The sequence below is a fragment of the Furipterus horrens genome, unplaced genomic scaffold, assembly GCF_987537825.1.
Source record: "Furipterus horrens unplaced genomic scaffold, mFurHor1.1.pri manual_scaffold_2, whole genome shotgun sequence".
NCBI classification, from domain to species: domain Eukaryota; kingdom Metazoa; phylum Chordata; class Mammalia; order Chiroptera; family Furipteridae; genus Furipterus; species Furipterus horrens.
Window position 1 is genome coordinate 46,471,337 of NW_028327172.1, and position 135,049 is coordinate 46,606,385.

General features: G+C 42.7%; 1 protein-coding gene, 2 long non-coding RNA genes and 1 pseudogene across 5 annotated transcripts; 2 read left to right on the forward strand and 2 right to left on the reverse strand.

The window, feature by feature from the left end:
- Nucleotides 1-13,135: 13,135 nt before the first annotated feature.
- On the reverse strand, nucleotides 13,136-16,248 carry LOC150018484 (uncharacterized). Its single transcript, XR_016508785.1, has 2 exons — nucleotides 15,850-16,248; nucleotides 13,136-13,445 (listed from the first exon to the last, which is right to left on the reverse strand). It is a non-coding gene; the product is annotated as an uncharacterized LOC150018484 (long non-coding RNA).
- On the forward strand, nucleotides 15,862-68,866 carry POLD3 (DNA polymerase delta 3, accessory subunit). 3 transcript variants are annotated; one of them, XM_090265467.1, is made up of 13 exons: nucleotides 15,862-16,091; nucleotides 17,359-17,414; nucleotides 28,463-28,565; nucleotides 36,000-36,020; nucleotides 37,240-37,279; nucleotides 38,501-38,633; nucleotides 42,495-42,759; nucleotides 43,525-43,597; nucleotides 47,717-47,882; nucleotides 52,441-52,547; nucleotides 58,419-58,522; nucleotides 63,119-63,197; nucleotides 68,070-68,866. In XM_090265467.1, the coding sequence occupies exons 1-13, from the start codon at nucleotides 16,032-16,034 to the stop codon at nucleotides 68,267-68,269; spliced, it is 1,407 nt and encodes a 468-aa protein (XP_090121593.1). In that variant the 5' UTR covers nucleotides 15,862-16,031; the 3' UTR covers nucleotides 68,270-68,866. The 3 variants fall into 3 exon arrangements, with proteins under 3 accessions (XP_090121593.1, XP_090121594.1, XP_090121595.1); XM_090265468.1 differs by lacking the exon at nucleotides 36,000-36,020 and having other exon boundaries at nucleotides 15,863-16,091; XM_090265469.1 differs by lacking the exons at nucleotides 15,862-16,091; nucleotides 17,359-17,414 and adding an exon at nucleotides 26,498-26,560.
- Nucleotides 59,621-63,016, forward strand: LOC150018486 (ubiquitin carboxyl-terminal hydrolase CYLD pseudogene; annotated as a pseudogene).
- A 4,067-nt stretch (nucleotides 68,867-72,933) lies between the features above and the next one.
- LOC150018487 (uncharacterized) lies at nucleotides 72,934-103,633 on the reverse strand. Its single transcript, XR_016509205.1, has 3 exons — nucleotides 103,567-103,633; nucleotides 79,360-79,483; nucleotides 72,934-73,117 (listed from the first exon to the last, which is right to left on the reverse strand). It is a non-coding gene; the product is annotated as an uncharacterized LOC150018487 (long non-coding RNA).
- Between the last annotated feature and the right edge of the window lie 31,416 nt (nucleotides 103,634-135,049).

The following is a 135,049-nucleotide window of genomic DNA, read 5'->3' on the forward strand; positions in this document are numbered from 1 at the left end:
TCTGAGACTCTCTCTCAGACTCTCTCAAGCACTCACTCGCGCTCGGGCTCTGGCGCTCGGGCTCTGGCGCTCGGGCTCTCAGACGCTCGGACTCAGACTCTCTCAGACTCTCGCTCGGGGACTCTCTCTCTCTCTCAAGCTCTCGTTCAGGCTCTGGCTCTCACTGGCACTCTGAGACTCTCTCGGACTCTCGCGCTCAGACTCTCTCTGGCTCTCGCTCGTGCTCTGGGACTCTCTCAAGCTCTCGTTCGGGCTCTGGCTCTCGCTCTGGCGCTCTGACTCGGGCTCTCACTCACGCTCTCGCTCTCGGGCTCTCGCTCTCTCGCTCTCCCGTGTGCTCCCTCCACGTGGCTTGGTGAAGGGGCCTTCTCCATGTGGCTTGGAGAAGGGGTCTCCAGGCTGCTTTAAGAGGCTCTCGCCATGTGGTTTTGAGGAGGAGAGGAGATCTGTGCGGTTTGCAGGAAGAAGGCAGTTTGCAAGGAGGCTGAGAATCCAGGCGATCCTGCATTGAGAGCTGGAGGGCACCACAGCACAGAAAGGACCCCCCCAATCAGATTGAATGATTGGCAGCTGCTGGTAAAGCTGAACTGTGTTGGGAAAGTAGGGAAACGGTTTCTCTGACTTTCCCAAAACTATCCTGGTTTGGAAGTGGGGGAGGCAAGGATATGTGTTTGTGGGTATTTTAAAGAGCATAAGACTTAACAACAGAAATCCGCAAATAACTAAATCTATATAACTGTTAAATAAACAATTCTTTTTCTTTTCACCAAACTCTGGTATTGAGAGTTATAATTTTGGCGGCGGGCAATCGGGCCCCTAACTAAAGAGCCCGTGGGTTTGTTTTCAATTGGAGCAGCCCAGGGGTTCTGTAACAGTTGCACATAGGTCCCCAGTGATGTTTCTCTCCCTCTCTTTCTCCTTTCCCCTCTCTCTAAAAACAAACAAACAAATAATTAATTAATTAATTAAAATAAAAGAAAAGAAAAGAACAGCCCACTCCATCAAAACCGTGTCTAGAAGGGTCTGCTCCTCCTTCACAGGATACTAGGGCTGAGGCTGTGAGAAACGCTCACAATAAAAACCGGGACACAGGACTTGAGCAGTAAAACGAGGCCTTTATTCACGAGTCTGCAGAGCCGGGCGCACCCTCACAGCCAGGAGAATGTGCGCACCAAGTAGACAAAGGAAGCTGGTTTTATAGTCTTAGCTTCCCCACCCTGAAATTGCCACCCTAAAGTGATCATCTTTTCCACCCTGAAATTGCCACCCTAAAGTGATTATCTTTCTTGCCCTAAAGTGAGAGGATTATCTTCCCCGCCCTAACGCAATTAGCTCCCCCTCCCCTCTCCTTCTTCCCCGTTTCTCCATTACTGGTTACTCCGGAGTTACAATCTAACACGGTTATCTAAATGCCCCTTCTGTGGTTTGTAGATACGCCAGTGCTGTCAGCTCCCTTCTCAGAGACCCTCTAATTACATTTGCCCTTTGTTACTAATGACTTTTCACTGGTTTGAGAGTCACCATGTCCTTGTTTCTAACAATTCCCCCCTGTCTCTTTTGGAAAATTGACTACTCAAACCATTCTATTTATCCCTTCAAATTTAAGGAGGATTTCTCAACTTTCTTCCTTATAGTTAGGATTCCCTTTGGTCTCTTGGAGGAGGAGATTATGAAAAGTTGCTGGCATTTGTTTAGTTAGTGCAGTCTCAATTAGCCTTTGAACCAAACCTCTGATGCATGGAATAATACAACAGCCTAAAGCTGTGAGGACACCTGCTACCACTATGAGGGATACCAGAGCTGATGAGATCATTCCTTTCCAGTTGCCAAACCAGTTTTCTAACCATCCTGTTATGGGATTATCAATACCTGAGTTTTCTGCCAGCTTATTTGCTAAGATAGTTAGTCCCTGCAGGGCCTTAGTGATAGATCCATCAGGGGCTGTATTATTAGGGATAAAGGTGCAACACTGCCCCCCAAGCATTACACATACACCTCCCTTTTCTGCCAGCATCATATCCAGTGCCATCCTGTTCTCCCAAGCCACTCAACTGGTGGCATCTAATTGTTGAGCGATTCCTTCTGTAGTATTCCTAGTATAATTGATAAACCTCTGTTGGTTATAATAAATATAGTTTATCTAATCAACAGAAGAGCACTGATTCAAACCCTGCTGCTATTTGATTTCTAGCTTTAAACTCATCTGGAACTCCTCTGGGGACCCCAATTGCGTCAATATAGATATGAGGATCAAAGGATCCACCAGGCACCACTGACCTCTTTTCCCTAACAGGGGCAGTCTAGTCTGGACCAGTTTTGGAAATGCTAGGGTAAATGGGATAGCCAATTGAACCAGGGCACAGGTTCCACTCCACCTGTCAGGTAGGATTTTCCAGAGATTCCTTTGCCCACAATACCACCAGACATCTGCTCTGGGGACTTGGAGGGGAATATAGTCGCCGGCCCCACTGTGAAGGTGGCTCGCATTTCTGGTATGAGTGCATGTTCGGAGTTCTTCTGCAGGGGTACCTGAATTCGCTTCCCACCTAGAGAGGCAAGAAGAGTAATTCATGGGCCCCACTGAGTATGAAGGGAGGGATTGAGTCCCATTACTCCTTATAGAGGGAAGAGGAGAGACAAGCTTCTGCAAGTCCCATTTCCCCACGCATTCTCATCCTGGTAGAGAGCGAGCATACAGGCCATTCCCGAGGGGTCAGAGTCCCAGCCTAGTGGAAATGGTACGACCTGTGCCTGGGGTCTCCCTGTGGTACAAGCATAATAGTTGCTTTTATTCAGGGAATTAACAGCAAATTTGACCCATTCTACCCAAGCATTTGCGTCTCCGTACCCAGTCTCTATCTCTAAGGTTTGTCTGAGATTTAATACCTTAAAAACTTTTACCTTGGCTGGATTATTCTGGAGTCTTTTCTGAGGTATAGCTGAGAGAAGTTAGATTTTCTAGGGAAGAAGTAGTTGTCACTAAGTGAAGACCTAGCCACCCTACTGGATTTATGTCAGATACATTAGCTTTTAGGCCATAAACTCTGGCAGCCACATGGGGTTCCTGACTTAAGGTCTGTGGCTGGTTCAGTGTCAGAAGAAGAGGGTTGCACTGGAGAGGCTGGCAGTTTCGGGAAGGAGCTCCTTGGTGAAAGTTATTTTAAGCAAAAGAGAGACCAGTTTAAAGTGAAGCCCACTGACCAACCCATACTTCGCCAACCCAACCACTTAGTTCAGCCAAACTGTTGAGTCTCAGGAGGCAGCAATGCAGATGGGCTTCTTAAGTGAGGCTTCTATGTACAGACAATCACTCAGGTAATGAGATTATAGGCTTATACCCTATGAAAACAGAAAGAACACACACATGTTAATTCACACAACACAATTCACAAACCAATTTCTAAATTTGCAAGACTGTCTTATTGGGAAGACATCCAGTTGCAAGGCATTTGATATTCTTCTTGCCTGTAGATTAAGCATTGTTGATATCACAGACCTGTTTTAACTTTCGAATGAAAACAAACTTTGAATTAAAATGAACTTTATAGACACAGTTAGCTGCACTAGTTTATAGTCTACCACTGAGCATTGTGATTTTCCTCAAATCATGTTTTTTTTCCCCTAAGGTTACCCTCCTTGTTATTAAAGGGACTGCATTAAGTCCAGTTTTAATTTAGCCTGTTCATTTGCATAAATACAACAAGAGCAGCCATTGATAGCATAAATCTTTTAAGTCTGCTTTGCTGGAACTTACACAAGGAACCTTCAGGATTACCTTTAGTCTGCCCTCTGGGCACAGAAGCTGAGCCACATACCTGCCATCTGGCCTTGCCTGTAAAACCCATGCTTTTTACAAGTTCTTCAAGCTTTCCATTGTGCCTAAAGTTTCCTCCTAGCCATTTATCAGGGAAGCAACCTTTGTTTCTTCCCTAGAAAGATTGCCATGGACCACACAACCACCCAAGGTGCTAGGCCTTTCCCTCATGGGCTTGCATTAGCTTAGGCATGCCTCCTTCAGGCATGACATTCCAGTCAAAGCCTCGGCTGACAAAAACCACCATTAGCAACTGGTCTTATTAGTTTTATGCAAAGGAACCTTATGTCACTTCTTACTTCTTTACAATGCCAAATACTGGAGGGTTCCGGTAGGGAGAAAAATATAAAGGCGTGAAGGAAAATTCTTGTCCTTCAAAACTGCATTTCCATGCATTATACCTTCTATTACTAAAACCATACAATTTCTTCTTAAAACCTTTATAAATTTCTAACCAACCTTTTTATTTACATGCCTTACACCTTTCCTGGTTCCCTTTCTTTCATGTGAAGTTTTAAAATTTCCCTGGGAAACTTCAATTCTTTCTGAGGTTTTCTTTTCCCAGGTTTAAAGCTTTCATAACTTTCTTTCTTTTTTATAATTACAACTTTCCTCAGACCTTCTGCAACATTCACAAACTTTCTAAATACCCTTTACTGCTTTAGATTTAACCATAACATGCTTCCAATCCTTGTTCTTTTCCACACTGTGAAGGACTGTACTCAAACTCAGTATCTGGCAGCTAAAAGTTCCTAGATTTGCAGAGATATCCTGCAGCTTTTTGAAGTTCCTGCTTCTCCTCCTCTCTTCTAACATACACTTTCTGAGCCTTCCTGAGGAGTTTTTCAATTGCTTTATTTGGCCCATTCATTTACTTTTTGCAATTTCTTACAAATATTTGGCCAGTTTCTGTTACAATGGTGACTTTTAAGAGTCCCTGTCCTACAGCATTCTCTGGATTTAGACCAGAATACTTCCTCATTTTGTCCCTGAGCTTCTGCAGGGATCTGATGGAGCTGTATTTCGAATGCCTTGGAGACATTCTGTGCATGGGGAATGGACTCCTTGATTCCCCTGATGACGAGGCTCCTAAGGTCTTTTATTTGAGCCCTATTCTCCGGCCTGTTATTCCATTCAGGGTCTATACTGGGAAATTTTTGTTAGGCCGGGACAATTCCCTGACGGGGAGGATGTTCCCTTTCCCATATCCTCATAGCAGCCCGTCTGATCACTCCCTTCTCTTCCCCACTGAAGATATCTAGTATAGACATTAATTCTGTCCACATGTATATGCTGGGTCCGGGGAACTGATCTAATTATTCTGCCAGTCCAAGGGGGTCCTTTACCAAGCGCTTCATATTGCGTTTGAAGTTTCTAACTTCAGTGCTTGTTGAAGGAGCATTTGACATATCTAATATGTCCTGGACCCATGGAGACCTCCCTAAGGGGGAACCGGCTGCTCTGAGGGAATGGGGAAGTTCTTTAGGTCTTGCTTACATTGTTTCAATTCCTTTCTTAATTTAGATAAGTTGCCACCAGCGCCGTAGGTGTCATGGGGGCGGATGCTGGTGGGGTATCTGCTAGGTGTTCCTGGCCTCTTCTGTCTGTACTGTCCGTCCACGATGCCTCTGCCCAGTTGGCTGCCGGCTGGCCAGGGCTATAAGGCAGTGGGAGACAGGACAGAGGGTCCCAGGCCTTCTCTTTTTCTTTTTTACAGGGAAGAGACCTGCGGATCTGCTGGTAGGTGGTGATCAGCAGAGAGCATATTCCCTCTCTTCCTTAAAGGCTGATGCCTGGCCCTGGCTGTTGTGACCCAGTGGACCCAGCACCAGCCCGCGAACCAAGCGTCGCCGGTTCAACTCCCAGTCAGGGCACACGACCAGGCCACACGCCAGGTCCCCAACTGGGGGCACGAGCGAGAGGCAACCACACAGCGATGCCCCTCTCTTCTTTCTCCAAAAACAAACAAACAAACAAACAATCCGAAAAAGCTGAACACACATATAAGACCAGGGCTTGACAAACCCAACATTCATCAGACCCAAATCGGGGCTAGGAGACAGATTTCCCCTAAATGGGTTCCTTTGGCCAAAGGAAACAACAATAATTTACCATTGTCTATTCTTCCTTACTTTTGGTCCCCACCCCTAGGCCTAAAATTTCCATTTCCCATCCTCAGCTGATTCCCGTGGCTGAATCCGGCTGTGTTCTCAACCTAACGGACCCAACAGAGGGGCTCTCCACACTCGCTTACTTGCACACAGACCGAGATGCTTCGTTCGTCTCCGGCCGCTTCCCTCACAGGACAATGGACCCAGCGGAGGTGCACTCCGGCCGTTCCCTCACGGGAGAACGGACCCAGCGGAGGTGCACTCCGGCCATTTCCTCACAGGACAACGGACCCAGCGGAGGAGCACTCCGGCCGTTCCCTCACAGGAGAACGGACCCAGCGGAGGTGCACTCCGGCCGTTTCCTTCACGGGACAACGGACCCAGCGGAGGTGCATTCCGGCCGTTCCCTAACGGGAGGACGGACCCAGCGGAGATGCACTCCGGCCGTTTCCCTCACGGGAGGACGGACCCAGCGGAGATGCACTCCGGCCGTTTCCCTCATGGGACAACGGACCCAGCGGAGGTGCACTCCGGCCGTCTCCCTCACGGGACAGCGGACCCAGCGGAGAGGCACTCCACACTCGTACCAGCCACACACACAACTCATACCAGCCACACGCACAACTCGTACCAGCCACACACAATCAGCTTCCCGAGGATGCCCAACCACCAAGGCAGTACTTAAGTCCAATTTTCCTACCTTGGCCCGTGCACGAGGTTGCCTGGTTGCCGCGGTGTTTGCTTTTGTTTCCCCCTGCGTCGATCCACTGCTGTCCCAACAAGAAGTCTCGGGTCGTTTCCGGACACTGAGGCGGGTGGGCCCTGGGTCAAGTGGGCCACCCAAAAGCGGGTAGGACGCGTCTCCCCACCTTGGCTCAGAGCCCTTCCCACATACAGGCGGAGGATCCCGGACGAGCCCCCAAATTGTGAGAAACGCTCACAATAAAAACCGGGACACAGGACTTGAGCAGTAAAACGAGGCCTTTATTCACGAGTCTGCAGAGCCGGGCGCACCCTCACAGCCAGGAGAATGTGCGCACCAAGTAGACAAAGGAAGCTGGTTTTATAGTCTTAGCTTCCCCACCCTGAAATTGCCACCCTAAAGTGATCATCTTTTCCACCCTGAAATTGCCACCCTAAAGTGATTATCTTTCTTGCCCTAAAGTGAGAGGATTATCTTCCCCGCCCTAACGCAATTAGCTCCCCCTCCCCTCTCCTTCTTCCCCGTTTCTCCATTACTGGTTACTCCGGAGTTACAATCTAACACGGTTATCTAAATGCCCCTTCTGTGGTTTGTAGATACGCCAGTGCTGTCAGCTCCCTTCTCAGAGACCCTCTAATTACATTTGCCCTTTGTTACTAATGACTTTTCACTGGTTTGAGAGTCACCATGTCCTTGTTTCTAACAAGGCCACCTGGCACTTCCCCAGGAAGTCTTCCTGACCAGCAGTGCTGGCAGCCAGGGAAGAATGGTCTGTGAGCAAATGATCATAGGCTTCTTTCCACCCCTGAATGTCCACTGCCCCCCCCCCGCTGCAATTTTAATAATTCAGAAATGATGTGCCTGCTTAAGATAAAACTACTCACTTTTACCATCTTCATTTTTACCATCACCCCTCCACAACACCCTTCCAGCCCCCAAGGGAATGAACAAAGGAGAACAACAGACAAAGCAATTGCAGGGTGGAGGGAGGCATCCTCCTGCTCTTTTTCTGAATGCCCAAGGCAACAAAGGTGGCAGAGTGAGGCTCTGGTGACAGAGCTGAGGAGCAAACAGTGGGGGCAAGGTGGGTTGCCATGGGGTGGGAGTGGGTGTGAAATGGGAAGCAGTGCCTAAGTGCCCTCTTGGCTCACCCACTAAGTTTTGGGAAGTCTTTTACGCTGATTTGTATAGAACTGATCAGGTGTTGTGTGTAGAACAGCACCTGGAGGCTATCTCACCATCCCTCGGACCCCTGCTTCCCCAGCTGTCAGGAGGGTTATGTCCTGGCCTCCATGGCTGTACATTCCACAAGACGGTGTACCTTGTGTCTACGAATGTCTACACAAGAGACACATGTTCTCATGAAACACCTTTTTTTTTAAAGAAGAAATGTTGACCTGTGTGTTTTGTTAAAAGCTATTAACAATGAACATTGATTTCCATTTTATATATTTTGCTTTAAGTGAAAGAAGGGATTACATGATATCTAATCTGGAGATCTAAATCCAGTCTTTCCCTACATTTCCTCTGACCCTCAGGCTGGGTTAGTTGCCTCCCCTGGGTTCTCATGTACCCTGTGCTTCCCTTATCCTGTATCGCTGTCTACTCCCCACAGACTAAATTCCCAGGGATGAAGACCATGCTGTGTTACCAATAGTCACTCACATAGGGGCTGGTAGACAGGAGGCCTTGAGTAATGTTTGGTGAATGAATGTATGAATGATCTAGTGCTAAATACCTGGAGTTAATAAGTCTGGGACCCCTGAGACTCTGGAATGAGCCTTGGACAGTTATGTGGCTCCCAAGTCATAATTCTTAAGTTTGTACTCTTTGGTTCTGACCTGTTCCCCTGCCTGGAATGTTATCCCCCAGAGACCTGTGCAGTTACTGAGCTGCTCCTCCAGGCTCCCTTTCCTGGTCAGAGGCCTGGCTCCCTTCCCCCTACTCTAGGTCTGGAGATCCTGCCTGCATATAGGTTGACCTCATCCTCTCCCCAATATTGAGTTCCATCTCGATTTCCCACCCCATGTGCTGTCAGAATCATTAGCCTCTCTGATGTCAGTCGTTTCTGGTATGAAGTGGTCTAAAGAGGAGGGTCAGCTTTCTATTTCTAAGGTCAACCTTAGGTACTCTTTTGAGACAGGGAGGTGAAGAGTCTTGATTCGATAGCTCCCTCTGCTGGTATCGGCTGACGCCACCATGCCCAAATTTTGGCCTCCTTTGCTTGGCAAACACTTGTGTTGGTTGGTTGTTCTGGTTTCTGGAGCACTGCTCTTGTTCTTCACATTGATGTTAAGCCTCATCCTTAAGGAACAGGAGTGAGTTGTCTATTTTTTTAATTAACCCTCCTTTACAATTTAAGAATCCCAAGATTAAAGTTGCCAGATTGATCACTGGATCAAGAACACAATTTTTCCCCTGAAGAAAGACAGAAAGACTGAAGCCACAGAGCTCTGCCAAGAATCGAAGAACACAAGATCCCTTTTGCTGGATTTGAGGAAATGACAGAAAATCCAATGATGAAATTTCAAGTTTCAAAAGCCATCCTGTCTTTACCAATCCCAGGCAACGAACAGCCCCCTGAGTGTTCTTTATGGCATCTGGGATATATGTACAATTTAATACCAGAGTCAGAAAGAATTTTTCCTTATCAAATGTCAACCTTATTATGAATGTGGAAACCTATGGCCAAATACTTGAAAACACCTTTCTGTATTGCTCAGTGGGCTAATGGCTTATGTGAGGTCAAACATCAGAGGGATAAATTTCTAGTCCACTGTGGCTATGCTGATACACTTCATCTACCTGTGGCAGCACTTATCAGACAAGTCACTGCTAACTGCATGCCTGTAAAAACTCAGCCTCTGAAGACCAATGGCAAAGACCCAGATAATAAAGAATTAGGAGACCCTGGCCAAACTATCCCAAGATGATCAGTCTGAAAACGTAATTTCAGTATCTTGCCGCATCCCTTTTTAACATCGTGTGCGTCTCTTGGGATTCAGCAAAAAAGTGAAGCCACAATGCCCATGTGCCTTTGAACATACCACAGTGCCAGTTAAGCTAGTATTTTTATTGCTTGGGGAGATATTCTCATGGATGATTGAACAAATCTTAACATAAAGGAGGGGCCAAAGAGCTGACAAGCACAGAGTAAGCTGCAGAGCACTGAGCAGAGAGGCTTTTGATGAAAAGGAAAAGCCTCGCACACTGAACTGTAATGACGTGGACAGTACAGGGTAAACAGAAGTGGAGCCAGGGCCTCACCACTAGGAAAGAGTGTCTGCTGAGGCTGCAGATGGGCCCAGGAGTGGCACCATGCTGCAGGGACAGGCATCCCCACCGGCTTCTCTTTGAAACAAAATTGTAGCTGTATTCTGCATCACTGGAAACTGCAATGTGATCTTAAATCTGTGGGCCTATGAATGGCGGCGTATGTGTTTTCTGGGACCTGTGTGACACCCAACAAGAATAAGAAACCACGGCAGTGTTGAATGACCTCACTCAGAAAGTGTCTGAGGCACTCATCTAAAAACTGCCAAAACGTCAGTGTCATTGAGCTAATTTGAATCTCTCCAAGAAACGACTTAAAAGCTAAGTGTGGCCCTAACCGGTGTGGCTCAGTGGATTGAGCACTGTAAATGGAAGGGTTTCTCATTCATTTCCCAGTCAGGGCACATGCCTGGGTTGTAGGCCAGGTCCCCAACTGGGAACATGAGAGAGGCAACCACACATCCATGTTTCTCTCCCCATCTTTCTCCCTTCCTTCCCATCTCTCTAAAAATAAATAAAATTTCTAAAAATAATAAATACTGCTATTACAAGTATTTTTTTTTTTTTAAAGCTAAGTGTTGTGGGTGTTGAGGGAAGCAGAGACTATTAGAGGAAAATTTCTGTTAGAAACCAAATCAATAAAAAAATGAAGGTGGGCATATCTTTAAGACCATCAGACAAGCTATTGGTCTAGACCAGGATGTGGCAATTTTTTTGAGAAGGATCATAAAGTATAGGTTTTGCAGGCCATAATTTTCCTGTTGTACATACTTAATTCTGCCATAAGTCATATATAAATGAATGGGTGTGACTGTTCCAATAAAACTTTATTTATAAAAGACAAACAGCATTTAAGGTATAGGTAGAAATGGTGATACTTTTTCTTTTGGATATTTGCCCTTTGCATTTCAATTAGGGAAAACATTACAGCTGCCTGGAATAAGTAAATAAATTAAATTTACATTGCTAAATACCCCATTTTTTTTTCCAAAATAAAAATGTTTATGTTTTTCTGACAATGAAAATGGCACAGACTCTCATAAAAGTTCAAACATCTAGAAGGGAAAAAAAAAGTGAATAAGAAGCAGCCCAATGCTTTTCTCTAAAGCCAGTGGCAGTGTTTGGGCATGGACGTTGGGTACACCTGGGCATAAACACATGACCCACCACCACTCACTACCCTTTTGGTTTGTGGCAAGTTACTTAACCTTTCTGAGTTCCAGTTTCTTCTTCTGTAAAACAGGGGTAATTGAAGATCAGTAATAATATTTACTTCATAGAATTGTTTTGAAGATTAAATAAGAATAATCAAGTAAAAGGCCTAGTGTGGTGCTTGCACACACACTTTACACACTCAGTGAATAAGTAAGAGTAAACAATACTCCAGGTCTCCTTGTTTCTTAATGTAGTATTTTCTCCCTCAAATCTCACTGCCTTCAGTGTAAACTGAACTTAAGTCAATAAACACTTACTGAGAAACTATCGGATGCTGCTGTGGTAGTTGTTATTACATTAGAATGAGGCCAGTTCTAAAATCCTACTTGATTATTAGTTTAAGAAAACCTTATCTTGCCCTGGCCAAGTTGCTCAGTTGATTAAAGTATTGTCCTGATGCACAAAGATTGTGGGTTCAAACCCTGGTCAGGGCATATACAAGAGTCAACCAATGAATGCCTAAATAAATGGAACAACAAACTGATCTTCCTCTCTGTCTACCCCCTGCCACTTCCTCTCTCTCTGTAAAAAATCAATTAACAACAAAACAAAACAAGAAAACCTTGTCTTGGAACCTATATAGAACCATTTCCTATTCACTCTTCCCACTAACATAACATTGATTTAAATGCGGTCTTTTTGTGGTGAAGGATAACAGAATTTAACAGGGTTGTTTGAGTACCAAATGAGTCACTTCAGAAAGGTACCGACAAGATTAGGTACCCAATATATGTAGTTATTATCACCCCAGCAATGCTTTCACACCTATGGTTAATGGGAGTGAAAGTGCAGAGGGATCCTCTTTCCTGATTTTACTTTTGATTCTAGAACTAAGCTTTCAGGCATTATGTAGATAAAACACTAAACTGGACACAATCCTAGGTCAACTGTTTACTAGCATTTGCTTGCAGTGGTTCCCTCCCGAAGCCTTATCAACTGTCATCTCCAACTTTCCTCCCCTTGTCTCTCTCCCACCCTCCAGCAACTGCCCTGACAACTTCCAAGATTAATTCTGTTTGCCTGGAGTCTGTTCCCACATCCTGTGGATACTCAATACTCACCATTAGTGACTTGGTCTCCATTGAAAGCAATTCTCATTTTCCTGATGTTCTCAAGGATTCCAAAGTTCTACAGTAAAATGTATTAGAGTTCACTGTACTTATTAATGGTTTTTCTACATACAGTAATAAACTAATGATGAGACAGAAAAACACATTGTTTAATATCATGGATGCTGGAACCAGACTGCTTGGGTTATAGTTCTGGCTCTGCCAGTTATTTTGTGATCTTGGCCAAATTACTTAACCTCTCTGTGCTAATGTTTACTTATCCTGAAAAAAAGGATAATAACAGCCCTACTTTCTAGGGTTCTTGTGGAGATTAGATGGGTTAATATTTGTAAGGCACTTAGAACAGAGTCTGGCATATATTTAGTAGTAGATAAGGTTAGTTATGTAATAGTTACCATTTATAGAGTACTTAGCTATCTGCCAGGTACAGAATATGTTATTTTCAATCCCCTCAATCATACAAAGTGGATAGTATTTGTAGTGGTGTGCTAGAGCTGGCCTATACCTATGTATGAGAGTTGAAAGTCAATGTTTCAGAAAGATTGCAAGTCAGTTGTTAAACAGAGCTATTACTAAAAATCAGATTATATAAATCATATGAAAAACTAAGACAATAAATATTCAGTCTCATCACTTCCTAATTATTTTACTACATTATACTACCATCTATGCTCTTGTGGTTATTCATTGTACTTTTTAAAATTATTTTTTAAACTACAATTGATATTCAATATTATATTAGTTTCAGGTACACATTTAGACATTCATATAATTTATGAAGTGATCCCTCGATAAGTGTAGTACCCACCTGGCACCATATATAGTTATTATAATATTATTGACTATGTTCCCTATGCTGTACTTTACATCCCCATGTTCATTGTGAAACCAGAAAAGCTGGTGTTCATGCTGCATATCGTTTACCAGACCCAATAAGCAAAGGCAGGGATTGAATCTTCATGGGCACTTTATTCAGATGGTTGGCAATATGAGAAGACAGCGGGTTTGTATCCTAACAGACTGTTTTAAATTCCATTATAAACAGGCCCTTTTTATAGGAAGAGTAGGTGAGGGGGTTGGAATTCAGGGAAAAGGTTATTCAGATGAAAGCTGCAGCATTCCTTCATGTGTGTCCTGGGCGGTGGTCACCCTGGAGATACCGTCTTGATTGCTTGCAGTCCTCCTGAGGCACAGAGGTGGAACTGCTCCTGGTTTCCTGAAGTCAAGGTGGGTCATGCCTCCAGTTCCTGAAACAATAGCTTTTACACACATTGATTACTAAGCTTATTAGTTGTTACCTGAAACTAAGATTTTCCAACATTTGAGTCCCCCATCAAATGTACTTGTATGGTAGAAATAATGGCATGATGTGCATCTCTACCCAACTGCATTCTGTGACATCAGTATTAGCAACTTGAAATCTGCTGTGGTAGGAGGAGTATTTACACCACAGAAGTTGGCAACCAGTACAAGTCAGGGCTTTTTAAATTTGGCTATTGGTTGTTAAACATTACTCTACCCCAGACTTCGAGATGCTTTTGATCATTTATCCCAATATGATAATCCCACTAAGCAAACAAGACAAACAGAGAATCATGGATACAGAGAGCATTTTGATGGTTGCCAGATGGGAGGAGGGTGTGAGGGAATGAATGAAGAGATGAGGGGATTAAGAAGTACAGATAGGTAGTTACAGAATAGCCATGGGGATGTAAGTACAGTATGGGAAATGGAGTAGCCAAAGAACTTAACATGCATGACCCATGGACATGAACAGTGGTGTGGGGATTGCCTGAGGGAGTGGGAGATGCTGGGTGTAGGGGGGCAAAGGGGGCAAAATCAGGATAACTGTAATAGCATGATCAATAAGATATAATTTAAAAAAATTTTTAAAGGTTAAGATTAAACCTATTCTCACACCTGTACTTATTTTCAATTTTCTTGTTTTGAGAAGGCTTGGGGCAGTAATTAAGATTCGTTAAATGATCACTTTTCTTAAACTCTTTGTTGGTGTGAACATACATACAGAAAACTATATGTATCAAAAGTGTACAATTTAAACCCTTTCACAAACTCAACACACCATGAGACCAGCACTCAGATCTAGAACCAGAACATTACCCTTTTCTCAGAAACCTTCCAGTTTCTACCCTCCCAACCAACGGTAACTACTAATCTGGCTTCTAAAAATCATGCAATCTTTTAATATTGGCATATGTCAGACCATATTGGGCCAGGTACTTTGTATTGTATTATCTGCTCCCATTTATATGGATCAGTTAGTTATCTTGACTTATATCCCACTCCTGTGGAGCCGCTTATCAAAATTGATGAATTTTTGTGCACTCATTTTAATATTGGAGATGTAAGAAGATACCCAACATTTTTGGCATATTATGCTTTATTATTTTAAGAAAGGTAAAAACGCAGCTGAAATGCAAAGATTTGTGCAGTGTATGGAGGTGTGTCAAAAGTGGTTTGTGAAGTTTCCTGGTAGTACTGTATTGACATTTTGGCCAAATAATTCTTTGCTGTGGGGCTGTCTTATGCATTGGAAGATGTTTGGCAGCGCCCCTGGCCTCTACCCATTAGAAGCCAATAGCGGGAGATAGCCAACATACTCAAAATATCCAAATCAGTAAATTATTGATGAAAATTAAAAAAAAATGTCTTTTATTTTATGGGAAAAACTAAACGGAATTTTTGGTCAGTGCAATACCTAAGGAAATAAGTTTGTAGTGGCTAAATAACTTACTTTAGGCCACAACAACAAATATCAAAACCAGGATTCAATTCCAGGATCTAACTCTAGAGCCAGCTAGATTATCCACTATGCTACTGTGTTGAACTACACTGGTTTACGCTGAAGTCAATTTTTTTTTTTTTTTTTTTTTTTTAGTGATGGGGAGACATTAACTTATTGTTCCCCTTACTTACGCATTCATTGGTTCATTCTCATATATGCCTTGACGGGATGAACCCACAATCTTGGTGGGTAGGAACAACACTGTAACCAACTGATCTACCCGGCCCTGAAGTTAATTATTAAGGGATTTTTGGCTGATGTTAAAATAAACTCTAGTTGAAATTCCCCAACCTGAAAACTTTCTCTCAGAATAAAGTTAATGTGCCCCTTCACACAGTGTGGTAGGGGAAGCACGATTTGGCTTCTCCCAAGTCTCATCTCTCTTCATCAGCTGCTTCTCCCAACATTTCAGCCCTAATGAACTCCTTTCTCTTTCCAGCAAATGCTCCTGCCTCTACGTAACCACTGCCTCTTTCCCAACCCTCTGGAAAACCTTCTCTAACTTCTGAATTCTGAAGGATTATAACAAGCAGTGTTTTATTCCAGCTGGCATCACTCTACTAAAATTATTTATTTCTTAATAGTTCATTGCTGTGTCTGTCCCCAGTGCCTAAAGAAGTGCCTGGAATAGAATAGGTACTTGATAAGTATTTAATAAAAGATATGAAAGGGCAAGGATTATTTTATCAATTTAAAGGTGGGAAGACTGTGGCTCGTACAGGTCAGGTACTTCGCCCAGGGTCAGGTACTAAGTGGCCCAGGTGAGATTTGAGACCAGGGTTACACAGACAGCCGCTGCAGACCGCGCCCGTTCTCCCGGGGCTTCCCTTCCGCCCGCTCCCACTAGCTCCGCCTACCTCGGCCTGCGCCACCTCTAAGACTAGTTTGACCCTCGAAGGGCCGCCGTAGCGCGTCGCCTCCGTTGCCGTGGGAAACGACTCGGGACCTGGGTGGAAGGAAAGACGTTTCCCGCCGGCGGGAGCTGCGGTAGTGGCGGCGTGGGGAGCTTAGAGGCTGCGGGGCCCAGCGCCGCAGCACCATGGCGGACCAGTTTTATCTGGAAAATATAGACGAGTTCGTCATGGACCAAAACAAGATCGTGAGGAGCTAGGACTGGGGATCGTGGGTGTGCGGCTGGGGTCCTAGGCCCGGAGAGGGCGGCAGGGTCCTTGACCCTTCTGCGTGTGGTCTCGTGGGGACTGGCCGAGGGAGGCAGGTCCCCACGCCACGTACCCCGAGGCGAGCGAGAACTCGCCGGAGAGGTCTTCCGGTGCACACGCAAGTCTTGCTCCCTTGGTTGAGCGTGCTGGGCACTGTGCACAGACTAGAATGGAGGGGCATCGGTTGGTAGTATTTCTAAAGCGTCTCTACACCTGTCTGATAAGGTGGTTGGCGTCCAAAGCCCCAAATTTACTGTTGGGGAAATTGCAGTCGGGTTTAAGTACAAGCTGTGTAACCTTCCGACAGCCAGTTTCCTCTCAGTGGAAATTTGGCATTGACGCAGGCTTGACCTGGTTCAAGGGGCTGGAGTAAAGCTCAAGTGAATGAATGTCAGTGCGAATTGCAAATGGTGATGATTGCCTACTGTGAGCTCCGCATACACGTTATTGCATTTATACCCAGAGGCTGGTGAAAAGGCAGCTGAAGCAGACAGAGGGGCTAAATGATTTATTTGTGGTGAATAAGGGATAGGCAATTTTCCAACCTAGGTGTGTCTCTTTTGCTAATGTTTTCTTATACGTTACACTGCTTTTGCCTAACCTGTGCAACACTTCCAATTATTGGAAACTCAGCATTTATAATTGGAAGACGTTAAGAGAAGAGTGGCAGGAGAGTTCAAGGAAAGATGGAAGATCTAATCTTGAGGCCAGGAGTTCCCAATCTAACACTCTTGATACAGCACTCACCTGTCTCATTCATTCCTGGACCCCTGCACCACCTGTGCCCTTTAATGTTTGTATGGCTGCAACTGATTTTCTGAGCCATACGCTTCAAAATAACCTAGATTCTGGGTGAGTTTTAGAATAGTTTTCAGCGGTGGCCCTCAAAAAGGACAGGATATGAAAAAAAGGCCTGAGTAAAACAAGGAGTGTGAGGAAAATGAGAACTTTTTCTTCGGTGTATAGTCGGCCTTTTTAGATTCTTTGCATTGATTGGTCTGTGAAACAAACGTTTTAGTACTTGTAGAATAGGTATCTCAGTCCTGCCTGCCCAGGTAGAAGGTTCTTGGCAAAACTGTGAAGTGACATCTATTATAATTTATAATGCATAATCATCTCAGACTAGGACTCTTGAGAAGCCCTAAGAACTGACCTGCACTCTGGAGTCCTGTAATAAAATGTTTTAAAAATGCCTTCTTTTTGCAGGTGACATACAAATGGCTGAGCTATACACTAGGAGTTCATGTTAACCAGGCCAAACAGTAAGTCCAATTCACTACTAATTTTAATTACATTGGAATTTTTTGTTTGTTATTTTGCTTTGTTTATAGGTTTATAGATAGCCTCTAGGTCGAACTTTTTTCCCCTGGGAAATGGGAAAGAATACTATTTTTACTACTTTTGTCTATTATTTAGGAGATAGGTAAACTTGTATACAAATGTGTAGTAATACATATACTGGATTTATTTGTAGTCTTGCCCCCTGGTTAACATCACTTTGTTCTTTCAGACTTATTAAATGGGCTAGCCATTTCTGTTTACATCGATTTATATGTCTGTTTTCTTACATCTTCATTGCAATTTCCTTAGGCCCATCTCTGGGTGCTACTGAAATATCTCCATAATGAGGTCAACAGGTGTTTGACACAAACTGCATAACAATATAAGAGAGGGGAGAAGCTTTCAAGTGAAACTAAGAAATGTTTAGGATACTGCAGAGCGTTGTCTTTCTTGGATTTTGCCATATCACCTTTTTTTGCAGAAAGAAAAAAAAAGCAAGCTTTTGAATTAAGTTCAAAATTTTTTGACCTGCAAATGTGCAGATGTTGTGTATGTCCTAAGGGGAAGAATTGGTGAACAGGCTGAGGACATATATATTGAGTTAAATACTCACTTAGTTTATTTTATCCCTAAAGGTGGTCTGATTTTTCCCTATTCCTTGAGTCACAGGAACTTTCTTTAAGTGGTAGGAATGTTCCATGGGTCTTAGAAATTCCCTCATCTCTAGAGTAGGTTGATTTGGCTTTATTTGAGTTGCTTTTTGACAGTTCTGGGAGTCTGATTTTGACTGGATGTTTATGCCTTTGAGACGTAAACTCTTGGCCCAGGGATGGAGTTGGACTGATTCTGACTGTCTAAGATTGCTGTTGATAAGATCAGTACTGTCCCAAACCAAGAGGTTCAGGTAATTTTGGGAATGGACACTTGTAAGCGTCATTATTTGTTGGGGTTACAGATGTTTAAATATGAAGTGAGGTCATTATTCCTATATAAGCTTGTTGAGGTTTAAAAGTGCATATTGGAGAGGAAATAAAGTTGCCTGCAATTTTATTGTAGCTAACCTTATTACCTATAATTTTTATAGAATTAACACACTGTCTTGCCCCTGCCTGTCTACCAACTTCAACCCACACCACTCTCTGCCTCTCTTACACACTAGCCATATTTGCCTTTCTGTTCCTCAAATATGTCAGACTCATTCTCACCCGGGGACATCTGCACCATTGCCTTGGCCTGGAATGCTTTCTCAGCTGTCATCATTCTTCAGGTTTCAGCTCAAATTTTGCACATTGCTTTCCAAATGCTCTATTTCAGGTATCTCACCCCTTCCTAACTCTCTGTTGTATGTATTTCTTTCATATATATTTTTAAAACTTTATTAATAGAATTCACCCACTGAAAATGTATAATTTAGTGGTTTTTAGTATATTCAAAGAATTGTGCAACCATGGCTGCGATTAATTTTAGAACATTCTCATCCACCCTAAAAGGAACCCTGTATCCATCAGCAGTCGCTCATCATTTTCCCTCAATCCTGCTTCCTCTTCCCCCAGCCCTAGGCAACTACTAATATATTCTTTGTCTATAGATTTACTTATTCTGAACATTTCAAATAAATGGAATCATGTAATAAGTAAACTTGTGTGCCTGGTTTCTTTCACTTAGCATGTTTTCAAGGTTTGACCATGTTGTAGCATGTATCAGGACAGTAAGTCCTCACTTAACATCATTTGAAATGACTTCTAACAAAATCAGTTTTACCATAGGCTAATTGATATAATAAACAGGAGTTCTTATAATAGCTCATCAGTATAATAAAATGACCTTATTTGAGGATCTACTGTACTTCATTTCTTTTTATGGATGAATTATTCTGTTACATGAGGGTTGTTGTAACGAAGTGCTATAAACTTGGTTTAAAATCACGGAAATACGGAATGTCTCAAAATTCTGGAGGCTAGAAGTCTGAAATTAAGGTGTCAACAGGGCCACACGCTCTGAAACTTGTGGATAAGAATCCTTTCTTGCCTCTTCTTAGCTTTTGGTGGTGTGCCAGCAGTCTTTGGCATTCCCTGTCTTATAGCTGCATGACCCTAGTCTCTGTCTTTGCTGTCACATGACATCTGTTGTCCCTGTGTTTCTGTATCTTTATGTGGCCATTTTATAAGGATACCAGTTATGTTGGGTTAGGAGCCCACTCTCCTTTAGTTTAACCTCATCTTGACTGATAATATGTGCAAAGATCGCATTTCCAAGTAAGATCACATTCTGAGGTCCTGGTGGTGAAGAGATCAACATATCTTTCTGGGGGACACAATTTAATCCAGACTGTATGGATAAACCATATTTTGTTTATCCACTCATCAGCTGATGAGCAATTAGGTTATTTCCACACTTGGGCATTATGGATAATGTTTCTATGAACATTCTTGTGCAGAAATGTATTCTCAGTTCTCCTGGGTCAGATGACAAATCTATATTTCAAAGTGTCTATGCTGTTTTACAATCCCACCAGAAATGTTGGAGGGTTTCAGTTTCTCCATATTCTTTTCAACTCTTTTTTTTAAAAATTTATTTGTTTAATTATTTTATTTTTAGAGAGAGGGGAAAGGAGAAAGAGAGGGAAAGAAACATCTCTGTGTGGTTGCCTCTCACTCGCGCCCCCAATTGGGGACCTGATGTGCAACCTAGTAATGTGCCCTGACTGGGAATTGAACCAGCGACACTTGACTCGCAGGCCGACACTCAATCCACTGAGCCACAGCAGCCAGGGCTTTCTTTTCAACTCTTGATTAGCTGTCTTTGTTTTTTTTTTAGCCATCCTAATGAGTATGAAGTGTTATCACTGTGGTTTTGATTTGCAGTTCCCTAGCAACTAATGATGTTGATCATCTTTGCATGTACTTATTAGCCATTTGTATATCTTTGGAGAAATATTTATCTAATCCTTTACCAATTTTTTTAAATTGGGTTTTTGTCTTTTTCATTGTTGAGTTATGAGAGTTCTTTCTGTATTCTGCATACTAGCCCCTGATCAGATATATGATTTGCAAAATGTTTCTCCCATTCTGTGGGTTGTCTTTGTACTTTGTTGATGGTGTCCTTTGAAGCACAGACATTTTTATTGTTGAAGAAGTCCAATTTATTTTTTTCTTTCTGTTCCTTGTATTCTTTAATATAGTGTATAAGAAGGTTTTATCTTACTGAGAGTCAAGAAGATTTACTTTTGTATTTTCTTGTAGTTTTAGTTCTTACACCAATAATTATCACTATATTTATGGTTTCTGCATATTGAATGCTTGTTAACATGTTTAAAATGCCTTAGTCCTCACAATAAGAATACATTACAGTTTTTAAATTAGGTGGTGCATAGTGAGAATAACTTGTCTCAGCTCCATGATGTCTTGTGCCTCAGCTGGGAAGCCTCAATGGCTGCAGCCCTGTCATCTGTAGGCTCTTTGTCCATGTCTGCCAGCTGATGCTGGGCTGATGACCAGACATTGCATGTGGTCTGTCTGTATGGCCTGGGCTTCCATCAGAGCATGGTGTCTCTGGGTAGTCGGACTTCTTAAACAGCAGCTCAGGACTTCAAAAACTAGTCCTCCCATGCAAGACAGAAGCTGATTGCTTCATGAATCAAACAGTATCATGTCTGCTTTATTCTTTTGCTTAAAATGAATCACTGGACCTCCCAGATTCAAGGGGAGAGGATGGAGTCCATCTCCCTGCGTGGACATAGAAGAGTGTGTGGGATGGGTGGCATTGTTGTAGCCATTTTCGGAAACCCAGCGTGCCACAGTCATTGTATCTTCAGTGCTTAGCTCATAATAGGTGCCAATAAATATTTGAATAAATACTAAGCACCCCTGGTTGATATTTTCACAAATATTTATATCATACAATCTATTTAACAATTCAGTCTCTCTTTTATATTTATTTTTATTTTTAAATTTTATTGTTTTTCAATTACAGTTGTCCCATTCCCCCCCACCCCACACTCTCCCCTGCCCCATCCTCCCACCCACGCTCCCACAGTCAATCCCCACTTTCTTGTTCATGTTCATGGGTCCTTTATACTTGTTTCTTGACAAGACTCTTTCCCCTCTTTCCCTTGTTATCCCCCTCACCCCTCCTCTCAGGTCACTGTCATTTTGTTCCTTATTTCCAAGTCTCTGGTTTTGTTCTGCTTGTTTGTTTTGTTCATTAGTTTCCACTTATAGGTGAGGTCATATTGTATGTGTCTTTCACTGCCCAGCTTATTTCACTTGGCATAATACTCTCCAGTTCCATCCATGTTGTTGCAAAATGTAGGAATTCCTTCTTTCTTTCTGCTGCATAGTAAATACACCACAATTTTTTGATCCATTCATTTATTGATGGGCACTTAGGCTTTTCTAGCACTTGGCTATTGTAAATAACGCTGCTGTGAACATTGGGGTGCATAGGTTCTTCCGAATTGGTGTTTTGGGTTGCTTAGGGTATAATCCCAGCAGTGGAATTGCTGGGTCAAAGGCAGTTCCATTTTTAGTTTTTTGAGGAAATTCCGTACCGCTTTCCACAGTGGCTGCACCAGTCTGCATTCCCACCAACAGTGCAGTAGGATTCCCTTTTCTCCACATCCTCGCCAGCACTTGTTGTTTGTTGGTTTGTTAATGATGGCCATTCTGACCAGTGTGAGGTGGCATCTCATTGTGATTTTAATTTGCATCTCTGATGGCTAGTGATGTTGAGCATCCTTTCATATGCCTATGGACCCTCTGTATGTCCTCCTTGGTGAAGTGTCTGTTCAGGTCCTTTGCCCATTTTTTTTTAAAGTATACTTTATTGATTATGTTGTTACAGTAGTTACAATTTTTTTCCTCTTTGCTCCCCTCTGCCCAGTACACTCCTTCCCTCCAGCAATCCCACTCCCTATAGTTCATGTCCGTCCGTGGTTCGTGCATATAAGTTCTTTGGCTTCACCCTTTCCTATATTATTCTTAACTTCCCCCTGTCTATTTTGTACCAATCGATTATGCTTCTTAATCCCTGCACCGCATCCCCATTTCTCCCCCTCCCCCCTCCCAGCTGATAACCCTCCAAATGATCCCCATACCTATGATTCTGTTCTTATTTTGGTTTGCTTAGTTGGATTTTGTTTTTATTTTTTAGTCAGTTGTTGATAGTTGTGAGTTTGTTTCCATTTTAGTGTTCATAGTTTTGATCTTCTTTTTCTTAAGTAAGTCCCTTTGACATTTCATATAATAATGGCTTGGTGATGATGAACTCCTTTAGCTTTACCTTGTCTGGAAAGCACTTCATCTGCCTTTTCATTCTAAATGGTAGATTTGCTGGATAGAGTAATCCTGGTTGCAGGTTACTTTTCATCATATTGAATACTGTTTACCAGTCCCTTCCTGCCTGTAAAGTGTCCTCTGAGAAATCAGTTGACAGTCCTATAGGTACCCCCCTGTAGGCAACTCTCTACTTCTGTCTTGCTGCCCCCAGGACTCTGTCTTTATCCTTCTCCTTTGGCATCTCAGTCATAATGTGTCCTGGTGTGGTCCCCTCTGGGTCCAGCTTGCCCAGGACCCTCAGTGCTTCCCAGACCTGTATGTCCATCTCCTTTACAAAATTTGGGAAATTTCCCTCATTTTTTTCAATTCTTGCTTCCTCATTCTGCACTGGTTGACTGTTTTTTTCTTCATTATGTTCCAAATCATTGATGTGAACCCCGGTTTCCTTCCCTTCACCACTGCTTTTGTGTGGATTTTCCTTCGTTTCACTTAGCATAGCCTTCACTTCTTCTCTTATGTGTTTGCCGTACTCAAGCATATTTGTCAAGCCTGTGAGCATCTTTATTACCAGTGTTTTGAATTCTGTGTCTGTGAGGTTGGCTATCTCCTCGTCACTTAGTTCTCCCACTGGAACCTTGATCTGTTTCCCCTTTTGGGCTATACTTCTCTGTCTCCTCATTCTGACAGGCTCCTGTGTTTGTTTGCCTCCATGTCCCAGGTAGAGCTGTCACTCCTGTTACATTGTAAGGGACGGAGCTTTAGGAGTTCGTCAGTACAGGGGGAGGGGTCCGAGAGGGAACAATGCTGCCTCCCCAGCACTTGCCCCTTTTCCAGGCATCTCTCCCATTTCCACACTGGAATGACGCCCCTCTACCTGCTGCCCTGCTGTCATTCCCAGAGTGGGTGGGTCTGCAGCTGTTCTAGGACTGTGGGGGCCCTTTAAACAAGCAGACTCTGCTAAGAGACCGGCAGTTTCTGCCTCCACCCCAAGCCCCACTGGTCTGCACAGTCAGAAGCAATGAGGCTTGATTTTCCCCAGTGCTGGGACCATGAGCTGTTAGGTTTGGTGAGGAGCTGGGAACGCTCCCTGGGTGTCCCTCCTGACTTTAAAACCTGTGACGGCGCTTTCTGCTGGCCTGCCGCTGCTGCTGCCACCACACTGTGTTCTCTCTGCCCTTTCTCTGCCCCTCCTACCTGTCTGGATGAGTATTTCTTCTTTATATCTTTGTTTGCTGGACTTCCATGCAGTTTGATTTTCTGGAACTTCTGGTTGTTTCTAGTTTTGAGGTAGTTGTATTCCTTCTTAATTGTGGAGGGAGACGCAGCGTGTCTATCTACGCCTCCATTTTGGCCGGAAGTCCCCTTTGCCCATTTTTTAATTGGATTGTTTTTCTTCTTGGTGTGGAGTCGTATGAGTTCTTTATATATTTTTGAATTCAAGTCCTTGTCCAAAGTATCATTGGCAAATATGTTTTCCCATATTGTGGTCTCCCTTTTCATTTTGCTGATGTTTTCTTTAGCTGTTTAGAAGGTTTTTAATTTGATGTGGTCCCATTTGTTTATTCTTTCATTTATACCTTTTGCCCTAGGAGTTATATTGGCAAAAATATTGCTGCATGGGATATCTGAAATTTTGCTGCGTATATTTTCCTCTAGGTCTTTTATGGTGTCACGACTTATATTTAAGTCTTTTATCCATCTTGAGTTTATTCTTTAGTCTTTTTAACAAATGAGAAAATTGAGACTTGAGTGACCTCACGTTTTCATACTTTACCTATAATGAAAGTATTTATTTATTTTAACATTTGAAATATTCTGATTTTATTTTTTAAATTTTTATTGAATTTATTTGGGTGACATTGGTTAATAAAGTTATATAGGTTTCAAGAGTACCATTCTATAATACATCATCTGTATATCCGTCGCCATTTAGCCCATTTACCCTCCTACAAGCAGCCCCTCCCCGCCCCCCCTGCCCCCTCACTTTCCTGCTGGTAACCATCATACTGTTGTGTGCATCTATGAGTTTTGTGTGGTGGGTTTTATTATTTTTTTTCCTTCATCCCTTCATTTTTTTCACCCAGCGCCTCAACTCCCCTCCCTTCTGACAGTTGTCAGTCTGTTTTCTGTATCTGAGTCTGTTTCTGTTTTATTTGTCAGTTTATTTTGTTCATTAGATTCCACATATAACTGAAATCAAATGGTATTTGTCTTTCTTTCTCACTGGCTTATTTCTATAGTGGAAGCATTTAAAATATCACCGATGGCACTGGGGTTAGTGACAAGGCATGATTGGTATTGATTTGCTTGGATTCATTAAAGAGGTGTTTTTTTTTCAGTTATTACTATATTTTAGCATTATTTTAGGCACTGTCTTAAAACGGCAAACTTGATAGAGAAGATCCTTCCCATTTATACAAGGTAATTTCAGGTTGTAAAAATGTTGCGAAGGAATTAAATTGGGTTATGGAAGGCAGTATACCGTATACACTATATTTGTCCTGGGGAAAATTATGGGTGGAACTGATCAAGAGGGAAAGTTAATGAATTAAAATGAGAAGATATAGTTAATCATGTCTGTGGGAAGTGCATCTTATAAAAGTTCATGTATGTTGTCATTTATATTTAAGAATATTTTGCATATTTTGTTGGTAAAATGTTTGGTGTAATCAGATAAACATGTCTTAGAGACTAAAGGTTTGCAGAATATTTTTTTTTAAGAGTTTGTGCAGTTTTGACCTCCCCGTTAATATAAAAGAACTGGGGGTGACTTAAGGAGACAAGTACACAGAGGATATCTGTGGTATATGAGTTGTAGATAAAAGATTTAGCCAGCAAGCTTGCGAGCATCTTGTGCATGGTACCTGCCTATCATTTCTTCTGTTAGCATGGTTCTAACTAGCATAAGTAAACCAATATGTTCATGAATTTGTGTTACCTCATCTTTCCTAATGCAGTCACTGCATGGAAGGCAACACCAAAGAGAGCAGGTTAGAGCAATCAATACAAATACTAAATAGGGCACATTTTTGCCGTTAGGGAGCATAAAGTCTGGTGAGGGTGGCAGACATATAAACTAAGTAGTTAGAATACAGTGTGGTGAGTGCTGTAATAACAGAGATGGGATAGGCTCTGTTAGAGCTTAGGAGGCAGGGGTGCCCTGTTGGCCTGCAGTTTTAGGGAAGGCTGCAGACAGGAGGCGATAGCTGAGCTGCTGTGTGGGCGAGGAGTTCAGTGGATGGGGTCTGCGCAGAGCATGCCAGGCAGAAGGAGGGGCACACAGAGGAGCGAGGGCAACTGCAGAATGCTTCATAAGGCTGAGAATAGTGTGAATAGGAGAATGGTGAGATACAGGGGATCAGAACGAGAAGGGTCTTGCACGTCATTGCTAGTGAGTTGGAGTTGATCCTTAGGGGACGGGGTGCTGCTGAAATTTCTGAAATAAAGAATAATACTTCAGACAAGAATATCCAAGGACCTTCTCAGTATCACTTAATGACTAATAGGCATCTCAGACTTACATGCCCCAAAAGCTGACTCCTGATTTCTGCCCCCAATACCTACTTCTGCTTTTCCCCGTCTCAGTGAGTGACTTTATTCTTTGAGTTGGTTAGTTCAGTCATCCATAACTCCTTTTTCTCTCATACCCCACAGTCAATCCATCAGCAAATACTGTTGTTTCTCCCAGAATTCATCCACTAATTTACTACCTCCATTGTGACCACCGTGGTCTGAGCCACCATCATCTCTAGCCTGGATGACTGCAATAGCCTCCTAAGTGGTCTCCTTGCTTCCTCCATTTCCGCTTGGCAGTATATTTTATACACAGCAGTCAGGGACCCTTCTGAAAGGTGAGATCATGGTATTTCTGCTGTAGGACTGATGACTCTTAATTCGATTCAAGTTCTACATAGAGCAACAAAGCCAGTATCTGGCACTCAGCTCTCTCTGCCACCACTGCTCTTCCTTATTCTGGTTCAGCACACTTGCCTCCTTTCTGTTCTTTGTACTTTGCCTACATTCTTGCCTCAGGACCTTTGCATTTGCTGTTCTGTCTGCCCTGGAACATTATTCCACATGCCACAGAGGTGGCTTCCTCACTTCCTTCCAGGGTCTGCTCAGCAGGCTTTCCCTAATCACCTTATATAAAGTAGCAAAAATTCTCAGGCACTCTATTCTTACTTTTTTCCCCCATAGATTTACTACCATTTAACATATATGCATTTATTCGTTAATCTCTTTTCTGTAATGTAAGCTCTAAAAGGTTAGGAATTTTGCTTTGTTCATAGCTCTCTCCTTAAGGCACAAAACATAAAGTAGCCACTCAGTAAAGTTTTGTTGACCTAATGACTTGATTTGCATTTTTAACACTTTACCCATGGCTGCCTTGTGGATGATGAAGAGGTGGGAGGGTGCAGAATTGACATTTGGAATTGAAATAGTCCAGTCAAGAGATTTAGAGGGCATGGAGTCAAGAATTACTTGGGAGGGAGAACTGACTAGATTTGGCAACTCAGTGGATAGGGAGAGGTGAAGGATAATGACTCCCAGATTTCTGGCTTGTGTGGTTTGGGCAGATGTTGTTGTCAGGAATAAGTGAGGCCATGGGGATGAATGAAATAGACCAACCATCTGGTTTGCCCAAGACTGTCTGTTGGTGTTAGCACCAAAAGTCTATGTCTCAGGAAACCTCTGAAATCCAGACAAACCCAGATGGTTTGTCACTCTATATATTAGAGGTAGCTAAAGACAGAACCCTAACTGTTGCAGAAAAGGAGGTCATTAAGTTTATGCAGGAAATGGAGTGGAGGTAGCAAGAGACTCAATGGGGCACAGGACCACGGAAGCTAAGAGAGCAGGTGCTTCAAGAAGAGTGGTCAGGAGTGTAGGGTGAATTTCCCTTTGAACTTGAGTTTGAGTTTCTAGCTTTCCTTGGTAGAAGTATGACATATTATAGGGACTCAATATATATATTTCTTGGCATAAAAGACACAAATGATATGTCTCTTTTGCTGTTTTTGTTAATCTGTAAGTTATGGAGAGGAGTCAACCTCTGATACTTACTGGATCATGAAGATAAAAATGAATTTAGGGATGTTACTAAAAGCAACATTATTTTTACATTGAGTATTTGGCAGTCTCAGGTTAATGAATACTTTGAAGGCTGGGCAGTGGGAGTAAGCTGCTACATTCTGCAGTTCTAAAACAGCATTGACTGAGTGATCATGAAACTAATTTCAAAGCTGGACATTTGTGATCATGTACTTAGTGGTTCTTGATGTTTTGGAACCCTTTTGAGAAACTATCAAACTCTGAACCGTCTCTCTGCAAGAAAGCACATATACATTTTACTTACAATGGTAAAGAATCACTAATCTGTCTAGCACAGCCCTCCCATTTTATACTTCAGGATATTGAGAGGCCTAGAAAAATTAAATTATCCAGGATCACATAGTGACTGAACTTATTCTTGGTTGAGTGTTCTATTCATTATATGTTACTGTTTTATTGCAGGTTCACTCCTTCTGGGCCTATTACTAGATTTCTTTTATTTCAGTTATGAACTGGGTCATTGTGCCAACTCAGTAAGTTAACCTCAACTTAATTCTCTGTCCATAGACTGAGCAAAAATTCTGTAGAAAATTTGACGAACTGCCAGATTTAATATACTTATCTTTTAAGTCACAAATTAAGAGTTGATGAGGTAAAAAAACTCTTACTAATGACTTTCTTATGCCTTTTGTTTGGAACAGGATGCTGTATGATTATGCTGAAAGGAAGCGAAAGGAAAATTCAGGAGCCCAACTGCATGTTACCTACTTAGTGTCTGGCAGTCTTGTTCAAAATGGACATTTGGTAAGTTCTGAGAATTTTGTAATGAGCTTAAATATGTTTGAGCTATAACGTGTTAAATAACAACATGGGGGTGGGAGAACACAAGATTTAGTATTATGGAAGTTTTAGAAAGCCACCTGGCCCTGGCCGGCATGGCTCAGTTGGTTGGAGCATTGTCCCATAAGCCAAAAAGTTGCAGGTTTGTCCTGGGTCGGGGCATGTACGAGAGGCAACCGATCAGTGTTTCTCTCTCGCATTGATGTTTCTCCCCCTCTCTTTCCCTCCCTTCCCCTCTCTTTAAAAACCAAAAAGCATGTCCTTGGGTAAGGATTTAAAAAAACAAAACCTACCTTAAGATGATTATTTTGAATTTTTAGAGTAAACCTAAAGCTCTGAGAAGTTTTGGCAATATCTTGGCTGTGATGCAGAGACTGCAGTGTTATTATGCCACTTTCCTAGGCGACAAGACATTAGGAGACTGCTTCTGCTATTCCTCTTTCTCTCTCTTGATGTTATAATAGTGAAAGGGTGGTTAGTTTCCACCCTGTTCAAATGTCAAGTCACACACTTAGCTGTTCAGAAAGTCTAATTTTATTATTTTTTAACTGAAGTTGATTTTCATGTGAGTGGCTTAAGGATGGGGGTGTTGGCAGGGGCCTGCGAATGCAGGGGCATAGTTTGAGAATGTCTTTATTTTCATGCATCTTTCCCGGTCTGATAGGTGGTCACCCTTCAGCTCAGGTCACTGCTGCATTTTCATCATCCTGACCACAGTGCTGTCTCAGGCCTGCTGACTTCCTCTTTGCTACTTTCATGTCCCTCTTAGGGACAAAGGGATCATTCTACTCCTCCCAGGGCTTGGGGAGCTCTGCTGTGATAACTTGTTCTTCTGCACCAGGCTGATTCTTGGGAACTTTGATAACTCCTCCTCTCTGGCTTCCTCCCAAAAGTAAGGCGCATTTCCTCTGTTCTCACTTCCCCAAGCCTCCAATCTGAAGGTTCTTGTGCTCCTACTGCCGCCACCAGCCCTGCAGAACTTAGCCCAACAATCAGGGCTCCTCAGAGATCCACCAATATATGTGTTCCTCATCCCATTGACTTCCCCTCAGACACTTATGTTCAGAAGCCTGACTTATCAAAATACTGATTAGATTTGTCTTATAACAATAGAGTCCCAAGCATACGAGATTTAAAACTAGAATGACCATTTAATAATTTACAAGGAGAAACAGAATTGCTAGAGGGATCAGATCCATATAGTCTCTGACCAGCAATTTCTTTCCTTGTTGGTAAACTATTTGATGAGCCAGGTGATAATCAAGATATTTGCAAGTGTAGAATTAGATGTCCTTATATATGTGAAACACAAAATTAAGCAGATCTGATTCATTTACTCTCAGAAATAAACCTGGCACCAGAATCCTCTCTTTGTGTGGCTCTCGAATGGATACAGCCAAAGTTTGTATCTGAATGTCTTCTTTCCTTGTTTCCAGGGTTAACCTGCTCTCTTCTGTCTCTGTAGTCAATGCCTTCGGTCTAGTTGTAGCCAAGTCTTTACCTGGGAGTCATTGTATTTCTTAAAAGCAGTGGGCTTTATTCTTTTTTTTGGTCACTGGTATTTTTTTTGTTTTGTTTTTTTGAGAATCTGAAAGAAGAATTTACATGTTGACATATTTGTAAAATTTTGAGTGTTCACACATAATTCTGGGGCAAGATCCAAGGTTAAGAATTTATGTTTCAAGATAAAGTTGTAGATTTTTATTCTAAGCCATATGATGGAGGTTCTTAACACGTTGCGTACCGGGGTATTGAAGTGCCTTTAATCCTCTGTTCTGGCAGGTTTTTAAGATTCAAATATGGTTAGATGTCTAATATTAATGAAATGACTTCATGAAATTAACAGTCAAGCTACTACTATCCTTAATTAATAGAAAAAGCAAATGAAAAATTACTACTGAATGTCTAAATAACCTTATTTAATTGTTTAAAATTATGCGATCAAATGATGAGAATTCTCGCCATCCGAATGCAATGTGTTAATTTGGAATCTTTGCATGGTTCTCGGGATACAGGGGATTCAGGGACAGACCCCTGAAAGTGGGTTCAGATTGTGTTCCGTAGTGCATTTTTTGGAGATGATTTTTCAAAATGAGGTGTAACCCCTTATAGGTTAAAAACTTTCTTGCTGTGGCTTGCTTATAAAGGCCTTGTATTTTTAGATTTAAGAGGGCATTACTATTCTCCCCAACCCTGGCTGGTTTGGCTCAGTGGATTGAGCGTCGGCCTGCAAGCTAAGTGTCGCTGGTTCGATCTTCCAGTCAGGGCACATCAGAGAAGGAAAATCTGATTCCAAAAAACCTCCGCTGCCTTGCGGCATACCTCTTCAGGGGAAAGGCTAAGGGAGTAAACCCCGACAGAAAATCCGGAGCCGGAGTCCCTAAGGCGGTTTGACGTTGTAGTCAACACCGGCAACTCCTGCGGCGCACCTGAAGCCAAGCTGTATTGACTCCGTCTTTCCCTTGGACCCTTCAGCTGCGAAGAGAGGGGGGGTCTGCTGCATGGGCAACAGCAGACCCTCCATATCACCCTGCCCAGGCTCTGTAGCTTCAGCTCCACTGGAGAGGACACTCCAGCGTCATCGCAAGATGTCGATTCAACACGGGAGGAGACATATACCGTGTCACTCCCGAGTTGGACTGCACAGCCATTCTCGGCGGTGCAGATAGACTCTTAAGAAGCTACACCATCGTCTCTCGAGACGGACGGCTGCCGACGACGACGACTATTCTCCCCATTTTTAAAAAGCAGCAGCATTCTTTCAAACAAAATTTTAATTAGAATCCTAACATTAAAAAATATATGGAGAGTAGAATTGCTGTGGTTGACATGATTGTGACGGTTTTGGAGCTCTGTACTCGCCCTCCTAACAGCCCCACGGGCCAGCCCTGTGGAGCTCTGCAGAAGGACTGACCAAGTGTGGGTGTTTACCTGTGTTTTTTTCCTTTAAGAGAGCCCTCCTATGGAAAGGTAGAATATTAAGCATAATTTCAGGTTTTATTTGTTTGTTTATACTATTACATGTGTCCCAATTTTTCCCCCTTTGCCCTCTTCCCCCAGCCCCCCGCTGCCACAGTCAGCCCCCATACCATTGTTCTTGCTTGTGGGTGATACATATATATTCTTTGTCTAATCCCTTCACCTTCTTTCAGCCAGTTCCACCCTACCCCTTCCCTCTTACAGCTGTCAGTCTGTTCCTTGTTTCTGTGCCTCTGATTCTATTTTGCTCTTCAGTTTGTTTTGTTCCTTAGATTCCAGTTGTAAGTGAAATCATATGGTATTTGTCTTTCATTGCCTGGTTTATTTCACTTAGCATAATAGTCTCCAGTTCTATCCATGATGTCACAAAAGGTAAGAATTCCTTCTTTTTACTGCTGCATAGTATTCCATGTGTAAATGTACCACAGCTTTTTTATCCACTCATCTACTGATGGGCACTTAGGCTGTTTCCAGCACTTGGCTATTGTAAATAGCACTTCTGTGCACATAGGGGGCATATGTTCTTTTGAACTGGTGTTTCTGGATTCTTTGGATATTTGTCCAGGAGTGGAATTACTGGGTGAAAAGGCTGTCCATTTTTAAGTTTGTGAGTACACTCCCTACTATTTTTCAGACTGGCTGCACCAGTCTGCATTCTCACCAACAGCACACTAGGGTTCCCTTTTCTCCACATCCTTGTCAGCACTTATTGTTTGTTGATTTATTAATGATGGCCATTTTGGAAGGTGTGAGGTGGTATCTCATCATAGTTTTAATTTGTATCTCTCTGATTGCTAGTGGTGTTGAGCATCTTTTCATATATCTATGGACCCTTCTGTATGTCCTCTTTGGAGAAGTGTGTATTCAGATTCTTTGCCCATTTTTTAATTGGATTGTCTGTCTTCTTGGTGTCGAGTCATGTAAGTTCTTTATATATTTTGGAGATCAAACCCTTGTTTATGTATAATTGGCAAATATGTTCTCCTATACAGTGGCTTCCCTTTTCATTTTGCTTATGGTTTCTTTAGCTGTGTAGAAGCTTTTTAGTTTGATGTAGTCCCATTTGTTTAATCTTTCCTTTGTTTCTCTTGCCCTAGGAGATATATTGGCAAACGTATTGCTACTTAAGATATCTGAAATTTTACTGCCTTTGTTTTCCTCTAGAATTTTTATGGTATTGCGACTTATCTTTTATCCATTTTGAGTTTATTGTAGTGTATGGTGTAAGTTGGTGGTCTAGTTTCATTTTTTTGCAAGTACTAGTCCAGTTCTCTCAATACCATTTATTGAAGAGACTGTCTTTACTCCATTGTATGCTCTTGCCTCTTTTGTCCAATTTAAATGACCATAAAGATGTGGATTTATTTCTGGGCTCTCTATTCTGTTCCATTGATCTATGTGTCTGTTCTTATGCCATAGCAGACTGTTTTGATTACAGTGGCCTTATAGTGTAGTTTGATATCAGATATTATGATCCTCCGACTTTGTTCTTCTTTTTCAAGTTTGCTGAAGCGATTGGGAGTCTTTTTGGGTTCCATGTAAATTTTTGGAATATTTGTTCTAGGTCTGTGAGATGTGCCATTGGTATTTTAATAGGAATTGCATTGAATCTGTAGATTGCTTTGGGTAGTATGAACATTTTAATGATGTTAATTCTCCAGTTCATGAACACAGTATATTCTTCCACTTATTTGTATCTTCCTCAATTTCTTTCTTCATTGACCTATAGTTTTCCGAATATAGGTCTTTTATTCCTTGGTTAAATTTATTCCTAGGTACCTCATTTTATTTTGTTGCAACAGTAAATGGGATTGTTTTCTTAGTTTCTCTTTCTGATAGTTCATTATTGGTGTATAGAAATGCCGTCGATTTCTGAGCATTGATTTTGTAGCCTGCTGTTTTGCCAGATTCATTTATTAGGTCTAGTAGTTTTTTGGTGGAGCCTATATGGTTTTCTATGTACAATATCGTGTCATCTGTGAATAACAACAGTTTTACTTCCTCCTTTCCAATTTGATGGCTTTTATTTCTTGTCTGATCTCTGTGTCTAGGCCTTTCAGTACTATGTTGAATAAGAGTGGTGAAAGTAGACATCCCTGTCTTGTTCCTGAACTTAGAGGAAATGCTTTTAGTTTTTGCGTACTGAGTATGATATTGGCTGTAGATTTTTCGTATATGGCCTTTATTATGTTGAGGTATGATCCCTCTATTCCCACTTTGCTGAGAGTTTTTATCATAAATGGGTGCTGGCTTTATCAAATGCTTTTTCTGCCTTTATTGATATGAGCATGTGATATCTTTCATTTTGTTTATGTGATATATTATATTTTGTGATTTGTTAATATTGTACCAACCTTGCATCCCAAGGATAAATCCCACTTGATGATGGGTGTATGATCTTTTAAATATATTGCTGGATCCAATTTGCTAGTATTTTGTTGAGGATTTTAGCATCAATGTTCATCAGGAATACTGACCTATAGTTTTCTTTCTATGTTGTGTCTTTACCTGGTTTTGAAATACTGGCCTCAGAGAAAGAGTTTGGAAGGCTTCCCTCTTGAATTTTTTGGAATAGTTTGAGAAGGATAGATGTTAGTTCTTCAAATGATTGGTAAAGTTGGCCTGTGTAGCCACCTAGTCCAGGACTGTTGTTTGCTGGGAGGTTTTTGATTACTGCTTCAATTTAATTAGTTGTTAATGGTTTATTCAGGTTTTGGGCTTCTTTCTGATTCAGTCTTGGAAGACTGTATGATTTTAGAAATTTATCCATTTCATTCAGGCTATCCAATTTCTTGGCATATAGTTGTTCATAGTATTTTCTTACAATCCTTTGTATCTCTGTGGTATCTGTTGTTATTTCTCCTGCTTTGTTTCTGATTTTATTAACTTGGGTCTGCTCTGTTTTTTCTTGATCAATTTTGTTTATATTTTCAAAGAACCAGCTCCTGGATTCGTTGATCTTTTGAATTGTTCTTTTAGTCTCTATGTCATTTATTTCCACTCTGATCTTGATTATTTTCTTCCTTCCACTTGCTTTGGCCTTTGTTGTTTTTTTTCTAGTTCTTCTAAGTATAGGGTTAGGTTGTTTATTTGATATTTTTCTGTTTTCTTTAGGTAGGCCTTATTGCTATGGACTTCCTTCTCAGGACTGCTTTCACTGTATCCCATAGGTTTTGGACTGTTGTGTGTTCATTTTCATATTTCCAGGTACTTTTTGAGGAATTATTTCTTGTTGATCTCATTGATAAGTTTTTACTGAGGTTGATTTCTAGTTTCATGCCATTGTGATCTGAGAAAATGCTTGATATGATTTCAGTTTTCTTGACTTTCTTAAAACTTCTTTTGTGTCCTACCATGTGGTCTTTCTTTGAGAGTGATCCATGTGTACTTGAGGAGAATGCGTATTCTGATGCTTTAAAGAATTATTTGAAAATTCCAAGGGGACATTTGGTTGATTCTTTTGTGTTGTTAGAGGTTGTCAGCCTGATCCATCCTTATGAAGTTCCCCATTAGCTTTTTTTAAATCTAATGGTTTTAGCTGAGATTGACTTTTATTTTAATATTGCCTAGATCATTAATTTGCAAGGAGTTACAAAATAGTCATGTTCTACTTGTCATTCTTTCTGCATATTATTAGCTGTAATTGTTCTATAAAGAAGAACTCTCATTAACTAGCCATATCTTTCCTTTTTCCTAAACTGCTAACAAGCTTAAGGGGCTTTCCCTCAGCCAGGTTCTGGGTTTGTGGATACTAAACTTTTAGCAGGAACTCACTGAATTAGAGCTCTACTGTAGTGTGCATTGTTTTAACACCTTCAAGCTAGCATTTCCACTGAGTTGTTTTATTCATTTTCAGTATCTCCTAAGGCAGCATATAGCCACACCAAACTCTGGGTTGTCCAGTTTTTCTCCTAAAGGTACCAGTTGTTATTTTTAGGGGTCTTATTACAAAGGTGCATAGGTTTGAGTGGTTAGTTCCTAATGCTCTTTTTCTCATAAGCTCTATCATTTTTATTGTACAGCTTTGCAGATGATATTTTTAAGAATTCCTGTTTTGTTTTTTTGAAACACATTATAAAATAATATTCCCAGTTCAGATTTACAATTACATTTTTTTAAAAAGTTACTTGATTTTATCTTGCTCTTTTATGATGTGAATTTTGGTGGTTCCTACATTAACATAATTATGTATTTGCTTTAGCCAAATATATGAGATTTAGAAAAGCAAAACCAATATTTTTACTAATAATGTGATTACTGAAAATAGTTTGACGTCTTTGCAGTTGTTTTGTCTGTAGGATATATCCTACTAAGGATGCACAATCAGCCTGTGTTTTAGAGTCACTTGAAATAATTCCTTTCCTTAGTTAAACTACCAACTAGTTAAATTCAATTTTTTTTCCCTCTTTGAATTTTTAGGTTCCCTCCTTTCCTTTACAGGTAACTCTTTTTATTGGTTTTATGTTCTCCTTTTATTGTTTTTGCTGTTGTATGTATTTTTAATATAAGCAAATATATATTCAATTACCCCTTTCTTAGAAAAATGTTTTCATACATTACACCCTATATTGGACTTGGCTTTTTTTTACTTAACAGTAAATTCTGAGCATCGCTCCATAGTAGTTATCGAAATAGTCTACATTCCTTTTTTACAGCCACATGATCCTACATTAATAGGTATACCTTAGTTTATTCAGCAGTTTGTAATTGATAGTTATTTGTTATTTATAATCTTTGGCTATTACGAATAGTGCTGCAGTAAATAGCTCAGTTTATGTGTGTCCTCTATATTTTTGCCAGTGTGTTTTAAGGTTACATTCCTAGAAGTAGGATGTTTATGTACTTCGTTGGGTATTGCCAAATACCTCTCCGTTTTTCATTTTCAGCAGCAGTGTATGTGAATGTGTTCCCACACAGTATTTGTCATATGTTTCAGGGTAATTTGCATCTTTTTCCTGTGAACTGTCTGTCTGTTCATATGTCTTGCTCATTTTTCTCAAGGATTGCTAGGTTTTGTTTTTTTTTCTATTTTAGAAGTCATATATTAACACTTTCTGATATAACTTGCAGGTATTTTTGCCACTTTATCATTTGTACTTTGGTTAAAGTTTTTATTTTTTATTTACTTTTTTGTCATCTAAAAGTTGTCAGTATTTAGGGATTTCTATTATTTCTAAATTTTGAAATATAGTTAGGAAACTTCCTCATTAGATTTATCAGTTTTTTTGTGTGTGTGTGTGTTTTTTTTTTTTTTTTTTAAGAATTCACCCATATTTTCTTATAGTGCTTATCCATTAAGAATTTATTCTGTTCTGTGGTGTGGGAGACAGATCCAATTTTTACTGGATTCCATATGATTATACAGTAATTCTCCTTACATTACCTATAAAAAAGTCCTTTTTCCCTCACACAGATTTGAGATGCTGTGAGTCTTTTAAAAATTGTATTGATATTTATACTTTATTATTTTCCTTAACCTCATTGAGAAGCTTTAATGCAAGCAAGTTAAAAATGAGTGTAACTATTAAACTGTAACATATATTTTCAGCACTACTTAATGCTTCTAATTTTACATCCAAATACAACTGAATTATTGGCTAGGAAACTTGAAAATTGCAAGTTGTACTGTGAACATTAATGAAGTGTAATTTCCTTACAGTGCCACAAGGTTGCAGTAGTGAGAGAAGATAAATTGGAAGGTAAGTGTTTTAGCAATTTAGCAAGTTTTTCCTCTTATGACATTAACGTAGGTACAATAAAAAAAATCTGCCTCTAACATCTGCATAAAATATATTTAGTTGTTAAACTGAAGAGCTGTATATTCCTTTTATTAGTAGTTCCTGAAACATTAAAATATGATACTTCATCTGCCTAACTTCCCATTTGTAAGGCCAGTAGCTGCTAACATTTATAAAGCACTTTTACACAGGATTTCAAAACTCATGACAGACACGCAAAAAACTATTATGAATACCATATGGAGCACCTCATCAACTGTAGAAAAACAGTAGTCTCTAAATATCATGTTTTATTCCATAACAGTTTTTTTAGGAAGAAAATTAAAGAATGCTTTTCTAAAGTCAGGAAGGCTTAATATTATGTCTAAATTGAACTTGTTCACCTGTTTCAAGACCATTTTTGCTACTGTTCTATTTTTCAAAAACTGAATTCGAAGGAACTGTATAACAGTCAGGGTCCATGGGACCTTGGACCTATGTCTCAAGACAAAACCTATACAGTTGTACTTTATGAAGTCATTTTCTTACACATTGACTTTGTTGTATCCAGGGTGGTGGAGTCTACTTTGTTTCTTTCTGAATTCCCACATTGGTAGGCAAAGCAAGATGTATTCATTCAGTCAAAACATAGTGAGTATGTATTCTGTGTCAAGCTCTGTGCTAGGCACTAGAGACAGACTTGGAATAAACTAGGCACAGTCCTTCATGGAAACTAAAATTTGTTCCTGTGATGTTCTTACGTGTTTTTCTGCTGCAGACTTTATCTGGTTAGTAGTATTTTGTTATAGAGTTGCTCTCTCTAAAGTTGAATTACATAAGTGAGTCTTCTCAGATAAAAATTACTTATTCCTCTGTTACATACTAGAGTGTAAGAATCTTCCCTGACTGAAAAAAAAATTGCAGTCATCATCAATCATTCATTACTATTTACTGAGTGTCCACTGGGTGAGTGATACCATCACAGGTGCTGTACTTAGAACTGACTCACCACCACCCTGTCATAATGTCCCCATTGGAGGCAGAAGAGGTGATGTTATACTGTATATGTGGCTATTCAGCCTTTTAGAGCTTTTGGACCACCACAGATTGCAAATGATTTTAATGCAGAAGGGTTTTTTGTTAAAGTCCCCACATGCTATGAAGTTTGTGTATTAACAGACTGCTTTTCCTGTTGACTTGTAGCAGTGAAGTCCAAGCTAGCTGTGACTGCCAGCGTCCATGTGTACAGCATCCAGAAAGCCATGCTAAAGGACAGTGGGCCTCTGTTCAACACTGACTATGACATCCTTAAAAGCAACTTGCAGAACTGCAGCAAGTGAGCTCCTTAATGTTCCTTGTGGGCTTCTTTACGAATTGATTTTGTAAGATGTTTACAGAATGGCTGCCTCTTAAGAATGAGTGCCAAGTCTAGTAAAACCCCATTTATCTTGCAGTAAGACACATGCCTGGTTTTATTAGTACATCATAAGGTGAAAAATAGCAGCCACAACCCATATTGAAAACCCCAGTGGACTCCCCATAAATCTATTTCTCATGTATTTATCCTGTCACTGCCACCAGAAATGTTTGTTGTGCCCCCTCATTACTCCCTTACCCCAGTCTCTGCTTGTCTAAATTCTGCCCATCCTTTAAGAACGAGTTCAAATGTTGTCTTTCAAAAGACTACTTCTAATTTGATATTTCTCTACCTTCCATCTGAAAGCAGTTGATCTTCCATAGCTAGGGTCAGATCTTGTTCATCTTTGGTATCCTTCACAGCACAGGGAAGTGATGGACTATAACTCATGTGGGTTTTTGGAATTGATTGCCATGGACTTGAGTTGTGGCTTTGCTGCTTAATACCCCATGGCTTTGGACAAATTACTTAAACTCTTGGAGATTTGGTTTCTTCATCATTAAATTAAATACAATAATGCCTACTTTGTGGGACTGTATTGAGGGTTCAGGTCAGTTCCCTGGATACATGTTGAATGCCTACTACTTTGACAGATGCTACAAGATAACTTGAATTCATTCAGCAAACATCTGATGTGTACCCACAACATGCCACACTACAGAATGAATATGGCCCAGTGTCTGCTTAATACTCTGATCATCTGGGATGAAAATAGATATTTTGGAATCAGAGAAAATAGGTAATTAATTGGATAGACATAGTCACACAGAGGGAATGTATAGAATGAAAGAAGGACAGAAAGTAAACTTCTAGGCCATAGTTACTAGTTGAGTAACCTTGGCAAATTAACCTCTCTGTGCTTGAATTTCCTTATCAGTAAAATGAGCTTACAACAGTAACAACTCACAGTGCTGTAGAGCATTAAATGAATTAATGTATGTAATGTGCTTGGCACATAGTAAGCAATAGTTAAGTGACAACCATTTTAAAAGGATGGCCAGAACCCTGACTGGTGTGGCTCAGTGGATTGGGTGCTGACTTGTGAACCAAAGGGTCGCTGGTTCGGTTCGCAGTCAGGGCACATGCCTGGGTTGAGGGCCAGGTCCTCAGTTGGGGGCGTGCAAGAGGCAACCACACATTGATGTTTCTCTCCCTCTCTTCCTCCCTTCCCCTCTCTCTAAAAAAAAATAAATAAATAAAGGTTGGGCAGAAACAGAGGGGCCTGAAAGGGAGCAGCCAGGAATAAGAGGGAAATTACAAGAGGATGTGGAGTTCTAAAAGCTAAGGAAAGTTTCAAGAAGGAGGGACTGAGAAGCTAAGTAAAACAGGAACTGAAGTGTTCATTGGAGTTAGTGATGGCCTTGGTAAGAGCATTTTCAGTGGAGTGATCCGATTTTGGTCAGATTACTCTTTCCAGGAAATAGGACTATAAAATGGAGAAAAAAGAGGGAGCTAGCTAAGGAGGGACTGAGACTAAGGGAAGATACATACATTTTTTAAGTTGAGAATGCCTTGAACTTGTATTGTTAGAAAAGAACAATAAAAGAGGAAAGGGTTGAAAATATTGGAGAGATGAGATACCTGATAGAGGACATGTAGATAGAGATTTCCAAACATAGTTTCTGTAAGTTTCATGAAAATAGGGACCGTGTCTATTTTGTTAACCACTCTGTACCTTAATGGTGCCTGGCAGATGGTAAGCATTCAGTAAATGATTGAATGAACTAATGTTAGACATTATGATCTTTTTTTCTTTAGCTTAAAACCTTGAGTGTAATAGGCATACAGATATTTGTTAAATAAATATGATTATATAACTAAAGAGTAATAATTTACAAGTCTTTTAGGGAAGGAATACAGGAAACAATACTGATACATTTATGTAAATTATATTATTAGATTTCAGAAATAGCCACGGTATGTCGGTATGTCAAGCTTTGTTTCTTCTATTGTATCTAGCAAGTAAGCAAACAAGAATAAAAGTGACTCAGAGGTTCAAAATGAAAGTTACATAGGGACCTCTAAAATAAATATGGCAAGTAGAAACGTGGTAATAGGAAGCACTTTAATGAAACTTTACTTAAATACTTAAAGTAGCCTTGGTAAAAATGTGAAGAATTTATCTCCAATAAAGAAGTTTATATTTGGTCCTAAGAATTATGGGCCAACTGAGATCTGACTCATTGTTTCATGTGTTTTTAAGAAGTGCTGTGACAGGAAGAAAGTTGAAATTTTAGGATTGAGCAGATTCTTCTCTCTTGGGACACGTTCCCAGCCTAGCGTGGTCTCTTCCTCATTGCCAATTCCTGGTCCTGACCCTAAGGTGTGGAATGTAGACCAAATGGAGAAAGAGTTGTCTTGGGGCCAACTTTAGATGTTGACAATGAAATAAAACATTGCTCTTTTCCTTGTACATGGAAGGACTGCAAGGCCAGAGAGGTAGAGTGGTGGGTGAAAGGAAATGATTTCCGTCTGTTCTTAATCCTGATGCACAAAATATTTGTGTTAATGTAGGGTTTTCTAATGTGGACCACAATAAATCAGAGGAGGTTTTTGGAGCTGTAAATTCTAGCTTTGGGGCTGTTCAGTCTGAAGTTACTTTTGAAATTAAATGATTTATCAGGGATTTTTTTCCCTTAGTCCAGTTATTCTAACAGCTAACTAATCTTGAAGTTGTGCCTGGTTGATCACTAAGATAATTGCTTTCACCACAGTGTCTTAACCTCCATCTTCTCTCACCCCAAGCTGAGGTGGTAAAGATGGGAGAGCCCGAAGCCTTATTTGCAGTGGCTTAAATAACCATTCGTTTAATATATATTTCTGATACTTTTATATGCCAGGTGTTATACTGGGTACCTGAAATACAAGAGCTCCTTCAAGGAGCTCTTACCTATTTCCAATAAGAAAAAGACCAGGGGAGATAAAATGTTCTTTGTTAGGAAAAGTTGGGGAACTTGGCTTTAAATATAGCTGTTTGAGAAAGCTAGATCAGTTATCCATCCATTTACAATATGGAAGATTATATGATGAATTTGTGTGAACCAGGCCTATCTACAATGAATGTTCCCTTTAATATCCATGCAAACAGTTCCAAATTTCTTCCCTTGGCTTTGGACATACTTTTCTGGTGCTGTTAGTTGGTATTAGAAATTCTTAACAAACGACTATTAAGGACCACAGGTTATAGGAGCCAATGACTGGGTTCCCAGCTTCTTCCAAGATTTAAATCATGGTCCACTCTGGTCAGGAAAGTTGCCAGGAAATTTGTTAATATTTAAAGCTCTTAATTTTGATTCAGTCAATATTTATTGTATATCTAGCCCTATAAGATGAAAGTCTTTAAAAACAAGAGGTAGGCCGACACCTGGGGACATGTGAAAAAAGAAAAACAAAAAAAAAACAAGAGGTAAACATTTGGTTTCCCAAGTATGGTGAAATGACTAATCTTTATTATTGTTTGGTGTGTTCTTACTATTTAGAATTAGGATGCTTTTTTCAAAACAAGAATACTCAATATGGTATGGCAGATTTCATATTCTAGTTTTGATTTTCAATCCTAGTTCAGTTATTAATAGATATAAAACCTAGGACAGGTCCCTGACTTCTTTCTAATACTTGTTTATCTGAATGAGAATTTTACACAAAATAATTTCTAAAATTTGTTCTAGTTCTACAATTTTCTTCTTTTATAGTATTAGGCTTCAAAAGTATTATATTGAAGAAGCAAGAGTTTGAAAGTAAGGTTTGATACTGACATTCATATAACATTTCTGGCCATAGGTTTAGTGCTATACAGTGTGCAACTGCAGTCCCTCGAGCTTCTGCTGAAAACTCATCTTCTGAACAGTTTGAGCAGTCGAATCTTCAGGTATCAAGTGAGACACAAGCCCATAATGAGTTGACCACCAATGGTTACGGCCCACCTAGCTCCAAACAGATTTCCCACCAACCTAAAGGAATTATGGGAATGTTTGCCTCTAAAGCTGCTTCTAAAATCCAGGATGTCAACAAAGAAACCAAAACAGAGGCTAAAGAGATAACAAATGTAAGTCTTTAAAGACATGCCTTTCAGCTCAGAGTGGGTAACTAGGCAAGCATTAATAGTTCTAGTGGTAGTAGTTTAATTATACAAAGTTCTGATATTTAGTTCTAATTTTTATACTTTAATTTGAATACTTTAACTCTTGATATTCTCATCTGAAATAGTCCCTTTTTGTTATAATGTTTCTCACCAAGCCTTGACCTATTAATTGGTGGAACCTGCATTCAGATTTACTTCTTTTTTTTTTAAAGTATATTTTATTGATTATATTGTTATAATAGTTCCAATCATTTCCCCCTTGCTCCCCTCGGTCCAGCACCACCCCGCCCCCAGCAATCCCTGCCCCCTGCCCCCCAAGTCCATGCCTATGCATCAACCTACAAGCTCAGATTTACTTCTGATGATTACAGATGTAATGTTTTGGGTGTTTTCCCCATCATGTACTATACTGCCTCTGATCTATTTTAATTCTGTCAAACTAAGTAGTTTTTAAATGCACGCAAGAGAAGTTTAGACATATTCATGGACAATAATTTTATAAGAACTGTGAGAATCTAAACGTTGGAGATTGACATCTGATACTGGCAAGTCTGGATTTGTTCTTATATCTAATGCATATACATTTTGGCATGATTATATAAAGACTGACCTATGTTGACAGTGTGCTCTGCTATTGAAGAGATTTTTTTTTTTTTTTTTGAGACCACTGTTTGAAGAGCAGCCTAAACTAAGACAAAAACTTGTGTGTTTTCTTTTCTATGCTTTTAGGCCTCTTCAGCAGGTAACAAGGTACCAGGGAAAGGGAATATGATGAGCAATTTTTTTGGAAAAGCTGCTATGAGTAAGCATGTTTTTACCTTCTTTTGACTATTAATACATGAATGTTATTATAATAACTCTTTACATATCTGAGGCAAAAGCCACCTGGTCTCATTTTACCCATCTAGGACAATACCATTTAGCATTCCTGAATCCTAACATAAATTATCAATATATTGATGAAAGGAACCCAACCGGAATAGTGGTTTTTATGGGTGAGCTGTGTTCAGCTAAGATCCCTTAGAGTGTAGTTTACTATTCCTATTTTTACCTCCTGCCTTGAAAAGAGAATTAAATATTTGTTTCATAGAACTCTTGAAAATGGGGATTAAAATATAAGGGAGGCTGCCTGGTTATACAGCACAGTGTTGAGGTTAATATCTTGGATGCTGAGGTCAGTTTGCCTGCTGTGATCATTATTACTCTTGTCTCCCAAGGGGCTTCAATTTTGCCTTTCTTTAGTTATTTTTACAGATTACTCATGGTAATGAGCTAGACCTCAGTGTGAATTAGAAGTGCCTAAACAATACTGGCCATTTAAAAATATATCTCCTTTATTTAAATATTTTTTTTAAATAAGAATTCTTTCATATGAAAGGAACCAACAGTCACATATTTTCATACTTCTCATATCATTAAACATCCCCTGGGGGTATGTGGCAGAATACCAGGAGCCACAGGATAATTATAGCACACTTTCTTGGAGCATCAGTTTTGTAAAGATTTTGTGGGGAGTCATTTTATTATGGGCCTTTGTAAGCAAAATTAGTCGGAATTCTGCTTTTCCATGATCGTCAAATTGGTGGTTGGAGGAGGGTTTAGAGTGATAGTTTTTAATTTGCCATAAAGCTATCAGAAAACAGTTTTGTATTCTGAAAGCATATAGAAAAGTTGATGCTTTAAGGTTATAGGGAAATACGATTGTACTCTTGCACGCACAGTGAACAAGGCGGCCTCCCTACTTCTGTGAAAACAGATCCTGCTGACATCACTGGCCTGTGTAGCTGGTGACTGCTCCACTGTACCCAGTCAGATTGTCTGGCTTCTTGGCAACTTCAGTTAGGTGCACCTGTATATTTGTTGTTGTTTTTTTAATGCATTTATAACCTTAAAAGCCAGTGAAATTTTGAATTATTATTTTTAAAATATGTAAGATGTGAATGTTTGCTAATTGTAGAAAAAATAAAATCAGCTTCTTCTCCAAGAAAATACCAAATGCAGATGATGGTGTGGCTTTGGGAGGGCCTGAAGTGGAAGGGGGAATCAAACTTTACAGAAGTATACACTTATTTATTCACATGTGCTATTTAAGCAAATATTTATTGAGCACCTACTATGTGCTAAGCACTATTATGCGTTGGTGTTAATGCAGAAAATATATGCAAACAGGGTTCCTGCCCTTGTGGCCCTTATATTCTACCAGCAGCGAAACAAATAAATCAAAAACAATGAAATAGTTAATGATCGTAATTGTTAGGCAGAGAGTAAAGGGTGTTATGATAGAATGTAAAGGGAAACCTGGATAAAATAAAAGAATTAAATATTTAATAAAAAGAATGGCTTACAAAGTTGATTATTTAAAATATTTAGAGTTAGATTATGAATACTTTTATTACATTTAACACATGATAAGATCATTGCAATGAAAATGAAACTTGAGAGTTAGATGAAGAGAGGGATTGTGGAGACTTGAACCATTTCATTTACAACTTAATGCTGGACAATGATAACAAGCGTTGGCAAGGATGTAGAGAAGTTAACTCTCACATGTTGCTGTGGGGAATGTAAAATGATATGCTCACTTTAAGAAAAGTGTGGCAGTACTACAAAAAGTTAAATCAAGAGGTACCCTGCAGTTCCACTCCCAGGTATCTACTCAGAAATTAAAAACTTGTACACAGATGTGCACAGCAGCATTATTTATAACAGCTAAAAAGTGGAAACAAGCACAGGTCCATTATCTGATGAATGCGATAAACAAATGTGGTCTCTCTACACAATGGAATATTATTTAGTCAAAAAAGAGTGAAGTACTGATATATGCTGCAACATGGATGAACCCTGAAACATTATGAGACATGAAAGAAGCCAAAAAAAAAGACCATGTATTTTTTGTTTCTATTTATACAAAATGTCCAGAATAGGGAAATTTATAGGGACAGAAAGTAGATTAGTCCTTGTCAAGGGCAGGGAGTGATGGAAATGTCCTAAAATTGGATACTGGTGATGATTACACAAATAAAAACCACTGAATTGAACACTTTAAAAGGGTAAATTTTATGATGTGTGAATTTTATCTCAATAACAAAAACTAATGCTTTTTATGTTTAAAAATTGCAGCATTTGGTGACAATTACAGTCATCATGTTATCTTCCTTTGCTTGAAAAGGAGTTTCATATGTTCTTGAGTATAAAATGAGATGGTTTTAATTAGATGATATGAGTATTGAACTTGATCATTCAAGTAACAAGAAAATGTGATTAAATCTTACATAACAGTTGCCTCAAATTGTTGCAGTAAACTATCTTCTTATCAGCTAATTGGCCAATTGTAGTTTAATATATGTATAAATTTGAGTTCCTGAAATGTGGTAAAACCAAGACAGAATAAAATCTGGATGGTGAACCTGGTTGACCATTGGTGTTTTAATTTAGATCAGTTTTCTAAAATTGATAGACCTGATGTAATAGCCTGTCTTTCCTTAACCCATGAGGTAGGTAGGAAATATTTGGAGGTTTTTTTCCTCCTAATGATGTAATTTTGAAACAGATGCTAACAAAATGATATAAATTATGTAATAGAATGCAGTATTTGCATGAACTTTAAAGATACACATGCACCTCAAAGAACTTTCTTTGGGCCACTCACTGACCCCTGGACTCCTTATAGATATATGTTTAACTCTCCTGTACAGTTTGGTGGGACAGTTTGAGAAGTACTGATGTTTGAGAACAGCTGTAGTGAAAATGCAGGAGAGAATATCACCATGGGGCTGGTGGATTCAACCATTTAGACTTGCCATTTAAATTTCCAAAACATAAAGTATGAACAGATTGCATGCTATACTTTTATCCATCATCTGTTCTTTCAGATAATATACTTTATTTATACACTGCTATACTAAGCTCTGTGTAACAGCCAGAAACTAAGATAGCAATCTTTTTTTTTCTGTACTGTAGATGGTTTAAGCTATTTTACAATATATAACCAACACTGCTTATTGAAGAGCTTTATGCTCTTTACAACTTTCTAAGAGTATTGTGTGACTTCTTTGAAGAAAAAGCTATCACTGAATGTAGCATATATAAATTATCTATTTCTTCTTTAATTTCTCAGCTGGCAAGACCCATTCTGCTTAAATTTCTTAGTCCTTTGCACTACACTGTAGTTGCTGTGCTCTTCCATCTTGGTGTAGGAAAAGGGGATAAGGATTTCAAGGAATTAAACTGATTTAGGTTCATATCGTGGCTATTCCTTTCCTATCAGTGTTACTTTGGGTAAATCACTTAATCTCACATCCTGATCTCTTTCAGTTCTTAAAATAATCTTGTAAATATTACTCTGGTTTTTACAGAGAAGACTGACTTTTTAGATAGATCAGCTTGCCCAGCATGAAGTAGGATTTGAACCAAACTTTTCTGATTCCAAAGTAGTCTTTCAATTATATCATTAAGGTAGTAGGATATTAAAGTATCCAGGCTTAAAAAGATAGACTATACTAGAAAATAAGATCTTAGTACAAATTTATGTTGTCTCTCTTTGTAAGCTGAGTACTCCTGGGAACCGCCTTTTAATCCCTCTGACTCTTAGTTTCCTCATCTAACAAATAAGGTATACCGCATAAAGTTGTATTCATTTTTTTCTAAGCCTTGCCTTTATTATCATTTGCTGTGGGGGCTGTGATATTATGAGGTATTAGCAGGAGGCAGAAATGGAAACAGTTATAGCTAGAGTGGTAGTTGGAAAGGAGAAATGTTCTCTGACTAGACCATGAGCTCTGTTAAGACAGGGACTGTTCTTTTTTAATCCCTTAAGTCCCTGCTCCTAACATATTACCTGGTGCTTAGTATACTGTCAAAGGAATGATAGATGAATATTGCATGATGGGATTATACATTCTCTGTTATACTTTATTTGTAGATAAACTTAAAGTCAATTTGGATTCAGAACCAGCAATGAAAGAAGAAAAAATTGTGGAACAACCTCCACTGTCTGTCACTCAACCAAAGCTGGCAGCCCCTGCAGGCCTGAAGAAACCCAGCAAAAAAGCAGAGCCTGTGAGGATGCAGCAGCAGGAGAAAAAAAGGTAGGAAAATTTTGTCACTTGTGGAGGAAGAGCGTTTCTGCTGGGGTTGAGAAGGCCCGTTTGTGCTTATAGACAGCAGGCAGTTTTCAGTTGAGCACTAAATCCTACTTAATGCCTTCAGGATACAGCTACATAACCAAAGTGAGGGGAGGAGCTCAAGATCTTACCTAGTGAAGTAGAACTGGAATCTGCATTTTAGATCATTTAAAGCCCAAAGTTAGTATTTTGGGCTCCATTGATTAAATCAATTGTCTTTTCTCCTTCATTTTAAATTTGTGGACATGGCATAAGTGTGCCTGATTGTGTGTCTGTTTTTCCCTTCAAATTGCAAATGAAGGGTTACTCTTTCCAGTCATGTTTAAGAGAAAAAGTTCTTTGTTTTCTTTTTATATCAATGAGTTTATTTTTCAAGTGGTAAAATGTAATTAGAAAAGAAAATAAAAAGCACACAAGCTGTTAAAAATGGGTCCAGGAATTTGAGACACTACCTCATAGTTGGTAGGAATTAGTCTGTTGAAAAGAAATTCTAAAGGGTACTGTCAGCACTGATAGGCCCAGAAATACTTGACTTTTGTGGCAAGGTTGGGGATAATCTAATAGAAAAACATCAACAAAATGCTGACGTTTCAGAGGGTCAAGGCTCTGTCCAATGGGACTCACCTCCTAGAAACATGGGATATGGCTGGATTAAAATGTCCCAACCATGGGTACAACACTCTTGTTGGTGGTTATCGCCAGGAATGCATTCAGTATTTCAGCACTAAGTATAGTGTTAACTGTATATTTTTTAGTAGATGCCCTTTACCAGATGGAGGAAGGTGTTGAATTTTGACAGATACTTTTTCTGCATTTATTGAAATGATTACACAGTGTTTCTGTTAATATAGTGAATTACATTGATTTGTTTTCAAATGTTAAACCAACCTTGCATTCTTGGGATAAACTCCAACTTGGTTGTGATGTATTATTCTTTCTGTATATTGCCAGATTCTATTTGTTAATATAAGGATTTTTTTACCTCTACATTTACAAGGATTATGGATCAGTTTTCTTTTCTAGTAACATCAGATTTCAGTATTAGAGTTATGCTGACTTTTAAAATTAGTTGGGAGGAGTTTATTCCTCCTGTTTTCTGGTTGTGTATGATATATATTATTTCTTTATTAAAAGTTTGATAAAATTCACAAGTGAATCTAGGCTTATGGTGTTCTCTGTGGAAAGGTTTCTTTTGTTTTTTTTTGTTTTTATGAATTTTATTTCTTTAGAGCTTTTCAAATTTTCTTGTTCTTTTTGGGTTAGTTTGGTTGTGTTTCTAAAAGAATTTATTTCATCTATGTTGTTGATTTTATTGGCTTAAAGTTATTCTTTGATTATCGGTAGTTATCACTACAGATCCCTTCATTGTTTTATTCCTAATATTGGTAATATATTTTTTGTCTTTTTTTTAAAATCAGTCTTGTCAAAGGCTTATTGATTTTATTAATCTTCTCCCCAGAAATAATGACTTTTAGCTTTGTTAATTTCCTTTACTGATTTCTGCTATTATCCTTATTATTTCCTTCTTATTTTGGGTTTAATTTATCTTTTTGTAGTTTAAGGTAGAAAAATAAGTTGATACTTAAAGTTACATAAGAAATAATGTATTTAAAGATAAAAATTATGTCTTTAACACACAGTGGAGCCTTGATAAGTTATTAGGTTGGCCAAAAAGTTCTTTTGTTTGTTTCTGTAAGACGGCTCTAGTAGTGCTTAGTTATCTTTAACTTCATTTGAAACAATTTTGTTCAGTTATAGTCTGACAGCTGTCATTTTCAGCATGCATTTTTGCGTAGCCATTTTAATGTTGAAGATGGAAAAAATACACAACATATTTGGTATGTTATCCTTTTATTATTTCAAGAAAGGTAAAAACACAACTGAAACGCAAAGCATTATGTAGTGTATGAAGGTGCTGTGACTGATCGAATGTGGTCATTAGAATCACCTTGAGGTCTTATGTCTGTGACTTTGCTCATATTGTTTGTTCTCTTTAAAATATGTATCCCTTTTCTATCTGATGAACTTCTACTTAGCTTTTAAAAGTTTTCAATTAAAACTCATGTCCCATATTTGTCCAGTAAAATTTATCACATTGTATTATAGTTAGTAGTGTTTATATCTGTTTTTCCAGTCAGTGCTCCTTGAGAACAGTATTTTATTTTCTTTTTTTTAAAGTATATTTTATTGATTATATTGTTACAGTAGTCCCAATTGCTTGTCCCTTGGCTCCCTTATGCCCAGTACTCCCCTTCCCTCCAACAATCCCACCCCCCTTAGTTCATGTCCATGGGTCGTGCATATAAGTTCTTTGGCTTCACCCTTTCCTATTATTCTTAACTTCCCCTTGTCTATTTTGTACCAACCAATTACCCTTCTTAATCCCTGCACCATTTCCACATTTCTACCCCTTACCTCTCCTAGCTGATAACCCTCCAAATGATCCCTATACCTATGATCTCTTCCTACTCTGGTTTGCTTAGTTGGATTTTGTTTTCATTTTTTAGATTCAGTTGTCGATAGTTGTGAGTTTGCTGTCATTTTAATGTTCGTAGTTTTGATCATCTTTTTCTTAAATAAGTCCCTTTAACATTTCATATAATAATGGCTTGGTGATGATGAACTCTAGCTTTATCTTGCCTGGGAAGCAGTTTATCTGCCCTTAGATTCTAAATGATAGCTTTGCTGGATAAGAGTAATCTTGGTCGTAGGTCCTTGCTTTTCATCACTTCAGATACTTCTTGTCAGTCCCTTCCTGCCTGCAAAGTTTCTTTTGAGAAATCAGCTGACAGTCTTGTAGGCACCCCTTTGTAGGTAACTGTTTTTCTCTTGCTGCTTTTAAGATTCTCTCTTATCGTTCACCTTTGGCATTTTAACAATGATGTGTCTTGGTGTGGACCTCTTTGGGTCTAGCTTGTTTGGGACTCTCTGAGCTTCCTGGACTTGTATGTCTATTTCCTTCACCAAATTTGGGAAGTTTTTCTTCATTATTTTTTCACATAAGCTTTCAATTTCTTGCTCTTCCTCTCCTCCTTCTGGCACCCCTATGATTCGGATGTTGGCACGTTTAAAGTTGTCTCAGAGGTTCCTAACTAAGCCTCTCCTCATTTTTTTCAATTCTTTTTTTCTCATTCTGTACTTGTTAACTGTTTTTTTCTTATGTTCCGAATCATTGATTTGAACCCCGGTTTCCTTCCCTTCACCACTGGTTTTGTGTGGATTATCCTTTGTTTCATTTAGCATGGCCTTCACTTCTTCCCTTGAGTGTTTGCCATACTTAAGGATATCTGTCAAGCCTGTGAGCATCCTTATCACCAGTGTTTTGAACTCTGCATCTGTTAGATTGGCTGTCTCTTCATTGCTTAGTTCTCTCACTGGAACCTTGATCCGTTCCTTCTTTTCGGCCATAATTCTCTGTCTCCTCGTTTTGACAGGGCCCTGTGTTTGTTTGCCTCTCTGTCCTAGGTCAACTGTCACTCCTGTTACTTATGGGCGAAGGCTTAGGTATTCATTAGTACAGGGCGACTCATTTCGCTACGTTATGGCACTGTATATGAGGGAGGGGTCTGAGAGGGAACAACGCCACTTGCTGAGCACTCGCCCCTTTTCCAGGCACTTCTCCCACTTCCGTATGGAACTGGCACCTCTCTAGCTGTTGCCCTGGCCATCGTTCCCAGAGTGGGTGGGTCTGCAGACCTTCTAGGACCGTGGTGGCCCTTTAAACAAGCAGACTCTGCTGAGAGACCGGCAGTCTCTGCCTCTGCTCCAACATGCACTGGTCTGCACAGTCAGAAGCAATGAGGCTTGATTTTCCCCGGTGCTGGGACTGTGGGCTTCAAGGTCTGGTGAGGAGCTGGGAACGCTCCCCAGGTGTCCCTCCCAACTTTTTAAAACGTGTGACTGCATTTTCTGCTGCCCTGCTGCTGCCACCACCACACCGCATCCTCTTTGCCCCGGCTCCACCCCTCCTACCCGTCTAGATGAGTATTTCTTGTTTATATCTTTGTTTGTTGGGCTTCCATGCAGCTCGGTTTTTCTGAAACTTCTGGTTATCTCTAGTTTTGAGGTAGTTGTATTCTTTCTTAGTTGTGGAGGGAGACGCAGCATGTCTGTCTACACCTCCATCTTGACTGGAAGTCTAGAACAGTATTTTCTTGTTATTTACATCCCTAGTGTTTATCAAAGAGCCTTGTATATGTAGGTAGTGGTTGCTTACCTAATGTGTGTTGAATTATTGAAATGCCAATAGGGGAAGTAAAAATTAAGGAAGATTCTCAATAACCTGGTAGTAGTTTCCAGCATTCTGTAGAGAGCTAGAGAAAATTTTTATTTTGGTCACCCCATGAAGTAACCTACTTACTTGTGGTCAGTTAGTCTTAAAAAGAATCCTTATTAGTCCTCTTTGACTTTTATATTCTCTGGAATTAAAACCATGAGTTCTGAAGCAAGACCCATAGTAGCATATGAATACTTAGAATTTTATTTTGTGTAACATGCTTAAATTTTTCCTGGATGGCCACAGGGGGAAGCGAGTGGAGTTGTCTGATGATGAGACAAAAGAAACTGTAAACCTGAAGAAAAAGAGGAGAAGACTCAAACTTCCTGAGTCTGATAGCAGTGAAGATGAAGGTGGGCATTGCTATTAATTTTTGGTTAGTGAGATTATCTGTCAGTTCAGGCTGCTGTAACAAAAATACCATAGACTGGGGCTTAAACAACAGAAATTTATTTGTCACAGTTTTGAAGACCGAGAAGTCCAGAATCAAGGAACTGGCTGATTCAGTTCTTGGTGAGAGCTCCTTTCTGGTTGGCAGAAGAACACCATTTTTTGCTCTATGCTCACATGGCAGGAAGATAAACCTCCTTTCTCGTGTCTAATAAAGGATTAATCTCATTCATGAGGGCTGTACTCTCATAACTCAGTTACTTCCCAAAGTCCCCTCTTCCAAGTACCATCACATTAGGGATCGGGGCTTCAACATAGAATTCTGGGGAAACAAAAACATTCAGTCCACAGCAGGGGTCAATTTTCATTATGATGCTCAAAGAGCCAATAAGTAATTTATTATGGGTCACAACAACACTAGTAATCCTAGCATTGAGACACATACAGCACCTATTTCTGTTTAAGATCTACTTTAGCCTTTGGACCAGAACTGTAATTTTCTTGTAATTTGCCAAAATAACAGATACAAAGGGAAAGAAGATAAGGATTGTTAACATATATCATCAAAGATTTTTATTTATTTTTTAATTTTAGTTTTAAAAATTTTATTTTTCAATTAGTTTACATTCAGTATTAGTTTGTATTAGTTTCAGGTGTATAGCATAGTGGTTAGACGGCCATATACTTTACAAACTAGTCCCCCGATACTTCAAGTACCCACCTGGCACTGGGCATAATTGTGACAATATTGACTATATTCCCTGTGCTATACTTGACATCCCCAGGACTACTTTGTGACTCCCAATCTGTAGTTATTAATCTCTTCACTGTTTTCACCCAGTCCCGCAAACAACACCGCTACTGCCCCAGCCTCCCTATTTGCTCCCCAGCAACTATCTGTTTTCAGTATCTATGAGTCTGTTTCTCTTTTGTTTGTTCATTTATTTTGCTCTTTAGATTCCATGTATAAGTGAAATCATATGGTATTTGTCTTTCTCTGACTTATTTCACTTAGTATAACACCTTCCAGGTCCACCTATGCTATTGTAAGTGGTAAGATTTCTTTTTTTGGGGGAGGGTGGGGCGCCAAGTAATATTCCACTGTATATACGCACCACCACTCTTTTATCTACTCATCTAGTGGTGGATACTTGGGTTTCTTACAAGGGTGCATATATTCTTTTGAATTAGTACTATTTTGAGTTTCTTTGGATAAATACCCAGAGTAGAATCACTGGGTTATAAGGCAGTTCCACTTTTAATTTTTTGAAGAAACTTCATACTCTTTTTCCACAGTGGCTGCACCAGTCTGCATTCCCACCAACAGTGCACTAGGGTTCCCTTTCTTCACATCCTCACCAACACTTGTTTGTTGATTTATTGTTGAGAGACAGTCTGACAAGTATGTAGTGATATCTCATTGTGGTTTTAATTTGTACTTCTCAGATGATTAATGATGTTGAGCATCTTTTCCTATGTCTATGGACCCTCTGTATGTCCTTTTTGGAGAAGTGTCTATCCAGGTCCTCTGCCTATTTTCTAAAGGAAAATTCCCAAGTGTGTTGACAAAACAACCATCAAGGAACATTCTGACCAGTTAAGAGCTGAGAAAATAGAGGCAACTCTGTGCAGAAATATGGGAAAATCACTTAGGAATATGTGTTAATTAGAATAGTCTTTTACCTATTTCCAACCAGTCTTTGAAGCCATGAGCGTAATGTACATTAAAAAGGGAAACTAGGTACTCTGGTATTATTAGTGAAGGAGCAGCTCTAAGTCAAGGAATTACTGTGGTTGATTGAACACTCATTACATACTTTTGAAATAATCTCTGAAATTCTGACCCTTAGCCCACAAAAATTATACCTGTGGGTGACTAGAAATATGAGTGGGGTTATTTAGTTTGGAAAGGAGTGAGAAGAAATGTGATGGAGATGGACAGCTTATAGTAACAGATGATATAGAGCAGAGGCTCTCAGATTTTTTCTCTGGCAAAGATAATTTTTGGCATCTGACTAAATTTATAAACCTTGGCCATTTTACTCCTAAATTTCTTTGTCTCAAAGCCAGTGGGATTTTATTTTAAACCTTTCCACAGTCTCTAACTTATTATTGTTTTATTTCTGTTACACTCAGTATGTGCTATTAGTTTAGTATGTCATCGTAAGCTTGAAGTTAGCAGATGAGCAACAGGAGTGGAGGAAGTGGCAGGGACTTTGGAGTCAGACTGAATTTAAGTCTTACTTCCACCACTTACTGTGTGACACTTTAGACACATTACTTAACTTCTTCAGTTCCTGTTTTCTCATCTCTAAAATGAGGACGTTATTAGAAACTGTGTAGCTTTTTGTAAACATCAAATAAGATGACGTGTCAAAAGTGTTGGGACAGTGCTTGAAAGAGACTAGGTTTTCTTATTACCCCCGCCCCCCACTTTTCCTTTTGAGTTATTCAATAAGTGACAGTAGTAAATACATTTGCAGTACCTTCTCTCAGAAAATTCCCTTCAGCTTCTTGTCCTTGACTCTCTCTCTACTTAAGAGACTATCCCTTTCTCCCCTTCCTGGCAGAGTCATAAGCACCTTTAGCAATTCTATATATGCTCTCTCTGTAAAGCAAGACAAGACTGGATCCCAAAAGAGATAACATTAAGAACGTCTACATTGCTAGGAATACATAGTTTTAACCAATATGTTTAAATCTTTAGCATTTTCAGTCCTTGCAGATTGCTTATGGAGAATGTTAAGCAAATGATCTCCTTTTGAAGGGTAAGATAGGTAGTAAAAAAATTTCCTGGGAAGCGAGGAATGATTTCCAGGAATTCTAATTATCAGTCTCTGCCAGAAAACTGATAAACAGTGGTTACCTTGCTGGATTCCTGAAATTAGTTTTGCCACAGTGGTATTCTGCTCCCCGAATTGCAGATTTGTTACGAATATACAGGGTTGGGCAAAAGTAGGTTTACAGTTGTGAGTACATAAAACACAGTTTATTCTTGAATTATTAATTAATTATTATATTATTTTCCACAGAAACAACTATAAGTTTTTACCCCATCCTATATTTAAATTACACCAGTGCATCAAACATTCCATATCTTATGTCACTAAAAGTATATTCAAGTATAATAGCTTGATAATTAAGACTAAGGCACACAGACATGAAATCTAGTATATGAATGGGGCAAGTTTTTTTTTTAAATCTCTGAATGACCCTCAGTTGTTTAAAACAAATAATAGTAATAGTAATAATGACTTTGTGGGGTTGTTATGAGAATGAATGATTAATGTTTGTAAAGCCCAGAAAACTAGTTGTTTTCCCTATTTCTTTCTTAAAACATTTTATTTTTAAAAAATTTTAAAGTAATACCTATATACAATTTCAAAAATCAGATAAAACAAATTTTGTAATAGATGGGAACCTTTCCTATCTGACTTATCTAATTGATGCTTCTGTCAGCTTCCTCCGTCCACCTTCCGTCTTTCAGGGACTGATTGAAATGTCTTAGTCATGAAGAGCTTTTTGCTCCTCTTCTGTTCTCTTCTTTGGTATGGGGGGGAGGGGGTTTACAACATTTCACTCCTTTATTATTATGTTTCTTTCTGGGGGTGTGGGGCAAGGGGGGTATATGCTGAATCTTTCTTGACCAGGAAGCCCCTCATCCCAAATTTAGTTCAGAAAATGATTGTTTTCCTTTATTTAAAAAAAAAAAAATTGTTACTATGTATTCAATGCCAAGGAAATCATGATACCCACCCATGCCTCTATGGAGCTTCGAGTCTGGAGGGGGAATCTGGATAAACAGCTCCAGATAGCACAGTGGAGAAAGGGGTCTAGAGGGTGCCACTAGGACTATGTGTTTGCCTTGTTTCATCAAGGGGTCGCAGAACTGGAAATAGAGTAAGTACTCCTGTTTATTACAGTAGTCCCTTGCTATAACGCGGTTCACTTATCGCGGCCTCACTGTATCACAGGATTTTAAAAAATATATTTAATTATTTATCGTGGATTTTTCGCTATATTGCATGATTTTGTGGTCCTGTATAAATATGTTGTTAAAGTTACGTAGGTTTAAGAGTGTAGAATAAATGTAAGGTTCCTACTTCGCGGGGGGCTCTGGAACGTAATACTCGCCATAAGTGAGGGAATACTGTACTGAGTACTCAAAATTCCTTCTTTGTCTTCCTCACTGCAAAAACTTTCCTCCTATCACTGCAATACAATATGGCACAGCTTTCTTTCTGTTTTTTAAAAATATTTATTTTTAGAGAGAGAGGAAGGAAGAAAGGGAAAGAAACATCAATGTGTGGTTGTCTCTGGGGCGCCCCCAACTGGGGACCTGGCCCACAACCCAGGCATGTGCCCTGACTGGGAATCGAACCGGCACCCTTTGATTCGCAGGCCGGCGCTCCTACTGAGCCACTCCAGCCAGGGCTGGCACAGCTTTCTTAACAGCTATACCTTCAGGAAAAAAATGGGTGCTTGGTTTTGTGGTTTATCTTTTCTTTTGCTTGCTCAAGTGCCCATCAGGTTCTAGCCTCCCACAGCTGGGTTAATAGATGGACCACTTTTTTTTTTTTTTATGTGTGTCTCTTGTGACCCAGGGCTTATAAAGTTTTGGGGCCCATTTCATACTTGAAATGTATAATTTATTGTTTCATTCTGGCTCTTTAGGTCATTTGGCCTTGAACCCTCCACTGTCATAACTTTTAACACTGACCTAATCAGTTGGGAGGATGTTAGATCCAAGACTTGTGCTAGGAATTTGAATACAGCCAGGAGATTCAGGGAGCAGGTATGGCTAAGCAGCTACCCAGTCCCTTGACCAGCAATTTCTTTGTGGTAATTAAGCAATAGGTCAGCTGAGGATTTTCACTCCCCTCTCATGGGCCTTATACTAAGACTACTCTTTCTGGAACCATTCAGAAATGATGGGACCCCTCTGGCGATGCTCTCTTCTCTGGTGATACCACTTCCATAGCAGTGTTTCTTTCCTAGAGGTGTTCTCAATATAGCAAAATAAGCCTCATCAGTGGGGCAGTCACTGGAAATAATTCCCATATAATATATTAAGCCGGTCTTAGTTGTTCGAGCTATAATTATGATCATTTCAAAGACGATCCCCCCACCCCCCAAAGCTGATGCTCTTAACATCAGCTGGAAAGTTTCAGCCTAACAAACATCTCAGGTGATTGCAAATAATCCTTAGACCACAGTCACAAAGACTGGCATGGAACATTTGGTATAATCTTAGATTATTTCCCTTACTTGATCTTAAGAGAAAATGTCTGGTCCTGAATGATGAGGTAGCGTGGGAAAGTTGGAGCAGTAAGGCTGAGGAATCAGACTGACCTGGGTGTAAAACCTTCTGACACAGTTGCAAGCTCTGTGACATTGTCAAGCGAACCTCTCTGGGCTTCTGTTTACTCAAGTCTAATGTGTGATTATGACTCTCTTAGGATTCTTATGAGAATAAAGTGAAACAATGTAAATGATACACATGACTCATGGTAGGCGATCAGTAATACTTATCAAACAATTTCATACCCTAACTTATTTGTAAAATACAAGGTTTAGCTAAGGTACACTCTAGCTCTAATGATTCTTGATTCTCTAATTTTCTTTGTGTAAAATTAATAATTTGTATATTTTAAAGATAAACATGTATAGATATATACATAACTGCAGAGTCCTTGGTTGTCAGGAATTACTGCCTACAAAATGTCCTTTGCTGGACGTGGAAACTTAAGAGAGCCAATGGGGAAGGCGATGTACCAGATAGTGCCGTTTTAGTTCTGTTATCTAAGCTTGTTTCATAATTTCCGTCACACCAGATTCTCCTGGGGCCTGTGAAGCTGAGTCACCATCCCCACCTCCTCCTGCGTCTCCACCTCCTGAACCAGGGCCGATCGCTGAACCAGAGCCGCCTCCTGTCAAGGTACAGCTTTACTGGGATGGTTGCCTGTTCCTGCCTTCCTCTTCACCCGAGGATCTAAAACTACTGTTAAATCTGTTCTCTGCTGTATACTTCACAAATGCCAGTAGATGGCTCTTGTCTCATTCTGCTCTCCTATAGGTCCTAAGAATGGACATTCTCTGTCTCTTACTCTGAAGTGAGATTTTAGCTGTAGGTCACAGTTTCAGGAAGATTGCAGAGGTGGATCCTGGGAGCCGATTCTGCTACCCAACTCCCGTTGGAATTGTGCAAAATGATGCCTTGCCTGCATCAGAGCAGCATGTGAAAGAGATAAAACAAACAACTTATACATGTTGTTTACTGTTCCTGAAAAGAGCTGGATGAGAACAGCTGGCAACAAATTGAGAAATTAGTTTTGAGTGATCTTTAGCTGCATCTTGTCTACATCTATTAGGGTAGATAATAAAGAGTTGAGAAGATGACAGCTTACAGTTTTCTTTTTTCTTTATAACTGTTGTTTTTCTTGAATTCATTGTATTAAGACTCATTTAAATTTTGTGTTGATTTCTTCATTAGCTGAAGAGGAGCTGGGATTAAAGGCCAGTGGGGAAAAAGGAAAGTAATGCCAGTCTGAGACTAAATTAGATGGATGTAATGTTGCAGTGTTGAGGCTAGAATAGCAAATATCTACAGCAAGAGCCGATTCCATGGAAACCTCTAGTCTGTGTGCTCCCTTAATACCTGCCTTGGCCCCTCGGTAAAGCCCTTACCACAGTGGTCTGTTTTCTTTGCCTCTCTTCTCCACTAAGGTTCTTGTCCTGTTGGTCTTTTTAACCCATGGTGCCTGCACTGCTCAACAAAAGTATTTTGACGAATGAACACAGATTTTTTTGTTCCACATGTTACTTTTCTCATTAATAATGAAATGTCAGACCTGCACATACAATGAGCATAACTTACCTGTGGGGCAGGGCTGGTCCTCTAAAAGGAAATGGTAGGATTCCTCATTCAGCTTTTTGTCACTGTGGAATATTGGAATTGTTTGTTGTAAATTAAGAAGGGGGGGACAGGTGGGGGTGGGCCCAAGTAGCATGTTCGGCTGTGCATGGGCTGCGAGTGGGAGTTTCCACCTTTCTGCGTGAGGATGGTTGTGACCCAGCCCGCAGTTCTGTAGTGGAAGGGTGCGCTCCCCTGAAACAAGGCATCTGCTCTGCCGTCCCTTTACAGCATGGACATCAAATTGCTAAAAGCAGGCCTTGGGCCCCTCACTGGATTTCCTTTCTGCGGCTTTCCCACGAGCACCCCAGTGCCCTTTTTTCTGAGTTAATACTCTGGACCTCATGTCACAATGAGCTCCGGCTTATGGAGCCAAGAAAAAGCTGCTGCGCCCTATTGGGAAGAGCGGGTCTTTTATTTGCTTCTCCAGGAATGCAGTGTCGCAGACAAACAAACGCAGAAGCTCCTGAAGGTGCCCAAGGGGACCATAGGGCAGTACGTCCAAGACCGCGCCGTGGGTCACGCGCGGGGCCCCGCGGCCAAAGGCAAGAAAAGTCAGATTGGATTAAAGCTCCTAGAGCAGCCGCATGCAGTTCTCTTTGTGGATGAAAAGGATGTGGTAGAAATCAATGAGAAATACACAGAGCTGCTTTTGGCCATTACCAACTGCGAAGAGAGGCTAAGTCTGTTTAGAAATAGGAACAGACTAAGCAAAGGCCTCCAAATAGATGTGGGCTGCCACGTGAGAGTCCAGCTGAGGCCTGGGGAGGAGAAGTTCCGGGGAGTTGTGCGCTTCCGTGGGCCCCTGTTAGAGAGGACAGTGTCGGGCATATTCTTCGGAGTAGAGTTGCTGGAAGAAGGTCGCGGCCAAGGTTTCACTGACGGGGTATATCAAGGGAAGCAGCTCTTCCAGTGCGATGAAGATTGCGGAGTGTTCGTGGCGCTGGACAAGCTAGAAGCCGTCAGCGACGAGGGCAGCGGGCTGGAGAGTGACTATGCGGGACCAGGGGACATGGCGCAGGCGTACCTCCCCCTTCTGGAGATAAATGCCAGGGTCTCTGAAGCTCGGGGAGACTGTGGAGTCGGGAACAGTTATATTCTGTGATGTTTTGCCCGGAAAGGAAAGCTTAGGATATTTTGTTGGCGTGGACATGGACAACCCCATCGGCAACTGGGACGGCCGCTTTGACGGCGCGCAGCTCTGCAGCTTTGCGAGCGTCCAGAGCACGATCCTCCTGCGCATCAATGACATCCTCCCAGACAGCGTGACGCAGGAAAGGAGGCCTCCCAAACCCACCTTCGCGTCAAGAGGTGTTGGGGACAAAGGTCCGTCCAGTCACAATAAACCAAAGGTTACAGGATCTACCTCAGACCCTGGAAGTAGAAACAGATCTGAAATATTTTATACCTTAAATGGGTCTTCTGTTGACTCCCAGCCACAATCCAAATCAAAAAGGCCGTGGTACACCGATGAAGTTGCCGAAGACCCCGCGAAGTCGCTCACGGAGCTGTCCGGAATTTGGACAGGCCTCGCCGCCCCCGCAGCCGCCGCCCGCGAGCTCGCTCTCCAGCGAGAACAGATTCCACTCACTGCCCTTCAGCCTGACCAAGGCACCCAGCACCAACGGGAGCATCGGCCACAGCCCGCTGTCCCTGTCCGTCCAGTCCGTGATGGGCGAGCTGAACAACGCCCCTGTCCAGGACAGCCCGCCCGTGGCCGTGTCCCTCGGCGCCTCGCACGGCCTGGAGGTGGGCTTGCTGGCCGAAGTCAAAGAGAACCCCCCTTTCTACGGGGTGATCCGCTGGATCGGTCAGCCGCGGGGCCTCAACGACGTGCTGGCCGGGCTGGAGCTGGAGGACGAGTGTGCGGGCTGCACGGACGGGACGTTCCGGGGCACCCGGTACTTCACCTGCGCCCTGAAGGAGGCGCTCTTCGTCAAGCTGAAGAGCTGCAGGTCCGACTCGAGGTTCGCCTCCCTGCAGCCGGTGTCCAACCAGATCGAGCGCTGCAACTCGCTAGCCTTTGGAGGCTACTTAAGTGAAGTTGTGGAAGAAAACACCCCACCAAAGATGGAAAAGGAAGGGTTGGAGATAATGACTGGAAAGAAGAAAGGTATCCATGGTCATTACAATTCTTGTTACCTAGACTCGACCTTATTCTGCTTGTTTGCGTTCAGTTCTGTTTTGGACACGGTGTTACTTCGACCCAAAGAAAAGAACGACGTAGAATATTATAGTGAAACTCAGGAGCTACTGAGGACAGAAATCGTTAACCCTCTGAGAATATATGAATATGTATGCGCAACAAAGATTATGAAGCTGAGGAAAATACTTGAAAAGGTTGAGGCCGCCTCAGGGTTTACCTCTGAAGAAAAAATCCTGAAGAATTCTTGAATATCTTATTTCATCATATTTTAAGGGTAGAGCCGTTGTTAAAAATAAGATCCGCGGGTCAAAAAGTACAAGATTGTTAATTCTATCAAATTTTTATTGGAAAAAATGAGAAAGTTGGAGTTCCTACAATTCAACAGTTGTTAGAATGGTCTTTTATCAACAGTAACCTGAAATTTGCCGAGGCACCGTCATGTCTCATTATTCAGATGCCTCGGTTTGGAAAAGACTTTAAACTATTTAAAAAAAATTTTCCTTCCCTGGAATTAAATATAACAGATTTACTTGAAGACACCCCGCGACAGTGCTGGATCTGTGGGGGGCTGGCCACTTTCGAGTGCAGGGAATGCTATGAGGACGGGGACATCGCGGCCGGCAGCATCAAGCAGTTCTGTAAGACCTGCAACACTCAGGTCCCCCTTCATCCCAAGAGACTGACTCATCAGTACAATGCCGTGTCGCTCCCCAAAGACCTGCCAGACTGGGACTGGAGGCAGGGCTGCATCCCCTGCCAGAAGATGGAGCTGTTCGCCGTCCTGTGCATAGAGACGAGCCACTACGTGGCCTTCGTGAAGTACGGCAAGGATGACGCCGCCTGGCTCTTCTTCGACAACATGGCCGACCGCGACGGTGGCCAGAACGGCTTGAACATCACGCAGGTGACCCCGTGCCCAGAAGTGCGCGAGTACCTGAAGATGTCCCCGGAGGACCTGCACTCCCTGGACTCAAGGCGTATCCAGGGCTGCGCGCGCAGGCTGCTCTGTGACGCATACATGTGCATGTACCAGAGCCCCACGATGAGCCTGTACAAGTAGCGCCACTGCCCCGAAGCGCTCGGCCCGGTGGGCGGCCTTGCTCGGCGTCCAGCGCCCGCAGTGGGCGTCCTGCTGGGGATGAGCCTTCCGGAGAGCATTCCTGGGTTGAAAACAAACTGCTTTTGTGTTACTGAAGTATTTAATAAGCATTTTGCACTCTAGAAAGTATGTTTGTGTTGGTTTTCTAAGAAGTCTAAATGAAGTTATTAATAACTGAAGCTTTAAGTTAAGTGCATTGATTATATATTTTTGGAAGCATAAAATTTTAATTGTGACAGTTTTAACCTCTTTTAGTCCATTGAGAATGTAAATAAATGTGTCTTTATGGACCAAGAAAAAAAAAAAAAAAAAAGAAGGGTTTCTTTTTCTCTGATTTCATTGGTCACCTCAATGTTGTAACCTCTGGTCTTTTTAGATCTTAAGTGGAGAAAACAAAAGAAAACGGAGGCGAGTGTTGAAATCTAAAACCTTTGTGGATGAGGAAGGCTGCATGGGTAAGAAAAATTGGGGCTCCCAGTCCAGAGACAAAGTTCCTACCATGGAGGGGCACCTCTCTAGAGCAGCGTGCTTCAAACTTCAATGGCACGTGACCCACCCCCAGTGGAGCCTTGCTGCTTCTGTGGCCCACACTTCTAAGGAGCACAGTATAGAGACCACTACAGCTAAAGTTAGAACACCTGGTTCTCAGCTGGGCCATACACTATAAAAAATAAGCTTTGAGATCTTGGACAAAAGTTATGTCACCTCGTGCGGGGAGTTTCTTGATTTATGGCATGGAGGTAAATTTCCCATTTTGCCTACATGTGGGATTGTCGTGAAGATTCAGGTGAGGTAATACATCTAAAAACACTTTCAAGGAGGAAATCAAAATACCAACTTAAATGTTATCGTAGATGTTGAGAAATATTTGGGTTCTTTTGTTTGTTTTTAGAATGGTCATTTTATACATTTGAACAGTGGAAAAGAAGCTCATACAGATAATTAGACTGAATAGTGTCATGAGTCTTTGGTATTTTGTTCCGTTTGTTCTTCAGAGAGGTTTGACTCTTCCAAATCACTTCCTTACTGTTTCCCGTTTGTAGGCCATGTTAGGTAAAAAGCATGTGCTTTTAATGGAGGCCTAGAGGGGAACAGAATTCAGGCTTTGAAACAACCCAAGTGTCTATTGACAGATGAATGAATAAAGAAAGTTGTGGGCAGGGTGTCTGTGTGAGTGTAAAATGGAATATTCTTTAGCCATAAAAAAGAAGAAATCCTGCCATGTGTGACAACATGGATGGACCCTGAGGGTATTGTGCTAAATAAAATAAGTCAGAGAAAGAAACAAGTACTGTATGATCTCATTTTCATCTGTAGAACCTAAAAAAAGGCAACTCGTAGACCAAGGGATCAGGTTCGTGGTTTCAAAGGCAGGGGGGATAGGAAAAAGGAGGTCAAAAGGTACAAACTTCTAGTCACAAGAAAGTACTAGGGATGTATGTACAATGTGATGACTGTAGTTAACACTGTTGTATGATACATATGAAAGTAAAGAGGATATCTGAAGAGTTCTTCTCACAAGAAAAAAATTTTCTTTTGCTTTCTCTTTATTGGGTTGGTCAAAAAGTAGTGCTTAATTATCCTTAAGTTCATTCAAAACAATTTTGTTCAGCTGTCATATCAGCGTACCTTAAAAAAAATCAAATTAGTGAAATTTTGAGCAGCTGTTTTAAGATTGCAGATGGAAGAAGATACCCAACATTTTCGGCGTGTTATGCTTTATTATTTCAAGAAAGGTAAAAACAGAGTTGAAACACAAAGATTTGTGCAGTGTATGGAGAAGGTGCTGTGACTGATCAAACATGTCAAAAGTTGTTTGTGAAGTTTCTTGGTACTATTGACATTTTGGCTAAATAATTCTGTGCTGTGGGGCCGTCTTATGCATTGGAAGATGTTTAGCAGCACCCCTGGCCTCTACGCACTAGAAGCCAATAGCAGGAGATAGCAAACATACTCAGAATATCCATATCAGTAGTTATTGGTGAAAATGAAAAATGTGGCTTTTATTTTATGGAAAAAATATAACCGCCTTTTTGGCCAACCCAATATTATTTATATGAGATTATGGATGCTACTTACTAATTAAACTTATAGCAGTTATCATTTCACAATATCTGTAAGTCAAACCATTATGCTGTACACCTTAAACTTAAACATTCATGTACTTCAATTATAGCTCGATAAAACTGGAAAAAATATCTTTGGTTTAGAAAAAGAATTCAGGCTTTGAGTCATTAGCTGACTCTTAGCCATGTTTTAGCCTGTACCTTTTGCATAATTGAACCAGAGTTGTGTGCGGCTTTCAGGGTTTGGCCTGGCGGCCTGATGGGATGCTCAGGTCCTGGGACTTATTTCTGCATTTGAGAGAGTTGTGGGTTTAGCCTCTTAAGCCTCTTGTTAGTTGTATTAGCCCATAATTGTCATTTCGTCTTTCCTGTGGCACCTGCCACAGCTGGGCTCTGATAGAGAAGTATTTTTTTCCCTTTGACTTTGCTCTTGTTCAAACTTTTGTCTTAAAAATATGGATTCACTGAAGAATCAGTTTTTCCCAGGCAATGTGGTTGCTAAAACTAGTGAAGACATCTTAATCAGTCGTGAGCCTTGTCCCATTATGCTCCTGCCGCTCCTCTGGAAGGGCCTCTTACACTTTAATGGTAGCATATGATTAGGGCATAAAATTCCTGACATGTGGAAATTCTGTCTTTTAAGTGCCAAATTTATTATGGGCCTATGAATTCTGGACTTTGAGTAGTGTGTTTTGTTTTGTTTTGAGTCTTCTAATAGTGCATTTCAAGCATCTTAGTTTGTCTGTTGGTAGTAATAAGTGTATTTTCTGTTGAATTTCTTATTCTTCCTCTTAAATATAAGAGGACAGAAGCATCAGTGCTAGGATTTTTTTCTCTCCTTTACCCACAAAGGAAACTGTCAAATATATCTTTGTGAGAATTCTTTAGGAATTTGTGGCTAATTACTTATGGTTTTGTTCAAAACACAGTACTCAAGTTTTGGCCAGGTGTGAGATGGGGGCCTTTTTGCAGTCCTGTCTCCAGACAGGACTATTAAGAGCCTTGGATGCAACAATGAAAACTGTGCTCACATAGCAGTTTTTTTAAGGTTTTTAGTCCAGGCTCAACCTAATGAGTGTTGGCTCCTGTTATTGACAAAGGAGTTCTGCTTTCCTCTCTCTGCTCACTGTATTCCAGATGTATCAGCACAGCGGTCTTGCCCTGTCCTGTGCTGAATCAGAGTTGGTCTGTAGGTTTAAAAAGCTGATCTTCTTTTTTCTGCGAGTTTGCTGCAGTGACTGGGGCCTAGTCCCCTGAGTTGGTGGTGGGCCTCTGGATAAGGCGGATTTCTAAAGCAAAATAATTGATGGAAAAGAATGCTGACATTACCCATGCAAACTGGGTCTTTTAAAGTGGCATCCCAGAAAAGTGGCATGTTGTTCAGCTAAAGTAATGATTCTGTATTTTTAAGTTGAAATGTCCTTTGTCTTGTAGTTTGAAGAGCTACAGCTTTTGGCTCATAAGGTAAACAAAGTGTGCTGCTTAAGAAATTATGTTGGTGCTGCCCATTTCTAATAAGCTTATGGGAGAGTCTCATGTCCTCCAGTCTGTGAAGCAAAGGTGAGCAGGAAGGCCTTTGAGAACACTTAATATATATTTAATGCTTATCAGTGTTTTTAGCCTCTAAGTTGGCAGGAGTCAGCAAAGTAAATTCTAGGCTCTTGAAAGTAATGACAAATCCTGGGAACTCTTAGGGAGAGGGCTGTTAATTATGCATCTGTAGTGACATTGGAGGGAATAAGGTGCAGGAGTGTTCCAATGGCAGTGGCCAGCTGACCTCCAGTGTGGCCCGCTGTGTGGGAGAAAAGAGCATTGAAGGGGCTTTCCAAAAATTACTAGGAGAGTTGGGGGAAAGAAAAATGATTCTCAAGGTGAGGTCCCCAGACGTGTTAGAAAACACATGCTCAGGTCCACCCCAGACCTACCGAATTTGAAACGCTGGAAATAGAGCCCAGCAATCTGTGTTTTAACAAGCCCTCCAAGTGATTCTGATGCACATTAAAGTTTGAGATTGTATAAATGGCAGACTGGGTATTAGAAAATAGATATATTTGATCCCAGTGCTTATGCCTCTAGATTAATTTAACTAATATATTTTATTAGAGAGAAATAATAACTAAGAGTTTAAACAATCATTGTTCTTAAATGGGAAAAAAATACCTTTCACTTTAGTCATCTGAGCATTTGTTATGCACATTAGGTTACTCTATTGAGCTAAGAAAAGATGTTTTTCTTGATGTTTTTCTTTATTATTTCTTATTTCTCCATCATTCACTGCAACCAGAAAGGCTGAGAAGGAATTTAGATGATGCTGGTTATATGACTGCTCCAGCTCTCTAAAGTCACAAGAAGGTGGCATCATTCTGTTCCTTGTGCTTGGGGTAGGCATTGTAGTAATATTGAAGAGACACCTTCATCCATTCTGTGATGTCATGGTTGGGAGCTGATGTCTGTGTCCTTTGGAGCTTCCTTATACTGACTGCTACTGGTATAATGCTTTTCACAGTTGTCCTTAGGCAGGTTTCGGTGAGTTTTATTAGCAGGGGAAAAAGTAAAATAGGCCTTTGGCTGATAGGGAGTAAAAATTGGTAACTATGTTTCTTATTGTATCATTGTCCTTCCTTAAAACCATCAAGTTTTTCATCTGGTAGTTTGCTTGAACAGTTGTCTTCATGATGTAGACAACTAGTAAAGCTTGGGTTAATTAGCAGTCATTCAAAACTAAGAACCAAACAACTGAGTAACTAATTTCCAATTCTCTGTACTTAGGATGTGCAGAGAGTGGGTAACGTCAGGATAGAGCTTAGTCAGAGTCCATGGCGGTGAGCCTGGCTAGATAGGATCGAAACTGGCGAACAGAGCGGAGATTAAGACCAGGAAAAAAAGCAGTGGAAAGAGGCAGTCACTAATGAGAGCTCAGGAAATTAGCTAGCTTAGACCAGGACCCAAATGCAGGATTTGGGCAGTCAGATGGTAAAGGCCCGTTTAAAGGTATGGGATGCAGCAGTGAGGGAAAAGGGTGAATGTTGATTCTGAGCCCCAACTAGAGGCCGTGTGAGCTCAGGATACTGCGTACTTCCCCCTTGAGGCTGGATCTGATCTCCCAGTGGGAGAAAGCTTTGGTGGTAGATGAGCACACCTTTGCTGATCAGAGGGTCTGAGGGGATCTGCGTGAACAAGACATTTCATTGCATTCTCTTGATAGAATCGTATTCTAAGTGACTCGACCCACGCATGTTCCTATTTTCTTTATTTTGCCAGTGACTGAAAAGGTCTATGAGAGTGAATCCTGCACAGACAGTGAAGAAGAACTTAAGATGAAGACATCCGTACACAGAACCCCAGCAATGACAGCCAGAAAAGAACCCAAAGAGGAACGAAAGGGCTGCAAGAAAGGGACTGCTGCTCTGGGCAAAGCCAATAGGCAAGTGTCCATCACTGGCTTCTTCCAGAGGAAATGAACTGTCACCTCTGTTAGGTCAGAGATGTGGAGTGGTCAGGGAGGGGACCAAGACATACAGACTCTCACTTACTGTGTAAGTTCATTCCGTGCCTCACCTCACCTCGATCAGAAGACTGTTCTTCCATCTTGTAAGGTTTATACTACTGGTTTTTAGCCAAAAAGAAGTCACCTGGAAGCAAGAGGCAAATGAATATTTAAAAAGCTGTTACCTTCTAATGACATTTTTAAAGCACAATCTTTGACCTGTCCAGCAAAAAAATTTACTCCAAAAAAGAAAAATTTGGAACAAGTTTCAGAATTATTTAGTGGCTAATCCACTGCACCCTACCTACCCTGTGCCCTGATCCACTTATGGCTCAGAGAGTATTCTTCCTTGTTCCTTTGTATTCTGTGGACTTGTGTGAGTATTCTTTTATCCCTGAATTTTCTTGGATGTGTTTACTACTCCCCTTATCCTCCCTTCACCCCCAACACAGATCTTTGTGAAGCCATTTTCTATAAGTCTTTTAAACCTTGGGTGGACTAAAGGCTGAAACAGAAATCTCCCTATAACCATCTTTTCCCCCATTATAAAGTACACTGACACCTGGCTTCATACCAGCCCACGACTTGTGTTCTACCCCTTCCACAAAAGCTCTAGACCTTCACTCGCAATTAGTGGTTAGGGAAACCTCAGGCGGAGCACGAGCAGGAATGTACTGATGTGTTCAACTCCAGCAGAAATGACAGAGTCCACACCGACAGTATTAGAGGGCTTGTCCTGTTGCTGACACAGGGCGCGCTGTCCAGCGCTCTTGTGATTTTTGTCTCCTCCCCGCTCTGCCTTTCCCACTTTCAGTACCTGAGGAGTGAAATGCATACAATGAAATGAAGGCTAAAACGAGAAATATTTTCCTAAAGTTTAAGGAAAATGAACATTCCGAAACAACAGTTTTCTAGGAAGTTCATGAGGAAGAGATAAAAGCACACATAGATGTTGCTCCTCTGTATTTTTAACCCTCTCATTTGCCTAAAAGTACAGGCTCCCCAAGAAGAAATGGAGAGACCGAGTTGTTAGTAGGTCTAAAATGATATTAAATATTTTCATTTGTTCCTTAAGGAAAATCATCTACTCCAGTGATAACTTTTCAGTAACTTCCATTATGGCTGGACAGGGGGCTCAGTGGGTGGAGGTGGAGGGGCCATGATCTACACAGGGAGCTCCGGGGACCGGAGCTGGGCTGCTGCTGTGATTCACTGCAAATAGGCAAGGGGAGTCTGACTTCCTTCCCTCTCAGCCTGGTGTATGTCCTAAGGGACACAGCCAGCCAGCCACTGGTAAAGTGAGTATTGTGATGGCCCTTGGATGAAGAGCAGCTCCTTGAGCAGCTGTCATGTCGGGCGCTCTAGCCAGGCACCCCATGGACTTGATTAAGCCCAGAGGTTTGGCATTACTTCTAGGACTTGTAAAGGCGGAGGCTTTGTGTAGCAAGCTGAGTAAAGGTTGACATGTTTCAACCCCCCCTCCCCTTTTTTTAATCTAAAAGGCTGGAGAAAAATCTAAAAGTCTCAACTTAAACCTTTACAAAAATTTCTGGAGAGGAATCTCTTTTAAACAGTTATTTTTGTCATTGCCTCTGCTCATTTTTTTAAGATACAAATGAAAAATTTAAAAAAATGGACTCAGTCTTTTTTTTTTTTTTTTTTTTTAATTGTGCTGAGATATCTAGTAAACTAAATTTTGAACTGGAAACCTCTGCTGCTGGTTGACAGGATAAGGCAGTTTCTGTGATAGTGACCCTGTGATCACTACGCCCAATATGCTACCTTAACTTGGCTATCTGCAGGATTTAGTAAGTGGTGGCTTTCTTTTTTTTTTTAAATACAAAACTACCATGTTATCCCATGAGTTAAGTAAATTTGAGAAGTTGTTTTAAAATAGCTCTTCAAACTGAATGTCTGATGAGTCTATTATTTGACAGGATGGCAACAGTGTGTGCAGTTATTTAACCTGAACAGGAACAAGGCTGGTTTTTAGTTTATATTGTTAAAGTTGCATACCCATAGTCTGAGATAGACAAGTTATTTGCTGCCTTCATCATTTTTTCAGCCCTGTGGGAAATCTTACTTCCAGCCAAACTCATTTTTTAGTTCATTTAGAAGAAAATCTAGTCCTGATCTTGCACATTGTATTAGTTTGGCTTCATTACTTGCTAGCTGTGTGACTGTGGGCAAATTCCTTAGCTTCAGGTTCTTTACCAAAAAAGAACTAAAAAGCTACCATGAATTGTCAAGACTGAAGTAATGTACATATAGCATAAATTTAGTACACAGTGGCAGCACATAGGTGCTCTGCAGACGCTGGCTTCCTTCCTGGTGTCATAAATGATGCATTTAGCTACCAACTTCCTGAAATGTTATCAAGGCTATGACCCAGATGTTATACTCTGATTTCAAAGTCATTAGTCCGGCTATAAATGGGTCAGAGGGGTGAGACAACTGTCCAATTTTGGACAGGTTTTAGACAGATGAGATATTATCCTATTGAAAGAAAGTGAGGTTTATGGAGAGCTATATTTACTATTCATTAAAACATTTATTGTGTGTCTACTATGTGTCAGAACTTTGACCCATCCACTAGAGGATATAATAGAATCCTAGAAGTTGTCACTGTCCTCAGGTTCTAATGGAAAAGACGAGCCAGTAAAATAAAAGTGTGACACCATTGTGAGTGCAGCAACAAGCACAGGGCCCTCTGAGAGCTCAAACGAGGGTTGATGTGGAGGAGAGGAAGTCAAGCAGTTTTTCTTGTTTTTTTTTTTTAAGATGGATAAGATTTTACCAAGCAAAGAGGGACTGGAAGGATTTCCCAGGCAGAGGATATGGCTTTGGCAGGAAGAGGGTGGTGGTGGGAATGGACTGTTGAATTTAGGAATAGGGAAGAAAACCTACTCAGAAATGAAGTTGGGGTCCTGTTAAGGAGTCTGGATTTTATTTGAAGACTGGTCCAAGGGAAGAATTTTAAGAAGAGGAGTAATAAGTTGCTTCTTATTTAAGAGTGGCAACTGGGACGTAGGTACAAGATGGTGGTGGCTTCAGAGGACACTGAACTTGCTCCCTCTCATAAGCACTGAATTGTACACCTATACATAGAGCACTTCCTCCTGAGAGACAACTGAAAGCTGATCACCTTCTGCAAAACAAATGAAGAAAGACCAAATAGAGAAGGCTAGGTAACGCGGGCGCTCTCTGGGATCGGAAGAGCTGGTGAGCACCGTTGTTTACATCTTCCTCCACCTCGGTGGAGTGAGCAGGAGCTCTATCCAGGTGCTCTGGCCTACCTGCAAGGTATCTGTGGCGCATTCCCAGCAACACTGCCCCAGAACCCAATGTGGCCCAAACGAAGGGAACAAGCAGTATCAACAGTGTCTCACCACATGCACCTGGCCTCCCTGTTCAGAGCTGTTCCAGCTAGGCAAGCCAGCACCCCAGGCGCAGTAAGCACCTGCCCAGCTCCAACTAGCCTTCCATGTGTACCTGGCATGTGCCCACACAGATGTTGCTTCTACACAAGATCACTTTCTTGACAACAAATGAGAAGCTGCAGGAGTTCTCCACTATCTGAAGTGCTGGTGAGCACCATGGTTACATTCCCCTCTACTTCAATAGAGTGAGCAGGAGCCATCTCCAGGTACTCTGACCCTGCAAGACCACCACAGTGCATTCCCAGCCACATCACCCAGAACCCATTTTGTCTCTGAACAAAGGGAACAACCAGGATCAATAGGGCATTATTACATGCACCTGGCCTCCCCACCTGGAGCCGTTCCAGTCCAGCAGGTAGGTGTACCAGATGCTGTAGGCACTCACTTGGCTCCAACTGTCCTGCCAAAACTACAGGCATATACAGTCTGTACAGAGGTTGCTTCTTCATAAAGCCAGTTTTTCAAGACTGGGAAAGATAGTTTTTTTTTTTTTTAATTATTCATACAAATAAACAGAATGTCAAAACAAAATGAAGATAGAAGATTATTTCTCAAGTGAGAAAACAAGAAAAAATCTCAGGGTGCGGAGGAAGCCCTAGTGAAATGGAAATAAGTAATTTGCCTGGTGAGGACTAAAAGGAAATAATCATGATGATGCTCAGCAAACTTCAGAGTAGAATAGAGGAATTTAGGGAGAACTTCCACAAAGACTTAGTATAATAAAGAACTAAGCAGACCTGAAAAACAGAGTAACTGAAATGAAAAATACTCTAGAAGGAATCAACATCACATTAACTAATACAGACGAATGGATCAGTGACCTGAAAGACAGACTATGGAAATGAACTAATCAAAACAAAAAAAAATTGTTAAAAAAATAAGGGTAGTTTAAGGAAACTCTGGGACAACATCAAGCACACAAACATTGGCCAATATTCTTGGTGAACATAAATGCATAAATTCTCAACAAAACATTAGCAAACTGAGTTTAACAATACATTTAAAAGGATTATATGCCATGACTAAGTGGAATTTATCCCAGGACACAGGATGGTTCAATATCTGACTAATATGATATAGCAAGTCAACAAAATCAAGGATAGAAATCAATTAATCAATAGATGAAGAAAAACCATGTGACATAATTCAGCATTCTTTTATGATAAACACTCAACAAAGTAGGAAGGAACATACCTCAAAAGAATAAAGGCTGCCTGGTTGCTGTGGCTCAGTTAATTGAGTGTTGGCCTGCGAGCCAAGTGTCGCTGGTTTGATTCCCAGTCAGGGCACATGAGTAGGTTGCACGTCAGGTCCCCAGTTGGCGCGAGTGAGGCAACCACACAGTGATGTTTTTCTCCCTCTCTTTCTTCTTTCCCCTCTCTCTACAAATACATAAACAAAAAAATAATTTAAAAAGAAAAAGAATAAAGGCTGTATATGACAAACATACAGCTACTATCATATTCAGTGGTGAAAAAGTTTCTCTAAGATCAGGAACAAGCCAAGGATGTCCACTATCACCACTTCAAATCAACATAGTGTTGGGTGCACTAGCCATAGAAATGAGACCAATAAATAAATAAAAGACATCCAAATTGGAAAGGAAAAAGTAAAACTATTTGCAGATGACATTATATATAGAACAGACTCCACCAAAAACTATTAGAATAAATAAATTAAGCAAAGTAGCAGGATACAAAATTAATATTCAGAAATCAGTGGCATGTTTTTATTATAACAGTTGTCCCAATTTTCCCCACTCTGCCCCTCTCCAACAAGCACTGCCACTCCCTCCAGCAATGCCCCCTCCTTTGTTCATGTCCATAGGTCATGCACATACGTTCTTTGGCAACTTCATTTCTTATTCTAGCTCTTAACATCCTTCTGCCTATACTGTAACTACCAATTTGTACTTCTTAATCCCTTCACCCTTCTCCCCCCCGTTCCCCAGACCCCCTCTCCACTGGCCACCATCCCAGTGTTCACCATATCTATGATTCTATTTCTGTTCTGCTTGTTTGCTTAGTGTGCTTTTTAGATTCAGTTGTTGATAGCTATGTATTTATTGCCATTTTAATATTCATAATTTTGATCTTTTTGTTAAGTAAGTCCCTTTAATATTTCATATAATAATGGTTTGGTGATGATAACCCCCTTTAGTATTTTAGTATTTTCTTGTCTGGGAAGCACTTTATCTGCCCTTCCATTCTAAATGATAGTTTTGCCGGAGAGGGTAATCTAGGTTGTAGGTCCTTGCTTTTCATCACCTTGAATACTTCTTGCCAATCCCTTCTAGCTTGAAAGTCTCTTTTGAGATATCATCTGACAGTCTTATGGGAGCTCATCTGTAGGTAACTATCTGCTTTTCTCTTGCTGCTTTTAAGATCCTCTCTGTTTTTAACCTTTGGCATATTAATTATGAGGGGTCTTCGTGTGGTCCTCTTTACATCCATCTTGTTTGGGACTTGGTGCTTTCTGGATTTAGTATGTCTATTTCCTTCACCAAATCGGGGACATTTCCTTTTATTTTTTCAAATAGGTTTCCAGTTTCTTGCTCTTTCTCTTCTTCTGGCACTCCTGTGATATGCTTGGAATGCTTGAAGTTATCCCACAGACTGCTTACACTAGCCTCAATTTTTTAGATTCTTTTTTCTTCTTGCTGTACTGATTGGATGTCTTTTTCTTCCTTATGTTCCAAATCATTGATTTGATTCTTGGCTTCATCCACTCCACTGTTGATTCCCTGTAAATTGTTCTTTATTTCAATTAGTGTGTCCTTCGTTTCTGATTGAATAATTTTTATGCTGTTGAACTACCCACTGAGTTCCTTGAGCATCCTTATAACCAATGTTTTGAACTCTTCATTTGATAGGTTGATTACCTTCATTTTGTTTAGTTCTTTTTCTGAATTTCTGATCTTTCATTTGGGCCATATTTCTTTGTCTTCTCATTTTGGTAGCTTCCCTGTGTTTCTTTGTATTAGATAGAGCTGTTTTGATTCTGTGTCTTGATAGCATGGCCTATTGTAGTTCGTGTCCTGTAGGGTCTAGTGGCACAGCCTCCTCTATCTCCCAGGCTGGGTACTGGAGGTGTGCCCTCCATGTGGGCTGAGTACTTCCTCCTCTTGTAGATAAGTCTTGAATGCTGTCAGCAAATCAATGGGAGGGGTTTACCCATTCCAGAAAGCTGGTAGCCCTGGCCAGCAACCACCTCTCTCCATGGCTTGAAATGGTTGGGTGATGCCCTGACATCTGTAATTGTCCGCTAGGACCACAGGCTTTGGGGTTTCCCAGGTGGTGCAGGCCAAGGTCAGCCTCCGCTGGTGTTCTGTCTGGGGCCCCTTGGCATAAGCTATAAAGCGATCTGCAGATGGCTGCAGCCAGGGCTGGGCCTGGGGCCACTCAGTGAGCGGAGTGGGGCTGGGAGGTGGCTGGGCTCAGCTGTTGCTTTAGTGGATTTAGGAAGGTCTGAAGCTTTCCCCTCGCCCAACCCTATACATATGGAAAAGCCACATTTACCAGCTTGGGTGGGCTTGTAAGTCAGATGGGGTGGGCCCTTAGGTAATAATCAGGGCAGGGCTTACCATGTGACCCAGGTCGATGGAGATTCAGATATGGCACATGTGCACTGTTGCTCTGTGTAGGGGAGGGCTCAGAAAGGGTACAGTGGCCACTCTGAAGTTTTGTATGGGAGGAAGTTGTCCCCCAGCTCTCACCCTGATGCCAGACACTTTAGTTCCTCCTTCTATGCCACTGGTGCCCTTCAAGGTGCTGCCCCAGTGCTGGAGCCCAGAGGGGGTGAGTTTGAGTAAATCTATGTGTGGTGTGAAGCCCCTGAAGAGGAGAGGCCTAAGAATCCTGCAGTTTCTTCTGCGGACCCAACCCCCACTGGTTTTTACTGCTAGAACAAATGGGGACCTATCTTCCTGGCACTGGAACCCTGGGCTAGATGGTCCCGTGTGGGGCTGGGATCCCTCACTCCCGCGGTATCCCTCCATTTTATATCCACCACACATGGGTTTGGGACCAGCCCGTTTTGCATCTCCATGTGACTGCCCCTTCTTCCCTCCTATCCATCTGGATGAATGTGGTTCTTTAATTCCTTAGTTGTCAGACTTCCATACATCTTTATCTTCTGACAGTTCTGAGTGATATTTGATCTGTAGTTTAGCTGTAATTTTGCTGTGGTTGTGCGAGGATGCAAACCGCTTTTGCCTATGCCTCCATCTTGACTGGAAGCCCCAGCTGCATTTTTGTACACCAATAACAAATGATCAGAAGAAGAAATTAAGAAACAATCCCACATACAAATGCATCAAAAAGCATAAAATACCTAGGAATAAATTTAACCAAAGAGGTGAAAGACAAAAGATATTGAAAAAGAAATTGAAGAGGATACATATAAATGGAAGGATATACCATGCTCATGGGTTGGAAGGATTCATATTGTTAAAATGTCCTTACTAAAGCAATATACAGATTGAATGCAATCCCTATTAAAATACTAATTCTCATAAATAGTATATATAATCCTAAAATTTATATAGAACCACAAAAGATCCCACATAGCCAAATAAACTTTGAGAAAGAACAAAATGGGAGGTATCATGCACTCTGTTTCCAAATTGTACTACAAAGCTACAATAATCAAAACAGTGTGGTACTAGAATAAAAACATATAGGTCAATGGAAAAAGCTGGAGAGCTGTATTGACAGAACTGACTCCATCTTGATGTTAATCTACCAGCTTAACTTCTGAGTGAATGAACCAGGATCTTTGAACCCCTCTCATTCCCCTGGGTGGACTCTGGAATGTGTACAGAGGCTTTGGGATAATGAAAGAATTTTCACTGATCTTTCCTCTTAGCTCACCTTACTGCCAGAGCCTCCCAGTATCTGGTCTCTTTGTTTCTACACATTCCTTTCCTAGCTTATAGGTTAATTTCTGAGGGGGGATAAAAACAGGTGGTCTTGGGGGTAAAAGATATGGAGATATAAATGTCCTGCTGCCACCCAGCATTGCATTTCTGTAAGTAAGTTTTATATTAAACTCATTAATCAACAAGTTGGACTTCTCTGTCTCATTTTTCAGTTTTTTGGCTCATTTGGCATTTGGGGACCACTTTGCATATATAATTTTTTCATGGAACAAGAGCCCAGAAATAAAGCCTCACTTATATGGTCATTTAATCTAAGACAAAAGAGGTAAGGATATGCACTGGGGTAAAAACAGTCTCTTCAATAAGTTGGGAACACTGGGCAGATCCATGTAAAAAAAAATTAATTGGACCACTTTCTTACACCATATACAAAAATAAACTCAAAATGGATCAAAGACTTAAATGTAAGAACTGAAACCATAAAACTCCTAGAAGAAAATATAGGCAGTAAACTCTTTTATATAGGTCTTAGCAATATCTTATTGGATATATCTCCTTTTCTTCAAAGGAAAAAGAGCACAAATAAACAAATGGGACTACATTAAACTAAAAAGGTTTTGCACAGCAAAGGAAATCAACAAAATAAAAAGACAACCTACTGAATGGAAGAAGGTATTCACCAAAGATACATTTGATAGAGCATTAATGTTGAAATATATAAGGAACTCATACAACTTAACACCAAAAAAAAAAATTCCAGTTAAAAAATGGGCAGAGGACCTGCATAGACATTTTTCCAAAGAGGACATACTGATGGCCAACAGACATATGAAAAATGAAAAGGTGCTTAACATCACTAATTATCAGGAAAATGCAAATTAAACCCACAATGAGATACCTATCAAAATGACTATCATCAAAAGAAAAAAAAAAAATGCTGGTTAGGATGTAGAGAAAAGGGAACCCCTTATTCACTGCTAGTGGAATTGTAAATTGGTACAGGCACTTTGGAAGACAGTATGAAGGTTCCTCAAAAAACTAGAGCTGTCATGCAATACAGCAATTCCACTTCTGGATATTCATTTGAAGAAAACAAAAACATTAATCCGAAAAGATACATGAACCCCTATGTGAATTGCAGCATCATTTACAATAGCCAAGATAGGAAAGCAACCTAGGTGTCCACCGATAGATGGCTGGCTGGCTAAATAAGATGAGGTACATATATACAATGTAACACTACCCTGCGATAGAAAAGAATGAAATCTTGCCATTTGCAACATGGATTGACCTAGAGGGTATTATGCTAAATGAAATAAGTCAGACAAAGAAAGACAAATACCACATATCTCTTATAACGTGGAATCTAAGAAAACAAAACAAACGAGCAAACAAAACAGAAAGAAACTCAGATACAGAGAACAAGCCGAAGGGGAGGGTGTGAAGAAATGGGTACAAAGGAAAAACAGAAAATATTTTAAAAGAGTGACAGCTGGCATTTTGATTTTGCCTGCTGTATAGTGAGTGTTTAACCCACTATGCATACTGTATCTTAGTTCTAGTAGTATTAAAATGAAAGTTCAAATGGGATTAAAGCAAAATGTCATGGTTAAAATAAGGCTGCTTGATTCTGGCAGCCACTGTAGACAATTACAGTATTTCCTTTGTCTTTCCCCATCAACATAGATTTCTCTGGAAGAAATAATTTCAGTTTTTAAAAAGTGATTTTAAAAGCTAGTCGTTCTTCTCTGACACTCTCAACGATAGGAGCCTCTACTCACCTCCCTGAAATAAATGGGGGAGGGGGCGAGTGGAACAATTCTATTCCTCTTCTATCTTTGTTTCTCTAAGACGACATTCGTTATTATACAGGAGAGAGCTGAAGAGAAGGGCCATATAAGGAAATGAAATAGTTTCCCCTGGACCTGAGGAGAATGAGTGCATAATAATGTATTTGCCAGAAACGCACTCTGTGTCAAGACTCGTTTTGGTAAACTTGTCTCCTTTCATTGGTTCCGGGATCTCACTGTGCTGTAATGCAGCCTTTTACCACCATGAAACCTTCTGGGGCTGCCTCGTTTTGTTGTGAGAAGGCAGTAATGCTTTCTGAGTTATTGCCCTGGCGGCTCTGTAAATTAGCCCATGCTGTCACCATGCCCTCTCTGAAGGGCACGTTGTACCCAAATGACTGCATTTTGGATTGACGCTTGCCACTCCCTGCTGCATGACACTTCTCACCACTTGTATCTGTGTCCAGTTTTTTTTGTTGTTGTTCCTAAGTGTGGGCCACCCACAGATGGCCACCCAGGCACTTTAGCCAGAGAACTCGGTCAGGCTTCTGATCCAAACCCACCTTAACTCTAGACTTCATTTCCATTTCAAACACTAAATATTGTCTGGCTCCCCCACCCCTCCCCCCTCTTTTTTTCTCATTTGCTCTTGCCAGACTCCTTGTTTCTTCAGGCTTCACCCTGGTTTCTCCCCCCAACCTTTTTTTTTTTTTTAATACTCAAACTTTTTCATGGCTAGTTCTTCTTTAACTTCTTTCTTTGGTCGTATAGGCTTTCTTTCTCAAGGTTCTTATTTCATGTCTTTTACTGGAATGCTCTTGAAGAATGGAAAAACCACGTTGTTTAGTATCTGCTTTGGATCATTCAAGTCCAAAGCGTCAAGCAGTTGTTGAAATGCTAGTTCTGTGTAGTCCTGGATAAGGTACTTTAGGGATTGCAAGAGCTCAGAGCTTACCGTTTCGGAGTGACGAGACACGCACAACTAAAGAGCAGCTGAGATGACGCTTAGCTGAGTGGTAGACAAGGGACTTAATTCAGAAGAGAACTGGCATCGTCATAAAGGGCAAAACTTCATAGTCCTGTGCAAAAAAACAACAAAGAATTTAAAACAAGACACAGGCTGAGGAAGGTCCAGCATTTTAGCGTGTTTTATTTAGCTCTTTGATTGTCATTCGCCATTTACACAATCATGGTGTAAGTAAGTCGTGATTAAGTAAACCCTTCATGGAGTTATTTCTGTCCTACCTCAAGAATGAGAGTATTGACAAAAAAGCAAGCAGGAACCAAGGATTATCCCAAAGGATACCTTATAGGATATATATTGGCTCAGCATAAATTCAGCTCCATCGTGCACACACTCAACAATCTTGGCATGCTGGGGAAGCAGGTGTGATGGAAACAACACGGGACTGGGAGGCAGGGACTCTGGGTGCAAACACTAAGGCACTGACCTTAGGAAAGCTACCTACGTACTCTGAGAACCTCGGTGTGCTGATCTTTATTTTACAGTGCGCTACCGCCCACCTCAAAGGGTTGTTTTAAAAAGGCTTTAATGAAATACTGCATGGGCAGCCCCTAGTATTTTGACATATATTAAACTAACACAGAGCAGAATAGCTTCCAACTATGCGCTCACCAACTATGTGCTAGGCACTGTTCCAGGTCTGTTATATGTATTAACTTAATCCTATAAAACAGGTTCTTTTACTGTATCCCCATTTTACATACAAGGAAACTGAGGCTGAGAAGTAAGTTGTTCAAGGTCACAGAGTTAGCAAGCAGCAGAACCAGGAGGATATAAATCTTGACAACTTGGCTTCATTCAATGCCTGCAGTCTTAACAGCCCTGCTATACTGCTCCTAGCTGTATATTAGTTCACATTTCCATACTGGCCAATGATGATTCATGTCCTTTTTTATAGGCACAAGTACAACTAGTGTTTCAGATCCCAGACTGTCACATTTGAAGGCAGTCTTAATGTTTCTCTAACTCAACCACTTATCTGCTTGAGGCTTCTCTACAGCAGCCCTGCCAAGTGGTCTTGAAATCTGTAAACAAAGTTTCAATTATGTTCAGTATACCATACTTACTACATTACAAAGTTAGGCAAGTAGACTCATAAATGTTAAGAAGAATTTAAAGAGAGGTTAGAATAAAATAAAGTTTTCTGATTAATCTTATATCACCAGAAAACTCTTCTAAATAGAGCATAGTTTTCCTAAACAATCTATTTAATTGGTTTTAGTTTAAATCAATAACACTGTTTTTCCTTGAGAAAAAAAAAAAAATCTTCTCCAACTCTTGGTTTTGCACTTGACTTAAACTTTGTAAGAAAATCAAGAGGAAATTTGGCACTTTCTCCCTTACTTAAGCCATGCTGCAGGCTCACAAGACAAGGAATAATTCAAAAGGTAGTTTTGCCCTACCGTTACTTATGTGGTGCTTTATCTTATTTCAATCTGTGTGACAACCCATAAAAATGTTCTCTCCCCCATTTTGCAGAAAATTAGCCCAGGCTGTTCAGCCAACATGCCCAACATCTCAAAGTAAGGAAGTGAAACAGGGCTAGATCCTAGGTGTTCAGACTTCATGAACATCATGTGACTTTTCCACTGTTTAGCAACCCCTATGGAAGAGAATGTGTTGGTCCATTCATAAGTTGCCTTGAATGAATGCTTACTGATTTGCCCAATAACCAGGATGGCTGCTGTGAAAGATACGGGAAGATACAAGAGAAGCACATGACAAGTCCTCTGCCTTCCAGGGACTGACAGTCCTGTGCAAGATTATGCAGTAAAGGTTTTTGTTTTTTTTTTTAAGTTTACTATGTGCCTTGCACTCTTGTGCTATATGCTGGGGGATAGAAGATGAATTCTTATCCTTGAGAAATTTACTCTGTTTTAGGAGGGAAGACATACACAAACAATTATAATGTGCTATGCTAGTAATATCAAATTTATGAGTGCTTACCGTGGGCCAAAATTTGTCCTAGATATCCAAATACATTTTCTCTAAACCTCACAACAGCTTTCATTTACAAATGAAGATAGGGAGGTTCAGAGAGTTTAAATGATGTGACCAAAAGTGAGATGTGTTTATTTTTAATAATAATTGTATAATGAGAAATTGGAGGAACTAGAATACTGGAATGGTTGTGATTAGCAAACCTCTACAGGAAGCTGACTGAGTCCCTGTCAGATGGCTGTGTAAGCAAACACGGAAGTTGGAACCAAAGGAGCAAAATGAATTACGTGTTGAAAATTGCTGATCCCACACAGGGACGATCTTGGCAGGGGGTCAGGTCCCTGAATCTTTTGGCTGTGATGCCCTGCATCTATCTTGACAGGAAAGCCACACCAGTGGACTATACATTAGACTAGAGACTGAGACTCCCTCTCCTCTGGCTGGCGTTCCAGTTTGCCTGGAGGGAGGACCAGCATTTGAATTCCAGGCTTTCTGACTTAAAGCCTGTATTCTTTCTACTGTACCATGTCCTTCCTTCTCTGCTAGAGGAGGTCTGGACCTCCAAATCAGTGTGGGCCCAAGGAAGGGCTGTTTGTGACTGCCTCGGGGACTAAGGATTCACAGAGGAGGATGTGCTGAAACTGAGGCCTTGAGCGTAGGAGTTTGCCAAATGGGAATGTAAAGGGCACCCCAAGCAGAAGGAACAGGACATACAACATAAGAGGCACAAGAAAAATCATGGAGTGCTGAGAGTTATATATAGGCAGTTTGGTGAGAGATGGAACAGTGGGTTATGAAGCCAAATAAGCAGGCAGGGCCCAGACCACAGAGGTATTAGCTGAGTAGTTTAGGCTTCACTCTATAGGCAATATGAAGCCACTGAAGAATTTTAACACGTCAGATTTGTACATTTGAAAAATCACCCTTAATAGCTGGAAGAGAGATGTATCTGAATAAAGTAGGTCATAGGTCCCCAAGAGTCAAATTGTCCCTGCCTCTTGAGATAGAGTAAGCAGAAGAAAATAACATGAAGTTGAATTTAGTTCAGTTTTAGGCAAATGACTCCTTTGATTCCCTTGGGAACTTGGGACAGTAGAGACTTGGGAGTGACTTCAAATGTGGAATGAGGAGCCCTTTCCTGGGTCAGCTCATGCTTGGAAATCCTCTGGCTCTTGCCTGAGCCATGGTCCTAGTTAAACCATGGAGATGGGATTGGTTCCACGGTTCCACTAAGGATACATGGAGTCCCTTCTCTGACGCACAAACACACTCTGATTTAGACCTGGAACTGACTGCATCTCCCTGGAATTCTCAGGGCCGAAATGACCCATAGCCCCAGGCTGGCCAACTAAATTCATCCCAAGTCATGTTTATTGTGCACCTATTTCATGCCAGGTGCTTCCATCTACTTTGTCTACTTTGTCACTTAATCTTAACAATTCTACGAGGTGTAGCTATCAGCCCAGTTTTGTGAATTAGGAAATTGCCTGGCGGAGAGGCTGCCCAGCTAAGAAGCACATGGTAGAGCTTGGATTGAAGAGGCAGACTGTGAGTGTCCTGGCGTCATCTACTCTCGACGAGAGTTCTTTCCCACTGGTGTGGAGCATAGTTAACAGTCTTGCATGTCGTAATCAGGGGGCATATCAGGCATTCACGAAGCAGCCAGTACACCTGGGACTGTGTGATGATACGCTTCTCTTGGAGCAGTAAGGTTTTGCTGGAAAGAGCTCACCCCTAAAATAAGGGAACATTTGTCCCAAAGCTCCTGCATGAGGCTCCCCAACCTTCCTTAAAACTGTGCATAGCTCACAGTATGAGTTAGGTGGCTTCCCAGCCTACAAAACAGTAGATGCAGCAGGGCAGCTGGAGATGGTCACTTGTTGCTCTCAGGCAAGTGGTTGCCACTACTTGGTTTTGCAGAAAGAACTTGGACTTTAGAATTAGACAGATTGGAGCTCAGTGCCCGTTTCCTACCAGTGTGACTTCTAAAATGTCACTTAACTTGAAACTTAGCCTCAGTTTGCTCATCTGTAAAGTGAAGGTAATACTACCTCAAGATCATTGTGAGAATTAGCGATAAGAAGTATAAAATGCCTAGTTTATAGTGGTTGGTCAGTAAATATTATGATTTTCAGAGCGGTGCTCCGTGCTCTGATCTTCCCTACGTGAGAAGGAGTTGTCATCCACCACTGACTTTTGTTCAGCGATTCCTTATTACACTGTCCACCTTATGTTCTAGATGCCACACTAGACTATTCAAAGTGATGCTATGACAAAGTGAGGAGGGAGTGCTGACTGCCCCAGTGTGTCAGCGGGCATCCCTGTGGTTCTGCTCACCTGTCCCATTCCTGACTCCCCTTTGATCCGTTGGCACCTGCCTTTCAGGTGGGCTGCCGTGCCACTATGCACATGTTCTCTACCCTTGTTTCAATCACATGTCTCCTTCCAACAGTTTAAAAGAAAGCCAGTGGTCTGAGTGGACATTCTATTTCCCCACATACAGACATCAGAGGGCACCTTTATAAATAAAAAAAATAAACAGCTCTCCCTCAGCAAAGAGTCCTCCTCTCCTCCCCCGTGATGTATGGGGCGCTCAGGCAACAGTCATGCCTGCAGTTTGAGCCCATCTGTTTTCTCTGTTCACCTCCTGAGTACTGTCCCCTTGTGGTTTGCATCATTCCCAGAGACCAGCCAACTCCAGCCCTCCTCAGTTTGCTTGGTCAATAGCTGACTTATTTAAACACACTCCCTCTCTCTTTGGACGCCAGATGTGAAGTTTCAAGACAGCAGAGGCCAGGCTGGCTAACGCTGTGACACCTGCTTTAGCAGGCAAGCCAGTCAGCTGCTGCTTCTGATGATGTTGGCCCTTTTCGCGGACAGCATGAGGGTTTCACCCCACCAAGCACACACACAGGCAGCTGAGGGAGCCTCATAAATTATGGTTTTGTTTGTTTACTCAGGACAGGCAGCGTGGTGTAGTGGAAAGAGCCTTGCACTTTGAAGCAGAAAACATGGGTATGAGTCTTCCCTGGTTATGTGGTTTTGTCTTCAGATCTCCTCTTTCTTCATAGATGTATAATATATGAGATAGTGATTAGTGGTAAGTGCTAGTTGTTTGCCTGCTTATCGGCCATCTCCACCACCATGTAAGTTCTAGGAAGTCAGGGCTGTCCTGGCCATCACTTCATCTCCAGACAGTGCCTGGAATGTAGTAGGTGCTTAGAAAATATTGAATGAAGGAATGAAGGAATGAATGGATGGATTCTAAAACTGCCTCTTCTACTCACTGGCCGTGTGGTCAGAGAAAAGCCATTTCTCTTCTCTGGGCCTTAGTTTTGTCAGCTGTAAAACAAAAGCCTTAGATCTTTATCCCCGACACTCTTCACGTAACAAATTACTTTGTGTCTCTGTGATGGGCACTCTACCAAGCCCTGAAAACATAGTCATGGACAAGTCGGAAACAGAACCTGACCTCATGGAGCTTTGAAAGGGAGAAGCAACCAAATAAATAACGTTGTAAACAGGTATTTAAGGACCATGGTGATCAGCCTTACATGGGACCTGCAAGAGGGCGTTGGGAGAGAATGTAGGGGGTGGCTTAACTGTGTTGGGAACCTTGGGGCTATGGTAAGCAATTTGTCATTCTAAAGACAAAGGGAGGCTGATGAAGACAATTCCTATTGTTACAGAGAGCTCACTAGCACAGACACTAGGGAAAGCCGGAGCCCTCATCACACGCGCATGTCCGAAGGAGATTGTGCAGATATTACCCTCTTTTTCAGATGAGGAACCAGCCCAGGGAGGTAAGGTGATTCACCATGACCACTGCACAAGTTGGTGGTGGCATTTGATCTTTGAAAGTTTAGCCCAGTCCTTTCAATACCACATTACAGAGGTGAGAGATGTTTCCCTCTTAAAACCTCCATATGCTTAAGTTTTTGAGCTGAATATCTTGTAACAGAATTCCCATCTGAAAACAGAACGTCTTGTAAGCAACTTTTAAGCAAGTCTGAGAAAGACAAATTTCTCCTGAGCATGATGCTTGCACTTTGGGTAACTACAACCAAATCTTTGATGTATTTTAAATTATCCTTAGGATAGATTCCTAGGAACAGAATTACTTTGTCAAATAATATTCATTTTTAGAAACTCTTGATGCATACTGTCAAATTGCCCCCCCTAAATTGTACCAGTTTTGATGCTTATCACCAGTACCTAAGGATGACTTTCTCACTGCTTCAAGTAACAGAGAACAATCTAATTTAACTTAATCAAAAGTGAATTGTCAGAACACGAGGCAGCTGGAATGCCCACCAAAACTTTTGATGTATGCAAATAAACCACATGCAAATTAACCTGGTCCTAGTCCCTCCTATAGGAAATGAAAATGAACTTTGCTTGTCCCAGAAGAAATGTTGAGGGACCTAGCCCGATATGTTGACTGGCCCTGTGAGGGAAAAAGTAGGGAGATATAAATGACCTACTGGATGTGTTGATGGGCGGGCTCACCCTAACGTGAATGTGTGTTTGGCAAAGTGTGGAGATGGTGCCTGCAGATGCTTAAGCAGGCGATTCCTATGAGCCTATGGGGGTGACCAGGAGTTACCTTTACCCTGCTTCCATTGCCCTTGAGTCAGTCTGGGTGTTTCCTCTTCCCTCCAGTTCTCTACCCACTCTTCCTTCAATAAACCTGGTGTTTAATCCCAGAATGGTCTCTGGGTGATTTCTCAGAGCAAGGCTACCTGACATGAATAAAGCTGAATTTTGGATATACTTGTTCTGTTCATTTAGAGACAGGAAATACAACTAGGCTTTGCCAATTTTAATTGAGGTGTGCAAGCAAGGCAGGAAACTTGCTGAGGCCTCGGAGGGAGCCAAAATGTACCTCACAAGCGGTCTGCCCATTCCCTCATGGCGAGGCACTGTGTGCAGCTGCTGCTGCTCAGGACGTGGTGTGGTTCCTGGAGACATAAGCAGCTCTAAGAAGCTGATAGAACTCTGTGCATTTAGGGCCTTTAAAAGTACTGAGAAGGAAGAAGACCTTTCTCCAGCAGAAGCTGCTCTGATGGGGAGAGGAGCAGTGAGTTACCACCGCCAGCAGAATCGAGAGGACAAGCGTGGGTTTGGCATCTCAGAAAGTGGGGACATGATAGAGGCCCAGGAGTCAGGGAGTTTGGTGGTTGGAGTGACAGGCCTGTGTCTTAGCTTCTCCAGTGTCTTGCACAGAGTAGGGTGTTCTGGGTATGTTTTAGAGCCAAGTGAGCTTTCAATAATTTGCTAATAATTCAACAAATATTTAATGTGCTAGACAGTGGAAATAAAGATTAGGATAACGTGATTCATGCCCCCACAGAGCTTACAGTCTAGTGAGGATTAACAATAGGCAATAAGCAATTGCAATATATCAAGAGAAGGGCTACGAGAGAGTACAGGGAACCATGAGAGCATATAGTAGGGAGCCCCACGTCCAGGGAGCCCCAATGACAGATATGGTCAGACTATAAGGTACATTCCAATGAAGACAGAGACAGTACAGTATTCCCTCATTTATTGCAAGTATTATGTTCTAGACTCCCCCCACCCCCCGTGATAGGTGAAAATCCGCAAAGTAGGAACCTTATATTTCTTTTAGTATTTATATATATTTTAAGGCTTTATAAACCCTTCCCACACACTTATAAACATCCCCAGTCCCTTATTAACTTTTTTCACACTTTTATAAACACTGGTAATGTTTTTCTTTAAGTATATTTTATTGATTATGTCTTTGCAGTAGTTTCAATTTTTTTCCCCTCTGCTTCCCTGTGCCGAGTACCCCCTCCCCTCCAGCAGTCCCACCCCCTTAGTTCATGTCCATGGGTCATGCATATAAGTTCTTTGGCTTCACCCTTTCCTATATTCTTAACTTCCCCCTGTCTATTTTGTACCAACCAATTTTGCTTCTTAATCCCTGCACCATTTCCCTATTTCTCCCTCTCCCCCCTCCCAGCTGATAACCCTCCAAATGATCCCCATACCTATGATTCTGTTCCTATTCTAGTTTGCTTAGTTGGATTTTGTTTTTATTTTTTAGATTCGGTTGTTGATAGTTGTGAGTTTGTTGTCATTTTAATGTTCATAGTTTTGATCTTTTTCTTAAGTAAATCCCTTTGACATTTCATATAATAATGGCTTGGTGATGATGAACTCCTTTAGCTTTACCTTGTCTGGGAAGCACTTTATCTGCCCTTCCATTCTAAATGATAGCTTTGCTGGATAGAGTAATCCTGGTTGCAGGTTGCCTTTCCTCACATTGAATACTGCTTGCCAGTCCCTTCCTGCCTGCAGAGTGTCCTCTGAGAAATCAGCTGATAGTCCTATAGGCAACCCCCTGTAGGCAATTCTCTGCCTCTCTCTTGCTTCCCCCAGGATCTCTCTTTATCTTTCACCTTTGGCATCTCAATCATGATGTGTCCTGGTGTGGTACCCTCTGGGTCCAAATTGTCCAGGATTCTCTGTGCTTCCCGGACCTGTATGTCCATCTCCTTTGCAAGATTTGGGAAGTTTTCCTCACTTTTTTCAATTCTTGCTTCCTCATTCTGCACTGGTTGACTGTTTTTTTCTTCCTTATATTCCAAATCATTGCTTTGAACCCCGGTTTCCTTCCCTTCACCGTTGGTTTTGTGTGGATTTTCCTTCATTTCACTTAGCATAGCCTTCACTTCTTCTCTTATGCGTTTGCCATACTCAAGCATATCTGTCAAGCCTGTGAGCATCGTTATCACCAGTGTTCTGAATTCTGTGTCTGTTAGGTTGTCTATTTCCTCATCTGTTAGGTTCGCTATCTCGTTGTTGCTTAGCTCTCCCACTGGAACCTTGATCCGTTCCTCATTTTGGGCCATACTTTTCTGTCTCCTCATTCTGACAGGTTCCTATCTTTGTTTGCCTCCACATCCCAGGTAGAGCTGTCACTCTTCTTACGTTGTAAGGGGCAGAGCCTTAGGGATTCGTCAGTACAGGGCAACCTGTTTCACCACGTTGTGGCACTGTATGTGGGAAGGGGTCCGAGAGGAAACAATGCCGCCTGCCCACCACTTACCCCTTTTCCAGGCACCTCTCCCACTTCTGCACGGTACTGGTGCCCCTCTAGCTGCTGCCTGGCCGTCATTCCCAGAGTGGGTGGGTCTGTGGACATTCTAGGACCATGGGGGCCCTTTAAACAAGTGGACTCTGCTGAGAGACTGGCAATTTCTGCCTCCACCCCAACCCCCAGTGGTCTGCACAGTCAGAAGCAATGAGGCTTGATCTTCCCTGGTTCTGGGACCATGAGTTGCGAGGTCTGGTGAGGAGCTGGGAACACTCTCCAGGTGTCCCTCCTGACTTTTTAAAACCTGTGACTGCGCCTTCTGCTGACCTGCCACTGCCGCCACCACCACACTGCATCCTCTCCGCCCCTCCTACCTGTCTGGATGAGTGTGTTTTCTTTATATCTTTGTTTGCTGGACTTCCATTTAGTTTTATTTTCTGGAACTTCTGGTTGTTTCTAGTTTTGAGGTAGTTGTATTCCTTCTTAGTTGTGGAGGGAGACGCAGCGTGTCTGTCTCACTAATGTTCTTAAACATATTCTACACTCTTAAACCTATGTAACTTTAACAACATACATATACAGTACTGCAAAATCCCATGATACAGCAAAAAATTCACAATAAATAATTAAATATAATATTTTAAAAAATCCCACAATACAGTGAGGCCGCGATAAGTGAACTGTGATGTAGGGAGGGACTACTGTATACCCTGCTCACTGCTGTATCCCAGTATCTATTCCCTGATGGGTCCTCCATAAACATCTGATGAATGAATGAACACAAACATGAATGAATGAAGTGATGTCTAAATCGGTAAGCCAAGGATAGGGATAATGTTCCATGGAGGGATAAAGGCAGTGTGAAGGGCTGGATAGATTAAGAAAGTAGTTTAGCTTTGGCTGGTGTGGCTCAGTTGACTGGGTGCTGGCCTGCAAACTGAAAGGTTATGGTTTGATTCCCAGTCAGGGCACATGCCTGGGTTGCAGGCCAAGTCCTCAGCTGTGTGCATGCAAGAGGCAACCGATTGATGTATCTCTCGCACATGTTTCTCTCCTTTTCTCCATCCTTTCCCCTCTTTCTAAAAATAAATAAATCTTTTTAAAAAGTAGTTTAATGTGTCTAAAACATGGTCAAGGAAGCTCAGAGTGCCAAAATTGAAGACTGAAGAAGTAAAAGGAGGTCTGGTCAAGGAGGGTCTTATAAGCCATATTTAGGAGTTCGAATTTTTTCTTAAGGGAAATAATAAACACTAGGAAAGTTATTTAGTTAGGAAGTTATATATTTAGATGATAGCAATAATATAGATATTACATGTCAGTTATATACCAAAGACTTTACATATACTATCTCTTAATTTAAGAACCCTGAGGACTTCTGGCCAAAATGGAGGCATAGACCAACACGCTCTCTCTCCCTCCACAACTAAGAAGGACTGCAACTACCGCAAAACCAAAAATAACCAGAAGTTCTAGAAAATAAAGATACATGGAAGTCCAACGTATGAAGTCATAAACAAGTGGTGCTCGTCCGGACGGGTAGGGAGGGCGAAACCATGGCTGAAAGATCGAACTGTACTGGAGGCGACAGCTGCAGCAGCGAACAGCGGGACCCCGTAACAGACACTCGTATTTAGGGGGAGGACAGAAGTGCTTGGGAGCTGGCCCTGGCTGCAGACCAGACCCGTCAGCTTGCAATTCCAACGTCAGGGAAGGCAGACCCCATTGTCTCAGACTGTGAGTCCCGGAGGGCAAGGGAATAGAGGAGGAGGCTCCCGGTTCCTCAGTGGAGAGTAACAGCAGGACTCCATCTTGGACTCCCACCCCCACAGTATGGTGAGAAAGGTCACCAGGTTGTGACAAGCACACGGGGCCCCGCCCAGTGTAGTGTAGGAGGTGTGACAGCGCTCCACCCAAGAAGGAAAGATAAACTGTCAGAATGGCAGAATTAATGATTGAAATACCAATCACACAGCTAACAAAAAACAAATAAAAGACTTGACCGATGAACAAATAGCAAATCTTTCTGAGGCTCAGTTCAGAGCTATAGTCATAAGACAGCTTACAGACCTAACGGCGGGGTTGAATCAAGACAAGGAAGGAATGAAGGCTAGTCCTGCTGAAATGAACAAAAATACATACAAGTGGCGAGGAAGGGAAAGCCAAGGACCAAATCAACAAATCGGAACATTGGGAGGGAACAGTCAACCAGTGCAGAAACAGGAAACAAAAAGTGAGGAATATGAGGAGAGTCTCAGAAACCTCTGGGACAGCTATAAGTGAATGAACATTCGAATTATAGGATTGCCAGAGGGTAAAGAAGAACTAGAAATTGAAAAATTATGTGAAAAAATAATGAAGCAGAACCTCCCTAACTTGGGGAAGGAAATGAACTTACAGGTCCAGGAAGCACAGAGAGTTCCGAATAGGCTGGACCCAGGGAGGACCACACCAAGACACATTATCATCAAAATGTCAAAAACTAAAGATAAAGAGAGAATCTTAAAAGCAGCAAGAAAGAAGAGAAGAATTATGTACAAAGGGGTCCCAATTAGACTATCAGTGGATTTCTCAAAGGAGACTTTACAGGCAAGAAGGGACTGGCAAGAAATATGCAAAGTAATGAAAATCAAAAACCTACAACCACAATTCCTCTATTCAGTGAAGCTGTCATTCAGAATAGAAGGGCAGAGAAAGTGCTTCCAGGACAAAGTAAAACTGAAGGAGTTTGTTAGATCCAAACCACTGTTACATGAGAAGTTAAAGGGACTTGTTTAGAAGAAGGATCAAAACTATGAACATTAAAATGAAAACTGTATCACAACAACCAACAATAGAAACTAGGGAATCTAAATAAAGGCAAACTAAGTAGGCAATGAGAGTGGAAAAAGAATTATAGGTGTGGGGAACATATTGGGGGGAGGTCAGTGGGGAGGGGGAAGGGCGAAAAGGGAGGGAGATGATGCAGGAATTAAGAAGCATAGTAGGAGGGAGTGGAGTAGACAGGAAGATGTTGAGAAGAACTATGCACAACCAATGGGAATGGACTAAGGCGGGGGGACAACTGGAGGGAGGGAAGGGTCACAGGGTAGAGGGGAGCAGGGGGAAAAGAAATTGGGACAACTGTAACAGCATAATCAATTAAAAAAAATAAAAAAATAAGAACCCTGAAAGGTATATGTCATTTCCTATTTTATACATGAAATTATGTGGCTTATCAGAGGTCAAATAACACATCTGGGATTGAACCCCAGGCCTGACTCCAAGCCTGTGCATTCTTTCCACTCTATCCCACTGTCCCCATTGTTCCTGATGCTCTCACTTTCATTCCTTGTTATAGACAATGGCCTTCACCTGGTCCTTACTTACAAGAACATTCTTTAGCCAGCCATGTCAGTAGCTTGTTAGGGCAACCTGAAGCCCACAGGCTGTACCATTGCCGCTAAATCTTTGTCATGTAGAATGGTAAGAGTTTGTGGCTTCAGGTGTGATTCTTCACTGGACTGTGCTGCTCTCCTGTTAGCCTTTCAATCGCATCTGCCCAATACAGATCTTAACACACTGTAACATAACCACAGTACAAAACAGCAGCCATTTGCGAGCCTCTGCAAATGCTTCAAACACTATTAGAAATTCATATATATTATTTCTTTTCATCTTAGCAACAATGTGTTAAAGTAGCTATTATTAGTCTGATATTGACATGAAAGAATTGATGCAAAGAGACGTTAAATGACTTGTCCAAGATCACACAGTTAAAAAATAGAGGGATATCTACTTCTGGTTGTGGGGAGTAACTAGTGCTGAATTAGCCCTCCCACCAAAAACAACTGTAACACTGGATGCAACATATGAAATAATTGTTTTCAGACGTGGGGCAACAGGGAGAATAGGAACATGATCCCTAATAGAAAGGAAACAGATGCAATGTACTGCATTATCCCCTAAGTTGGAGGCATTTCCTAGACCTGGATGCAGGGAAGAAGAGGCCAATAGAACATTTGCTAAGATCAGGAGACAAATCAAGGTCAGGGTTACTGAGGCCGCTGAAATTTCCAGGGCAGGGTTTCAGAGAGAATGGAGCTACACAGAAAAGGAGTTCCAGAAAAAAAGTAGAGGCGTCCCCTTCACAGCCATAGGAAGACACTCCATAAGGCCAGGCAGAGAAGAACTACTGAAAATAAACAACAATCATTACATGTAGAGACTCGAGATATATTTGAACTATGTATAACTAGCCAGACTACTGAGATCTCACTGGGTACTCCATGCATTCAGTAGAGCTCTCAGAAAGGCCCAAACTGTAGGCTATCCTAGATGCATCTAACGAAGCTTTAAAACCAGCCACAAAAAGATCAAGCTCAGGTGGAGGAAGGTATGGGGGATAAATGGTGACAGGCAGAGACTTGGCTTCATGTGGTGATCACACAATACAGTGCACAGGTGATGTGTTGTGGAATTGTGCACCTGAAACCTGTATAATTTTGTTAACCAGTGTCACCCAATAAATTCAATAAAAATTGAAGAAAAAAAGATTAAGCTCATTCACAAGTAAATTATCTACCTGCCAGAGCAAAACTTAAGACCCTACTAAGGAAGACAAAATCCAGACATCCAACAATGTCTGGCATAAATAAAATATTAGTAGATATGCAAAGAAGCAGAGAGATGTGACTGCTAATCAGAAGGAAAATATTTTAATAGAAAAAGACCCATAAATGACAGTAATGTTAGAATTAGCAGACGAGGAGCTTAAAATAGTTATAAATATTTTCAAGGCACTAGAAACAAGTAGAAACATAATGAGAGAAAATAAAGAATCTCAACAGATAACTGAAAATTATTTTTTAAAGGGTCAAATAGAAATTACAAAACTCAAAAATATAATAATTAAAAAATTTACTGCCTGATCTACAGATTCAATGCAATCAAAATCAAAATTGAGGAAGTTAGTTTTGGACATGGACAAACTTATTGTAAAGCTTGTATGGAGAGATAAAAGATACAGAATAACCAACACATTATTGAAGGAGAAGAACAAAGTTCAAAGTCACTGCCTGACTTCAAGGCTTACTATAAAATTATAGTAATCAAGACAGTGTGATGTTGGTGAAAGAACAGACAAATAGATAAATATAATGGAATAGAGAATCCAGAAGTAGACCCATATAAATACTGGGTTGGCCAAAGAGTCCATTATATTTTTTCCCATATGATGGCTCTAGTAGTGCTTAGTTGTCTTTAACTTCATTTGAAACAGTTTTCTTAGATTTTATTGTGACACCTGTCATATTAACATGCAGTTAAAAAGAACACTTATAAAAACTGGTGAATTTTTGTGTAGCCATATTAATATTGAAGATGAAAGAAGATATGTAACATTTTTGGCATATTATGCTTTATTATTTCAAGAAAGGTAAAAACTCAACTGAAATAAAAAAAAATTGTGCAGTGTTGGAGAAGGTGCTATGACTGATGAAATTGTCAAAAGTTGTTTGTGAAGTTTCTTGGTACTACGGACATTTTGGCCAAATAATTTCTTTGCTGTGGGGCTGCCTTATGCAGTGGAAGATGTTTAGCAGCTCCCTTGGCCTCTACCCACTAGAAGCCAATAGCAGGAAATAGCCAACATACTCAAAATACCCAAATCAATAGTTACTAGTGAAAATAAAAAATATGCCTTATTTTATGGAAAAAACATAACACGACTTTTTGGCAATACAGTGGAGCAAAGATATTCCTTTCAATAAATGGCATGGGAACAACTGTACATTCACACACTCACACACACACACACACACACAATCTAGACAGACCTTACACTGTTTACAAAAATTAACTCTAAATGGATCATAGACCTAAATATGAAGCACAAAATTATAAAACTCCTAGAAGCAAATGTAGGAGAAAACCCAGATGACTACGGATATGGCAATGACTTTTTAGATACAACATCAAAAAACATGATTCAGCCTTGCCTGGTGTGGCTCAGTGAAGAGAGCACTGGCCTGTGAGCTAAAGGGTTGCCGGTTTGATTCCCAACCAGGACACATACCTGGGTTATAGGCCACGTCCCTGGTTGGGGACGTGCGAGAAGAAAACAATCCATGTTTCTCTCTCATATCAATGTTTCTCTTCTCCTTTTTCTCCCTCCCTTCTGCTCTCTCTAAAAAATAAATATATAACATTTTAAAAAAACCATGATCCATGAAAGAAAGATTTGATAAGCTATACTTTATTAAAATTAAAAGTTTATTCTCTGTGAAAGATACTGTTAAGAGAATGAAAAGTAATTAACAGACTGAGAGAAAATATTTGCATTTGCTATACCTGATATAAAACTGTTATTTGAAATATACAAAGAACTCTTAAAACTCAGTAATAAGAGAACAAACAGCCCAATTAAAAAAAGGGCAAAAGACTTAGACACCTCAGCAAAGAAGACACAGTAAATCCTCACTTAACATTGTCAATAGGTTCTGGGAAACACTGACTTTAAGCAAAACAACATATAACAAAACCAATTTTACATAGGCTAATTGACATAAACAAGAATTGAGTTCCTACAGCATATTTCTGGTCACATAAACATCACCAAATTTCTGAAGCCCAAACACTTCTAATATTAAACATACAAATAAATATGAGTTATATATACATTTAAGAAAGATTAAGAAAAACAAAGACAATAATTATTTTCCAATTCATTTATTCTAGTTCAGGGTTGCAGTGGTTGGAGCCTATTTCAGCAACTCAGGACCCAACCCAGGACAGGACGCCTTTCATCACAGGGCCACTCACACTCACACACACACTCACTCAAATGGGGACAATGCAGACATGCCAGTTAACCTCACATGCATGTTTTGGGGATGTGGGAGGAAAGTGGAATACCCAGAGATGGAGACATGGGGAAGTCATACAAACTCCATAGAGACAGTAGCCCTGGCCAGGAATTTTTTTCTTCTTCTTCAAATTTATAATAAAATGATATGGAACAAAATGACATTATTCAAGGGCCTGCTATATAGACATGGCAAACATCAAAATATACTGCACATTATATATTATTTAGGAATTACAAATTAAAAGTGAGATACCACTACACATTAGAAAGGTCAAAACCCAAAACACCAACATCAAATTCTGACACAGATGTGGAGCAAAAGGAACTCTCTTTTACTGCCGGTGAAAATGCAAAACTGTTTAGCCAGTTTGGAAGACAGTCTGACAGTTTCTTACAAAACTTACAAAACTAAACAGTTGTGCCATGTGATCCAGCAATTGTGCTTTCTGATTTTTATACAAATGAATTGAAAACTTAGGTCCACATTCAAAAACTTATGTCCACACAAAAACCTATACATGGGTTTTTAGGGCAGCTTTATTCATACATGAAGTAAAAGCTAACAGAACTGGCAAAAAGTAGATACATTCACGATTTAGGAGGATTTAGAATGATGGGGGCAGGACTTCTGGAACGGCAGAGGAAGGAGCTCAGAAAATCAAAAAACCAAAACATTAAAACTGGACAAAACTGTCAAAACAGAAGTGACCCAAGGCTCACAACAAATTGAAAAGCATATTCATGAAAAATACTACTGAGTATCCTGTAAGAATAGTGGTAGTCTATGACATCTTAGCTTGTGGCTACTCCTAACCGTTCCCCCCACACCACCACCCCAGGTCAGTGACCATGGTAATTGTTCCACAGAGAAAGGCAAGCCATGAAAAACCTGCAGCTTTACTTGGGAATGGGCTCATTTTATTTGGAGTAGAGCTTAAACAATGCCATGCCCAGGGGCATTGAAAGAAGCAGTAGCAATCTCAGTGACAAAACAAAACAAAAAAACCAGGGAAGGCCAACAACTCAGCTAGCTTAACATTGAGGTCCTGTTGGGGCAAACAAGGGATCAGAAATTTTTTTAAAGAGATTTCTTTATTTTTAGAGAGAGGGGAAGGGAGGAAGAGAGGGAGAGAAACATCGATGGGAGAGAGAAAAATCCATCAGTTGCTTCTCAGATGTGCCCTGTCCAGGGACCAAACCTGCAACCCAGGCATGTGCCCTGACCAGGAATAGAAAGGGTGACCTTTTGCTTTGCAGGATGACACTCAACCAACTGAGCAACACCAGTCAGGGCAGGACCAGAAATTTAAGAGAGATAGACAGGGAATAAGACAGCCATAGTGGGCCTTGACAAGCTCCCCCACATCTCTGGCAAAACAAATGAGCAGGAGAGACCAAACAGTATCCTGTTTCTGGTGAAACTTGAGATCGTGCAGCCAGGTAAAGGGAACGTAGGAGTGCCCAACAGAAAGTAAAAGCTGGGGCAGACTTGTAAACCACCTAAATTTTGAATGTACTATCTAACCTACGCAAAGATTTATCACAGAGCCATTGAAGAAGGTAGAAATATTATGGGCTCCGTGTGTTTAAGCATAGCTTCTGACCAATCATTGACTGACTACTTAGCAAAATTGACACAAATGCAATCCCTAGGAGGAAAGGCTTAAAAATAAAGACAAGAATTAAAGAAAAAAAGACCTTAGTGGTTATACACTGCAGGCTCCACAGACTTAGTCCAGGCAAATTACTAAACAAACAAAAGCAACAACAACCTCTAGGGGGAAAATATCAGATATCAGAATTTCTAGAATATATTATCTGACAAAACCAAAAAACAAGACATGCAAAGAAATGGGAAAGTGTAATCCATATTTGGTTAAAAAAAAAAAGCAGTGAATACAATAATAGCAGTGAATAAAAGACTTGAAAGACCTTATCAACCAATTTGACTCAACTGACATTTACAGAACACTACACTCAACTTCCGAATACCTGTTCTTTTCAAATGAACATGGAAGAGAAACTGTATTTTTACAAAATTCAACTGTTATTCTCAATAAAAATTAAAAGAAACAACTATCCAAAAATTAAAGATAGAGCAAAACATCCTCAATAAAGGAGAATCTATAAAAACCTATGCTAAATATGATACACTTGGTAAAATATACACTTTCCCACTAAGTTTAGAAACAAGGCAATAATATCTGTTATCATGAATTAATTCAATATTATACTATTTAAGATCCCAGCTAATGAAATAAGAGAAGAACATTAAGTACAAGGCATATAAATCTAAAAGAAAGAAGTAAAATTGATTTTATTTTCAAAGAATATGATCATATACACAGAAAAACTTAAGAAAGCTACAATAAATGAATTTAGTAAAGTGACAGAATGCTAGGACAATATGCAAGGATCAACTGTATTTACATATACTAGCAACAACCAATTAGAAAATAAAAATTTTAAATACCATTTATAATAGCATTGAACCAAAATATTTCATGATAACTATAAAATATGTGCAAGACATCTATACTAAAAACTACAAAACACTTAAAAGAAAATTAAAACAACTCATAATTAATGAAGAGATATACCATATTCATGGATCAAAGAAATGCAGTATTGTTAACTTGTTAATTCTGCCCAAATTGATCAATAAATTCAAAGCAATATTAATCAAATTTCTAGCAGTCCTTTTTAAAGAAATGGAAAATATAAAACATCTAGAATAAGGCAGTCTTGAAATAAGACAGAGATGAAGAATTTATCTTATCTGATATATCTAGGCTTACAATAGTGTTACAGTAATCAAGACAGTGTGATACTGGCATAAAGATGGAAAAAATAAAATAAAGATCAATGGGGCAGAATAGTTAGTCTAGAGATAGTGAGTGGTTAACTGATTTTTATCCAAAGGGGAAAATACAACTCATTGTGGAAAGAAAAGTTTGTTCAACAAACAATGCTAAAAACACTGGCTGTGAAAGTGTTCTCTAGAAGAAAACAGGTTATTTTTTTGATCTTTGGATAGGCAAAGCTTTCTTAGCCAGCATACAGAAAGCAATAACCATAAAATAAAAATCAATAAAGTGGAATCCATCAAAATTTAAAGTTTAATTTAAAGCTTCTGTTTATTAAAAGACATTATTTAGAAAATGAGTAGGGAAGTAGTAAATATTCGCTATACATTTATCTATATATCATCTATCTATTTATCTACCCATCCATCCATCTGTCTCACAAAGGACTTCTATCCAGAATTTATTAACAACTCTTACAGCTCAATAGTAAGAAGACCCAATTAAAGTCCACTTAAAAAGATGGGCAAAAGCCCTGACCGGTATGGATCAGTTGGTTGGGCATCATCCCATAAAGGGAATGTTTGCTGGTTCTATTCCTGGTCAGGGCACATACCTGGGTTGCGGGTTTAGTTTCCAATTGGGGTGCATAGGAGAAGCAACTGATCAATGTTTCTCTCTCACATCAATGTTTCTCTCCCTCTCTTTCTCCCTCCCTTCCCCTCTAAATAAATAAAAATATTTTTAAAAATGGGCAAAAGGTATGAACAGATTCTGTACAAAGGAAGATATACAAATAACCAGTAAACCCATGAACAAGTGCTTAATATCATTATTCATCAGCAAAATATAGGTGAAAACAACCCTGAGATACCACAACATTTCCACTAGAATGGCTAAATTTAAAAAGACTGCCAACACCTAATTTGGTGAGGATGTGGAGTAAGCAAAATACATTGCTGGTGGGAGTGAAAAGTGTAGTGATGCAACCACTTTGAGAATTGGTCTGGAACTTTCTTGTAAAGTTGACATGCACCTACCAAATGACCCAGCAATTCCACTTGGAATTATTTGCCCAAGGAAATGAAAACATATGTCCATATAAAGATTTGTACAATAATGTTCATAGCAGATTTATTCCAAACTGAAATAGTCCAAATATCTAACAACAGGTGAATGAATAAACAAATTCTGCTATATTTATATAATGGAATACAACAGCAATAAAAAGGAATGAATTCTAACGAACACTTAAATAAATTTACTACCAATTCTTCACAAACTCTTCCACAAATCAGAAGAAGAGAAAACACTTTTTAACTTATTTTATGAGGTTATTGTTACCCTGATACCAAAGACTTAAGAAGAAAACTACAGACTAATATCTCTTGTGAATATAGATGCAAAAATCCTCAACGCAATGCTAACAAACTGAATCCAGCAATACATAAAAAGGATTATATACCGTGGCCAAGTGATATTTATTCTGAGAAATGTACAATTGGTTTAACATTTGAAAATTAGTTAACATAATACATGTAATCAATAGAATAAAGGACAAAATCACATGATTATATCATTAGAGTCAGACAAAGCATTTGACAAAATTTAACACTATTTTATGGTTTTTAAAAACTCACTCAAAAAATTAAGAATAGAAGGAGATTTTCTCAACCTGATAAAGGGCATCTATGAAAACTCCCAGCTAACATCATACTTAATGGTGAAAAACTGAAAGCTTTCCTCTCATGATCAAGAACCGGACAAGGATGTACATATGCTTTTACCACTTCTATTTAACATTGTACTAAAAGTTCTAGCTAGAGCAACTAGTCAAGAAAAAGCAATAAAAGGGACCTATATTGCAAAGAAAGACGTAAAACTATCTCTATAGTTAGATGACATGATCTATGTAGAAAGTCTTAAGAAAGCCACTAAAAAACTATTAGACCTAATAAACAAATTCAGCAAGATTTCAGGATACGAGATTAATATACAAAAATCCAGTTATATGTCTTCAAACTAGCAATGAACAATCTGAAAATGAAACTAGAAAACAATTCCATTTAGAATAGTATCAAAAAGAACAAAAATACTCAGAAAAAAATTTAACAGAAATACAACATTTATATTTGGAAACCCACAAAGCATTGTCGAAAAAAATTAAAGACCTAAATAAATGAAAAGCTATCTTGTGTTCATGAATAAGAGAACTTAATACTATTGTTAAGATGGCAATAGTCCCTACATTGATCTACAGATTCAATGCAATCTCTATAAAAATCCCAATTGGCTTTTTTGTTGTTGTTGCAGAAATTGACAAGCTAATCCTGAAACTCATATGGATATGCAAGGGACCAAGAGTTGTCAAAAACAATTTTAAAAGGAAGAACAAAATTGGAGGACTCATACTTCTTGGTTTCAAAATCTACTGCAAAAATACAGTAATCAAGACAGTCTGATACCAGCATATGGATAGACATAGAGATCAGTGGAACAGAATTGTTAGTCTAGAATTAAACCCTTATATTTATAGTGAACTGATGTTCAATAAGGATGCCAAGACAATTCATGGGAAAAGAATAGTTTTTTTCAATAAATGGTAGTGCAATAACTGAATACTCACATGCAAGGGGATAAAGTTGGGCCCTTATATTGTACATAAAAATTAGCTGAACAGGGTCTAGGGGTAGGAGGAAACGGGGAACTCTGAGTATAGAGTTTTAATTTTGCAAGATTAAAAGTTCTGGAGATTGTTGCAATAACAATGTAAATGTACTTAACAATACTGAATATACACTTTAAAATGGGTAAGATGGTAGATTTTATGTTATGAATATTCACCATAAGTTTAAAATTTGTAATAAAAACATTTAACTCAAAATGGGTCATAGGAAAAAGACAGGGGTAAATCTTTGTGACCTTGGGTTAGACAAAGTCTTCTTAAACACCAAAATCATAAGTGACAAAAGAAAAAATAGTTCAGTTGGACTTCAAAGCACATCCTCAAAAAATAAAGACTACCTACAGAATGGAGAAAATATTTTGCAAATTAATTTATCTAATAAGGGAACTATCCAGAATACATAAAGAACTATTACAACTTAATAAAGAAACAAATAACCCAGCTGAAAAATAGACAATCTTAATAGATATTTCTCTAGAGAATATATACAAATGGCCAATAAACACATGAAAAAATGCTCGGTATCATTATTCATTAGGGAAATGCAAATAAAAATTACAATGAGAAACCACTTTATGCCTACTGAAATGGCTATAGTAAAAAATGACAGACAGTAACAAGTGTTGGGCCCTGGCCAGTAGCTCGGTTGGTTAGAGCTTTGTCCTGACCCACGAACATTGTGGGTTCAATCCTGGGTCAGGGCACATACAAGGAATCAACCAATAAATGCAAAAATAAGTGGAACGACAAATTGATGTTTTTTTTCCCCTCTCTTTCTCCTTCCCCTCCTAATATAAAGTAGAAGTAAAATTAAAAACAAAAAACAAAAACAAGTGTTGACAAGGCGATGGATAAATTGGAACTCTCATGCCTTGCTGGTGGGAATGTGAAATGGTGCAGCCATTTTGGAAAATATTAAACCTATAATTATCACATGACCCAGGAATTCTGCTCCTAGGTATATACTTAAAAGAAATAAAGCATATGTTCACTCAAAAGCTTGTATACAAATTATCCATTATAACCAAAAAGTAGAAACACCCCAATGTCTGTCAACTGATAGAAAGATACATGGGGGTGGGGTGGGGGGGGTTGCTGGGGGAGGGGTGGTGCTGGGCAGAGGGGAGCAAAGGGGAAAAAATTGGAACTATTGTAACAATATAATCAATAAAATATACTAAAAAAAAAGATACTTAGAAGATGGTATGTCCATACAACAAAATATTATTTGGCCATGAAAAGGGATGAAGTACTGATGCATGCTACAAGATGAATGAACCTTATAAACATTACGCTGAGTAAAAGAAACCAGACACACAGGCTATATATTATCTAACAGTGAGAGGCAGAGTAGACTGGAAAGATATAGTATACAATCAGTATTTGCTGGTTGAATAAGTGAAATAAATAAAATACCCAGACTTGGCCAACAGGATTTAAAAGATGTAAGAAATGAAACTAAGATAATGCTGAGTTCTCTAAGCTCGGTGAGTGAGGGGCAGGTGGGGACATTAAGGAGACCTCAAGAAGCATGGTCGAACCTGAAGGGCTCAGGTGCCAGAGGGAAGCACAGATTTGAGTCATTGGCTTAGAGGTGATGGTTAAGTTCACCAAGGGAAAAAGTTCAGAAGTGAAAAGAGCAGAGTCAGGGCCAGCTGAGCCTTCTGCCCTTTCTTGTTTGTGGGGGAGGGTGTCTGAAATGGGCATTTAAGTGACACGATGGGTGTTTGGTGCAGGGGAAAGAACGGAGGCCTTGAGTCAGAGGATCCAGATTCTTTGATTTAGCTTCATCTTGCTGCATGACCTTGGGCAGCCGATCTTACTGAGTGAGGCTCACTTTCCTCACCTGTAATCAGGGATGACAATGCCAGCCCTCTCTCCCTCCCCAAACTGCTGTATGGAACAAAAGGGAGAATGCATAAGAAAGTGCCTTGTAAACCGGAAAGACTCATCAAATGTAAGGAATTATTACTGCAGCGGGACATGCAGAAGGCCAATAAAGTGGATTTGGTTGCAGTAAGCACAGGGGTTACTTTCTGTTTCTTAAAAGAAAAAAAAAGAAAACCCAGCAGCAGCAAGTACTGCCAGGTGCACAGCGTAGTTTTTCCAACTTTGTAAAGCAAATAACAGAGAGGGGCCAACTGGCTCATCCCAGGAGGCCTGTCTTCACCAATTGAATCTGAAATCATGACCCAGGGACTAGCTTCAGGCACCAGCCCAGAACAGCAGGACCTGCCTGGCAGGGTGGGGCCCAAGGAGCACGGGGCCAATGGAGGTTGTCCACATGGCCAGACACCTGGTTCTTGGGCTCCTAAAGCTTGGAGCTTCCTTCAGCTACCCTGCACCCCCAGCCAGATGTACTCCTTAGAGTCCCAGGTGGCCTGTGAAGGGTGCTGCCTAGCCCCCAGGCCATGTTCAGGAGTATCACCTCAGGGTCAGGCAGAGTAGTGACATGGCTTCACCACAAAATAGGCCAGGCTGGGTTTCTATGGCTCCCCAGGTGGCCGCATTGTGTCTGCCAAAACTGCTGGACAAGGTCCAGTGCAGGAGGCTTGTGGAAGCTGCTTCTAGTTCTTTCCAGACCCAGAGACACGTCCCCCCAATGCCTGGCCTCATGTGAGCCCCTGCAATTTGTGTGCCAGCCTGGAGACAGTACTCTCAAATGGCACTTCGAGGCAGCCACTCTTCTCAAACCTTCCTGGCCAGGACTAGAGAGGACCTTAGTGACCCCTCTGCCCAGCCTGCCCACCCCCATTTTCAGTTGAAGAACCTCAGGCCCAGAGAGGCAGGAACTCACCGAAAGGTCAGACCAGGGGAGCTTCTCCAAGACCGAACAATGGCACTGAGAGCAGAAGTCAGCCCTCGGCGTCGCGGCTGTCCGCTACTCCTCTCCCTCCTTTCCCTGTTACTGGTATTTTCCAGTCTCTGCCCTTGGGGCCACTGCCCTCTCACCTCTCTCTGCACTTCCTGGCCAGCCCTGTGCAGAGGTCTCCACCTGAGGCTAGGAGTCTGCTTTGCGTCTGCCCAGCCCTGGCCAGCTCTCTGCTGTCCCAGAGCTTCTCCCCCTGCAGCCGGGCTGGGGCGCGGGGGAGGGGAAGGCGAGGTCAGGCGATGCAACACCAGGTCCAGAGCGAGCATAGGAAGAATGTCACCTTTTTAAAAACAACTCTTCCGTTGAGACCCTGTGTTGGAGCTTCTTCTGTCCCTCCTTACACCACCTCCAGGAGCATTTGTTTTTCCCTTCAACATTCATCCTTCATTCCCTGACACCTGCTGAGGGCTTCCCCTCGGCGCCCCGCACAGGTCAGGGACCAGGATACTGAGCACTAACCAGCGTGGCCCTGTCCTCGGTGCACGCAGTCTGGTGGAGGAGACAGCAGAATGGATGTTTGCAAGCAGCGTGACCAGCATATGACAGAGGGAAGAGCAGGGCCCAGAGGATGCCCCCATGACCCCAGCCTAGGCCTGTCAGGGAAGGCCTGGAGCTCAGCAGAGCTCAAGGAGACATTTCCTAGACAAACAAGGTGGGGACAAGGACCCAGGGAAGCCCACACTGAAGGGAGAAGGGAAGAGGGATGACAGACTCAGAAAACAGTGCTAGACTGGGTGGCTTACACCAGAGGCTGTGCAGGGGTGAGAGTGGGTGAGGCTGGGGGTCAGCAGAGGCCACATAGGAAGGGTGCTAAAGGTATGTCTGATGTGAGTTTCCATCACCACCAAGCAAGGAACTCAATTCTGATACCAGAATAGCACCAGATCCCACAGGTTAAGGGCTCAGTCTTGCAAGACTGCCTCCGCCTGTGCTTCTGACCAGCTGGCTCTGCAGGTACATCGTGGAGATATCGTGGGCTTGGTTCTAGGCCACCACAATGAAGGGCGTCATCATCTTTTTGCTGGTGAGGGCCTTGCCTTCAATCTGTAGAAATGCAACACCTGTGCAGCACAATCAAGTGAACTCAAGGAAATGAGGTATGTTTGTGAATAAACTGGAGGGTCCCATGATCTCCTCCTCAGGTTCAACTAATTTGCTAGAGTGGCTCACAGAACTCAGAAACATTTACTTACATTTACCTGTTTATTATAAAGAATGAAGATAAAGAGGCAGGTAAAGAGGTTCAAAGAGTGTGATTTCCAGTCCAACCCTCCTTTTCCCTCCTGACCTGGGCCTCCTGGAGAGGTGCCAGGCAGGTCCAATGAGCCCATATTGTTTTTGTGGAGTGCCAGGCCTGGTATTTCTTTTCCTTACTGAGCCCTAGGCTTCCCATCCAGCCATGGAACTTTCTAAATGACAAACACATGGGCCCCATCCAACTGTACTAAGTCATCCATGCATTCCACAAATATTTGCTGAGCCCACACGACGTGCTGTACAGTTCTAGGCAGTAGGGATACAGCCCCGGGCAAAGCCTCTGACCTGCCCTCATGTAGCTCACACTCAGAACCTCTGGGACGCAGGCATCTGTACTTAGAAAAGCTCCTTTGCCGTGGCTCAGTGGGTTGGGCGACTTCCCACGGATAGAGAGGTTGCCATTTCGGTTCCCAGCTGGGGTGCGTGCCTGGGTTGCAGGCTGGGTCCCAGAGGCGGCCAATCCATGTTCCTCTCTCTCTCCTTCTCTCTCCCTCCCCCTCTCTCTAAAAATAAATAAGTAAAATCTTTTAAAAAAGAAGCTCCCTAGGTGATTCTAACTAAAGCCCAGGGTTATGGGCTGTATTCATCCCCTTCAAAATTCTTATGTTTAAGTTCTTCCTACCCCTGCCCACCCCCCAGACCTCAGAATGTGACTGTATTTGAAGACACAGTCTTTAAAAAGGTAATTAAGTTAAATGAGGTCATGGCATGGGCCTAATCCAATATGACTAGTGTTTTTAGAAGAGGAGATTAGGATGCAGACACAGAGGAAAGACCGTGTGAAGACACCTGGAGAAGGTGGCCACCTACAAGCCAAGGAGAGAGGCCTCAGAAGAAACCAACCTGCCAACACCTTGATCTTAGACATCTATCCTCCAGAACTCTGAGAAAATAAATTTCTGTAGTTCAAGCCACCCAGTCTTTGGTACTCAGTAATGGTAGCCCTAGCAAACTAACTCACCCATCCCCACCCAGGAATGACTACTTAAAAGAACTGGCCACGCCCTGACTGGTATAGCTCAGTGGGCTGGACATCATCCCACAGACCGAGAGTTGCTGGTTTGAGTCCCGGTCAGGGCACGTGCCTGGGTTGCCCGCCAGGTTTCCGGTTGGGGACATGTGAGAGGCAACCAATTGATGTTTCTCTTACACATCCTCTCCCTCTCTCCCTCCCTTCCCCTCTCTCAAAAATAAATAAACAAAATATTTTTAAAAAATTGGCCAAGGATGCAGAATGCAAAGGGAAGCAAAGGGAAGCACATCTGGGCAGTGTGAGCTCAGTAACTGCAAGTTTCCAGATTTCTCTATAGGTTTGACCCTGACAGGAACCAGTTAGTTTCACATGGTTCACAGATGCATGACCCTCCCGGAAGTGCTGCCCAGAGAGACCCAGAATGGGCAAGGACGGGGTCTGAGGTCACACAGCATGATGCGTGGCATCTGAGCTGGAGTCTCACCCCCTTCTGGTCCCAGCTGCTCTCTCCTCCAGCCTCAGCATCTTGCCAAAACCTGCTACCACCCACTCTGCTTTCCCACCCTCTCCTTCCCACCTCTCTGCCTCTAACTAAGGCCAGGAGCATGGTTTCAGAATGATGAAACAAGCTCCTGAGGTCACGGTGGCCTCTTTGCAGTGGCTGTAATTTTGCACGCACTCCTCCTCCCCCTGTAGGCTAGGGAAGCTGCCAGGCCTTTGGCACATGTCTGGGGGGATGTGCTGAAGAGACTACCAGACTATGTCACTTCAAGCCAGGGTGAGAGGAACTGTACATTATGGACCGTCTCCTGACCCAGCACTGGTCTGAGGGACACACAGACAGATGATGTGACCTTATGCTCACGTCAGGCCTTCGCCTATCATCCTACTTAATCCTCACAGCATCCTCTTTATGCTCAGGCTTTCCATTCAGCCAAACTCCTTGTCCCTCCGTGCCCACGTTGTGCTGATTCACATCTCTGGGTCCTGCTTCTGCTGTGTCCTCTGCTTGGCCTGTTCTTTCCTTTTTTCCTGCCCTCCTTATCTGCTTTGCCTGGCTAATCCTACTCATCCTTTAAGGCCCAGCTCTGGTTCACCTTTTCCAGGAAGCTTTCCCTGGCCACCCTGCCCCCACAGCATGTGGTCCAGACTAATCTCTGTAATAATAATCTATGTGTGTGTTCATCACATTGAATTTAAATTACCTGCTTCCATGTCTGTCTGTTTTCCTATCCAGAATGGTAGCTTCTCAAGAACAGGGATGGAATTGGGACTAGGTCTCATTGACATTGGTGTTCCAGCCCCCAGCATAGAGCTCGCATAGAGTGAGTCATTGAGTGTTAGACAAGCCTCCCCAACCCCCATGAAGAGAGGTGAGGCAGGGGGTCTTAGCTCCCATTTTACAGAGAGAAAAAAACAAGACCCAAGAGGATTTACCTGACTGTTCAAGGCCCCTGGGTGAGTTAGTGTCAGAGCAGTGACTGGAATCCAGCTCTCTCGGGGCTTAGACTAGCTCTCTTATGCTCCAAGAAGAGGATTTATGGGGCAGCCAGCTATAAAGACCCACTGAGCCATATTGGGTGTAATTAGTTTCCTATTGCTGCTATGAAAAATCAGCACAAACTTAATGGCTTAAAACAACACATATTTATTATCTTATAGTCCTAGAGGTTAGAAGCTCAAAATGGGTCTCCCTAGGCAGAAATCAAGGCATTAGTAGGTCTGAAATTTCTTTCTGGAGGCTTTAGGAAAGGACCGCTTTCTTACTCTTTCCAGCTTCTAGAAGCTGACTGCATTCCTTGGCTCATGGTCCCCTAGGCTGGTGAATTCTTTCTCACATAGAACCACTCTGACACTCCCGCTTCTACTTCCCTCTTCAATTTACTAAGATCCTGTAAGTACATGGCGTTTACCCAGATAATCCAGGATAATCTGCCCATCTCAAGGTCAGCTGACCTGCAAACTAAATTCCTTTTCCCGTGTGATCTAACATGTCCTCGGGTTCTAGGGGTTAGGAAGTGGCTATCCTTTGTGGGGAGAGACATTATTCTGTCAACCACACTAGTGGGCAAGGAGGTAATGGGTCTGTGGAGTGACCAGACTTTGCAGTGCGCCCAGCACTGTCCTGGCTTAAACCTGTCACCCCGAGGTAATTATTGATAGCGCCCCCTTTTGTTCTCAAAGGTACTCTTGTTTGAAGGACAAATTATATGGTTACTCTAGTCACAGACTATTCAAGAAGGAAATCTAAACTTACCATTTTGCAGATGAGGAAACGGAGGTACCAAGAGGGGAAGGACCTTCCCTTCCCTGCTACATGGTCAGTGAGAGTTGAGACTAGAATCCTGATCTTTTGCCAGGAGGAGACAGTGAGCTTGGTGCCCAATTCAAACTAAATGTTTCATTAAGTCAAAAAGGCTTCCTAGAAGAAGTGGTAGGCAGACATCCATGGTGATGACAATGAAGATAATGATAATGATGGCAATTGATCAACTATTCCCTATGTTCCAGGCACTGTTAATTAATGTGGAATGCTTTGTAGTATTATCTCATTAGGTTCTCACAAAAATCTTGGGTCATTTTACAAGTAGGGAAACAGATTTAAAGTGATTAAGTGACCAACCCAGTAGGTATTGAAGTTAAATTTCAAACCTATTTCTTTTTTATTATAAATGTCCACTTAGAGAGTTGCTGAGCTTGGGGAATGAAGAGGACTGGAAGCTTTACTGTGACACACATTAGATTTAGGGGGGAGATGGGATGAGATGGAGGGGCTGCTACCTACTGAGTCTGTGACTCTCTGAGCACAAGTGGATGAGGAAGAGGGGGCTCAAACTGTTGTGTTTCATTTCCACTGAAGATTAAAATTATGGTCATAGAAGGAGTTTATCTACTTATTTGAAAAGGTTTAGTTAGTTTTTCCGTATCTGCTCAATGTAGAACATTTAGAAAATACCAAAAGTGAAAAGAAGGTAATCATGAGAATTCCATACTCCCGAAGAACCATTGTTAAGGTTTTGGCCGATTTTTGTACAAGAACTGTTTTTAAATAAAACATTTCAGCATTTGAAAAAGTATAAAAATAACATCAACACTCATGTACCTAGGCCTCCCTCCAGTTTAAGAAATAATATGTCACATATGCAATTGAAGCCTGATACACCTGTTCCCCAAGTATTTGCTCCCTCCCCGACAAGAGGTCCTTCTGTGCTTTTCTCCGTGCTTTTCTCTGTGCTTTTCTCTGTGCTTACTGCTTTTACTTGGTTGATGTCACTGTGATTTTACAATTTTGTACTGGAAGAGTTCAGACAGACGTCAGAACTCTCCCACAGTCAATGGCTCCCAAAGTTTTCTTTTCAAAAACAGAAAGTGGCTCTAGCCTGGCTCCTCCTTTACACATCGGCTCTTGGCAGCCCAGGGATGTCACTCCACCCGTGGGGGTTCCTGGCCCAGGTGTGCAGCTGGTTCAGGGTTCCGCCCCACCCACCATGTCTGATCTGTGTGCTCTCCACTCTCCCTGTGTGTCCGGTCTCTCCATTTTCCCCAATCTTAGCCTCACTGCCAGTCCCTGCCCTGTCATCCCTGTCTCCTTTCTGGGCCACCTGTCCTCAGTGAGGTCCCTGTCCCTCTTCTATGTGTTGCTCAGCCAGGCCCAGCAGCTGCCCAGATGGAGAGAGCAGCTCTGCTTCCTGCCTGGGGCCCTCCCTGCTGCCCAAGGGTTACCAGGCTCTCCCCATCTTCCCTGCCGATGCCTGGAATTCCTCCGTTTCAGCTAACTCCTCTTGTTATCAGGGTTGGAAGCAAACTTAAAGACTATCTACCCAACACCACCCCCAGCCCCTCATTTTACAGTGGAGAAAATAGGCTGAGAGAGAACAATTCATCTGCCTGACATCACCCAGCAGAGAGGACAACAGAGCAGAACTAGAATTCAGCGGTCCTGCTTCTTATTTCTGTGCTCTTGAGACCCCTGCACTGGGCAGCATCCACCAGGGCTGGACCCCTCCCGAAGCCTGCTTCCAGAGGACTGGTGTGTTGTGTGCTGGGTGGGTTGGTGAGGTGTTGCTCATTGTCACTGTCCTGTCTGGAGCAAGGGCGCACCTGCAGCAGGGATATGAGGGGGTGAATGAAAGCCTGACAGCCGCGTCCTTTCAGAAGAGCGTCAGAGCTGGCGAGGTCTCAGAGAGCATCCAAAGCCCACTCCTTCCAGGCAGGAGGCAGGTAGATCTCAAAGAGATGGGGCTTGGATCAGGGTAACATGCACACTCTGTGGTTTTCAGTCGACTGACTCACACTGAGTGTCTGCCCAAACCAGCATGCCACGGGAGAGAAAGAAACCCACCAGCCGTGAGGAGATGCTGGCCTCTCCTCCTATGTTCATGTCTCCCCTCTTTTAGTTTTATGAGACACCTTGCTCTCCTCCCAATGCTCGTCCTCCTCAGTGCCCCCACCCCATCCTTTATGTGCTTGAGCTGCTCAGGATGGGGAGGAGCAGGGGGAGATATGCTGGTGGCAAAGAGTGTGAACAGCTCTTGGTGGGAAGGAACAGGTCCGCTTGGGTACAGAGGAGGGAGACCTGTCTGGTTAATGGTTTTGAGGTCATCCTGCAAAAAGTCTTGAATGCTAGATGAAGAATTTGATCTTTGCAGAGAGTTAAGAGACAGGATGGAGGCCCAGCACCATCCTCCATCATTTACTAGTTGCGTGACCTTGGGCAAGCTGCTAAACCTCTCTGAGCCTCCATATCTTCATCTGTAAAATTGGATAAGAATACCATTTAATGTGCTGATGCAATGAGACAGTTCAGCATTGGATACCTAGCACGGAGCCTGGCACACACATTAAACTACAGGAAATATAATAGCAGCTGTGCAACCCCCACAGACATCCTGGGCTCACATCAGACCGCTGTTGCTAAGACCTTGAGCTGCACACAATTCCTTAGACCTTGGTAAGGCCCCCACCAAGGGCTTGACCCACAGAGAGATAAAAATGAGGGGGGTTCATTCTCTCTAACCTGTCAAATGGAGAGCTCACAGTCTTCCCTTGGATCTAGCTGCGTGCACACAGGAGCTGCAATGCTTACTGGTGAAGGGCCAGACGTGCTAGGGAAGGGGTGGGTGCACTGGGAGGCAGTTCTGGCCACACAATGTATTCTTCAGGGGTAAAAGCACAGGGCCAGACTCTGGGAGTGACAGTGGGCAGCCCCTCCCGGTGCATCCAGACCCCGCACCACAGCTTCCACAGGCAGCTAGGGAGGCTGCAAGGACCACAGGCCTCAGAGGAAGCTCCTGCTGGGTTCCAGCCCAATGGCACTAACTGTGTGACATTGAACAGACCTTCCCAGCAGCCTCCCTGAACCTCAGGTTCCTCACGTGTAGACTGAGGCAGCACCCACCTGATGGGTTATTTATTCAATGGAACATCATGGAAAGAGCACACTGCACGGTGTAGACACAGAGGAGGTACTTCCAAAAATGATGGTGATTCTGTTTTGTGTGAATCTCATCTTTCCAGGCAGACTGTGAGTCCTTGGAGGGCGGTGTCAAGGTCTTTTTCTCTTCTGCTCCCCAGACCCAGGTGTTGCCTGGCACCCAAGTGGGGCTTTTTCTGTATTCATTGACCAAGTGACTGAATAATCTGCTAACCTGAGGCGGGGGGGGGGGGGGGGGACGAGGGCAAGGATTTGCCATTTGGTGTTTTCAAGCTGGTGAGGTCATAAAAGATGAATCACATGTAACTGGATGCTTAGTCTTGGTGTGGTTTCCAATTTGTGATCTCACTTCATTTGTACAACTCCCACCCCTGCCAACATCATGTCTGATGGGAGGACAGGGGCAAACTGGGATTGGTCTCCCCAATTTCCAGATGGGAAAATTGAGCTTGGGAGAGGCTGAGTGACATATCTGGGTCACCAGGCAGTTAATACCATGACTGGGGCTTCTCCCTTCCAGCTCAAGGGTTTTTGCAGGAGTCCTGTGGTAAGTTTGGGTTGCTCAGGTTGCAAGACCCACTGAGGTACTGTGGGGACATGTGGGGACAGTGAGGGGGCACAGAAGGGCTTCTCCGGTGACACAGCCTTTTCAATATCAGTATCTAAGCTGCAGCTCAGATGGTCTGTCCTCCCCTCCAGTGCCCTCCGGGGGTGTATCCTCATCTCTAATCTTAACCTCTCCTGGTCCCATGACTCTGGGCCCCTGAGAGACAGAATCTATTAGCTAGATGAGTATTTTGGTTGCAAGAAACACAGGCTCTCTCAGGCCATCTTAGGAATCCTTTTGGGGGTCAGAGGGGCACATGGCCTGGAACTGGAAAGGGCTCAGACTCCAAGACAGTGCTCTGCATACTTCACCCTCTTCTACTTTCATCTGCTCATTGCTCTGGGGGCCAGTCCTGACCCCTGGAGGGAGCATCCAGATAGGCCGAGCTCATGACCTCACTGGGCCAAGTCTTCCCGGAGGCATATTGGGGGTCCAGGGAAACTGTGAACTGGTGCTTTCCCCACCTCTGGTCCCATTAGTGACCTTTCCTGGGCAAGCACCTGAAAAGAAGGTGGGTAGCATAGCTGCCAGGAAAAAATGTTGGACAGGGAAGGCAGGGCTGCCGACATCCTTAGTGCCTTCAGATGGATTTGCCTCTGCCTACACTGGAGGGGCACTCACTACTCCTCAGCCAGGCCACCTCCAGAGCACTACTCTCGCTTAGGTCCAGCCTACAGATGGGTGCCTTTGCCGTAGGTGTGGCTAGGGCAGAAGGGGGATATAACTCAAAACTGGCAATTTACATGTCCAGAGCGGCCATTTTGATCAAACGGCGCTGTGCGGGTAGCAGGTTCTCCGAGGCAGGGGCGCCTCGCTAGTGCAAGTGGATCTCAGGGTCTGTGAGCAGACTGGAACAGCCCGTTAGTGCCTGGGTCCATGGTCACAGCCCTGTCAGCGCACAAGGTGTGTAATAGATGGGGACTCCAGCACTGCATCATGATGTTCTGGAAAGTTCTAGGCAGCAAGTGGGAAGGTGTAGCTGTGATGATGTGCCCCTGTGGGCACGGGGAATGGTTGGAGTGAATGCGCAGGCCCCAGAGAAGCTCACCTGGAATGAGGCCACTGCAGAGTAGAATTCACTGTGGCATCAGAAGAGAAAGAAATGGTACACAGGTCCCTGCTCTGGGGGACAATGGCCAGGGGCTGTTGTGAGGGACCCAGCACAGCCAGGCTCCCCCTGGAGAGAGGTCACATGTCTTCCCATCTGCTGGCCATCCACTGCAGAACCTGAATGGGGCCTGTGTGAGGGCCAGGAAGATTATAGCTCTGGCTTTCCTTTCCCATTCCAGGAATGGGCACGTGTATCTGGTCAGACTGACCCATGGGAAGGCTCGTGAGAGCAGGGTAGAAGTTACCTAGCAGGGAGCAGCCAGACTTCCCATGAGCTCTATGAGGGCCAGGAATCTACCTATGTAATGTGTCCAGGGGATGTCACTGAATCCAATCAAAGGCAAGGCACTATGGGGCAATCTGGTGTTGCTGGTCACAGGGCCCCCCAGTGCCCTCTTACTCTCATCCAAGGGGCACCCAGAGTGGGAGACTTCCAGAAGCAAGTGCTGGCCTCCAACAAGCCACCCCCACTGATTTAGAAGGAACCCCAAGGTCTCTTAAGGCAACATGAGAAAGCTGTAGTCCCAACTTTACTGGGTGACCTTGGACAAGTTATGAACGGGCTGAGCTTTAGTTTTCTCAACTGTAACCTGGGAAACACAATATATATTCTGTTTTGTGAGTTTACATGAAAGCATCCTGAGCACAGCAGAGCTCTGTGCACACTTGAGCAGTTCTTGACATTAGACTGTAATGGGACTTACCAGAAATCAGGGGCCTGCTTATCCAGTTCATTTTTGTGTACCCAGTGTCTGGCACACAATAGCTGCTCAGTAAATCTTTTCTAAATAAACCCACAATGAAAAAGGAGCATTTCGAGACTCATTATTAATGATGACCATCCCGTCTGCCAGCAGAGAGGGAGACAGAGGGCCCTGCTGGAAAGGGCATCAAGCCAGCAGACCCGACTTCCAGCCCCATCCTGCCACTGGCTTGCAAAGTACCTGGGGCAAGTCCCATCACCAGTTAGGCCTCAGTTTCATCATTTGTTCCATGAAAGGGTTGGATAAGAGAAGCTCTCGGGTAGCTCTTGGCTCTCTGGTCCTGAGGATGTGCTGGGGCAGTGACCCTGTGCTCTCCCCAGGGTCCATGATGGCCATGGGACCACTGTCCTGGCCCTGCCTTCCTCCCCTCACATTGTTTTTACTTCATCCTCTTGGTATTTTTTTTTTTTTTACTCTGGGCCATTTCCATTTTCAGGCATTTAATCCTGCTTCGGTCTTTTCATACTTTTGTGTCCTACCCCCGCCCCCACCCCCACCCCTGTAGGCAGTGCTGTCTTCCCCCTCAGCCCGTGCATTCCAGCCCCTCTTCAGATGGGGACAATCCTCATCTTCTCTCTGGGTCTCTCCCCTGGACTGGACCAGGGCTGTGACTGCCCTCATGATGCGTGGGGGGAAGGCCAAGTGACACACTTGCTGACAGACCGAGGCGGCACTCTGAGGGGATCGGGCCAAAAGCCGAGCCGCAAAGGTGCGGCCTGTGCCAGGTGGGCCTTGCCAGCCGGAGCTATTTTTAGAAGCCATGTTTGCAAATTTGTGTTAATAGTGTCTCTGTCCAAGCTCTGGCTCCCAGGGCTGAGGGAGGGAGGGAGTCTGAGAAACCCTCCCTCCTTGCTCCCCTCGTTGTTCTCCTCACAGGTGGCTGGGATGGGTGGGAGAGCCCATCCCAGTCACCCAGCTCTCAGTTTGCACACACAGGGAACATGGGGGTGGAGGAAGGTGGAGAGGCTTTGAACTCAGGTTGCTAGAGGCCTCGTATCTGAGGGGCAGCAAGCAGGACCTTCCGCCACAGGACACCTCAGCACTCATGTCACTGGAAGGGACAGTTGCCTGGCCCCCCACCAAGGTTCCGTATCTCTCTCACCACACCCACCCTCATCCCAAGTACCCCAGCCAGACCTTAACGGAGCCTGTTCCAGCCACTACCCAGTGCATCTTCCCCGCCCGGTTCATCAAGAGAGGGGACTGGTGACAAAGGTGAGCAAGGCCCAAGCAGCCAGTCCCATCCTCATAGGCCCAGGTCTGGCAACAACCTTGAGCAGACCATTCCCACTGTTAACAGTTATTCCCAAGGGCAAACGGTGGGTGCCGGGAGAGTCTAACTTGCTCTGAGCGGCATGAGTAGAAGTCAGATGAAAAGCGGGTGGAAGAGAGACTCACATGACTGCAGCACGTGCTCCTCACGGGAGTGTAAAGGCCCAGAGCGTAAGCCTAAGTGATTCTGCGACCGTAGAGATCAGGGGACCCCACCAACCACAGGGTCTCCCAAGGAGGAGGCTCCCTCTTTTCTTGGTTCCTATTCCCACCTCCCGCCCCGCTACAACTCCCATACAGCCCAGGATGCAGGGTTGTGACACTGTGCAGGGATCCTAAAGACCTGGGCTGAAGGGACCTCTGAGAACCATCACGAGTTGTATTTAGGGTTTCACTTGACTATCCCAGAGCTGGCGTGCTCACTTCAATAGCAGCTTGACATGTAATGAGCAGGCTGTGACCAGGAACGTTTTTCCTGCTGAAATCCACCTTTGGTGCGCCCCTAACTGGCCCTAGCCCTGCTCTCCCTCTGCTAGGTTGCAGCCTCCTGAATGAGACAGTTGCCTGGCCTGTCACTAAGTTAAGCAGTGACCTGGTTCCCCACCAGGGTTCTGGATCTCTTGGCCGGTACCCACCCTCGCCCCAAGTCCCTCATCCAAGGCCTTAATTGGAGTCCTAGTCTTGGACGCCAGGCCTCACCCTCTCATTTAGAACTGTGTGACCTTGGGCAAGGCACTCAGCCTCTCCGGCCTTCCTCTATAAAATGGGGATATTAATAGTGTTTTCAGGATTAAATAAAATGAAGTGAGAAAAGCCTTTGCCCAGGACCTGGAATACAGCAAGAGCTCAACAAATAATATTTCTTAGTAATACTATTAGGTTACCAACATTGCCATGTAATACAAGGGGATACTGAGGCCTCGCGTGGGAAGGGACTAGCCCAAGGTCGCCCCGGTGGACGGGGACAGCTGAGCGGGGAGCGGTGCGCAGCCGGGCCGGGCGGGGGCGGACAGCGTGGCCTCAAGGGCCCTCTCCCGGCTCGGCCCCCCTCGCCGCCTGGGCACCGATCGGCTGCCGCGCTTTACGAGCAAAAACAAACACGTCCCACAAGCGGTCCCTGTGCCGCGCGGCCCCGCGCCCGCCAGCGCCGCCGCCGCCGGGTCAAAGCCGGCTTTGTGCCCGCCTGCCGCCCCCGCGGCCCAGGCGATTTTAATTAGTGTCTGGGTCTGCGCCGGGAGATGGGAATCAAAGCCCCCGTTCTTCCAGCACCCCTGTCCCGACCCCGCCTCCGGCTCCCCGGATCCCCAGGGCTCCGCATACCCCTGCGGGCAGGCGCGGAAGGTGGGGTCCTTCTGGAGCCTCGGCCTTGGGTTCGAATCTTACCTTTTACAGCGTAGGTATCTGGGGCAGGCTTGTGGACGCTCTGATTCTCAGTTTCCTCAAATTAGTCCGTAATAATAGCTCTGAGCTGAGTCCACCAGCCCCTAAAATGTCTCTGGGAGGGTTGATGAGGTCTGACTTCAGCTGGGGCAGCCCCTAAAGAAACGAGGAGGAGAAGGTGTTGAGACTTCTACAATGACCGAGTTTTTGACCCTTATGCTCTTGAGGGTTTCTTAATGGGTAGCCTGGCTTTTCCGGTCCACCTGGGGCACTTGTTTAAAATGTTAATACCTGGCCCCACTCCACACCTGCTGAATCAGAACCTTTGGGTTTGCGGCCCTAAAATCAACTTTTCAAACAATCCCCATGTTGATTCTGGTGCATGAATGTAGGATGTGCAAAGGATGAATGAGCCATAGTCTGTAGGAAAAATTGTAATCCCTGGTCCCCATTCCCCCAGCACCGTGATTTAAGTGGGACATTTGCCCCCACTACTGAGTCTCACCCCCTTCATAAAGCACCATGTTCTTCAATGGACCTCAGTGTACATGCCCATAAAATGGGCACTGCCTTGCTCATCCCCCCTCCTCCTAGGGCTTTGGGAGAACCAAAGGTGCCCTTGAATGGGAAAGACCTTTAGAGGCAGAAAGACTGTATTTACAGTCTCCTCTCCCACACCTGACATTAACTCATCTAAAGGCATTTTTGTGAATGGCTGCTGCTGCTCAACACCCTTCTGTGATTCCCAATTGCCTTCAAAATCAAGCTCTGACTCCTTACCCTGATTCAACCAAAAGTCATCACCACCAATTTGACATCAACAAGAGGCCTCAATTTTGGGTGGGGTGAAGGGGAGACTTTATTCAGTGAAAATAGCTCAATCATGGGACAGCATAACTGTGAAACAGCCCACGTGCAGAGGTCCTGGTGTTGCAGTTCTACCCAGAGAAAATGTCTAATGGAAACCGAAAGTATGCTCCCTTGTGGTGAAGGTGAAGCTGGCTTATATAGAGAAGAGTGTCTGCACCCAGTCCCTGATTGGTCCATTTCTATGCAAACGAAGGTTACAAATTCTCACAGTTTGATTGGTCCAAATAACACCATCTGATTGGTCAGTGAAGATGCAAATAAGGATATAGCTGTGCAGCTCTGACTAGACAGGGAAAGTTGCAGTCTTATTGGCCAAATTTCAATCCTAGAAGCACTATTGTAAGGGTTGACTTAGCAGAAACACAGTGCAGGAGGACCAGCCTGTGGTGTTTCCCTTAACTGCAGCCTATGTGAGGAACTGTAGCATGTGTGAGGGGCCTCCATAAACGATGGCTGCTACATTCTGGTGATGAATTTGAGTCTAACTAACCATGAGGGGTCCTTTTGGCAAATACCTTCTTCTCAGGGTCAACAGAGGTGTTTCATTATTGGATCCAGGCCATATCTACAGTCTCCTTTCTCATAGTCCCCCATCTTGGTCCGAAACGAACTTCCTTCCCCACTCCATCCCAAACACTTATACTTTTCTGCTTCTTTGCCTTTGCCCAATATGTCCTTCTTTGGATATACATGTTCTCCCTCTCCACTCTGCCTCACTTTCAAATAGCTAGATTCTGTTATTTCTTTATGATTCTGTTGAAAGGCTACCTCCTTCATTCCTTGCCCCATCCCAGACCCAGCAGGGGTGTTCTTTGTCTCCTATGCTCTCTGTTGGCACTCTCTATTCCTTTATTAAAGTACTGATGACTTTCTACACTGGTTAACATCTTGGGTTTGGGAGTTCGATAATCCTGATTTGTTATCCTGACACTACCACTGTGGAACCTTGGGCAAGTCCCTTAACCTCTGAGCTTCTATTTCCTCCTCATGATTATTGAGGGGACTTGGGGACATGAGAAATGGGAAAGTCCTTTGGGTAGTGTCTAGTCAGTGCAGGATCATGGTTCAGAGTTCAGGCTCTGAACTAGGATGCATAGGGTTGAAACCATATTCTGCCTTCTCTCGTTGGTGGTAAAACTTGAGTAGGATTACTAGACTCCTCTTTGCCTCAATTTTTTCAGCTCTCCAATATAGACAATAACAGTATGGCAGACAGGCCTTAGGTGGTCCCATGAATGGTCACACCCTTTATAATCCCTCTCTTTGTGTGAGGGTGGGATCTTTGATTTGCTTCTGACAAATGGAATGTGGCAAAAGTGAAGCGATTTTTCAGATGTAATTAAGGTCCCAAATCAGTTGATTTTGAATTGCTTTAAAAGATTATCCAGGGTAGGCCTGATTTAATCAAGTAAAAGCCCTTAAAAGAGAAATTGGACCTTCCCTGGAGCCAGAGATTCTCTGTTCCTGACATTGAGAAAAATGTTTTGTTGTGAGGCCTATGGAAAGACCACATGGTAGTGTATAGGAACCAGAAGTGGTCCCTGGCCAATAGCCAGAAAGAAAACAGGGACCTAGTTTCTCTAACCACAAGGAGATGAATTTTGCCAATAACCCAAGGGAGCTTGGCAATGAATCTTTCCCTCACTTGAGTCTCTGATGACCTATACCCCTGCTGATACCTAGACTGCAGGCTGGTGAGACCCTGAAGCAGAGAACCCAGTTAACCTGTGTCTGGACTTCTGACCTATATAAACCGTGAGATAACAAGTATGTTTTAAGCTGCTAAATTTGTGGTGGTTTACTCAGCATAGAAAACTATATGTTACTGTTCTATGTTGTTCCTCAGCATTGAACACTACAAATAGTATCCACCTTATAGGGTTCTGGTAAAGATTAAATGAGGTCACTGTGGTAAAGCCTTAGCCTGGTGCCTGGCCCATGGTAGATGCTCTCAGTAACTAGAAATAAGTAGCTGCCATTTTTATTATGTTTAGAATATAGCACTTTACAAAAATAAGTTTTTAATCATCAGCTCATTGATTAGCATGCTTTAAAAAACCCATAGGAGGTAGAAACAAGATGGCGGAGGAGTAAGTGGAAGCTACACTAACTTCCTCCTAGAACTAGTCTGGATTTGCAATGTAATTTTGGAGAAATCATCTGGAATAACCAACCGAACACCAGCTGGAGAGAAGTCTTATAACCACGGAGAGACAGAAAAGGCCGCTACATCACAACGTGACCGGGCATAAGCCTACGATCTCATTACCTGAGTGATTGTCTGTACGTATAGGCCTCACTTAATCCTGTCTGCATTGCTGCCTCCTGAGACTCAATGGTTTGGCTGAACTAAGTGGCTGGGTTGGTGAAGAACGGGGTGGTCTGTGGGCTTCACTTTAAAACTGGTTTCTCTTTTCTATCCTAATGGCTTGGACAGAAAGAGCCCAGAGGCATGAGAGGGGGGAAACCTAAAATATTTCCCTCAGTCCAAACTAAGTATAATGGGCAAAAGGGTTTTGGACAGGTGAGATGTACCTGGCATACCTTCCTCCAAAGAAGCCCTTATTTTCCCTAATGTGGAATTGTTGGATCACACAGTATTTCTATATGTGCTATATACATATAGTAGTTCTGCATATATATATATATATAGTTCTAATATTTTAGAAAAACGGAGGGACGCTGTGCGCACGGAGAGGGGTGGAGCAGAGCGGGAGAGCCTAAAATCTGCAGGTGGAGCCCGAAGATGGACTTCATAGTCATCCTGACGTCACGTGGGAATTCTGCATTGAGGTTTGATAATTTGCTAGCATGGCTCACTGAACGCAGGTAAGTGCTTTACATTATTATAATTATTTATAATAATTATTACTAATTATTACTAATTGTTGACTCCTGTAAAGGAGGAAAGAGGAAGGACATCTCTAAAATCAGAGAAGGAAAACTCTGACTCCAAAAATCCTCCGCTGCCTTGCGGCATACCTCTTCAGGGGAAAGGCTAAGGGAGTAAACCCCGACAGAAAATCCGGAGCCGGAGTCCCTAAGGCGGTTTGACATTGTAGTCAACACCGGCAACTCCTGCGGCGCACCTGAAGCCAAGCTGTATTGACTTTGTCTTTCCCTTGGACCCTTCAGCTGCGAAGAGAGGGGGGGTCTGCTGCATGGGCAACAGCAGACCCTCCATATCACCCTGCCCAGGCTCTGTAACTTCAGTTTCACTGGAGAGGACACTCCAGCGTCATCGCAAGATGTCGACTCAACACGGGAGGAGACAGATACCGGTTATAAGTTCATCCGATTGGCGAAGGAAACGAGCGCCAGGGGTCTCCTCTGACGGTGGGAGAGGTCATCGCACCTCACTGGACAGCTACCGTCTCGCCATGGCTCGCCTGCCCCACTGGGTGCGTGGGGATCAGAGAGGCGCCTCTCGAAAAGTGGGCCACAAAACACCCGCACCAGTTAATTCCAAGCAAACAACAAGAAAGAAGCCTCCGGCTCTTCGCCTTGCTAGCTGGAACATCAGGACCATGTGCCCCGGACTTACTGCAGACCTTCCGTGGATCAATGGTGCCAGGAAAACCGCTGTCATCGATAGGGAACTGGCACGACTAAACATCGACATTGCGGCTCTACAGGAGACCCGGTTGGCCGACAACGGAACTATCAGAGAAACCAACTACACCTTCTACTGGCAAGGGAAGTCTCCGGACCAACCAAGACAGCACGGTGTTGGGTTCGCTGTGAAGAACACGCTTGTTAACTCCATAGAGTCACCCACAGGAGGCACAGAGAGATTACTTACCCTCCGATTGTCAACAACTTTCGGCCCAGTCAGCATTCTTAGCGCGTATGCCCCAACCCTCTGCGCCACCACCGAAGAGAAAGAACAGTTCTACCATGCACTGGACGAAGCGTTATCCAAGATCCCCAGAAGTAACGCTCTCTATCTCCTTGGAGACTTCAGCGCAAGAGTAGGAGCCGACCACATGGCCTGGCCCACCTGCCTTGGAAACTTTGGGAGAGGAAAGATCAATGAGAATGGTCAGCGACTGCTTGAGCTTTCGTGTCACCACGGCCTGTGCGTGACAAACACATTCTTCAAGTGCAAAGAGATCCACCAGGTGTCATGGAGGCACCCCCGCTCCCGCCACTGGCACCAGCTTGACCTCGTCATCACCAGAAGAACGGATATTGGCAGCACCCTCCTCACTCGCAGCTACCACAGTGCAGACTGCGACACGGACCATGCCCTCGTGGTAAGCAAGGTGCGCATAATGCCGAAGAGGTTGCACCACTCCAAGATGAAGGGTCGCCCACGCATCAACACCAGTTGTGCCAGCAACCCAGTTAAGACCCAGCAATTCATCAACAAGATGGAAGATGCACTCGGCGAGGGAGTGGCGGCAGATGACTTTATCGAATCCAATTGGCCACGTCTCCGCGACGCCATATACAACTCCGCCATTATTGCTTACTGGAAGAAAGAGCGGAAGAACGCTGACTGGTACGAGGCTCACTGGGAAGAAATGGAACCCGTGATCGAGGCTAAGAGGAAGGCCCTACTGGCTTACAAGGTCACGCCCACTCCCAGTACACTTCAAGCTCTACGGGCTGCCAGGAACAAAGTCCAGAAGACCGCCCGCCACTGTGCCAACACCTATTGGCTAAACCTGTGCAGAAGCATTCAGGAAGCCGCCGATATAGGCAACGCACGAGGAATGTATGAGGGTATCAAGAAGGCAACAGGCCCAATCCCCTCCAAGATCGCCCCCCTTAAGTCCAAGACAGGTGAGGTCATCACTGACCAGGAACAGCAAATGCGGCGGTGGACCGAGCACTACCTCGAGCTGTACGCAACGAAGAACACCGTAACAGACACTGCTCTTAATGCCATCCCAGACCTACCAGTCATGGAGGAGCTAGACACCCCACCTACTGCGGCAGAGCTCGGCAAAGCCATCGACCGCCTCGCTTGCAGGAAAGCACCAGGAAGCGACGGAATCCCTCCAGAAATCCTAAAGAGCGGGAAACCAGTCCTGCTACAGCCGCTCCACCATCTACTCTGTCGCTGCTGGAAGGAGGGTTACATCCCCCAGGATATGAGAGACGCCAACATTATCACCATGTACAAGAACAAAGGAGACCGCAGCGACTGCAACAACTACCGGGGCATCTCTCTCCTCAGCGTCGTCGGCAAAGTATTTGCCCGGGTCGCTCTTGCCCGCCTGCAGACCCTTGCTTCCCGCGTCTACCCAGAGTCCCAGTGTGGCTTCAGAGCTGGCCGATCAACAGTGGACATGATCTTCTCCCTACGCCAGCTGCAGGAGAAGTGTCACGAGCAGCATAAACCACTCTACCTCACCTTTATCGACCTCACGAAGGCGTTTGATCTGGTCAGTCGAAGCGGACTCTTCAGCTTGCTACGGAAGATTGGCTGTCCACCACATCTGCTTGCTGTGGTCATGTCCTTTCACGACAACATGCACAGCACGGTGTCCTACAACGGCGCAACCTCTGAGGCCTTCCCAGTCAGCAGCGGAGTAAAGCAGGGCTGCGTCCTCGCGCCTACGCTGTTCGGAATCTTCTTCTCCATGCTCCTCCAATACGCCTTTAAGGACTGCAGCGAGGGTGTCTTCATTCACACCAGATCCGATGGCAAGCTCTACAACCTGGCCCGTCTACGAGCCAAGACCAAAGTCAAAGAGGTGCTCATCCGTGAGATGCTCTTCGCCAACGACGCAGCTTTGACATCACACTCTGAAGAGGGACTTCAGCAGCTAGTCACTTGCCTTTCCCACGCATGCAAGGAGTTCGGACTAGCCATCAGCCTGACGAAGACGAATGTTATGGCTCAAGGCACGGGGACTCCCCCATGCATCACCATCGACGGATACACCCTGGAGGTTGTCAACGACTTCACTTACCTCGGGTCCACCATCTCGAGCTCTCTGTCAGTCAACTTGGAGGTCAACCAGAGAATCGCCAGGGCAGCCACAGTTATGGCCAGACTGAACCGGCGAGCGTGGAACAATTCCAGCCTCACTGAGAAAACCAGACTGCGCATCTACCAAGCCTGCGTACTCAGCACTCTCCTCTATGGCAGCGAGACGTGGACCACCTACGCAAGGCACGAAAGGAAACTCAACAGCTTCCACATGAGGTGCCTGCGACGCGTCCTGCATGTCGCCTGGCAGGATAAGGTTCCCAACACCGAGGTGCTGAAGCGAGCCAATATGAGCAGTTTGCATGCAGTCCTTAGCGAGAGACGCCTCAGGTGGCTCGGCCATGTCAAAAGAATGGATGCAGGCCGTATCCCCAAAGACCTCCTCTACGGCGAGCTAGCAGAAGGCAAGAGGATGACAGGGCGCCCAAAACTGCGGTTCAAAGACATCTGCAAAAAGGACATGACACAATGCTCCATCAATCTCAACACATGGGAAGTTCAAGCAGACGACCGCGTAGCCTGGAGGCTCGCGGTCAGGCAAGGTACGTCACGTGCAGAGGCTGCGCGCAACGAGGAGGCGGCCCAGAAAAGATCGAGGCGGAAGCAGCGTCAACAGCAGCAACAACGGCCATCTGCCTTCACCTGTAACAAGTGTGGCAGGGATTGTCACTCCCGAGTCGGACTGCACAGCCATTCTCGGCGGTGCAGATAGACTCTCAAGAAGCTACGCCATCGTCTCTCGAGACGGACGGCTGCCGACGACGACGGGACATTGAAAAATTAATACCTGTCTTTTGTCATCTAGTGGTTACGGATTGAATGATATCCTTTAACCCTGTTGCCCCCAGAATACAACAAGGATGCCAGCCTGTTAAACCAAGCATGCTGTTGTCCAGAGACAGCCAACCAACCTGGAGTCTGCACGATCCTTCCCCATGTGGGAAGGCCACCCTCCCCTCCACACCCCCACTCTTATTAGGGATTTCTTGACCCACGGATAGGTAGGACGATGACCTTGTCCAGCTTGAAGCAGCTAGAGGAGCTCGAGACCTTCGTCCATTGTCCTTTATAAGATTGTAAAGGGTCTTAAGTCTGAGAGGGAGGGATTGTTATTTTTTATTGTTAAAATATTTAACTAATTAATTAATTATTTTTTAAAAAGAAGAATATATGAAAGGGTGAGGCGGGAGAGCTTGTATGTACGACCCATGGGCATGGACTTGGAGAGGGGATTGTTGGGGAAGGGGGGTTGCTGGGCGGAGGGGAGCAAAGGGGAAAAAATTGGAACTATTGTAACAATATAATCAATAAAATATACTTAAAAAAAAAAACCCATAGGATTTGTAGGCAGGAAAACCTACATTAGGGCAAACTTGCTATGAGGCCTTCACCTTGCTCCGTCATGTCTGTTAAGATGCCTTAGGCTGCAAGTACAGAAAACCTAATTAATGGTGGCTGTCTTGGGTTGGGATTCCTAGAGGCAGCCCTTGGGATGAGAAGTCATGTGAAAGTAATGTATTAGGGAGTATTTCCAAGACAAACCAGTAGTAGGAAAGTGGAGAAGTGGGACTGGGAGAGGGAGTAGGATATCATGCCAAGGCCCATAAAGGGGAACTCTGGCTCCATCCTACAGAGAAGCTCTAGGGACTTTGCTCCTCAGAGCTGTCCAGATCAGTGCAAGGCAGGTGGAGGACTGACACCTCCATATTCATCTGTCATTGGTTAAAGGATACCCTTGGGGTGGGGGTATAAATTCCCAGGCTCTTCTGGGTTTCCATGCTCACAGGCAAAGGAGGATCCAGCAGCTTGAGGATGGTCCACTGACAAGGAACAGCAGGTGCAGGCTGTTGGGAGTGAAAGCACAGGGGAACTCAGAGCCAGTGTGGATAAAAATGCTAATGTGATGAGAGGGTTGTCGGCAGTGCTGCTACCGTGGCATAAGCTAGAAGGACATCTGTTATTTTCTTAGCAAGACATGTCGGTGATATCCAGATTGATCACTGATGTCACTGAAGACTCAATTCCCTACAGCCTCCTGCAGCATCGCTGGCTTTCATAATTCTCAGCCTTAGGGTCACAGGATGTCTCACACCCTTATCCCATAGCATGTGAAGTAGGTAGAACAAGGAGGGCAGCAGAGAAAATGTTTTCTCTTCATGTGACTCTTCCCTGTGAGGAGAAATATCTCTTCTTCCCTCAGCCCCTCACCAGAACTGAATTATGTACCCAGCCCTAGGCCACTCACTAGCAGAGGAGAGATGGGTTGCCAAGGCTAGCTTTGGTCAGTCATGATTCACCCCAACTGGGGTTCTGTTAGCAAGAGGAGACAGAGAGTGGCTACTGGGTGGGCAGGCAACAGTATTTGCCACTGGGTATCACTTTTTCTCACTTGTGAAATAGAAATATGGGTACCTGCCTCTGAGATTTGTGATGAAGATTAAGTGGACTGATTTTAATGGCTATGTATGTCCACGCTGTGTCTTTGCTGTACTGTGAGCTCCTTGAAGGCAGGGGCCATGTCTGATTCTACCCTCTAAATAGAGCTTACCCTCCTGCACTTCTGTCGTGTTGCCACAACCTGGTCTAGATCTCCATCATCTCTTGTGAAGAGCTGCAATAATTTACGGATCGCTCTGCTTCCATTCTTGGCTCTCTCTGAGACTTTCTCCCACAGAAGCCTGAAAAATCTTTGTAAAACACAAATCTGATTGAATCACATCCCTATTTAAAAACAAAAACAGAACTTACAGGCTCAAAAAATAAAAGTGGTCATATTCAGAATAACTACTGGTTTTGAATAGGCCCTGGGCAATCAGAAGAGGCACCGGTATTGACAGCTATGCCAACGCATTGTCCCTGAACATCAGCCCTACTCTGAGGACCCTGGAAGAGCTGGCATCTGCCTACCTCTCCAGGCTTCTCCCTATAGACACTGTCACACCTGTCCCCTGCTGCCCGCACCACCCGCACCACTTCCCAGTGCTCTCTTGCCACGCTGAACTCCCTTCACTTCCCCAAATGTACCACTCTTACTTGTCACCAAGCTCTGAAGATGACATTTCTTAGAACTGGAACATGGTTTCTCCACTTTCTCTGGCTACTTCCTTTAAGTCTCTATTTGTGTGTCCCCTCTTCCAGGATGCTTTCCCTGGAACCCCTTCTGCACACTGTGCTGAGAGAGCTCTCCCCTGTGCTTTGTTCTGTCAGAGTGCTTGTCACTCTCAATTGTCATTGTTCATGTCTCTTTCTTCCCCACCAGACGGGGATATTTGAGGGCATTGTGGGACCCTGAGGACAGCTGCATCCCTGTGCTGGCAGTAATAGGTGATGATGGTGGTGGTGGTGATCATGGAGGGCAGGACTGCTCAGACCAGGGAAGAAGACCTCTCTCTGACTCTCTTTCAGCAGCACTCCCTACCCATAGCACAGGGAACCTGTGGGATCAATTGGATGTGTGCCCCTACCCCCACTCGAGAGCAGGGAACCCAGGATCCTGAAATTCTCTATCCAAACAGCCCAAGTCTGCTTCCTGGACTGCACAATCCTCTTCCCTAAGTCTGTTCCCTAAGCCTGAGGTGTAGTTTTTTTTTGGGGGGGGGGGTAACTTAGATAAAACATGGACAGTTACTATTGCTGCCTAACTTATTACCACAAAAATTAGCAGCTTAAAACAGCTACTTTGTAATGTTCGTGAATCTGTGGGTCAGGAACTTGGACGGGACGCAGTGGGGATGATTTGTCTCCGCTCCACAATGTCTGGGGCCTCAGGTGGGAAGACTTAGTGGAGGGGTCTTTATCCACATATCTGAAGGTTGAGGCTGGTAGTTGACTGGGAGCTCAGCTGGGGCTGATACTGGAGCATCTGAGTGTGGCCTCTCTGTGTGCTCTGGGCTTCCTCATAGCATGGCTGCCTCAGAGGAGTTGGACTTCTTACACAGTTGCTCAGGGTGCCAAGAGTAGTATGTTAGTAAACAGCAGTAGCTGCATTGCCTTTTGTGGCCCTGGAAGTCCCCAGCATAATCTCTGCTTCATTCTATTGGTTACAAATGACTCATAGCACGCCTAGATTTAAGAGGAGGGAACATGAGCCACACCTCTCAACAAGAGAAGATGAAAGCATTCGTAGACATGTTTTAAAACCACCAAAGACATAAAGACTGGGATGTTAACACATGTGCCCCTCACAGTATAGGACAGAGTTGGAACGAGAGGAAGCCAGGGACCAACGGTTGGTTTTCCTGTGCCTCCATATTCTGGAAAAGATTTCAGAGAAATGTGAAGATTGCAAATTTGAGTTTGGCCTTCCAGGTCATTAGGAAGGTATATTTGTCAATGTAGGAAGATAGAACATATTTATTTAATAGTTTGTTAGTTTGATTTATAACTTTTAAATAAGATATGTAGACTTCGTTTGTATTCCTACCTGGGCTCTGCAAACGTGAGGGGTGGTCCTGGTGGTAGAGATGGTGGTGGTGGCGGCAATGGTAATGGTGGTGACAATGGTAGTGGTGATCGTTCAAGAGCTCAGCCACCACTTACTGAGCACCTACTATGTGTCAGCAGTCAACTGCATCTCACCACTATTGTGTGCATCACCAATGTCACGTTTCCACCCCTCATTTACTTCTTCACTAAGCAAGCACTGTGGCCGCCTGCTAGGGCTGACAATACAAAGATGACCGCCAGGTGGTCACTGGCTCAAGAAGCTTCCTGTCCAGTGGGAGAATGGCTAGGAACAAATCATTACAGCACCAAAGGATGAGTTTGATTACAGAGGAGCATATAATGCAGGGGTGGCAGAGAGGACTTGGGGGGCCTTTTCTGAGGAGGGCTTGAAGGATAAGCTGGAGTCCTTTTGGCGTAGAATAGGGAAAGGCATTCTGGAAAGTGAAAACCCTGGTTTAAGGAACAGTCTGAAGTTGTAGCTATGGCAACCTGGGAACAGGGCTCTCTTTAGTGACCACGTGTTTGCTGCCCACGCCCTTACTTGGGGTAACTGCTGCCCCCACTCCAATCATGATTCTAGTACCTCATTCCTGACCACTGAAGACTGATTATGATGGACTGATGGGACTGATCAGAGTCATTCCCCAGAATCTTTTTACTGGAATTGGAAGGGCAGACCTCTTACACCCTGTCTCACTGAGGGTTACTAAGGGTGCTTGCTGAGCAGTACCTGCCTTGTCTGCTTTTAGAAGGTGCTGCTGGTTGGAAAGAAAGTGCTGATATGCAGGGGGCAACAGAGAATGCCCCGATGGTGTCAGAGTCTGTGCTTCACGTCTTCCTGGAGCCCAGGTCCATCCTGCCCTGGTGAGAAAGGGCAGCAAGCTGCCCCCTGCAGTGCTGCTGGAAGAGATGGTGAGCGAACTGGGGCTGAAGAAGCAGCAGGAGCTGAATCCTGGAGGGCCAGCGAAGGGAGCTTAGATGTTGTCCTGAGGGCAGAGGGAAGGCATTGAAGGAGGGGCTTAATGAAGGAGAGACAGGGTAAGACTGGTGTTTTTGAAAGATTATTCTGGGTTGTTAGGCAAGACCTTCTGGGAAGGGGAATGGGTGGAGGGGAGAGGTGGGTGGCAGGGGAGCTGGTGAGAAGGCTGACCTCCTCATCCTCAGCACAGGCGTCAAGGGGCATACTTCAGAGTCACACTCTGTAGGCCCCCATCACAGCCCCAACTGTTCGTTGCTGTCTGACTTGGGGAAAGTTATGTGAGCTCTGTGCTGGGGGTGGGTAAATGTAGCACTGTGGAGAGACATCACATGTTGTGTGGTCATGCAAGCAGCCTTGAGCTGTAGGCCAGAGATCCAGGTCCTAATTCCCACTCTAGAAGGCCTGAGAAGACTCCCTGAACGTAGATATCCACGCCACCCTACCCCCTTCCAACCTCAGCCACCTGCCACAACACTGCCTATTCATCTTCCGTAAAGTGGCCCTGTGGGGAGAGAAGGCAGGCAGGGGGTGTCTTTAGGACCAGAGTGAGAAGAAAGAGGGTGGCAGGGCCTGCCCTGGAGATGCCATTGTGTCTGGTGGAGCCTCAGGCCTTCCCTCACCCCCAGGCCAGCCATAAACCACAGGCCACGTCCTGTTTTTCAGAAACACTGCCATTTTCCAGAGCCCAGGGTTTGTGGGGGACAGAGGGAGGTGGCTTCACAGCTGCTGGAGGAAGAGGAGGAGGAACCCCCCCCAGGAAACCTGGAGGCCAGGTTTGGTATTATAATAAGATGATCAAATTTCGGGGCTAGAAGGCTCCTTGGGAATGTGAGGTGAAACAGAGGCTCTGAGCCTGGGTCAGTGGTTGGGGTCCAGCCCAGGCCCTGGCCCTGGGGCTCTGAGACCCATCAGGACCTTAGCTGGAATCCAACTCCTCCATTTACTAGTGTGTGGTCTTGATTAGGTTACTTCGTCTCCCTCAGCCTTAGTTTCCTCATCTCTTAACAACGATCCCCACCCCTCTGGATTGTCCTGGGGTTCAGATGAGACAAGGAACTTGAATGGGCTTTGTTAACTAATGACCTGGCATGTGGGAGTGGATGTGACTACTTCACCCAGCCTGATCACCAAATAGGACAGTGGATCACAGAGGACTCCCTGCTGGAGTCTCAGGGAGCCCCACTAGTGGAAAGCTGGGCAGGCCTGGGAGACTACCCGTTCCCTCCCCCTCCCCCTGCTCACACTCATGGAGAGATACACAGCGAGTTATTGGCTGTGTATCATCACTCCTCATTCTTCTACGTTCCCCTCCTCTGTGAGGCCTCCTCATCCTTAAGACTTGCTTTAATCTCCTCTATCTGAAAACCCCTCTTCTTTCAATCCCATGTCCATGGCCAGGTACTGCCCTGCCCCTCTTTCTCCTTTATCACCAAAGTTCCTCAGAGACTTGTCTGTTTCCTCACCTCCCAGACAGCACCTCAGCAACCCCAAACCTACTCTTGCCTCCCAGCACTCCTGACATCGTCCACTGCCACAGGCACCAGGAGCCCCTTTGTCCCTGTGGAGGACCCTTTCCAGGCCTCATCTTATTGGACTCCCAGCCACTGCACTCTGCTGGCTTCTCTCTGGCACCCACGGTGGTTTCTTTGCTGGGCTCTGTCCTATTGCCCCTTCTTTTTTCACTCCACAGTATCTCCCAGGCCCACGTCTACCTTCTCCTGGCTTCAGTCACGCACAGACCCACAGCTCCCAGACCCCATCTCTGGCCCAGCCTTCTCTCCAAACCCATAACACACCCAAAGTGTATCTCTTGAGACTCACTGGGCGCTCAGCTGGAACTTGTGGGATCCCCAGTCACCACATATGACACAGGGTACACACCAGACTCCTCCCTCTCCCTCAGCCTTGCGTCCAGTCTGCCATCAGCTCTGCCTTCCCTTCCACCCCATGGCCTCTCCTGCCCAGACTGTTGCCATCCCTCCCATGGATTCCCAGCTTCCAGCCTGATCTCTCCCTCACCCATCACACCGTTCTCCCCCCAGCAGCCAGAGCCAGCTTTCTAAACCTCAAATCGGACCCTTCCAGGGCTCCGTGTACCTTCAGGATGGAGCCAAACCTTCTTGGCTGGGTGTCCAACTCACCTCCTTTGCCCCTCGCCTTACACTTTCTTATCCAGCAACACCAAGCTGTTTGATTCAACCTAGAACATGCTCTTTGTCATCTTCCATGCACCTGTCTTTTCCTGTGCCATCACCCACTCTCCTCCCTCCCTCCTGCTTTTCTCCTAACTCCTGCTCATCCTTCACAGCCTGCTGAACTGTCACCAGTCTGAGCAGGGCCACAGTCCCCATTGCCCTACTGTCACAGCTGTTAGCACACTGGTGCTAATTAAGCCTCCAATTAGACTCTGGTTCCCTAAAATAGGCAGGGCCATATTGGTTCCTTACACTGTGCTGGTGGTCTAGCGTAAGGCCTATTCCAGAGTAGCTCAGAGGGTGTTTTGTGAATGACTACATGGAAGGGAATGACAACAATTCTGAGTGCTGCTTAGAGATTCTCAAGGCAAGCCTTGTGTTTACACACTCAGAAAGGTCTGGACCAAAGTGAGGAGGTGCTGATGTGCTAAACATGCCTCCCATGTGGGAGAGGTTTGGAAAGAACAACACAAGCTTTGGATAAGCCCATCAGGGAATCCAGGAAGGCAGTTGGCCTTCAGCACCAGGAAAAGTATACAGGGAAGTCCATGCCTGTCTTGAGGCCCCAGAGCTGCCTTTAATTACAGAGCCCTGCTCCCAACCTCATTCTCAAGCAGAGGGGAGGGGCCATTGTGGAGGGGGCAGGGGTGGGATAGAGTGGCAGGGAAGGCTTCACTGGGATGAAGGCATCTGAGCTAGGTTGAAGAATGGCCAGAGTTCACCATGTGAATGGCTGAGTTTTCAGATTCCTACGTTTTAAATGCAGGATGCTCAGAACACATCCCCAGAGTTCAAGTGAACCCCACACAGTGAGCAAGCAAGGCAGGAAGGATGAGTCTTCTCTAGGAGAAGTAGGCAGAACCTGTGAAGAGACTCTTCTAACTCAGAGGCTGGGGGAAGGTTCCAGCCATGGTTCTCAAACCCTAGATTCTCAAACTTGGCTCCTGAGAGCTGGCAGAGGGAGTTTGGGGAGGATGAAACTGGTCCCTGCTCAGTGAGGGCAGCATTGGGAGGATGCTTAGTACACGTTCCAGACCTCAGACACCCAGGTGCAAGACCAGGCTCTGGAGACAATAGCTGGGGTCCTCTAAGTGGCTGCAAGTTGCAGAAGTCCAGCCAACAGGCCACTTTATACCTTTCTCCATGGCTTCAGTCAGGCTTGGGGATGGGGTGTGTGTAGTTGTACTGGGAAGAGAGCAGGGTCTGGTAGTCAGATGACCTGAGTTCTAGTCCTGGCTTCACCACTCATCCCTGTGAGGCTTTGGGTAAGATGCTGGCTGATCCTGAGCCTCTGTTCTCTCCTCTCTAAAATGAGGGTAAGGGAGGTCCAAGATGGTGGCAGCAGAGGAAGACACTGAACTTGAACCCTCCCATGAGCAAACTCAAATACATACGTATATAGGGAGCAATTATTCCTGTAAAACAACTGAAGGCTGAATGAATAGCTACTGACCAAGAAACAAGAGCAAGAGATGAATAGAGAAGGCTGGGAAGCTTTGGGAGCCTTCCAAGAGCTGCAGGAACTCTCCCTGCTGGAGGAGCCATTAAGCACCATTGTTTACAGCCACTTCCATTTAGTTAGGGTGGTTGGGAGCTCAATTTCAGTGCTTTGGTCTACCTGCAAGATCACCACAGCTTGTTCTCAGCCACAATGCCTGAAGCTTTTTGCCTCTGAACAAAGGGAAGGAGCAGAAGTGAGCCAGTGCTGCAGGCTGTAACCGCCTGCTCTGCTCCAACCAGTTTCCCAGAAATACCAAGTCTGTAATGCCTATACAGAGGCTGCCTCTACACAGAGTGAGTTTGGGTACAATAAACGGGAGAGAAACTGTATAGAGAAAGCTGAAATCTGTGGGAGATCTACAGGAAGCCAGGGAACTTTGTGGGCCGGAGGGGCAAGTGAGCGCATTATTTACATCCCCCTCCACTTCCATAGGGTGGGTGGGGGTTCTATCCAGGTGCTCTAGCCTACCTGTAAGGTTATTTCAGCTGGTTCTGGATGCATTGCCCAAGCCCATTTTGACCTCAAACAGAAAGAGCAAACACAACCAATTAACAAGACATTGCTACACACACCTGGCCTCCCCACCTGGAACTGCTCCAGCTTTGGAAGGTAGTGCCCTGGATGCCTTTGAGCACCCACTTCACTTCTACCAGCCTGCCAAAACCACTGGCACACACAAACCTACACAGAGGCCGCTCCTACATAAGGCCACTTTTTCAAGGCTGAGAGAGATAGCTATTGTGTCTAATTCATATAACAAACATAGAAAGTCAAACAAAATGAGAAGATAGAACAATATCTCTCAAAAAATCCCCAAGGAAAAAATCACCTACGGAAATGGAGATAAGTAATTCCCTGATTAAAAAATTCAAATTAACAGTCATAAGGATGCTCACCAAACTTGAGAGTGGAGTAGAGGAACTTAGTGAGAACTTCCACAAAATGTCAGAACATATAATAAAGAACTAAGCAGAACTGAAGAATACAATAGCTAAAATGGAAAACACATTATTAGTGATCAACAGCAGGTCAGCTAACACAGAAGAATGGATCAGTGACCTGGGAAACAGAGTAGTGGAAATCAACCAATCAGAACAGCAAAATGAAAATAGAATTTTAAGAAACAGTGACCTCTGGGATAACACGATGAGCTCAAACATTTATTTTATAGGGATCCAAAAGGAAAACAGAGAAAGAAAGAGAAACCTTAATAGTTAAAAACTTTCCTAACCTGGGAAAGGAAACAGACATCTAGGTCCAGGAAGCAGAGAGAGTTCCAAGAAGATGAATCCAAAGAGACCCACACCAAGACATATTGTAATTGAAATGGCAAAAGTTAAATACAAAGAGATAATCTTGAAGGAAGCAAGAGGAAAACATCAAATTACATACAAAGGAAATACCATAAAACTTTCAGCTGATTTCTTAGCAGAACTTTACAGGCCAGAAGGGAGTGGCAGGACATCTTTAAAGTGCTGAAGAAAGGAATCTACAATCTAGAATAATTTACCCAGAAAGGCTATTATTCAGAATTGAGGGAGATAAAGAGTTTCCCAGACAAGTAAAAATTAAAGGAGTTCATCACCATTAAACCAACTTTACAAGAAATGTTAAAGGGTCTCCTTTAAACAGAAAAGGAAAGGCCATAACTAGAAATAAAAATATATAGGAAAGGTAAAAGTCTCACAGGTAAAGCCAAATATTTAATAAATACAGTGAATCATACATTTAAAAAGCCACTATGAAGATCAAAAGAAAAAAGTAACAAATCAACTAAAATTGTAATAAATTTTAGGAGATACAAAAGACAAAAAGATCTAAAACATGACAACAAAAACATAAAGCATGGTGGAGGGAGAAAAAATGTAGTCCTTATAAGATATATTTGAACTTACATGCCTATTAACTTAAAATAGACTGCTATAAGACACACAAAGAACAAAGAGGAAGGGAGCCAAACAAAACACTAAAAACAAAACAAAACAAAATACAGAAAACTACAAGAGATCAAGAGAAGGAAGAAATACAGAACAAAAAAAACAACCAACAATTAATAAAATGGCAATAATGACATAGTTATCAATAATCGCTTTAAATGTAAAAGGACGAAATGCTGACACATACAGACTGAAAGTGAAGGAATGGGAAAAGATATTCCACGCAAATAGAAACAGAAAGAGCTGGGGTAGCGATACTGTTGCATTTCTATACACCAATAACAAGCCATCAGAAGAAGAAATTAAGAAAACAATGCCATTTACAATTGCATCAAAAAATATAAAATATGTACCTAGGAATAAATTTAAGCAAAGAGACAAAAGACCTGTATGTATTCTGAATATAAGACATTGAAGAAATTGAAGAAGATACAAATGGAAGGATATGCCATGCTGATGAATTGGAAGGATTAATATTGTTAAAATGTCTTTACTAAAGCAATATACAGATTCAATGCAATCCGTATTAAAATACCAACAGCATTCTTCTCAGAATTAGAACAGCTAATCCTCAAATTTATATGGAGTCACAAAGACCCCAAATAGCCAAAGAAACCTTGAGAAGAACAAAGTGGGAGGCATCATGTTCACTGATATCAAACTATACTACAAAGCCACAATAATCAAAACAGTGTGGTACTTAAATAAAAACAGATATATAGACAAATGGAATAGAATA

Bases quoted from the DNA above. Each gene is read 5' to 3' on its own strand.
- POLD3 (XM_090265467.1), top strand. From the start codon at position 16,032: ATGGCGGACCAGTTTTATCTGGAAAATATAGACGAGTTCGTCATGGAC. The intron at 52,548-58,418 runs GTGGGCATTGCT...CCGTCACACCAG, and splicing joins TGATAGCAGTGAAGATGAAG to ATTCTCCTGGGGCCTGTGAA. The intron at 58,523-63,118 runs GTACAGCTTTAC...TGGTCTTTTTAG, and splicing joins CAGAGCCGCCTCCTGTCAAG to ATCTTAAGTGGAGAAAACAA.